The sequence below is a fragment of the Mercenaria mercenaria genome, chromosome 12 (genome assembly GCF_021730395.1).
Source record: "Mercenaria mercenaria strain notata chromosome 12, MADL_Memer_1, whole genome shotgun sequence".
NCBI classification, from domain to species: domain Eukaryota; kingdom Metazoa; phylum Mollusca; class Bivalvia; order Venerida; family Veneridae; genus Mercenaria; species Mercenaria mercenaria.
Genome location: NC_069372.1, coordinates 11054536 through 11189706, shown reverse-complemented (window position 1 = coordinate 11189706; position 135171 = coordinate 11054536). Strand labels below are relative to the sequence as shown.

Below are 135171 nucleotides of genomic sequence, written 5' to 3'. Positions count from 1 at the left end.
AATTTGATTAAAACTACGAATTTCAAAACTTCAGAATATACTAAGAAAATTCAACTATTAAAAAAGACTGGGCCTTGTGCTCGATTTTGTTGTTGTTGTTTTTTTTTTTGTTTTTGTTTTTGCAGACTGATTTGAAAAATTTGGACCTCGCACAATCTTTCATAAAATGGGGGTCTATGGGAAAATCACAACTTTCATAACATTTTCGCGAATGGAATTGTTCTACAATGTAGATTTTAATGAAACTTCTCACTTTCGTCAATAAATATATGTTCTATAATGTGGTGAAATAAAATGTATAGGTCCATGTGCTTACTTTTTAGACATTTTACCATGATTAAAGTGAATCGCGCATTTAAAGCTGAATTTAAGACATTATTTTGAATTATTTAACTTGTGTTTTAATATGATAGTTTATCTATACAAAGATAGTTACAGTGCCATTGTAATAAATTTATTATTATTATTATTATTATTATTTTTATTATTATTATTATTATACCACATTTATATAGCACTCTTGTCATACAAAATATGTGCGTTCAAAAGTGCTTTACAAAGACATTAAATAACACATATATACATGTAAGTACATTGGTAAAAGATTAAAAGGAATAGTAATTAAAACATGCAAACCGTACAGAGCCGTTACGACCATATCGAAGTGGCTCATGAAATACTACTGCCTTCATTTCACGTTAAATCACATTACATACATTATAAAAGGAGAGCAATCCCTTCCTTGAAACACGAAACAAACCTGTCAGGCTTTTGTTATTTTATAAAACATGTGTGAAAGTGGTGTGTTTTCAGAGATTTTTTAAATGCAGACAGTGAGCTTGAATTTCAGATGGTTGCTGGGAAGGCATTCCTAAGCTTTGGAGCTGCATGCTTGAAACTTCTGTTATCATAATTTACTGTTCGACTCATCGAAACAACCAAAGACACTGGGCCATTTGCCGACCTTAAATCTCTACGAGGCTGCATGTTTAGTGTTCAACCCGTTTACAGTTGAACACTACGCTTCCCTCTTTAATTGTGTCTGACGGAAGAGGGGGAGGACTCTATGATAAGCAGTTTTTAAATCCTACCAGGACTGAACTGTTTTGATATCTGTCTTCTGGCCTGTTTCGTCGGGCCCTTAAGGGTGTTTCTCTTGTTGCTCTGTCTTCTGAAAAGGCATTGAGTACATACGTTTTTGGTTCTAAAGGTTTGCTTTTTATATTTTTATACACGAGCATTTTTGTGTTTTACATGCCATGCCTTTTTGTTTCCATTAAGTGTATTAGAGATTCACCTGGAGGGGATTACTTTTATTTACACTGTCCCGTGTCTTTAGAACATGGTGGGAGTAAGAGTGAGGTTGGGTGCGCACCATAAACCGTTTAAGCTCCCCAGTGGTGTTTTTGCCACTGACCGTTCCAAGGCGGTGCCCCACTGTGTTCCTTTGTTTGTTCGTTTTGTCCTCTTGTGTGGGCTTTGTGTGTGTGTGTGTGTGTGTGTGTGTGTGGTGGGGTGTGTGTGTGTGTGTGTGTGTGTGTGTGTGTGTGTGTTCCTTTGTTTGTTCGTTTTGTCCTCGTGTGTTGGCTTTATGTGTGCGTGTGTGTTTGTGGTGTGCGCGTCTGCGTGCTGTAGGTTTCGTTTACGGGAGGCTGCGATTTTGGTACGTGGCATTCCCTGTTTGATATTTGTCTTTGTTTTTGTACACGTCCAGCTTATCGACAATGTACTTGGGAGATTCATTGTATATTGCTTTGCATGTAAGTGTTAAGATTTTGAACTCAATTCGATGCTGAACCGGAAGGCAATGCAACTCCTTCAAGACTGGTGTGATGTGATTGTATCACGGAGTCTTGGTTATGATGCGAGCTGCTGTGTTTTGTACACATTTATTTATTTTGTTGGGTTTAACGTCGCACCGACACAATTTTAGGTCATCCGGCGACTTTCCAGCTTTGATGATGAAGGAAGACCCCTGGTGCCCCTCCGTGCATTATTTCATCACGAGCGGGCACCTGGGTAGAACCACTGACCTTCCGTAAGCCAGCTGGATGGCTTGTACACATTGAAGTTTTTGCAGTGTGTCTTTGGAAATTCCATACAGCAGTAATTTTATTTCGATGTAACTAGAGAGTTCACAAGAGACTTGGTAGCATCAGCTGTGATGTACTGCCTAATGTGGCCTATTTGCCGAAGTTGTGCATAATTAGCTCTACATAGAGAGTTAACATGCTGTGTCATGTCCATGTTTGAATCCATACTAGCAACGAGATTCTTTACACAAATTGATGGTTTAATCCGAGACGGTCCTATTTTCACGCAGATATCTTCGGGTAGTTTTGTGTGAAATAAAATGACCTCAGTTTTGTCAGTATTTAGCTTCAGCATGTTCTGATGCATTCAAGAGACTATGTCTTTGAGACAGACCTCGATTCGAGATAGTGCTTCATGTTGGTAGGAAATATATTTTGGCTTAAACGACAAGTATAGTTGTGTAGTTTTTTTTTGTCCTAGGACAGATCCTTTATTCACGGTTGTCATTAATTCATAAAAAGATTTCCATTTCCGTACGCTGAATCCAGGCTTTATTCGACATTTTCCTGATAAATGACGTTACGCCATATCACTTCCGGTTTATCAAACGTGCAGAACTACCTTAACGCCGTATTTCAACAGTATTTCAGTTATGTAACGGGGAGTAGTTAAACTGACCAGTATTCATAGATTCTGTACCAGTACAAACATTTCTCTTCAAGTAAGTTCCAACTTCCCCACATGAATCAGAGGTGGAGGACGAATGATTTTAGTCAGAATATATTTTATCAAATCGTTACGGAGAACATATGACTTGACCGGGGCTAGAATAAAAAAGTGGAAAACCTCACGACCCCACGATCCGCAGATCTGCGCTCTGTAAGCGGGCTTGCTGTATATTTATTAATATTTAATCAATATACCAACACGAATACGAATTTCATTAAAGGCACTGACATCCAGATTTTTTTCTTTAAAACTGAAGTTTGGTCATATCATGAATATTAGAATATGAGTTTTTGTTTCTAAACTATCCCAAAAAAGCCAAATCAAGAAAAAAAGGTGCCGTAGTAGGGAATCGAACCCGGGCCGCCAAGGCAATAAAAGAAACTTTCCAGACTGTTTCCGCCGGTCATTACCAACACACCACGGAGGAATACGTATTAAACTAGAGTTAAATATAGATATTTGTAATTAAGGCAGTTTACCTCGAGTAAATCGTTACAAACGTTTTTCAAGTTTCAATTTGAAAATTAGTAAAATCAACTAATTTTCATGTGTTTCTATAACATAATATGTCAATAATTAAGTTCCAAAGCTTTCTAAAAAAATTTAGCATTCATTTCCCGATACCTAGAAATTTTTCTCTTTTTTGTTGTCGTACGACCTGGAGGCCAATGGCTTTAAACATAAAAACATTACCAACTTTTAGTAACATCTCTAAACCGATAAAGCGGGGCAGATCTACCTATCATAAAAATCAATAAAACCAATAATCCAATATCATCGCTACCGGACGCATTCGTTGATTTCCGTACTAATCGTTGTTGTTGTAGTAACACGGTGGCAAAAATCGATAATTAACAGCTTTGGTCATTATCTGATGCATTTACAGGCGGGCGGAACAAATCGAAAAATTATATAATACTTTATAAATTGTCAAATAAAAGTAATATTTAAGAATATGAATATGTTATCTGAAATATTTAGAAATCGTTACATTTTTATACATCGAACACATAGATTTACTTTCTTTTTAATACATGAAACATCATGCTAACATATATCTATTTACAGAAAAGAAACATTTACGCACAAGAAACTGTCTGTAAATAAAATAAATATTCATGAATATGAACATGTTATCTAAAATATTTAAAAAGCGTATATACTTCCTCTATACGCGCTTTCTTTCACATATTATGAACATTAGAGTATGAGCTTTTGTTTCTAAAATATTTTCAAAATTCTAAATCACTAACGCTTTTCGATTTGTATCGTAAAAGGTAGTAAAACAGCAAATTCTCATGTATTTCCGTAACATAAAGTTTGTCAGTAATTAAGTTTTGAAGCCTTCATAAGAAATATAGCTTTTTTTCAAGATATCTAAAAAGTATTTTTGTTGTCGAACGATTTGGAGACCAGTCGCTTTAAAGAAAAAGAAGTATAGAAATAAGACTTATACCTTTAAAAGGAAATACTTAACCCTTACCATTCTGGACACGATTGGTTTCTTCCTTTGCGATCGGTGTAGATCATGATCAGTCTGCACGGATGCGCAGACTGGTAATCATCTGCACTGTCTGCCATTCAGCCAGTAACTTTTTGGTATGCACCCTTTTCATAGTACTGTCCAAATTGAAAGACTGACAAGTTTATTATTGTAATTTAGCATGGTAAGGATTATATATACATCTATATCGTGCCTAAATAGAAATATCATATTTGCGTGACTTGAATAGGTACTGCTGACAAATACTACTACCATAGTATACTTTAACTATAAATATATCGTTACAGAAAAAATCAACATTAAATAACAATAACTTAATCATATCTCAATTTTAGAATAGCAGACTTAACTAAATTATAATTTTAGAATAAATAAGTTTTTTCGTGAAATTTGGGCCAAGATCTTTACTCAGTAAATGTTTACGGAACAACTCTATTAACGACGTGAATTCTAAATTTGTACTCTCATACGATTCATGAAATAAGTGTAAAAATCGTAAAAACAAAGTTCCTGAAAGAAAAGGAAAAGACTATATAAAGACAGAAGAAAGTGAAATAAATATATTAAAACGCAAAAACCATAAAACCATAAAAATACCTACCACTTGTAGTAAGTGGGGTAACATATTTTTTATGACCCGGCTTGAAACAACACTGAACGGATACTGTTAACCCCTAGGCATATTGTAATACACAATAAAAGTCAAAGGGTATTTTAAGATATTTGTTACAATTAAATTATTTTATGCTTGATGTGATTGTGTGCAATCTTGGGACTAAAACAAATAATAGATATCGCAATTTTTTAACGAATGACTTAAGAATGTACCAAAAACATGCATTAATTTAAGAATACAGAATAATATTACAAAGGAGATTCGGAAAGAAGCAGAATTATCAGTTCATCAAGGCTATCTTTCAAATTAAAGTTTGGTCATATTATGAATAATAGAAATGATTTTTTTTGTTTCAAAATTATTTTAAGAAATCCCATATGAAGAAAAAAAAGATGACCGCGTTGGAGATCGGACCCGGACCGCCGCAGCAATAAAAAGTCACAAGCGGCAAAAAATAATATAGGTGATATAGGTATCTGGAAATTAATTATCGCTATATTTCTTAAGAATGCTTTGAAACTCAATTACTGACAGACTATATTTTTACGGAAACACATGAGAATTTGTTGCTTTAAGTATCTTTTTTTGCGATGAAAATTAAAAGCATTTGTATATTTTATAAATGCGAATGAACACTTAATCCTCCATAGCGTTATTTTAAACGACAGCAGATCTAGGTTTCGGCGTTTCTGAGTTAAACAATTAATTTGTTTTAATTTGTCTTATTACAATCTCAGTTTTTTTGTCAATGTGAAGTTGCCTACAATTCATAGGCTTTGAGCTATAACAACTTGAACCGACAAAGTCAGGCTAGCAGACGACAATATTTTCCGTAACAGCTTCCGAGTACTTACGGATAACGGCGGAAAACGCCGGATTTTTTAAAGAAATGTTCACTGTACACACTAAAATGCAAAAAAGGACCAAACAAACCATTATCAAATTTAAAACAATTTACACATAACGAAAACTGAATAATTTTTCTACATTTTTAGGGGTATCGAATTTTTGATTATTTGCGGAAAATATCTCATTTTATCTGTTATATTTGAAAAAGTCATTTTTTTTAACCCGTTTCCTACAGAGTCTATATGAACTGAGGTGGGTCTATTTAAAGTAAAAAAGGACCAACCAAATATTAAAATATTTTTTAAAATAAATATTCATAATATCCGGAATAAATTAAACTTTAATTTGTGGGGTATCGAATTTTTGATTTCCAAATAGAACTTTTTTTATTTAAGTTTAAGTGATTTTTTCCTTCTTTGTTCATATAGGCAAATTTATCGATTTTCCGATAGATCGATGTTACTAAAAGTTGGTAATGTTTGCTATTATGTTTATATGTTTACATATGCTCATGTCCAAAATGATACAATACAGTGAGAAAGTTTTATGTCTTTTTAACATTTTCTGAAGAGTACATAAATCAACCGGAACATTATAGATAGTAATATTTTTCAAACGTTATATCCTTATAGATATTTTTCAGAGATATGTTTCTTATTTGCAAGAAGTCTTGGACGTAGATGACAAAAGGTGATTATATGGTTTAGACACAGTCGGTCAGTGGCAATGATAAAGATTATTTGATAATACATCACGCTGTCTGGATGATATTCTTAATACTATTTATCTCCGGGAGCTCCGGTTCAATTAAACTAGTAATTCGGATAATACTGCTTTATTTTTTATCCCCCGCCGAAGGCGGAGGGATGTAGTTTTGGCGTTGTCCGTCCGTCCGTGCCCGCGAAATGATGGTTAAGTGACTGCATAACGGTACTTTCTCTTTGATGTCATTCATTCCGTTCTGTTTATGTGACCTTTTTCTTTTTATGTGACTGTTAGAACAATAGAGAGAACAATGTGGGTGTCACATAAAGACCGTTTCGTTAGAACGTCTGTCCTTCCGTCCGTCTTTCCGTCCGTCCAGAGCCATATCTAGGAAGTGGTTAAGAATATTTAAATAAAACTTCATATACATGTTCACCATTGTGGGATTATGCGGCCCGTCAAGTTTCAGTCAGATTGCCCCAGTAACACGAGAGTTATGACCCTTAGAAGTTTCTAGTGTTAACTATATTGTGTACTATAAATATGACAATTTTTGCTTCATAACTTGTGATATATTTGACCTAGAACTATAAAATTTAAATTAAATTTAGATCAGCATAATGTTGAAGTGCAATTTTGTCAGGATCTCTTTAGTAACTTCAGAGTTATTGCCCTTTAATTGTTTAAAAATCCACATATTTGTACATAACAAACTAACCAATTGGTAGAATTTTATTAAACTGCTTTCATTTTTTTCCATGAACATTTATTGGTCACACACACCCTCTCCCCCACCCCCCTCCCCCCCAAAAAAAAATTCCTTATTTAAAAAAATTTCTAACGTTCCATGAATATTTAAGTTGTACCCTCCCCCTCCACCCCCGCAACAATTTTTTTCTTCATTTCTTATATTATTTATTTTCCATCAATATTTGTTATGAACATGTGAAGTTTTGACCCCCCCCTCCCCCCCGCCCCCCCCCCCCCCAAAAAAAAGGTAACATTATCTTTTTTTTTATTCCTTTTTGTTTAAATTTTTTTCAACCATCCATGAATATTTATCAGCATGTGAAGTTGTAACCACAAACAACCAACCTACCCCTCAGCCCCGCCACCACCCACGTTCCAGATTTCTTACTTGATTATGTCTCTCTTTAAATGACATCTGTTCTTTTAAGTCCAAATGTACATGTTAAACAGCGACACTTGGTGCCAAACTACTCAAATACAATATTTCGTTCTAGTTACACTCCAAGGTCACAGTTCAAATAACTCCATATAATTCTAAAAGCTAAGCTTATTACAGTAAACATATTCCGTTCAAAATAATTTCATTAGTCAGGATCAAAACATAACATACATTTATTATGTATACTTAAACAATTGTTTTCGGTTAAATTGATCCTGATTAATGAAATTATTTGCTTCTTAGTAACATTCTTAACTTTTAGCCGGATATACATTGTATTTCTTTGCCATTCATCACCACAACCCCATTCGGCGGGGGATACCAATTCATCGAATTTGCTTGTTAGATTTACATCTCTCTATTTATGACAATATTATACAAAAATGATAACCGGAGGGATGATTTTAATTTGAGCATTGTAATTTTCCCCCATTTGGATGGGGATGTACTCCAGGCTACATCTTATGGGATATATTTGTCTCAGTTAATTCGGTTTGACAGAGCGTATAGTCATGTTGATGATTTCAATGAACGTAATCGAAATATTACAAACAAAATTCTCCAGCAAGGCTATATACCGTTATTATAAATTGTGTAAATATTTTGCTAAATATTACTTCCGTAATTCAGATTTGATTTTAAAATTCAGTAGTAATTTAAACACACTTCTGCGAGAAGATATTTCAAAAACCCGATTTTTATGGGGATGTGGTTTGCAAACTTCGTAAGATTTTGGGTCATGGTAATTTTCCAACTGTATTTGGTAAAATTGTTAAACGTTTTACTAAAAGAGGTTATGACCCAACTGTTTTGAGACACATCGCATGTTTAGTGTTCAACATTTTTACAATTTGATGCCACGCTTTCCTTTTTGATTGTGTCTAACGGAAGAGAGGGAGGACGTTATGATGGGCATTTTTAAATTCTATCGGGACTGAACTGTATTGATTTCTGTCTTCCGACCTGTTTCGTCGAGCCCTTAAGGATGTTTCTCTTGATTTTCTGTCTTCTGAAAAAGCATTGAGTACATGCGTTTTGGGTTCATAGGTTTGCTTTTAGTATAAATATACAATAGCATTTTTGTGTTTTACATGCCATGCTGTCTGTTGTCATTGTGTGTGTTAGGCATTCACCTGACGGGGATTACTTTTATCTACACTGCCCAGTGACTTTGGAACATGGTGGGGGTAAGAGTGGGATAAGGTGCGTACCATGCATATACTGGTTAAAGCTCACCAGTGGTGTTTTTGCCATTGGCCGTTCCAAGGCGGTGTCTTCCTTTATTTGTTCGTTTTGTCCTCGTGTGTTTGCTTTGCATATGCGCGCGCATGTGTGTGCGTTGGTAATGTGCATGTCCACGTGCTGGGAGTTGCGACTTGGGGAGGCTGCGATTATCCTTAATTTCTTTTTAAATGTTTCATTCTCAAATTTCTGTGATGCAGACAAACACGAAGAAAAGGATTTTATTTACTTTCGATATTTTTCATATTACGTGATTTACAAGTCCTCTGTACACGGGATATATTGTCGTACTTATACAGACTGTGTGATGACGATCTAAATCTAGCTAAAGCAATTCTACATTTGATATACATGTACTAAATCTGAATACTTTTCTACCTCAGAAATATCATTAAATATACTATACGTCTGTAATCGGTTAGAGTTATCAATTTCAGTATATAGTGTTTGCAAAAATGTGTCTGTTTTGTTTTATAACTTTATAGTTATTTCGATCCTAAACCGATTCACGTTCCCAGATGTACATAAAACGATGACTTGACAAATATTTTTACATGAATTAAATGCCCAGTTCTTGTTAATATATCTTGACCAGGATCAAAGTTACACTTATGAAGTAAGTAAATATTATTTTTGTCTAAGTATATGTGTTCAATAGCTAAGCATATTTGCGGGGACGTTGAAGGGGAGCACACAGACTAATAATCATATACGAAACTGTGTCACAATTACACAACTGCCAAATAAAAAGATCACACCATCACATTATTCATTGTTTCAAGACAAAACATTACATAATAAATTTAAACTTATTTCTTATGTTGACAGATAACTTTCTTAGCAGTTAAAATGTTTTTAATTGATGTGGTGGGGATGGGTTTGTAGATGGTGATCATTTTCTTTCATAAGGAACTTGCAGACATACGCCGTGCGATGTAATTGCAGATGACATAAGAAATATTTTACAAAAGATACAAAATGAAAAATTGCGTACAAGTAACTGATAAAAATTATATTCAAAATGATATGTTTGAATTAAAATCTTTTGTTTTATATTTCTAATATTTTTCTATTCAAACTTTGATTTTGTACGATAGAAATAAATCTCTAATCGTGCTCGGAGAACTTTTAATGTCGACGGATGGGAAGAGTCTGCATATAAAATCCAGAAGAAGCATTTAGTAATAATTCTTTTGCGTCAAGGTAGTGACATACCAATATATTCTCATTTCTGTTATGAATAATATAAAATAATCACCTGCCTGAAGGCTATCCCATGTTGTGAGAAAAAAAATCTTCATACAGAAAGCAATTAATAGATATCAGTCTGGTCCCAATATGTCTCATTCTTCACTCGTTATTTAGCTAAAACTGCTTATGTATACATATTCAGTATATACATAAAGGCGAAACTTACAAAAGTACGGAGCATCAGGAAGTTCATACAACCGCTCAATAGCTAAGAACTACTGAAAACGCATATGGAAGAAGGTAGTTATTGTCAATTTAATCCAGGTATATAGGCGGTACTATAATTAAAGTTAAGTAAAGAGAATTAGCCATTTTGTATACATGAATACTAGCCATTTTGTATACATGAATACCGTGAATTTCATGCTTCATATTCAAAAGCTCAAACAAGCTTTTCATAGATTTGATAAATAGAACAAAAACGAATTAACATCTCCATGTATACTGATTTTAAATGGGTATATGAAAGAGAGTTACAGAATCACAGGGTGAGTTATCGGATTAATTGTCATTTAATTACCAGAACGTTTTCTTTGACCAGTTAGTCATTTATTCTCAATAATGCAGTTGTAATTTGATTTTATAGGATTACGCACATAAGAAATTTTATCTTATTTCATGTCATTCTATAAAAAAAAATAACAGTCTTAAACATTACGTTTTCGCAATACAGTCATCAAATAATAATCCAAAAATACTATAACAATACTATATCATTCTAAAACCATGTTGACAGCATTCTGTAAAAATGTACACATGTAAAATAACGTTGAAATAATAAATTTTACACAGTTAATTTGAAACAATAAGCACATTATATACACGTTCATATGTTTTATTGAGTGGTGTTCTCTCTCTCTCTCTCTCTCTCTCTCTCTCTCTCTCTCTCTCTCCATCATACTGAGAAATTTTCCTCACTTATCAGGGGAAGGAAGTGTGCAAATACTACGTTTTAAGTCATTTTTCGCTATTAGCGTTTTCTCCCCTGGTGAGCAAAAGCGATAGCGCTTTGATATCTCTTATCTCAGTGACCATATAACCAGACATCATCTCTTACAGGCTTGATTGTCTATACATTCAATGAATATAAATAAATAGCATTTTATTGAGAATGTGAATGTTGTGACTGACGTTTTTTTAAACAAAACATTTAGCATTTTCTGTTCTTTGCACGGGACAATGGATACTTTTTCGCACCTATTAATACACAAGTGTTTCATTAGAAATTTATTATATTTATTTGTTATACATTGTATTGATTTCTGATCTGAAATTTATTTTAATCCAACGAATTTATCTAAACTGTACCAGAGGAAAACATTTCAATACGATATAGTGTTATAGTTTGTGATAGTATTTATTATCAGATCAGAAATCAGATTAACTTGAATAATTGATGTATTCTTCAGACTGAATAACAAGGATAGATCTATCAAGTTCACCAAATTTATTCAGTAATTTCATTGCACATCTTTTAATGATATCATGTATGGCTATTCAAACAAATCAAAGCATACATGTATATGATGTATGGATGGATAGCTATACTCTGTTGTAAATGTATGCAGCTATGATAAAACATAGAGTTAATTCTTATGAAACTTGATAATATTAAAACAGGTACATTATATACAATATCAACACATCTGTTTATAATATATCATCTCCAACACCATTCCCCTTATTTTCAGAGTCCTTATCTCTGCTTCATCTTAATACATCCTTATCAATACGCATCAGTGTAGCTTTGCGTAATAACTCTATCAGCTTATATTGTGTTTTCTAATTTTTGTGACGATTCCTATAGCGATTTCAGTTTTGTTTTTAGTTCTTCCGTGGACATTTCACTGGCGGGTTTTTCATTTTCTTTTTAAAATTTCTTATGTGCACTCTGAATGTAAAACTCAATTCTTCGTTTTTTTGGCTTGATTATCTACTTCGCTGTATATATAGAATTTTATCATGTCTTTAATATTGATTTGTGTACTTTGATGAGACTTTAATAAACAATAAAACCTATATACGTAATTATATTTGCAATTTAACATAATATTTGCAGTTTAACATATTTGAGAATTATTTTCTTTCCTTGTTACTTGTTATTTTTAATAAAAGGGTAAAACATGAAAAAAACAACAACCCTAAAATGTTGGCCCAAATGAACACAGGTGGTAATTATTAGGTGTCGGTCCCTGCTTCATTATGAAAACACATGTGCATCTGTTAACTGTTAATTAATAATCTAATTAAGAGATAAACATGTTTTTGGCGTAAAACGACACACACTAGAAAACTGTTATCAAATTAATTCTTTAAACGGCATTTAAGTTTAGGACTACATAATAATATAATTAAAGCCATTTAGATTTAATGTAAGAAAATTTAAGGCAATTTCGAAATAATTATTTTGCTGCTGATTTCTCAGAGCATCAAAATCATAGCCAATATCTTGTAAATTTTCTTAATGTCATTTTTATTCTTAATTCACAGATACAATCCGCTACTTTGACGTAAATCACGCGTTTAAATTCAAAAGCTTAATATATAAAACATCGGCACGTATTACGATATTATACCTTTCATTCATACGTGCCGTGATTAGGATGGCAACATACGTGTCACTTTTAAATTTAATCAACTGTTTACACAATTTAAATTCTGCGTACACTGATTCAAGGCGCATGACCATAAAATTTATAATGCTAATATCTTGTCAATAAAATACGCTGTCCGGTGCCACAAAGATATACATGTATACAAGAAACAGGAATCTACTTGACCAAAATGACACTTTTAAAAATCTAAAATTCAGATTCAACTAATTTACTGAAACACCCAATCATTATGTCAAAATAAGTCATATTAAATATTTTGTATTATTATTTTGGCTATTACTATAATGCAACATTAGGAAATGCTTACACTTTTATTTTCGATTTTTTTTAAAACATATCTCAGTATTTTCAAAGGAAAATGCCATGAAAAACTTTAAAAACTTTTAAAAGCACATTTGTCAGACGGAACGCACCCAAAAATCATGTTAAACTCTGTTATATAATTATACATGTATTCCTATTCCGATACGCGGCTCTATCTTATCGTAAAACTTAGCAGTTTTTTGTCAATATACAGAAAGCGTTGAAACCCTGTTTTTAAAGGAATTTTGAAGCAAGAAAGAAATGACTTATTTTATAATAAAATATATATCTAGAATGTGCACGACGAGGACTTTCCAAATATATCCGGGATGGTATTTTATCTTTAACTTTTCCTTCGAAAATACTTAGTAAAAACAGGGTTATCGTGTAATTCTGCCAAATATGTATAGAGAATATATTGAATTCGAGAGATGTTTTTCAAACGAATTTTGAAGCAACCAAATATTGACTTATTTTGAAGGAAAATATACCATCGTAAAGGTATTGAATTGTATTTTAAGGAAATATCCGGGATGGTATAATAGAATAAATAGAAATATGTAATTTATGACATTTTCTATGGTAAATGTATCATTTTCCTATATAAATCAATGTAACTATAGGAACAGGATTTATCAGTTGCGCTGTCTGATGGCTTATCAGAATATGTGCCGTAGATGTACTGATAAGATCGCCTAAGAGGAGAATTCTTCAACATGCGATGGTAACTGAAGGGAAAGTTAAAATTTGTTAGACATCATAATTTTCTAAAAAAAAAAAGTAAAAAAAAAAGTAATGAGACCAATATATTTGCAATCATTCAAAAGAAAATTGATAAATCTGTTTGGTATAATGGGTGCACAATCCGTACTTTATCCGTATAGAAGCTAGCTATGTACGAAAAGGACTGATTCTAAATATTTTGAGTACGAATCGATGCTTATGAAATCAGCTGTGTATTTCAAAATCCAATCTTTACAAAATTTATGTTATGATCGTAAGTTGACAATATGTATCCTGTGTCTTTTAGCACAGTTCTCACCATCTTTTAATTAAATTCAAATTAACAGTAGTCTCCTAATCCGAAATACGGAAACATTTCGGGTTTGTAATATGTTTACGCGACATAAAATGACTCGACAAGACACCTTAAAATTGTATTACATCATCTTACTTTAATTCAGTAGGGTCAGTGTTTTCCATTTCAAGGCTCTTGTTTTTCATAAAATGTATACCAAACTGTTCATTAAGTTATGGTGTAATCCCATTTGTTTACCTAACCAGTTCGAACTGCAAATTATGTTTGCGCACTGATTCTTGTGAGAAATGTATGTATGTATGTATACTGCTTGACGCCCCTTTCGGGTATAACTAGCAGGTGCGCGTCTGTGCCAGAATAAAGTTAAAAGAATGACAGTAAGATGTCAAAAGGAAGATAGTGCAAGATAAAACTGTATTAACAAGAGTAAAATCAGGATAAAACAGGGTGTAGTCACTTAATAGTAGTGGGATGCGTTAACAGCATGTCTGAAATGTTCAGGATCAGGCTGATTAACGATCAGGGGTGGCAGCTGATTCCATAGGGTAACGGTGTATGGAAAGAAAGAGAACTTAAAAACATTAATGTTTGTATGGATCTGCCTAAGGGAGTGTTCGTGCATATGACGTGTTCGTCTCAATGGCTGTACTAGATACGGAGGGACTGGAATAGCTACGTAACCATGAACGATTTTGTAAAACATGAAAAGTCTAGCAATTGTCTGTCTGTCCTCGAGTGTCTGCCAACTGAGATCATTTAACATGTTTGTTACACTATCATAATATGAATATTGACCCTTTACCCACCTGGCAGCTCTTCTTTGCACCATTTCTATTTTATGTATGTTTCTTTGTGTGTGTGGTGACCATACCGTAGAGGCATACTCTAGTTGTGGCCTAACTAGAGTCTTGTAGGAGGTTTCTTTAATATTTTGGTTTTTGACCGGGAGGTTTCTGCGTAGAAAACCCAGTGATTTGTTTGCATTGTTTGTGATTCTATCTACATGTGTGTTCCAGGAGAGATCATTTGCTATATCTACCCCTAGATACTTTGCACTGGAGACCACTTCCAGGATTTGACCGTGTAAAATGTAGTTATGTGTAAATTTCTTTCTGTTTTTTGTTATGTTCATGACCTGACATTTGCTGGGATTGAACTCCATCTCCCAGACGTGCTCCCAAGTTTCTAGTTTCTGGAGGTCCTGCTGTAGTGTGACGCAGTCTTGTTCTTTAGAGATTGTGAGGTAAACTGCCGTGTCATCTGCAAATAACCTGACTTGTGATTGTAAGGACTGAGGTAGATCATTTATGTATAATAGGAATAAGAGCGGGCCAAGGACTGAGCCTTGAGGGACACCTGATGTGACAGGTACTTCATCGGATTTCATTCCGTCCACGAGTACTGACTGCGTTCTGCCAATCAGGAAGGACCTTATCCATGTGATAACCTGTTTGTTAACGCCGCACTCTTGTAGTTTATAAAGTAACTTTAGGTGACTGACCTTGTCAAATGCTTTACTGAAATCAAGTAAAATGAGATCTGTTTGTTTACCTCGACTTAAATTTTGTGCTAGGTCATCAATTAGTTGTATTAATTGTGTTTCACATGACCTTTTTTCTCTGAATCCATGTTGCAGATCATACAAGATGTCATTCTTGTTAAAGTGGATTGAGAGATTTGATGCTATGATGTGTTCCAGTGATTTACATAGAATGCATGTTAGTGAGATAGGTCTGTAGTTGGCAGGGTCACTTTTCAGTCCTTTCTTGTACAGTGGAGTCACGTTCGCCGTCGTCCAGTCCTTCGGTAAAGTTCCAGTGTCAAGGGATTTTTGGAAAAGGAGTTGTATCAGTGGCGCTAATTCAGGATGCAGTTTATTTAAGACAAGTGGTTTGATATTATCAGGACCTGCAGCCTTGTGGGGGTTTAAATTACACAGGAGCTTTTTGACGCCATTTACAGTTATCGTTATATCAGTCATATTTGGGTATTTACTCTCTGAGGTTTGAGGGAATGAAAAGGGAGACACTTTAGTAAATACCGATTGGAACTGTTTTATTAAGTAGAGTGGCTTTATCTGTACTTTGGTCTAAAGTTGCTCCTGTTGTGTTATCATTTAAAGGGGGGATACCCTGTGCATCCTGTTTAGACGCCTTAAGTAGACTATATAGCTTCTTAGTGGAATATGTAGAGTTATGACCCTTTTCACAGTCTGTGTCATCCAAACCTAGTACATGTTGGATATAGTTCTCATGGGCTATTTTGATTTTCTTTTTTATTTGACCTTTTAACTTATGAAACTGGGTAGAAATTTTATGACCTTGATTCTTATTTTTCTTCATTTTAATATACAGACTGTCATGCTGATGTCATGATGATGTCATGCAAAGTTCGTAGCACATGGTTAATTTTGAATATCAGGATCAACTTTTTTTATATCCAATGAATTTGATTGACCTATAAATGTAGGCATTTTTAACAAAGTTCATTAAAACATCTTAGAATTTTTTTTTCGCCTGACATTATGTCTATGTGCATATGCACATTGGTGAAGTTATTCATGCTGTACATTTTTTGGACACGACACTAATAGCTTCACCATAGTGATATATGTCTCAAGTACTCCTGTGTATTACAAAAGGGTGCTCCTTACAAGACGTGTACATTTTTAAATAATGCAAAATTTGCAAAATGAAAGTGAAAGTAGAGCTGTCAAACTTCTTCTTCTTCGTACGCAACTACACTGTCAGACCAGTAGCCTGAATGAAACTTGTGGTTTACCGCAGATCCTCAATAGCTCCATACAGTTTCTGGTGGATTTAGGTCTCAATCGGCCAAGTCGCAGCTCGCTCCTTGTCATGCCTTTTACATTAAATTTTGGATTTCATGAGTGCTTCAGTCTCCGCCTTGTATTTGCTGCAGTGTTTTCCTGTGGCTGCATGTAGTGTTTCTCTCTTGCCAGATGGGTATAGAATGAAAACTCCTGCTCCTCCATCTTTGATGGTGCATGAGGCTGATCCATCTGTATAGACATGAGTCCATGTTTCTGGAGGATAGTCTTCATTGATCATAACCAGAGTGAGGCTTTTCCAAATACCTTCATCCTCATGTTTCCTGCGGTTAAGACAAGGAACAGCAAGTCTCACAGTCACTGAAGACAGATCATTTGCTAGAGAGTTTATAATGTCTTCTCTACCTAGGGGAGTCGTTGGTATGTTCAGCTCAGTTTCGAACTCTCGATTAAGTTTCTTTGCCTTGTGAACGAAGCTGCTACGTTTGAGCCAAATTGAGCTGAATTTTGGTGTAGCCATCCAACTTGGCTTTCATGGGATGGTCTTTTCAAGACCTGAACTTCTCTGGTTGAAGCAGGACCTTTGCATGTCTCCTGTCTAGTAACGGCTGTGTACCTCTTAGCTTCTCCATGAAGGAGATTGGTGTAGACTTTGTAGCACCTGTCATGATCTGCAATGCTTGGTTTTGAACCTTGTCTAGAGCCTTTTGGTTTGTTTTGGCAGTAGTGGACCAGGCAGTCGAGCTAAACACTAAATGGGATCTCACTGTTTCCTGATATACTGTCTTGAGTATGTGCTCATTTGCTCCCCACGTTGTTCCAGCAAGTTTACGTATCATGGCAAGCTTCCTACGGGCCTTCCCTTCTGCTCGACTAATGTGGGGTCTCCAGGTTAGCCGTTTGTCAAAGGTCACTCCAAGGTTTGTTGCCTCATCTGCTTCTGTCAGCAAAGTATTTTCCATCTTGATTTTACCCGCCCTCTGCTTTGATGACAGGGAGAATAGTGTGGTGGACGATTTCTCTGTATTGATTACGACACACCAATCCTCAGCCCAAGCTGAAAGCTGAAGCTGAATGCTTCTTGCATCCTGTATGTGGTTGTTGTGGCATACTCTTCCTTGCACCATAACACCAGGTTGTTAGCATATAGAGTGCTGTCAAACTATGTTTAAGAAAATATAAATGTTAACCTTACTTCATTTACTAGGAGTACTTAGATAATATGTTAAAACACTTCTGAAAAAGAAGTTTGATGTTTTCTGCAAGGTAGAACACTGACAGTCAAATTACATGTGATATCAGACATAATACATATTCTCAAATAAGGTAACTTGATAATGTTACTCCTAATTCCACTGAACAAATCAGTATAATACATTATTATAGTGATGGTCTAATATCGTGGCCTCAACGCGAAACTAGTCTATCTGCTTCTATTTCTATATACACATAGACTAGTTTCGCGTTGAGGCGACGCTATGAGATATAAATTTCCAAAATTAAAATCTTAACTGAGGAGTGGTCTCTGAATATTTTTGATAAACCTTAACATGTTATACATAGAGTTCATGTTAAAAACCACGTAATACTGATGCGGATATTAGCATCTTAGGGGTATACTAATTTATTTTGCCATGGAAAAAGGTTTTAACTGGGGAAATATACCCCTTTGGTTTGTTCCTGTTATTGTTCATGTCAGACCTTGTGTTGATATTCCTTTAGCAAAATTTATCAGAATGTAATGTTTTCCAGTGTGTATGTTTTTCTAGTCGAGAAATCATTTGCTGTAAACTTATTACTGGAAATAGAGACATATCAGCAAAACGATTCTATTTCGATTTTGTAATTATCTTTGATATCATACTTCTAGCAGGCTTGCTGTTCAGTTTGTTTTTCAGTTAAGTAGCTTTTTCATTGTTTAGTGCTTGATGGGTGCGCAGGTAGTCTTATCTAGGGAGTAGTTCCAAAAGTTCTACAAATATGTCAGAAGTTAATATCGGATCTAACCTTCCTCTGGGACCCTAGATGAGCCAGAAACTGATAGTATGTTTAGTGTACGCTGGAGGCTAGAACTAGTTCAAGGAATCAGACAAAATTTTAACATTGATTAATCAGTAAAATAATTGTAGTCTTTGTTTCATTTTCAGATAACATTTATACAATATAGAAGTCAACAAGTATGGGAAAGAAAAAGACAAGAAATAAAGAAGCAGAGAATATTGATGATGCTGATGTGGAACAGCCGTTGTCAGGGAAACCAGCCACATCTCAGTTGCCACGGAAACAGTCGGTTGTTTGGATAGCATTCAAGTCGGTGAAGACAAAACTAAGTCTAACAGATGAAGGGGCATCTCCAGTAAACTGGAAAGTCATCTTCCTGGTCTTCATCTCACTGGTAAAATAATCACTCTTATATATCAGTTAATTTCACAAGCATGAAGTTTCATGCCAAAAAAATGCTTGGCCAAAATAACAATTTCATGAGGGTACAAAGTCAAATTCATGGATATTAACTGATCAGCTGGAATTCTTTATGTGAGGAAGCCATCCAGCTAGCTTACAGAAGGCCTGTGGTTCTATCCAGGTACCCACCTGTCATGAAATAATGCACGGAAGGGCAAAATAATGCACAGAGGGGCCCCTGGGGTCTTCCTCCACCATCAAAGCTGGAAAGTTTCCATATGACATATAATTATGTTGGTGCGACATTAAACCCAACAAAACAAACAAACTAAATCAACTTTTGAAGAAAATTGGATTTAATTTTGTTAATTGATGCAACCAACAATTTAATAAATGATCTTGAACTCTCAGAGGTCAGTCCCTGCACGTTCATGCAGAGTTATGGGACTTTGTTTTTTGTTGCTATGCTATATACATAGAGTCTGCATATGCAATCTTGTGCACGCCTAATATCCCGTACAATTGTACACAATTTACACAGTTTAATGAAACTTTACACAAGTGATCAGTACCAACCTTACTTGTGCATGGTACATGTTAGGTTCTTTCAGAAATATTCTGCAGAGTAATGTGACTTGGGTACATTCTGTGAATGTTTATTTCCAAAAATGTCTTTAAAACTTTTTTTCTTTGTAAATAAAAGAGAGTTAAGCCCAAATGAAAAAAAGGGATACATTTATTGTTCTTTTTTTTACAGTTTGGAAGTTCATTCAACATTACCTACTTATTTCCTTTTCTTCCAGAGATGATCCTGGTGAGTATGTCATATTAGTAAGAATTGAATGTAGTTTAAATGTATTTTCCGATGATAAAATCCTGTTTGTACGAATATTCTGCGCTCTGGCTCCAACAACTATAAATGTGTCATATAAATACTGCATTTGATTTCTGCAATGATTGCTGCACGAGACTTCCACTTAAGATGTTATGAGTTTGATACATAGGGAAAGTAAATATTCTGACAGAAGACTAGAGTCATTCAAATGTCAGATCTTTATATCTTCCAATGAGAATGTTTCTTTTGTAGTATTAAGGCCTATTTCATACAAAAACAGTTAATATTTAAGGTTGATGTAATAATTCTATGAAAATTTTATAATCTTCTGTATGATGACTTGCTGGCAAAGGGTGATGTGGCAAGTATTTTGAACTGGTTTGTACAATGTTAGGGAAATGTAACCATTTCAAATAGGGGGGCCTTCAAGGCTGAGTGGTTTAGGTTGCTGAGTTGAATCACTTGCCACTCACCAATGTGGGTTCGAGCCTCACACGGGACGTAGAGTTCTACATGTGAGGAAGCCATCCAGCTGGCTTACGGAAGGTCGGTGGTTCTACCGAGATGCCCGACCATGATGAAATAATGCACAGAGGGGCCTATAGGGTCTTCCTGCATCAATGTAAAACCCAGCAAAAAATATACAAATATGACTTAGTCAACAGCATCAGACAAAAGGTTTTAGAGGGTACAAGAAAAATATTCATGCAGAAATGCAAATGCTACCATATCACTGTTACCTAATAAATTATATACATTTTTTGTTCGTTTGCAGACATTTGGGTATAAAGAAGTTGATAAAGGATATTATGCTGGAATCATTGCGTCCTCCATGTTTGTTGGTAGAGCCTTTGGCAGGTGAGTATGTAAGGTCCATAAGGTTCATGGTATGCAGGTTTTTTTTTCGGCCGTTTTTATAGCCGTTATTCGGCTATATTCCCAATGCCAAAAAGTATGTATTTTTCCCAAAATGAGTGCAAAAATTCCCAATCTACATTCTGAAAAAAATTTCATCAAAATTGCACAAAAATTGACCAAATTATGGACAATTTTGTATTGGAAGTCTGTTAAAGAGGTTGTACAATGTGAAATAAGTGTATGAGAAAGTGCTTAAACACATCCTTACTATATCCTATGGGACTAAATATTTCCCAACTTGGAACATTTATGCATCAAAATTCCCAATTTTGGGGGTATAGGCTATGTTCCCAAATTAGCTAGAAAAACCCTGGTATGAGTAAAAGATGGAATAATGACTGTACAGGCTGTAATGTGATACTGTACTCTGGGATATTTTGGTATGACAATGACAATTTATTTTATTGATGTTGGCCACCAGCGGCTAACAACAACTCTTTGCACATGATATAATAACAATGACAATGACTGGAACAAAAGAGGGAATTATGCAAAATACTTACTGTGCACAACATATGAGCCGTGCCATGAGAAAACCAACATAGTGGGTTTGCGACCGGCATGGATCCAGACCAGCCTGCGCATCTGCGCAGTCTGATCAGGATCCATGCTGTTCGCTTTCAAAGCCTATTGGAATTAGAGAAACTGTTAGCGAACAGCATGGATCCTGACCAGACTGCGCGGATGCGCAGTCTGGTCTGGATCCATGCTGGTCGCAAACCCACTATGTTGATTTTCTCATGGCACGGCTCATATATACAATAGAATAATGTAACCAAATGCTTCTATTGGAACACTTATATACAATCACACATTACATAATTATAACTATGGGTATCCTGTATGTGCTAATGTATAATCTTCTGCTATATAAAATTCAGTCAAGGCAATATATTCAAATCGTATGGTGACCTTAAATTCAAGTGTTTTGATCTTGAATTCTGTAATCTAAATCTCTTACTTGGCTAATGCTTTATTTGCTTAAAATCTTTTTCGTAGATAACAAATATGTTGAAATTAGAGCTTTTAATAGTAACTGCGATTTTAATCTAATGCTTACTCTGAGCCGCTGATAGTAATAGTTTCATAATTCATTAACATTGCTTTTCTATATGACACTGTGCCTTTTCTTTCATGCTTTCAGTTACTTCTGGGGCTGGATATCAGACAAAAAAGGTCGGCGACCTATTGTACTCACCACAGTTTTGCTGATAGGACTTTGCTCGTTAGCTTTCGGTTTCACCACCAATATATATTTTGCTGTAATAATGAGAATGCTAGCTGGTCTTGTAAATGGTAAGCTTATTCAGTAAGGCCAAAATTAAAAATTTGTTTGTTTGCTGTCTCCCTGCCTACCCACTTAAAATGCTGCACCCCAAAAGTTTTTATTGGACAATGCTGGTCAAATTTTTTTTAAGTTGCGATATGACGTGCCGCATATATTTCAGGTAAGCAAAATAAGTAAGAAAGTTCAAATTTAATTATTTAATTTCATTCTTTAATACAACATATGCAGAAGAAATATTCTGTAAGAAAAGATCATATATCTACTGTACTGGTAAAAGTATAATCCCTCCACCAAAAAAAAAAAAAAAAAAAAGAGTAGGGTCTGGAAACAGCAAGCAAAGATTTCTTTAAATGTGGCGTAAAACATATGCTGAACTACAGTTGAAACTCAGTATCTTGAATTCCAAGCAACCAAATGTTTTACAAGTATTGGTAATACTTTGACATTACTGAAACTTGATTTAACCTTTACCATGCTAAAATTCTAAAATGGACTGGTCCATCATTCAATTTGGGCAATACCATTTATTATTTGAAGGGGCATTCACAGAAAATTTACTGACTGAATGGCAAACAGTGCAGACCGTGATCAGCACGGATGTGCAGGCTGATCTTGGTCTGCACTGGTCGCAAAGACAGAATCACTTGCCGCCAGCAGGCTAAAGGTTAAAGGATATTTGATGCAGGTTTGTTTTGTGGGGTTGGGACTTGAAAATTTCTTCAAGAATTTTGAAATAAAGCAAGTTCAAGATCTAGACTTTCAGCTGTTTTTGTAAGCATTTTTTTCATAGACTAACAGAAGATCTCTTTGCTTTCATTTCTTCTTGCATGGATGAGAGAGAGAAATTGTGCTTCCAGGTCTATGCATTAACTTAATTATCTGCCCTGTCTGAAAGATTTTATGGGTGAGACATTAACTTTTGAAATATTTCGTCTAAAATTATTACCAGGTAGCCATGTTGTTCAAATTGTATTGACAACTTTGTGATGGTTATTGTTTTGTAGAAGATGTACTTCATGGTCAAATACAATTGTAAGTAAGCAAACTTTCTGAAGATATTTAAGGATTTAAAGGAATTTTGGCATTATGAGTTTAAACTTGTGTTAAAGAATTTGTAATTGAAATACAAGTTGTATTCAAAATTGAACGAATTACTCTTAACCTTTAGCCTGCTGGCGGCAAGTGTTTCTGTCTTTGCAACCAATGCAGACCAATCAGTCAGTAAATTTTCAGTGAACACCCCTTTGAATAATAAGTGGTTCTGATAGACCAGTTTGTTTTAGATATTTAGCAAGGTAAAGGTTAAAAAGAGATTTTTTTAAAATTCCAGGGACAGTTGGAACTGCAAAGACAATGCTATATGAGATATCGGATAATACGAACCAAGCTGTGGGCATGTCTATTATATCAGTGGCTTGGGGGTTAGGAATTATTACAGGGCCTGCAGTTGGAGGTACGAAATATTTGTCATACTATTACATCATAATTAATTTTAGTAGACAAAATTTTTAATGCAACTAGAAAGAATGTTGATCAGAGGGATGGTAGTTTGCTATTTTTAGCCCACCATCATCAGATGGTGGGCTATTAAAATCACTCTGCGTCCGTGGTCCGTCCGTCCGTCATTCCGTCCGTCCGTCCGTCAGTCCGTCTGTCCGTCCGTCTGTTAACAATTTCTCGTTATCGCATCTCCTCAGAAACTACTGGGGGAATTTTGACCAAACTTTGTCAGAATGATGTATTGGTACCCTAGTTGTGTCCCCCTGAAAATCAGACTGGTTCAACAATTTATGAGTGAGTTATGGCCCTTTGTTTATTTGTATAATTTACATAGATTTATATAGGGAAAAACTTTGAAAACCTTCTTGTCCAAAACCACAGAGCCTAGGGCTTTGATATTTGGTATGAAGCATTATCTAGTGGTCCTCTACCAAGATGATTCAAATTATTTCTCTGGGGTCAAATATGGCCCTGCCCTGGGGGTCACATGGTTTATATAGACTTATATAGGGAAAAACATTGAAAAACCTCTTGTCCAAAACCACAGGGCCTAGGGCTTTGATATTTTGTATGTGACATCATCTAGTGGTCTTCAACTAAGATCGTTAAAATTATACCCCTAGGGTCAAATATGGCCCCACCCTGGGGGTCATATGGTTTACATAGACTTATATAGGGAAAAACTTTGAAAATCTTCTTGTCCAAACCACAAAGCCTAGGGCTTTGATACTTGTAATGTAGCATCATCTGGTGGTTCTCTACCAAGTTTGTTCAAATTATCCCCCTAGGGTCAAATATGGCCCCGCCCCGTGGCTCACATGGTTCATATAGACTTATATAGGGAAAAGCTTTTAAAATCTTCTTGTCAATACCTACAACATTCAAATTTGGACCACATGTATATTTTTGAGTGGCAAGATGACCCTTGACATGAGTTGACCTTGATTTTGACCTAGTGACCTACTTTCACATTTCTGTAGCTACAGCCTTCAAATTTGGACCACATGCATAGTTTTGTGCACTTGAAAAAACTTTGACCTTGATTTTGACCTAGTGACCTACTTTCACATTTTTGAAGGTACAGGTATCAAATTTGGACCATATGCATAGTTACGTGTTTCAAAATGAAATTTGACATTGATTTTGACCTAGTGACCTACGTTCACATTTTTGAAGGTACAGTCTTCAAATTTGGACCACATGCATAGTTTTGTGTTCCGAAATTAAATTTGACCTTGATTTTGACCCAGTGACCTACTTTCTCATTTCTCAAGCTACAGCCTTCAAATTTGGACCACATGCCTGGTTTTATATACCGAAACAAACTTTGACCTTTACATTGACCTAGTGACCTACTTTCACATTTTTGAAGGTACAAGCTTTAAATTTAGACCACATGCATAGTTCTGTATTCTGAAATAAAACTTGACCTTGATTTTGACCTAGTGACCTACTTTCACATTTCTCAAGCTACAGCCTTCAAATTTGGACCACATGCATAGTTTTGTGTACCGAAATGAACTTTGACCTTAAGATTGACCTAGTGACCTACTTTCACATTTCTGTAGCTACAGGCCTCAAATTTAGACCACTTGCATAGGATAATTGTGTACCAAAACAAACTTTGTGTACTGAAACAAACTTTGACCATGACATTGACCTAGTGACCTACTTTCACATTTTTGAAGGTACAGGCTTCAGATTTGGACCACATGCATAGATTTGTGTTCTGAAGTGAAATTTGACCCTTGATTTTGACCAAGTGACCTACTTACACATTTCTCAAGCTAAGCCTTCAAATTCGGACCACTTGCATAGTTTTGTGTAAAGTGAACTTTTAACAAACTTTTTTCACTGAACACTAACTCTGTTGGAAAAGCAGTAAATAGTATTCAAGCACCGATTACAGGATTTACCGTCTTTATTATAGCCACCCTTTGCTCAAAAGTTTCATCTGGTTATGATAAAATCTCTGTATAGTGCATATTGTTGTTTCCTGAATCACTCTTACATAGATAGCTGAATCAGTCAAGCCAAGCCATTTGTACAGCTTATTGACATTCTTATGGGAGGGCTTGTAATATCTGATTATAATTTCCCAAACAAATTGCCTTTGGACTGTTCAGTTCTAATGAACCAAGTTAGACCGTGATTTGTGCATAAGGATAATGAAACATTTTTTGATAAAAGACTTTATACCTATATAAATTCTGTCAAAAATATGGCTTGTATTACACAAGTAAGTAGGAACAGGCAAAAGAAAATCCGTATTGTACCTTTTGTATTGTATGTTGCCAGACTTCTTTCATTTGATTTGCATGAACTGACACAGCTGTTCTATAAATAGCACACATAAACTATTTTAACATCGGCAAACATTGAAGATTTTGTTCGATAACAAAAAAAAAAAAGGAAAAAAAAGGTGGAGTTATATAATAAAGGGGTTATTATAACAGTAGCTAGATCTGGAATTTTGTTTCCGGCTCTCGTGAATTTTGCAATGTCAAATCACAATCAGAGCTTGTGCGCGTTATGAGATCTAATCTGGCAAAATCCACTCAAGCTGAATACAACTTCCCAGATTGAGCTACTACTATTATAATAACCCCATTGTCATGTTATTTTATTTTACTGCTTCTAACACTTGAATGATTTTACAGAGTGCATATTTAGCATGTTAAGAGGTAAAATACAGAGTTCTTTTAAAGTAGAAAATACTATTTGTTTGAAGGATTGAATGAAAAACTTACCCTCCTTTTTCAGGTTATTTAGCAAACCCATGTAAGCAGTACCCCAGTGTATTTCCATCCGAAGGTTTCTTTTACCAGTTTCCCTACATGCTTCCCAGCTTTATTGCATTTGTGGTGTGTATCACTGCCTTTATAATAGATTTTATTTGGCTGCCAGAGACACTTTATACCAAGTAAGTAGAGAGTAGATTGTATGATTGTATGTTTTTTATGCCCCCGGCATCTGCTGATACGGGAGGCATATAGTGATTGTCCTGTCCGTTCGTCCGTCCGTTCGCCCAACCGTCCTTACGAGGTTAACCAAATGGGACCGTTTCATCTAGCATCAATACCCCTAACTAGAATGACTTGATACTAATGCAGATGAAACCTGTGACCATTCCTCATCTTCAGACATCACCTGACCTCAGTTTTATCTTGACCTTGACCTCATTTTGGACTTAGGTTGCTTTATATGGGCCATCTCTTGGTTAACCAAATAGGACCGTTTCGTCTAGCATCAATACCCCTTACAAGAATGAATTGATACTAATACAGATGTAAACTGTGACCATTCCTCATCTTCAAACATCACCTGACCTCAGTTGGCTTTGACCTTGACCTTGACCTCGTTTTGGACTTAGGTGCAAAATCTGTTGACAAGGATGCCACTGGGGGCATCAAGCGTTTATTGAACGCAGCTCCTTGTTTTAGTAATCCTTTCACACTTTCTAAAAAAAAAAAAAAATGTATTTATCCTGATGAAGGCGTAAGCGCCGAAACGTTGATAAAAGATAAATATTCACGTGTTGTTGTTGAATTTTACCATCGTTTCACACTTTTTGAAATAGACTCTTGTCTCTTGTTTTATTTCCTTTTGTAATGTTTCCCTAACTCAATTTATTATAATTCAAAAAACGGTAGTTGAGACTTCTGTTGCTGGAATTGTTTGAGGTCTATTAGTATATACATGTACTTATTATTTAATAAATGGCTTGCTGGTCAATAGTGAAAAATATTGCTAGGAGGGCTAATAGTTTTGACTATTGACTGGCAAACCATTAAAAAAAGTGTTTTATTGCATGATATCATGAAATAGATTTTCATGATTTTTTCCTCCATATTTTGACTGATCCAACAAAATTTAGTGTTGAACTGTAGATCGGTCAGAAGTACAAACTAAGGACCAGCAATTTGAATTTGATATAAAGTTCCTTATGTTGAGCTTCTGTGTTTGAAATAATAGTTTTAAATGTAAAAGTTTTAATTTCATTAGCTGTCCAGGTGGCTTGTGGAAGGTCAGTGGTTCTACCCTTATACCTGCATCTCACATAAATCATATTCGGAGAGGTACCTGAGGTCTTAATCCACTATTTAGGCTGGACATTTACCATTTGACCTGAATAATGTAGGTGTAACTTAAATAAAAAAAAAAAACAAGGCAAAAAACTGTTGTTAGCAATGGCATTAGTATTGGTATGTACCTTGTTTTCCTTTGCCCCGAATTTTCCTAGAACAAAATTGAGCAGAGGCCTCCGTGGCCGAGTGGTTAAGGTTGCTGACTTCAAATCACTTGCCCCATGCCAATGTGGGTTTGAGTCTTGCTTGGGGCATTGAATTGTTCGTGCGAGGAAGACATCCAGCTGACTTATAGAAGGTCGGTGGTTCTACCCAGGTGCTCGCCCGTGATGAAATAATGCACGTAGGAACATCTGAAGTCTTCCTCCATCATCTAAAGCTGGAAAGTCATCATACGTCCTATAATTGTGTTATTGTTATGTTAAAACAAACAAAAAACAAACAAAAAAACAACATTGAGCAAATATTGTAGCCAGAGCTTTGATATGACTTACAACTTCAGTGGTGTAACAAAATTAGAGAAGAAGTTCTGCACATAATCTATGGAGGGAAATTGAAAAAATACTCAAAATAACACTCATTGAAAAAAAAAACAGCAGGATGCCAGTGTGAACCAATGTGGGGCAAATTATCAAGCATTTGAGCTGTATTATTAGAAAACCAACATAGTGCATTTGCGACCAGCATGGATCAAGACCAGCCTGCGCATCCGCGCAGTCTTGTCAGGATCCATGCTGTTTGCTAACTGATTCTCCAGTTGCGATAGGCTTTGAAAGAGAACAGCATGGATCCTGATTAGACTGCGTGGATGCGCAGGCTGGTCTAGATCCATGCTGGTCGAAGATGCACTATTTTGGTTTTCTCATAGTGCGGCTCATTTGTATTTTAGTTGGCCGTCTTTGTCATATTTTTGCTATTTCCAGGGTGGAGACAGATATAATAGCAGATGAGGCAAAAGAGGCTGATGATGATAAAACAAGTTTACACTCGATACATACCCACAGTAAATCTCCAAACTTCAAACACTTCCCGATACATCTACAGGAGGTCAATCCAAGACAGGCTATATCATGTGAAAATCTACATGTAGAATCAGAGGGTGCAACTTACCTTGCTGGTAAATTGAAGTCCAAAGAAAAAGCTGCAGTTCCCATTATTATTTACTGTTAATTTGGTCTTGAATAGATTTTAAATCCACAAATTTATTTTTGTGTGCAAGCAAAAGACTTCAAATTTAGTGATTTTACATTACATTTTGTGGGTAAAAGGACAATTGAAAAATTATTGCGGCTATATTGGTGGCCATCTTGAAAATTTTGTCATTCCACCCACTCGGGCAGTTAAGAAAAAACTACGGTAACATAAAAAGTTTGCTAAGGCTTATTGGAATAACATTTTCTTTTAGGTGAAGCAAATTATGTGCAGGCATAATACATGCCTTTTATAGATGGCATATTTTAAGAATACTTGTATAACAGAGCTTTAAATTTATTGTGTGAATTAGATTGCTCATGTTGAAATTTTAATCTGGTGTTGCAGGTTCAAGAAAGGAAATCCATATAACCAGGCGAGGAATCTCATTTACAGAAATGCATGATGGGTCACATATTAAAAAGTCACATTCTGATAAAAATATCAGCAAACATTTTTATTTAGATGATAATAACACGGAATCGAATACTGTAGCATATAACAGGTCAAACAGTGTTAAAAGTGATACATGTACAAGAAATGGTGTCAGTGGTCGTGAAGATTTGACAGCTAAGTTTATACCTGAAGTGTCGAGGAATGGAGAGCTATCTGAAGTCAATGGAGTAAATGGTGTAAATGAAGATTTAAATTCTATAGAAGAGTGTAAAAAGGGAGATAATCAAAAGTGCTGTGCAACTTTGAGAAATTGGTCTGTGATACAACTTCTAGGGTAAGAATTCACTGGCTTTGGTTTAGTAGTTTCCTGAAATGTATGTATTGAAATAAATTACTCAGAAGTGATGTAACATGTTGTATTAACTGCTCTGTGAGACTGATGAAAAATTCGGACTTTGCCTCACAGGTTTTTAGTGTGACAGAATTTGCATCTTAACAGATTTTTAAATGCAATGTACCATATTCATATTTCAAATAGATTTTTAGCTCACCTGTCACAAAGTGACAAGGTGAGCTTTTGTGATCGCGCGGTGTCCGTCGTCCGTCCGTGCGTCCGTGCGTCCATAAACTTTCGCTTGTGACCACTCTAGAGGTCACATTTTTCATGGGATCTTTATGAAAGTTGGTCAGAATGTTCATCTTGATGATATCTAGGTCAAGTTCGAAATTGGGTCACGTGCCATCAAAAACTAGGTCAGTAGGTCTAAAAATAGAAAAACCTTGTGACCTCTTTAGAGGCCATATATTTCACAAGATCTTCATGAAAATTGGTCAGAATGTTCACCTTGATGATATCTAGTTCAAGTTCGAAACTGGGTCACGTGGGATCAAAAACTAGGTCATTAGGTCTAAAAATAGAAAAACCTTGTGACCTCTCTAGAGGCCATATTTTTCATGAGATCTTCATGAATATTGGTCAGAATGTTTATCTTGATGATATCTAGGTCAAGTTCGAAACTGGGTCACGTAGGGTCAAAAACTAGGTAATTAGGTCTAAAAATAGAAAAACCTTGTGACCTCTCTAGAGGCCATATTTCTCAATGCATCTTCATGAAAATTAGTCAGAATGTTCATCTTGATGATATCTAGGTCAAGTTCGAAACTGGGTCACGTGGGGTTAAAAACTAAGTCAGTAGATCTAAAAATAGAAAAACCTTGTGACCTCTCTAGAGGCCATATTTTTCATGAGATCTTCATGCATATTGGTCAGAATGTTCACCTTGATGATATCTAGGTCAAGTTCGAAACTTGGTCACGTGGGGTCAAAAACTAGGTCAGTAGGTCTAAAAATAGAAAAACCTTGTGACCTCTCTAGAGGCCATATTTTTCATGAGATCTTCATGAATATTGGTCAGAATGTTTATCTTGATGATATCTAGGTCAAGTTCGAAATTGGGTCACGTAGGGTCAAAAACTAGGTCATTAGGTCTAAAAATAGAAAAACCTTGTGACCTCTCTAGAGGCCATATTTCTCAATGCATCTTCATGAAAATTGGTCAGAATGTTCATCTTGATGATATCTAGGTCAAGTTCGAAACTGGGTCACGTGGGGTTAAAAACTAGGTCAGTAGATCTAAAAATAGAAAAACCTTGTGACCTCTCTAGAGGCCATATTTTTCATGAGATCTTCATGAATATTGGTCAGAATGTTCACCTTGATGATATCTAGGTCAAGTTCGAAACTGGTCATGTGGGGTCAAAAACTAGGTCAGTAGATCTAAAAATAGAAAAACCTTGTGACCTCTCTAGTGGCCATATTTCTCAATGGATCTTCATGAAAATTGGTCAGAGTGTTCACCTTGATGATATCTAGGTCAAGTTTGAAACTAGGTCATGTGCGGTCAAAAACTAGGTCAGTAGGTCTAAAAAAAGGAAAACCTTGTGACCTCTCTAGAGGCGATATTTTTCAATGGATCTTCATGAAAATTGGTCAGAATGTTTACCTTGAAGATATCTAGGCCAAGTTCGAAACTGGGTCACGTGGGGTTAAAAACTAGGTCAGTAGATCTAAAAATAGAAAAACCTTGTGACCTCTCTAGAGGCCATATTTTTCATGAGATCTTCATGAATATTGGTCAGAATGTTCATCTTGATGATATCTAAGTCAGATTCGAAACTGGGTCACGTGGGGTCAAAAACTAGGTCAGTAGGTCTAAAAATAGAAAAAACCTTGTGACCTCTCTAGAGGCCATATTTCTCAATGAATCTTCATGAAAATTGGTGAGAATGTTCAGCTTGATGATATCTGGGTCGGGTTCGTAACTGGGTCATGTGCGGTCAAAAACTAGGTCAGTAGGTCGAAAAATAGAAAAACCTTGTGACCTCTCTAGAGGCCATATTTTTCACGAGATCTTCATGAAAATTGGTGAGAATGTTCACCTTGATGATATCTAGGTCAAGTTTAAAAGTGGGTCACGTGCCTTCAAAAACTAGGTCATTAGGTCAAATAATAGAAAAACCTTGTGACCTCTCTAGAGGCCATATTTTTCAATGGATCTTCATGAAAATTGGTCAGAATTTTTTATCTTGATGATATCTAGGTCACATATGCTCAAAAACTAGGTCACTATGTCAAATAATAGAAATAACGATGTCATACTCAGTTGAACACTGGGTCATGTGGAGATAGGTGAGCGATTCAGGACCATCATGGTCCTCTTGTTCTTTATTTCAGACGATATGATGTTTTTCTATCAGTACTTCTTTACTCGCTATTCTCGTTTAGTGTGATAGGAGTAGAAGATATTTTCTCCGTCTGGGCATCTACAGATATTATGCTAGGTATGTTTCATATATCGTCAATGTCTACAGATCTGCTGTTTAGAGTATTACAATGAAAAAGATGCACTATTTTAATTTTATTGAAATTCAAGAAAAAAGTGAAGACTGGCCATAGACTGAATGATAAAATGATGAATTCCAGGACTACGAGAAGTAGAAAATTACCTTTGTTTATCAGTCAGGGGTGTAACTGTTTTAAGTTATGTAACCTATTTCAGTTATTTTTTCAACATTATTCAAGCATTTTATAACCTGTATTAGTTATAAAATATAGTTAACTCAGGTAAGTTATTCAAAAAAAGTCTTTTTGCTGTTCTCACAAAGTGACCTTTAAAGCGAAATTAGTAGCAGACTGTGGTTAATCCAATTCTCTTTAAGTCTGATCATAACCTCATAAGCATAACGGGATGTTAAGAGTTTTATAGCTTTAAAACTTTTGCGTAAAACTTTATCAGCCTTGCGTAAAAAATTTTACTGCATAGCTGGAAAGATAAAAAGTTCAAGGATTCAGGAAATAATTGTATTAGTCTCATTCAAAATGAGGAATTGGCACAGGAGGGCTTTATAATATTTTATGATAACTGGAACAAGTTATGAAAGTTTAAGCAATAACTCAAATGGGTTATAAACTGCGATAACTTGAAACAGTTACACCCCTGACTGTTTATCGTCACTTAGTTGTTAGTCTTTGTTCCGACTTTCATGAGCGCTTATTGTCTGAGATATTTTTAGCTCACCTGTCACGAAGTGGCAAGGTGAGCTTTTGTGATCGCGCAGCGTCCATCGTACGTGCGTGCGTCCGTGTGTAAACTTTTCCTTGTGACATCTCTAGAGGTCACAGTTTTCATGGGATCTTTATGAAAATGGGTCAGAATGTTCATCTTGGTAAATTCTAGGTCAAGTTCGAAACTGGGTCACGTGCGTCCAAAAAGTAGGTCAGTAGGTCTAAAAATAGAAAAACCTTGTGACCACTCTAGAGGCCATAATTTTCAATGGATCTTCATGAAAATTGGTCAGAATGTTCACCTTGATGATTTCTAGGTCAAGTTCGAAACTGGGTCATGTGCCGCCAATAACTGAGTGAGTAGGTCTAAAAATAGAAAAACCTTGTGACCACTCAAGAGGGCATAATTTTCAATGGATCTTCATGAAAGTTGGTCAGAATGTTCACCTTGATGATATCTAGGTTAAGTTCGAATCTGGGTCACGTGCGGCCAATAACTAGGTCAGTAGGTCTAAAAATAGAAAAACCTTGTGACCACTCTAGAGGCCATAATTTTCAAGAGATCTTCATGAAAATTGATCAGAATGTTCATCTTGATGATATCTAGATCAAATTCGAGAATGGGTCACATGCGGTCAAAAATAAGGTCAGTAGGTCTAAAAATAGAAAAACCTTCTGACGTCTCTAGAGGCCATATTTCTCAATGGATCTTCATGAAAATTGTTGAGAGTGTTCAGCTTGATGATATATAGGTCAAGTTCATAACTGGGTCACGTGCGGTCAAAAACTAGGTCAGTAGATTGAAAAATAGAAAAACCTTGTGACCTCTCTAGAGGCCATATTTTGCATGAGATCTTCATGAAAATTGGTGAGAATGTTAACCTTGATGATATCTAGGTCAAGTTCAAAAGTGGGTCACATGCCTTCATAAACTAGGTCATTAGGTCAAATAATAAAAAAACCTTGTGACCTCTCTAGAGGTCATACTTTTCAATGGATCTTCATGAAAATTGGTCAGAATTTTTTATTTTGATGATACCTAGGTCACATGTGCTAAAAAACTAGGTCACTATGTCAAATAAAAGAAATAATGACGTCATACTCAGTTCAACACTGGGTCATGTGGGGATAGGTGAGCGATTCAGGACCATCATGGTCCTCTTGTTTTAGTTATAAATTACTTTGTTTTTATTGGTTTTCAAGTCATCATTACACAATGTTGGCTGTTTTGTAAATTATCAGCATTAGTGGTTTAGGGAGACCCCAGGTTCCCTCCTTAGGTAGAACCACCAACATTAAAGCCAACTGGATAGCCATTACTCATGAAAGAATTCTATTTCCAATATTGGGTTTGAAACTCACAGCTGAGGGATACAAGTGATTCAAGGTCGGCAGGTTTAACTAATCCACTATTGAGGCCTTTCCAGTTTCCAGAATTTATTACAAAACTATAGTTTTGGTACAAACTGCAATCAATGCATATGTCTGCATTATATCATTATTTGTTGCTGATCATTGTTTATACTGTGAAATCATTAAATTTCGTGGGCATGAAATTTCGTGGTTTTGGTCAAAACGGCAATTTCGTGGGGATATGAATTTGTGAATTGCAACTTTTGAACATAAAGTGAATGGGAATTTTACTTATTCGTTGGGATTAAATTTCGTGGATTAACTCAACCACAAAATCCACGAAAATTAGTCCCCCATGAATATCAGTGTTTTCACAGTATATTATTAACAAACATTCCATTCAAATTTTGTATTTTAGATGGCCTAGGTTTTGAACCAAATGAAATAGGAACAGTGCTGGGGACAACATCACTACCTCTGTTATTTCTACAGTTATTTGTCTTTCCTAATCTAGTCAGAAGACTTGGTATTAAAAAGGTAAAAACTTTAGTTTATTATTGTTGCATACTGTATAAGTGGAAAAGTTCGTGACATGAAAATGTTTGCGATTTTCATGAATTCAAGAAATTTTTACGAAAATATTAGCCAGTGTAAATTTCTCCGTGGCGACATCATTATAATCAAGTAAAGATAAACAAACTTAGCTTTGGCACGTCAGTTTTGGGCGATTTACAAATAGTTCAGCCCATGAAATGTCTGGAATTGGCAATTCTCTAACTTTATGACGTATAGATGAACAGCAAGGTCTTGATTTGGATGTTTAAGATGTTCATTTATGCATGTCCTGATTTAAGCAAATGATTGAAAGGAAATCCCTTAATATGGCATCATCTTTGAAACTTACACACATATATGAGCCGTGCCATGGGAGAACCAACATAGTGGGTATGCGACCAGCATGGATCCAGACCAGCCTGCGCATCCGCGCAGTCTGGTCAGGATCCATGCTGTTCGCTAATAGTTTCTCCAAGTCCAATAGGCTTTAAAAGCGAACAGCACGGAGCCTGACCAGACTGCGCGGATGCGCAGGCTGGTCTGGATCCATGCTGGTCGCATACCCACTATGTTGGTTTTCTCATGGCACGGCTCATATGTATTTTGAGAATACTAAGCAGTTTGAAACACGGTTTTTATGCCCCCGGCATCTACTGATGCGGGAGGCATATAGTGATTGTCCTGTCTGTCCGTCCGTCCATTCGTCCATCCGCCTGTATGAGGTTAACCAAATGGAACCGTTTCATCTAGCATCAATACCCTTTACTAGAATGACTTGATACTAATGCAGATGTAACCTGTGACCATTCCTCATCTTCAGACATCACCTGACCTCAGTTTGACCTTGAACATGACCTCGTTTTGGACTTCGGTTGCTTTGTATCGACAAGGATGCCACCGGGGGGCATCAAGCGTTTATTGAATGCAGCTTCTTGTTTGAAGTGTTTATTTCATATTTGCAATGGATGATTGTGCCTTAATATAAGTTTTTATTTCCAAATACAAGGAGAAGTATGTACTTAAAAATTTCACTGATGGGACTTCAAATTCACTTCAACACATTGTCAAGCTTCATTTAGATTGGATGAAAATATTTTTAGAATGAATTTTGATGATACTTGAACATTCCTTTGAGTAAAGATGGAATTTGTTTGTTTGTTTGTTTTGGGTTTAACGCCGTTTTTCAACAGTATTTCAGTCTTGTAACGGCAGGAAGTTAACCTAACCAGTGTTCCAGGATTCTTTACTAGTACAAACCTGTTCTCCGCAAGTAACTGCCAACTTACCCACATGAATCAGAGGCGGAGGACTAATGATTTTAGACACAATTTCATTTATCAAATAGCCACGGAGAACATACGCCCCGCCCCAGGATCGAACTCACGACCCTGTGATCCATAGACCAACGCTCTGCCTACTGAGCTAAGCGGACGGGCAAAGATGGAATTTGAGAAAAGCAAGTTTGAGATAATGAGTTTCAACTGTCTAAGAAAAAATTAAAGAAAAATACCTGTGTTTGTTTTGCAGACATTGGTGATATGTACAGCATTATTGATGGTTCTTACAGAGGGCATGCCATGTATTCATCTACTGATTGACATGTAAGTTTTCTTGTCTTATTCCATTGTTGTGGCATTATTATTGCTATTTAGGGGATTAGATTTGTGTTCTAGTATGTGTAAAAGGATGGACTTGGAAACCACAATTCATGATTTTGACCAAACATACCAGCAGTCCTTTGGATGAAAGTTTAAACCTGACATTCTTGTTGGTGTTTTACACCTTGCTTTTAAAAGAACTGTCAGATATAAGCTTCTGCAATTGGAGCATCTTTTGTATGTTGCACAAACCTCCAGAACCTAATAGAATTTTCTGTTGGAGGAGTCACTAGTAAATGTTATTTAAATACAGCTAGATATATATTATTGCTGTTTATATTTTCAAGCATGGCAAAACGTTTACCTCTGAAAAGTGACATTATATCTATCATGTGTCTATGCTAAATCTGTAAAAAATAATAATATGAGCCGCACCATGAGAAAATCAACATAGTTGCTTTGCAACCAGCATGGATCCAGACCAGCCTGCGCATCCGCGCAGTCTGATCAGGATCCATGCTGTTTGCTAACAGTTTCTCTAATTCCAATAGGCTTTGAAAGCGAACAGCATGGATCCTGGTCGCAAAGCCAATATGTTGATTTTCTCATGGCATAGCTCAAATATGATCGATGTGAAGCATTACCTTAGTCATATTAATGTGATTTTCTTTATTCTAGGTCTGTGAGATCATTAGTTTCATCTTCTGAATTTAGCAAGTGATGCCATGGCTGTCACTGCAGTATTCTCTGTTTCAATCTAGTGACGCTGTGGCTGTCACTGCAGTATTCTCTGTTTCAGACTAGTGATGCTGTGGCTGTCACTGCAGTATTCTCCGTTTCAGACTAGTGACGCCGTGGCTGTCACTGCAGTATTCTCTGTGTCAGACTAGTGACACCGTGGCTGTCACTGCAGTACGAGGAGTGTTCGATATGAATTGCTTATTGTCCTCTAGCTCGATATCCATGTGGGGCACGATAAAAACCAATACCTACCTGTATAGGGTTATTCAATACCTACACTACGGTGTATAAATGTACATGTTAGACTAAGTGTAAGACATAAAATTTGCCATTTGAATACACGCAGTCATTGACCACTGTAGTAAAAATGGTTGGTAGAAGCGTCGACAAGAAAGATGAAATACGGGCTTACATCAAAGCTCGCTCAAAACTTGGTTGTTCTTTGAAGCAGCTGATGACTGAACTTTCTACTGCTTATGGACCTTCTTGTGTGTCTTATGACACAGTTTGGCGGTGGAAAAAGAAATTTGAGTCTGGTGTAGAGTCCATCAAAAATGCACCGAAATCAGGTAGGCCAAAATCTGCATCTCGTAAAGAAATCGTTTCCAAAATAAAGGAAATCATTGAAGGATATGCCAGATTTACAGTTCGTGAAATTGCACGAAAGGTAGGCATATTACTATCAACGGTTCACCTTATTTTGAAGAAGCATTTGAAAGTCAGAAAGATTTCTGCTAGATGGGTGCCACATCTGTTGACTGATGAGCAAAAGAGGCAACGGGTTAAAGTGGCCAAAAAGCTGCTTCAAATGTTTCCAAAATATGACATAAAGCAGTTTGCTTATGTTGTCACAGGTGATGAAACCTGGGTCCATTATTTTGAGCCCGTCAGAAAGGTTAGCAATAAGATCTGGGCCACTAAACACAGCAAACGCCCAATAATTGCCAAACGTTCTTTGAGTGCAAAGGTTTTGTATGCAATCTTCTTCTCTGGTGAAGGAGTTGCAATAAAAGTGCCGGTGAAAAAGGGCAAAAGCATCACCGGAAAGTACTACAAAGACGTAGTACTGAAGAAACTGAAAAAGTATTATCAGAAATGAAGCCCTGCCACTGGTTTTAAACATGTCCGTCTTCTACATGACAATGCCCCCGCTCATACCTCCGCAATAGTTACGGCGTTTTTGAAGAAAGAAAAAGTAACTGTTTTGCCTCACCCCCCGTATTCCCCAGACCTTGCCCCATGTGATTTCTTTTTGTTTCCGAAATTGAAATCATTCCTTGCTGGGCGGAAATACCAGTCCCGACAGGCACTTGGATCTGCCATTCATCAGTACCTTATTAATGTGCCCAAATCAGCGTATCGTGACGCCTTCAAGAAGTGGATACATCAGCTGAAACTTTGCATTTTTAGCCACGGGGAGTACTTCGAGGGCATAAAATGAGCCCTTTTGGGCTAACTTGAAATTTGAAGTCTCCAGATAGAAATAAGCAATTCATTTCGAACATCCCTCGTATTCTCTGTTTCAGACTAGTGACACCATGGGTGCCATTTTCATATTCTTAGTTTCAGAACAGTGTTACCATGGGTGCCACTGTCATGTTCTTAGTTTCAGAACAGTGTTACCATGGGTGCCATTGTCATATTCTTAGTTTCAGACCAGTGTTACCATGGGTGCCACTGTCATATTCTTAGTTTCAGACCAGTGTTGCCATGGGTGCCACTGTCATTTTCTTAGTTTCAGACCAGTGACAGAATTGGTGCCATTGTCATGTTTTTCTATCTGTTTCAGGCCAGTAACATTATGGGTGCTATTGTTATCTACAAACACTGTGATGAAGTTGATGATAAGTTGTGTATTCTCCAGTACTTCTTTACTTATCAATAATTCCGTGGAACCTGAGCTTGCAGGTCAAGTCAATGGTCTGTCCATGACAGTTACAGCTATATTTAGGTAAATATTTGTTTCACAAATGATAAAATGCAAATTAAGCTTGTAAACAAGCTTTTTAGCTTAGACTTAGCTCAGACAGGGTTTAAGACTTCCAGGCAAGATGTCACAGGTTGGTTGATTGACTAAGAAGAGGGGGTCAAAATGTGATTGTTTTAGAGGATAGTTGCTTGTTTCATTGTAATGTTGAAATGCCTTTCACTTAGCGAACATCAGAGGAACGTTTTTAGCAAGAAAATTTCAAGTTTAAATTGAAAATCTGGTGTTTACAAATTAAGGATACTTTAATCTTGCCTATGAAATAAAGTTTCCTTTAAATGGTTTTTACCAAATTGTAGCAATTTTACCCATCATTTTTTTTTATCCCCCCGCCAAAGGCGAAGGGGATATTAGAAATGCTCTCCGTCCGTGCGTGTGTGCGTGCGTCCGTCCGTCCGCAACGATCTTTGTCCGGAGCATAACTCCAAAAGTACTGGAGGGATTTTCTTCAAACTTCATACACTTATAGAACACATTGGGAGGAAGTGCAGTGTGCAAGAACAATAACTCTCCCTTGCCTATTTTTTGAGTTATTCCCCTTTATCTTATTTTCTTAAAAAATTTTGTCCGGAGCATAACTCCAAAAGTACTGGAGGGATTTTCTTCAGACTTCATACACTGATAGAACACATTGGGAGGAAGTGCAGTGTGCAAGAACAATAACTCTACCTTGCCTTTTTTTTGAGTTATTCCCCTTTATCTTATTTTCTTAAAAAATTTTGTCCGGAGCATAACTCCAAAAGTACTGGAGGGATTTTCTTCAAACTTCATACACTGATAGAACACATTGGGAGGAAGTGCAGTGTGCAAGAACAATAACTCTACCTTGCCTATTTTTTGAGTTATTCCCCTTTATCATATTTTCTTAAAAAGAATTGTCCGGAGCATTTCTTCTTCATGCATAGAGGGATTTTGATATAACTTGGCACAAATGTTCACCACCACGAGACAGAATGTCATGCGCAAGATCCAGGCCCATAGGTCTAAGGTCAAGGTCACACTGAGAGGCCAAAGGTCAGATACAAGAATGACATTGTCCGAAGCATTTCTTCTTCATGCATGGAGGGATTTTGATGTAACTTGGCACAATTATACACCATCATGAGACGAAGTGTCATGCGCAGTTCCCTTCTTTAGAATTACCTCCCTTTGTTGTTACTTTAAATAGCTTTTATTGTAACTTTTTCATTACTAGTCGTAGGGAAAAATCGAGACAACTTTTCTGTAGTACAACATGCATGCTACATCCAATTTTGAGGTGTTTTTTGACCAATCTCTACCTGGTAAAGATTTTTTTGTGGACTTGCAATTTTTTTTTTTTTTTTTTTTTTTTTTTTTTTAAGATTAACTCCCCTTTGTTGTTACTATAAATAACTTATATTGTAACTTTTTTATAATTGACCGTAGGGAAAAAACAAGACCACTTTTCTGTGGTACAGCATGGATGTTACTTTCCAATTTTACTTGTATTTTAAGATATCTACCTGGTAAGGAGTTTTTTGTGGACTTAGAAAAACAAAAGACTTACAATGATTACTAAACAACCACAAAATTAAAATTCCATTTGCAAATACAGCTGCTAGAGTAAAGAAATTTGCTGTGACGGGCATATATTGTGACATTCTGGCACTCGTGTTCCCTGTTAGCTTTCCATTCCTTCTTTTTACAGTAGCCATATAGAAAAACATCATAGCTATACTGTTCATGAAAATTAATAAAATTTAGCAGTAAACCACCTCACCACTGACTTATTCTTTCTTTCACATCTTTAAAACCCCTGATGCGGACCACAACTAAATGGTTCTTCAAAGCTTTCCCCAAAATTAATACTTTCAGACACTAATTTGCCAGGGACTTTAGCCTTCAATTATAATATGCCCGGCGGGGGGATTGGCCATGTCTAACATGGCTCTTGTTTTTATTTATTTTAAAGTGATAGTGTACACATCTGCAAGCCTGTTTATATGCTTCTATGTTTTCATTGATGTACATTTTAGAAAGAACTTATGCTTATATGTAATTCATATTCTGTTTGTTCAAGTGTACATGTAGTTCTGAGATAATAATAACATGAAAATCTCACTGTTCGAAACTGAGCAGGTGTCAAGTACAATCCGCCAAATCATTTCCATAAACTACTGAAAAACGTGAAATAAAATTCTGTAAACTGCATTATATATTAAAATTTTTTTATTGACGCTGTTCTTGCTTTGATTTTGTAGAAGGCAGTGCTGTCAATGAAAAGTTTTCAACTGTTGTCGAATTTACTGTAAAAAGCTTCTGTATTCACAGGTCTTTAGCGCCGCTAGTAGGGGGATTCCTGTATTCCTGGACAGTTGGATATGCATCTAAAGCTATCGGACCACCGTTTGATATCAGTTTTGTTTTTGTTTTGTTTGGGACAGTTTATTGGCTGGTTGCCATTGTGGGTGTTACCATACCAGAAAGACTGAACAGACAGAAGAAATAAGTGTACAGTAAGGCCAAAAGAATAATTATTCATGTCTAAGGCACCATTTTGGTGCAACAGAGAGTATGTTGTCCTTTCTTAGATGTTTTTTTTTATAATTTTTTTGTGAAAATGCGCTTTGTGGATGAAAAGTACACACACAAAAAAGAGGAAATCTATTGAATTTTTTTTACTTTGAAATATATCATTTACAACAATTTATTATAGTAAACTAAAATTGTATTGCTGATTTTGGGTGAAATTTTGGAACCCGATTTTTGGCTAACATTTGATGCTGGGTTGGTCCCTGATGCCCAAGCACAAATGGACTTTTTGAAATAACCATAGAAACCATCGGAAACTGGACCCTCCAAAAGCATCAATTTTTTCTGTTATGGGGGTTGGGGGTGAGGGGTCAAGAAAAATAGCTGTTACGGGGTGAAATATTGGAACCCAATTTATGGTTTGCAACTGATGCAGGGATGGTCCCTGATGCAAAAGACCACATGTATAATGAAGACCACTTTTCCTAAGTGTGATCATTATGGAAAGGAATTATTTGAAAGACTATCTGATGCTTTGTCCATACTAAACATACCAAATTATACACCCCTCTTGACTTAGTGACAATTTAATGTTAATGATTGACATGATTATTTCTCATTACTTAAATTTCTAATATAAATTTCCCAAAGGAGAAAGAAGGTAAAATTGTCAAATTGGATTCTTGGGCTTCTAAAAAGTTGTAGAAATCCATATTTCTGCAGTAGATATTTGTATCAATGCTTGGCTTTAGTCAGTTGTTTTAGTAAAAAAATATGTCAAGGTTGTTGTGATATTCCAAAGATAGTCAGTTTATATGTCTGTGTCCAAATTCATTTCTACCAAATGAACCTTAAAAGGAATACTTAAAGGGGCTTCTACCTAAGGCATAAAGTAAATTACTGGACCATCTCTAGATATTACTGTTGACCCTACATTGGTCCTCCACTGCTGTTTCATGGGATGAAGTTGACATTGTCTTGCAGAGAACAGGTTTGTACTGGTATAGAATCCAGGAACACTGGTTAGGTTAACTGCCCGTCATTATATAACTGCAATACTGTTGAAAAACGGCATTAAACCCAAAACAAACAAAGCAAAAAATACTGTTGACCTTAACATTTTTTCTTTCACTTTTCAACCTTTCTTTTTTTATCAGTTTCACACTTTAAAGAGTCGTTACTCATCATCATAAACCAGGTGTCAGCTTGGGTACCAATATTTTATCAGTTAGGCTAACTTTTTATTGTAAGTTAAAATTTAAGGTAAAAATTTGGTGTTTCTGCTGTTACTAAATTTAAACCTTTGCAGAAGCGTTATTTTATCATCTCGAACATGACAGTCTATAATTCTGGCATCAATATTAAATTTATTATACACCCTTTTTATTCAGAATTTAATGTTATGCACTTTTATATGCGTGGATATCATATTATTTATTACAGAGAGGCTGTATCTACTTAATACAAAATTTACTGGTTTATGCCAATCTTATATTTATAATTAAAGATACAAATTGTTTGCATTTATATTCCTTGTTTTTCAGCTTGACTGTTCAAATTTTTTGCGTGCAAGTTACTATCTTCAAAACTAATTCAGATATGGAATTGAATCTTCACTTGTGTCTTTGGAGTTATAAAACTAGGTGATAGCATCAAGTCCCATAACTCTGACATGCATTTGGGCCAAGTTATGTCCTCTTTTGAACTTTGAAAATTTGGGTTTTAGTTTTGCATGCAAGTTACTATCTCCAAAACTAATGCAGATACTAGATTGAAACTATAGATATTTTAACATTTATGGTAATATTCCTGCTTCTGGGACAACAAAATTTGAATAGTCCAGCATTGGCTGTCTTACGGACAGCTCGTTTATTCATTTTGTTAGTCTACAATATATTTTTGGCCTCATATGGTTCTGGGACGATCTGTGTATGAAAAGAATTGGAACCACTGCCTTACCCTTGCATGATCGTAAGAGGCGACTAATAGGGTCTTAACACTTGGTTTTGCTGTAAGTCTGTGATTCCGGCAGGTATGCAAATTTTGATTCCATACCTCATGTTTTTATTTCGATGTAAATGAGATGTGAAACCAAAATTTGTAGTCCTGTTTGGCGCCATATAACCTATACTGTGTTGGTGCGCTGTAATACCCAAATAAATAAATAAATAAATAAATAAATAAACAATATATTTTTTAATCATTTTACAGGACACGTTTGATCTCATCTATACATAATTCACAGTATATCTACTGTTTAGTTCTGACATATGCAAGATCTCTCTTTGAAACATTTTCATCCTGTAGAATGAAGTCTTCACAGTGGTGACAATATTATTATTTTTACTCTTATTAGATACATGTGTTTTTATCAGTAACAGTTGCTGTTTACTTTTATTTTACTATTGCTAACATATCAATGTTATGTTAATGACCTGTTTTAATTGAGACTTTATTTTTATCATTGTTATTGTGTTCATTGTACCATGTAACCTTTACCTTGCTAAATTTCTAAAATGGACTGGTCCATCATTCAATTTGGGCAGTACTACTTATAATTCAAAGGGATGTTCAGTGAACATTTACCGACTGAATAGCGAACAGTGCAGACCATAATCAGCCTGCATGTACGTGCAGGCTGATCTTGGTCTGCACTGGTTGCAAAAGCAGAACCACTTGCCACCAGCAAGCTAAAGGTCAAGTTAAATATTATACATGTAGGGGTAATTGACAAATGTTGCTGATTTTTTATATTAGAATAGACTAATGTGTTAAAACATATATTATTTCTTTGTTAATGGGCTGAAATGACTTTTGTATAGCAGTTTTATTTTACATGATATACAAGTGTTACTACTGTTTACAAGTGTTTACTCTTAGTAATCATGGGTACAGTGTTATAATAAAAAAAAGATTTCTTGTTAAAGTGTAAGATGAACGTTAATTATAGTAAATATTGTAATTATAAAAAGTAACTGTTGTAACAGTTGTTGTTTTTCTTTGACCATGTGGTCGGCATCCATAACTCTGTGGCAGGAAAGAGAATAGCAGATTTTTGTTTTCAGTAGTTTTGGAAGCCTGAACATGGAATAGTTACCTCAGTAGAAAAGCATACATTACCTCAAGAATTTGACTTCAATCACCTTATGAATTAGATATGTAATACCTATAAGAATAGATACAGATATATGTATCACATAATGAGTTTGACATTCAACATAAATACTCCCAGATGCTGCTTCGATATAGGGATAGCAAGATGTGATAATGACCTCTGACCTTCAGATGTGAACTTGACCTTGGACCAAGTGACCTGTGTTATACAATCTACACGTCATCAAACTTGGTCGGTTGCATCATTGTAAGGTCCTCTCAAATTTATTCAAATGAGGATGTTTGGCCCCTTTTAGGGGCCACTATAGCTGGAAGTACAAATATCTTTACGGTAATAACTTACCTTACGAACCGCTTGATGGATCATCATCAAACTTGGTCTGTAACATCACTATAAGGTCCCCTCCCAAATTTGTTTAAATGGGGACACTTGGCTCCTTTAAGGGTACACTAGGGCTACAAATAATATCTTTCAATTACTTTTTCTTCTTGTACTGCTTGGCAGATCTTCATTAAACTAGATCTGTAGCATCCTTGGACCTGTTTTATGATTTTCATACGATACACCGTTGTTACCATTCAGTTTGTCAACATATATTCAAAGTAAAATAGTCAGATCAGATAAGTGATTTTGGGCCACTATGGCTCTTTTGTTTTATTACACCGGAAAAAAATAAATAGGAATATATATATAGAGCTATTATGATTGCAAAAATATAAAGCAAATTGATAACAGGAAAACTTAATTCCAGTTATTGAACTTCTTTACTATTTTTAGAGGTGTAATGTTATAAGGTTACATGGGTAACATTAACATTTTGGTATAGGAAGCACAGGACCTCGAGGTCGGGAACGCAGATTTTTCTGCCTTATCCAGCCTTTATGTATTTACAGAGCTTACGGCCTTTACGAATATGATCCAAATTTCCCATAATCTCAACTTTTAAAAACTACTCACAAACTGGGGTATACTATGTTTTTTAGTATACCTGAGTTTGTGAGTAGTTTTTGAAAGTTGAGATTATGGGAAATTTGGGTCATATTCATAAAGGCCGTAAGCTCTGTAAATACATAAAGGCCGGATAAGGCAGAAAAATCTGCGTTCCCGACCTCGAGCTCCTGTGATAGGAAGATGCAAATTAGGTACAATAAAAAGAATTGTTCCGCAGGTCCCTGGCTCTATAGTTAAGGCTATATTCAAAAGTCAGTTGAAATTACTACATCAACAGTTTACCAAGTGCAGACGATTTCACCATATTATTATGTTGGAAAGAAAAGCAAGACTTTCAAAAGACTTTTCAACCAAGTATATTTTTAAAGGCTGAAAGAATTTTCAATATTGTACAAGTATTTGAAATTTAGGAAAATGGCTATACATGAAGGTGGTTATGGAAACAAAATAGCCACTGTTTATCAAATGTTGAAATGTTTATAACTTTCTACTTGCATGCCAATTTTGAATATTCTTTAAATGCCTTGAATGCTTACAACTTCCAGACAGATGGACAGAATAAAAGAATGACATTGCCATCACATTTAACAGTATAATTATGAATACATTGTATATAAATGTCTTATATAATCCATAGTTACGTATACTGAAAAAAAACTAGAATTGTTGTCTATTGAGCACGAATGCACCCACACACTGCACCTTCCTCTAAATAGCAAAGTTTTTAGTACAGACCATCTTCACAAGAAGGATGTTCGACTAAAAGTTAGTTGTTGCAAATTGTATTCAAATAAGATTTTGCATCTGAGCAGCTTTGAATCCTTCTTTCAAAAAGTTTATGAGTTGAATACAACAAATTTCTTCACTGTGGCCTATTTTGCGAAATTAGGAACGGGTCATAATTCTAGAATAAATTCCAAAGAAAAAAGTCCATTAGTTACGGTCATATTCACATCAAGGTCCTTTTTATGCGAAACTTTCAAGCACATCCTTTCAGTGTTTGAGGAGTTGGACACACAAGATTTATCTCTATATTCTATATAGCAAAACTATCAAAGAGCCATAACTGCTGTAAAAATATTCACCGCAAAAGTTCCTTCCTTTATGGTCATCTGCACATTAAGCTTGTTCATCAGTGAAAGTTTGAAGCATATCAGACTAATAGTGTGGGAGGAGTTGGAAACGCAAAATTTTGTGACGTACAGACAGCAATGTGGGGGCATAAAAAACTGGCGGCATAGAAAGACGACAAGCTTTTATATTTATAGGATTTAATAAAAAAACAAGTCAAATATTTTACAGCATTACAGTATCACAGTGAAAAAGAAATAAATTACATATATTGAACTTTCACAACTAAAATGTGGAAACTGAAGATGAAATAGCCGAAACGTGTAACGGGCTGCCCTCCAAACGAAAACTGCTATAATGATTTCTGTAAACAGACAGCAGTCTAATAAAATTTCAAAATAAATTCAATTTACCTTGGTAATTTATGTGTATGATAATTATAATGTATTGCTATATTCAGTCAAACTTTGTTCGCTCAAACTCAGATAATTCATACACAACTTTTAGCTCAAACTCTTTGTCAGGTCCTGGCAATATCCCTGTTCAATGAATTTTGTTCGATTGATAGAACTACCAGTTATTTGAACCAATTTTGCTGGTTCCATAGAGTTCGAGTGAACGAAGTTCGACTGTACTTATTTTTTTTCCATTTGAGGAGTGCTATCAATAGCTTTTCAACATGTATTTTACAGATTATAAGTGATTTTTTTATTATAAATGCTGTATAGATTTCATTTAATTCTATTGTTTTCTTTCTCTTTTTTTTTTCACTTACAATTAAGACGGTTCAGTATGCAAAATTGACATAAAACTGGTGCTGTGATCCTTCCAATACAACTTAATGACATATTTAACCAAAGTCATTTCTGAAAACAAATTTTTGAACAGTGGCTTATTTTTCCTATTAACATGTTAATGAGGAAAAACCTCCCAGACAATATCTTCAGTAGCTATTTACATAAGCAATACACTTAATTAAAAGGAACCATTGCCGCATCAGTCAAGAAAAACAATTTCTGATTTTGTACAACAGGATTAACAAAAATAATTTCTCACTACACATCTGATTACCATGTCTACTTTACCCTTTGTCATTCCAAAATACCATTGTGAGCTATTATGACTTTCTAGTGTTTTTTTCCCGCTACTTAAAATACCAGTAGTACATTTAAAGACTTAACAAAACTTGACATTTTGAACACTTTTATCTGATAAAACTGCCACAAACAAATTCATCACAGAGACCATAATTTTTCAGAACTCAATGACGTACCAGTCAAGACTTTGTGCAGTGTACTGATTTAATACCTTCAGTGACAGAATCAGACTAACAGTAATATTATTTTTCTCAGTATTTCAGACATGAACCCTTCAAATGATCAGGAGATATTGTGGACGGAATTTTATGAAGTCAAAGACAAAAATCAACAGGATATAGCTGTACTATTTTTGTAAAATAAATTGTTCTATAAATTCATTCTGTTCACTTTCTTCTTTCTGTAAGTTTTCATACTGTATTCTCAATCTGAAAAAAAAAAAGAAAAGATCCAAATATTAAACATTGTAAAAGTAGCAGTTCTTGGAATGAATGTCTGATCCTACCCATTGCAATCTTGCATACCCGAGGTCTACCATGATTCCCTAGTTTGCCTCGGGATTTTGACGAACCACTGATGGATGAGAATGGACTAACTGGTATAATTAAGAAATAATAAGTTCCCAAACATGGTTTGTCGTAGAATAACCCGAGTTTTGAGTTCTTATGCATAAGAATATATCACAAAGGCCGTAGGCTTGAGTGATATATTGTTTCGCATAAGAACGAAAAACTCGGGTTATTCTACAATAAATCACACCTGGGAACTTATTATTTTGATTCTAACACGACATACTAGTATCAGTAAGTGTTAGAAAAAATGGTAACTACTTTTTACGACTGTGCTACGCACCTGGATCGGATGACGTCATTGCATGCGAGTGGTTTATTGCAGAATAACCCGAGATAGATTTCGCTCTACATGTATGTAGGTTATTCGCTGGTCGTGTTAGAATGATTAATTTATAGAGATAATTTAAAAGATCAATATGTTCTGACAGATCAAAACTTGACAATCACCCATGGAACAAAATTTAAATTAGTTTGTTTTTCTTGTGTTTTGTGTCATACTGACATGATTAAGGTAAATTGTTTACCTTTCAGCTTTACTTTCAGTGCATATACAGGAATTATTTCAAGCAAGGGCAGTGAGATCTGGGCAATCGGCATAAATGATTAACTTTCAATGAGCCAGGAACCTCGCATATAAGAGTTCTACACCAGTCCTGATGGGGATTCAAACAATAACAGCTTCATAACTATACTTCAATTAAGAGGAAGATTTTTTATTACATGTAAAAAAAAAGCAGACACAGCTAAAGCACTAATATGGCAAAAGAGGTCAACTACAAACAGAAACTGTAGTGGAAAGATCTAGCAGAAGAAATGCAACTGACATACAAGACAATAAATGTAACATGTATATAAAATGAAATGGACAAAAAAACAAGTTGCAATTAGGGACACTGCCTTGGAATAGTCAGTAATCAATATAAAGGAAACTTTGGGTTCAACTGTGGGGTTATTAACAATTTTCTTGTGATTTTGGGAGATGCATTTGGTGTTGTGTGGGTAAATATTTTGTTAAAACAGTAAAAAATACATACAATAAAAAGAAAATTTACTTGTTTTACATACAAGATACAATTATCTTTCACTTCTGGGCACAAGATTTAACAATTTCTCCTGAAAATAGTACATCAAGTGTTTACTAAGCAGGTTTTTTTCCTAACCAATTTGGGGCCAAAGTTAGGCCCCATTCCCAAAGGCAAGTATTATATTCCCCCGCCCCCCACAAATTTTGAAGCTAAAATACCCAAAGTTAAACATTTTCACACTTTTTTTCCAGCCAAGTCTGTACCTACCAAGCCTTGAACATTTGAAACCCAATGCAATATACACTAACTTAATGCATTTATAACTTTTTTCGTAAATGTAGCATTTATAACTATTTTTGTTCTTAATTGTAACAAGTTGATTTTTAAACAAGAGCTGTCTGATGACAGCGTGCTCGACTATTCGAAGAATTGGTTGAAGAATGGGGTCAAAATATTTCCACGGATATTCAGACAAAAAGAAATAAATAGATTAGACAAACAATGTTCCTGTATTACTTTGATTTCGGTAAGTCTTGCACTAAATGGCAATATATGAGGCAATTTCAAAGTCCAAAAAGGGCCATAATTCAGTCAAAATAGTTATGTACTCTTGCCTAAAGATGGAAATCATAATGATAAACAAGTGTTCAAAGTTTAAAAGCCATATGTCAAATAGTTTTGACAAAACATGGACTTGTATGAAAACAGAACCAATTTCAAAGTCCAAAAAGAGCCATAAATCAGCCAAAATAGATGACAGAGTTATTTTCTCTTTCCTACAGATAGAGACTATTATACTAAACAAGTGATAAAAGTTTCAAAGCCATATGTCAAACACTTTACAAAAAATATGAACTGGTACGAAAAACTTAACCAAGATTTCTAAGTCAAAAGGGGCCATAATTCAGTCAAAATCCTTGATGGAGTTATGTACTCTTGCCTATAACTGGACATGGTGATAGTAAACAGGTGTTGAAAGTTTCAAAGCTTTATCTCAAGACTTTGTCAAAATATGAACTGGTACGAAATATTAACCAAGATTTCTAAGTCAAAAGGGGCCATAATTCAGTCAAAATCCCTGATGGAGTTATGTACTCTTGCCTATAACTAGCCATGGTGATGGTAAACAAGTGTTGAAAGTTTCAAAGCTTTATCTTAAAAGACTTTGTCAAAATATGAACTGGTACGGAAAACTTAACCATGATTTCTAAGTCAAAAGGGGCCATAATTCAGCCAAAATCCTTGATGGAGTTATGTGCTGTTGCCTATAACTGGCCATGGTGATGGTAAACAAGTGTTGAAAGTTTCAAAGCTTTATCTTAAAAGACTTTGTCAAAATATGAACTGGTACGAAAAACTTAACCATGATTTCTAAGTCAAAAGGGGCCATAATTTAGCCAAAATCCTTGATGGAGTTATGTGCTGTTGCCTATAACTGGCCATGGTGATGGTAAACAAGTGTTGAAAGTTTCAAAGCTTTATCTTAAAAGACTTTGTCAAAATATGAACTGGTACGAAAAACTTAACCATGATTTCTAAGTCAAAAGGGGCCATAATTCAGCCAAAATCCTTGATGGAGTTATGTACTCTTGCCTATAACTGGCCATGGTGATGGTAAACAAGTGTTGAAAGTTTCAAAGCTTTATCTTAAAAGACTTTGTCAAAATATGAACTGGTACGAAAAACTTAACCATGATTTCTATGTCAAAAGGGGCCATAATTCAGCCAAAATCACTGATGGAGTTATGTGCTCTTGCCTATAACTGGCCATTATGATGGTAAACAGGTGTTGAAAGTTTCAAAGCTTTATCTCAAAAGACTTTGTCAAAATGTGGACTGGTACGAAAAACTTAACCAAGGTGTGACGCCGACGCCGTGGTGAGTAGGATAGCTCTACTTATTCTTCGAATAGTCGAGCTAAAAATCACCTTTTAACAATAGATGTTTTCCCTAAATCAATGAAAAAAAAACAAATAACTTTTCTATGGAAGATATTTTGATCTTTCAATGAAACAAACAAAAAAAACCCCAAAATATATAAATTTCAGACTATGAAAATTGTTGATGACATCCTGGACACTTCTGCTGCCACAAAACCCACTTAACTTACCTTTCTAACTGCATTTTTCTTTCCGCTATCAATGCCTGAAGTTGTTGTTGTTGTGCCTCTCGTTGCTTAGCAATGGATTTCAGTAAATTTCTAGAACCAATGGCCTAAAACGAAAAAAAAAACAAACTTGAAATAGACTACTTAGGTAAACCTTTAAGGTGTTTTTGAACTTTCATTTATGATCAGTGGTACAAATTGTAATAATTTTGCAAAAAAATACTGCAATTACAATACTTGCTGTAGTATAAACAGCATCTTTAATTTTTTCACATCTATACACTTACTTGTTTTGAATCAGTGAAGATTTCGACACTGATTACTCAGCAAAGCAAGAACGACATCCATCAAGAAAATATTACACATGCCCCACACCCCAACGCTCGACAGAATAAAATACAAGTCAAGAAAGAGGCCAAATGAGAACAAATCTAACATGAAATTCCCAACGTGCTTGGATCCAAAGTTCAACTGGCATCGGATGGAGACTAATGGAGGACTTACCTAATACCTATTTGATGATGTGATTAATTTCACCTGCACATCACTTCTTAAAACATGTTGATGAAAGTTTCAAGAAAATTCTCAAGAAACCTGAATAACAATGTGGAATGTATGTACGTATACAGTCAGTACCAAAAGATTTGAACAGTTATTGCAGAATATAAAAGCTGTACCTTCATTTTTTCCTTTTCCACTTCTTTTGAGACATTGTCTACAACTTCAATAAACGTTCCCACAATTTTCTGAAAGTCTCCAATCTCTGAAAATAAAATGCAACATTTTAAATCAAGAATTGTCAAATTATGTAAAAACTAAAATTTTATTAGTGATATTGCGCAACACTTTTTCACAATGATACAACCAGATGTGTGCCTACAGGACACAACTGCCCCCATCAGACAGAAGTGGACTGAACTCGGCTTGGCAATGGAATCGACATACTCTGCAAATAGTAAAATGCCAATAAAGGAAGACGGAGCCAAGTTCTACTATGTGGGCAATTTAATAGCCAAGCTAGACTCATCCACTTCTGTTGGTTGAAAAAGTGGTGACAGAACTAACGGCCATGAGTATTTTAGGCCGAGGCAGATGCTATATGCACAGCAATCATAGTTTCATACTGATACTTTTTTTAATCCTCACGACCATTGTGTCAATTATTTTCATTACTCGCATGATAATGCTGCCAGGAAAGTCGTGCTAATTAACTAGTACTAAACATACAGCATACAGTCATATGTATAATTGTTTATTCAGTTTTTTCTTGCTTATCAGATCTCCATAGTATCGATCATACGACAATTTGTAGCATGCTGCTCTTTGATCAACAGATTGCGATTATGGATTCTATGATCATTACATTGAATAACTTATGTATAATTTATTAATTCACAAACAAAGTTGTAGTAAGTTTAGTGTAAGGTTGTCCCAATCCGTGACTCTAGTTACCTGCCCTTACAGTTCATTAACAAGAGTCACAAGCAGCGACTATTAAAAATTGGCATAACTGAGGTATTTCAAAATTCCAGACATGATTGTTAAAAGAATGTTTTAGTGGTGAAAAGCAAATTATTTTTGAAAAGCAAATTTTCTCCTGATCTTGGTTTTGTGCAGACCTGGTGTAATTAAAATGTAATTGTAATTAATTGCAATTGAATTACATTTCCTATGTAATTGAATGTAATTTGTAATTGGGTCATTTATCAATTACATGTAATTGTAATTTAATTAATTACAGAGCAGTTTTAGGGTGTAATTGGCAATTACATTTCAATTACTTTCAAATTACTTTCCTCTGAATTCAGCAAGAATGAACTTAGTGAAACTTATAAAATAAATGTTATAAAATACTGCAGTAAATGTTATTAAAAGAGTCAAGGACTATCTTTCCTTCTGCACCTGTACATAAGCTTATGTTTCTATCAGGGTTTTTATTTAAGATTGTACAGTGTAAATAGTGATCAGAAATTCCTGTTTCCGTTCTATGGTGGTGGAATTAATAGTGTCAAGAGCTGTGAAACGTATATTCTATTCAACTGGATTTAAAATAAGGCGCACGCATATAGCGGTTCTCCATTACTGGAGGGAAGATTATAAAGAAGAAGAAGACATGCTAATCCAGTTTCTTGAACAAATAGTATATATACGTTTATTACCAGTGACACTTCACTTTAACATGCTAATTTGCGTTTCATAGCTGTGAAAAATAACAATAGAATATTATGATAGGTGTTAATCCCTTGGACATACAATGTAGCTCCTTTGTTCTGATATAATTGTTTTATTAGAACCAACTGGTAATCTTTGATGATGTTTGTCACTATGTTTTGAAGAAAATGATTAAATTATGATTTGATACTGTTATATGCATCATTATTATTTACATTTTTATCGGAGCAAAAATTGAAATGCTTAGCATTTAGTTTAATCATTTTTTATCTGTGATAAAATTTGTTGTATAAAATGATACAAACTACATAGCATTTGACACCACTGTCGTACAAGATAAAATATATAATTATTATTGTAGACATTATGAGTATTCTACAGTTTTAGTGACATAGTTATTCTAGGATGGCTCATGAATGTTTTACAACTTATTTTCAATGTGGTCCTTCCGATTACATGTAGTGTGAAGGATAAAAACTTTAAATATATGTTTAAAATGTAAATGATTAAATACTGAACTATACCAGTTAAATTTGAAACATATTGCAGAACCATGATCACATAAACTTCAGAGAAATTCAGACCTGACTTTACATGCATCTTCTAACTGAATTCTCCTTGACAATGTATTAACTATTAATTTAGGGCTAACTTTTAGCTCCTTTTGCAATAATATCAAAGACTGAGTGATGTTCTCCTGCAAACACACATTTTACTTTGAGCTTAAATTCAATTTTGAAATAACTGAAATCCGTTTACAGGTGAATTATCATGTATATGTAATACAAAGTAAAGAACTTTGCTACAGTGTTCAGGTAAGAAGCACCACATTTGGTATTGTAATTGAATGTAATTAATTACAATTTAGAATGTAATTGTAATTTAATTAATTACATTGCTAAATTTCATGTAATGGTAATTGTAATTTAACTGGACAATTCTCAATGTATTTTTAATTTAATTAATTACATTTTAAAGTAATTGACCCCAGGTCTGGTTTTGTGCAATGCATAATAAGTGACGTCATGAGCATTTCGTATTACACAGAGGAAGTCGCCCGCTGACCTACATCATCTATTTGTTTTTCGCCACTGATAACGTCACATTCTTATTAAGTCACTGTAGGTGCATATGTACAATGTCAGATAGCAGTTATTGGAAAGCACAATGTGTCAGCCAAATTCAAAGTGCCATGGCATATTTTAATTAAAACCAGAAAATTCTGAATATTTTAAAGAAGCGTATCAATCAAAGTTGCCGATTACTAGGCGATAATAAATACCAGCCATATGCCATTGACAATACTTCCACCTTGCTTAATAGGGCCTTGTTGATTTTTCAAACAGCACCCAATATCATCTTTTATCTTAGGCAGTAGCTAGAGAACTGAAATCGGTTCCCTAGACAGCAAACTTATTCATCCGGAACCGGTTCTCTAGCCAAATTACCGTGCATAGGCTAGGGAACCGGAATTTTATTTCTATGCATAAAGCTGTCAAAATTCACTTTGTTTCTTTTGGGAAGTGTGCATGTTATTATCTTAATCATTTTCACCATTTCAGTAAGCTACTATGTCCTTTCATTTATCTGTGTTTACTATGTCTCCAAAAGTGTACTCGTCGCATACTGTCTGCCATATTGGAAGATAAACTTGTACGAATGAATGCGGAAATCGTCGGCATTGGAGCAAGCCGAAATAAACTTGAAATTTAAACTTAAAAGGTACAATACACTAAAAGAAACAATTAAAACAAACTAAGTAATTTCTGTTAATTTGTATTGATCAGATATCTTTGAATGTGTAATACCGAGGTGTTTCAAACCAATATATAAAGTAATCAGATAATCTGCAAGAAGTTTTAATGGCAATTAAATTTGTTTGTACATCTATAAACATGTAATGATGCAAATACAAATTAATGCTATTTAAAAAAAAAAAAAAAAAAAAAGTAGTTTCCACGCATTCATTTCATACTAGTTTTCATTCCAATTAATATGGCGGACACAGAACACTGCAAGTACACTTTTGGAGACAGTAAACGCAGATAAATGGAATGAAATGGTAACATTAATTAAGTTAATAATATGCATGATACTTACTTATAGAAACAGAGTGGATTTCGGCAGTGTTATAAAATTCCGGTTCCCTAGCCTATGCAAGGTATTTTGGTTAGAGAACCGGTTCCGGACGAATAAGTTCGCTGTCTAGGGAACCGATTCCGGTTCTCTAGCCACTGCCTTTATCTTATGCTAACTGATGAAATACTGTGTTTTATCAATGAGAATCTCAGTATAATCCATATCACTCACTGTTGAAATATCTTTGCCGATCTACTTGTACATATTGTATTTTTTTTTTTGGACAAATATTTATATTATTCACAGCAAGCACTGTATCTGCTAGCAAATAATGATAAATTTATGGGTGGGGTAGTTGTCCAAAACGTAAAATATATGATTACAAGGCAGTAGGTAAGAATAAACTTTAAAACTTACTGTCAACAAAGTCTTTACATTCTTCTTTAAGTTCTACTGTTTGAGACTGTACATCTGGTTCAAGCACTCTAATTTTATTCAATTCATCAAAGTGTAAACCAGCTCTGGACAGTGCTTCGTCCGCCATTTTCCTCAGGAATGTAAACAAAGTAGTGAATAGTTTCGTACTTCGATACATCCATCCAACTAGAAATTCACCATCGGAGATGTGTCAGTGTTAGAAAATTTAGAGTTAATTCACGAGCTGGAAAATATTTTAAATAAGATATATAAGCAACACCGTTACTGCTCTTTTTGTTAAATTTTAAGTTAACCATATTCCGTGATGCTAAAATGAGTCGTAAATATTTTAACATCAGCCCAAGATATTTTTGGCGGGAGATTTTGACATTTTAATTTCCATGCAAGATGAATCGGTCGCAAACAAACGTGTTGGTGAGTTCATATTGTTTTGATAGATTATGTGCCTTGCACGATAATATGCTAGCTGAACTTATAATGCATAACTGACATTTGACATATTTTTAAGAGTCTGTCAGCAATTTTAGCTAAAGTGCTACACACTTTCCCCTGTAGGCTGTAGACTTGTCAAGAGATTTTATAAACAATATATTGGCGTGGGAGAGATCTCGATATTTGGGGGAGCCTGGGAGGATGTGTGTGTATGGAAGGAGGGGTTGGTGTGGGGGGTGGAGGGGGGGGGGTGCAATGGGGGACAGCTAAACCCACAGGCCCCTTTTTTCTTACTACATAAATGCCATACCATAAGGATACTGTTAGATGGGCTCTTTTTTTTATTATATAAATGCCATATATACCATAAGGATATCGTTAGATGGGGCCTGTGTTTTCAATAAGGGGAAGAACTTATGGTATGGCATATACAGGCATATACAGGCCCCATCTAACAGTATCCTTGTGGTATGGCATAAATTTATATTGTAAGAAAAAAGAACCGTTACCATTAGATGGGGCCTGTGGCTAAACCTTTGCATATTTTCCTAAAAGTTCTTTTAACTAACAAGAAAAAAAAGTTCTTCCCTAATATTGACAAAATGACAATACATATGACACCAAATCATCAGTACATCTAAATGCAATCTCAAGTTGGCTTTTCTCCTTCATTTGCTATTATTTCTGACAAAAATCAACTTTTTGGGGTCAAAATCGGCATATGCTGCCCCCCAACCTCCCTCCTTCTAAAAATTTGGGGGCCCAGCCTAGGCCCTCACCCATATGCTCTTACACCTATACATTATCAAGAGCTACATGTATAAAAAAGTTTTAAAAATAAAATTGCTATAGTTGCCTGTCCATATTATTTGCATGTTTATTGTTTATTTCAGATTGTTGGATCAGAGGGGACAGGAAAGCATGATATTTCGAACTGCCTGTTAGATATCGGACATGCCATAAATCTCAGAGTGTAGGTGATTTGATGCCTAAATTAGACTGTTGTTTTGTAAGCTGATAATTAATAAATACATAATTTCCGGACATGCCAACAATGAAAATACCTGTGCCTAGAATTTTCGCTCATCCTCCTCCAGTTTGTACTGGTCATGTAATTCACTTAAAATGGAAAATGATATTTATAGATAATGGATGTCTTTTCTAAAGTCCATTTAAAATGGTTCATACTGGAATCATGTTCTTCGCTATTGAGTGACCAGTCCAGTGTCCACTGTTTAATATAATCTGAAAAGTAGATCCATCGGAAGCAACGAGAACAAGGCAAACAGTGAAAATTGCAGACTTGGTTTGATTGAGTCTGTTCATGAGCAATAATGGAAAATGCAACACTGCCCACGCCCCCTAGCACCGGTTTAATCTAAATGAGTTGAAATCAATGATCCCGGAGGACCAGGAAACATAACAACACTGAGATGAAGTCATTTGGCTTCTTGGGATGACTTTTTAGATCTGACATTTTATAGTTGTCATCCCTCTGACGGGACAGTGACAGTCAAAAGTTTTCATGCTGTCCCTAAATGTCCTATTATTTGGACTAGTTTAAGACCAGTCCTGTTCCCACTGTTCAAGACCAGTCCTGTTCCAACTGCTTCAGACCAGTCCTGTTCCCACTGTTTAAGGCCAGACCTGTTCCCACTGTAAGAAACCATGGAGTCCTGTTCCCACTGTTTGAGACCAGTCCTGTTTGGATTGTTTGAGACCAGTCCTTTTCTCACTGAGGTCAATCCTGTTCCCACTGTTTAAGACAAATCCTGTTCCCACTGTTTAAAACCAGTCCAGTTGACCAGTCCTGTTCCCACTGTTAGAGACCAGCCCTGTTCCCAGTGTTTAAGACCAATCGTGTTCCCGGTGTTTGAAACCGTTCCATGGCAGTTAACCTGTCGTGTTCCCTACTGGTATAGAGCATTCAGAACATTTTTAGCCCACCATCATCAGACGTTGGGCTATTCAAATCACTCTGCATCCTTGGTCCGTCGTCCTTCTGTCTGTCCGTCCGTTAACAATTTCACGTTATCCCATCTCCTCAGAAACTACCGGGGGGATTTTGACTAAACTTTGTCAGAATGATGTATTGGTACCCTAGTTGTGTCTCCCTGAAAATCAGACTGGTTCAACAATTTTTGAGTGAGTTATGGCCCTTTGTTTTTTTTTATAATTTACATAGATTTATATAGGGAAAAACTTCGAAAATCTTCTTGTCAAAAACCACAGAGCCTAGGGCTTTGATATTTGGTATGTAGCATCATCTAGTGGTCCTCTACCAAGTTGATTCAAATTATTTCCCTGGGGTCAAATATGGCCCCGCCCCGGGGGTCACATGGTTTATATAGACATATAGGGAAAAAACTTTGAAAAACTTCTTGTCCAAAACCACAGGGCCTAGGGGTTTGATATTTGGTATATCTAGTGGTCTTCTACTAAGATTGTTCAAATTATTCCCCTAGGGTCAAATATGGCCCCACCCTGTGGGGTGGGTGGGGGGGGGTTCACATGGTTTACATAGACTTATATAGGGAAAAACTTTGAAAATCTTCTTGTCCAAACCACAAGGCCTAGGGCTTTGTTATTTGTAATTTAGCATTATCTAGTGTTTGTTCAAATTATCCCCCTAGGGGCAAATATGGCCCCGCCCGGGGGTCACATAGTTCATATAGACTTATAAATATAGGGAATAGCTTTAAAAATCTTCTTGTCAATACCCTACAACATTCAAATTTGGACCACATGTATAGTTTTGAGTGGCAAGATGAACCTTGACATGAGTTGACCTTGATTTTGACCTAGTGACCTACTTCCACATTTCTGTAGCTACAGCCTTCAAATTTGGACCACATGCATAGTTTTGTGCACTGAAAAAAACTTTGACCTTGACATTGACCTAGTGACTTACTTTCACATTTTGAAGGTACAGGCTTCAAATTTGGACCACATGCATAGTTTTGTGTTCAGAAATGAAATTTGACCTTGATTTTGACCTAGGCTAGTGACCTACTTTCACATTTCTCAAGTTACAGCCTTCAAATTTGGACCACATGCATAGTTTTGTGCACCGAAAAAAACTTTGACCTTGACATTGACTTTGTAACCTACTTTCACATTTTTGAAGGTAAAGGCTTCAAATTTGGGCCACATGCATAGTTTTGTGTTCCGAAATGAAATTTGACCCTGATTTTGACCCAGTGACCTACTTTCACATTTCTGAAGCTACAGCCTTCAAATTTGGACTGCATGCATAGTTTTGTTCACCGAAAAAAACATGGACCTTGACATTGACCTAGTGACCTACTTTCACATTTTTGACGGTACAGACTTCAGATTTGGACCACATGCATATTTTTGTGTTCTGAATTGAAATTTGAGATTGATTTTTACCTAGTACCTACTTTCACATTTCTCAAGCTACAGCCTCCAAATTTGAAGCATATGCATAGTTTTGTATACCGAAATGAACTTTGACCTTGAAATTGATCTAGTGACCTACTTTCACATTTCTCACGCTCCAGCTTTCAAATTTGGACCACATGCATGGACCACATGCACAGTGTTGTTTACCGAAATGAAATTTGACCTTGATTTTGACCTTGAGCTAGTCTTGAAATTTGGAACATTCAAAAATGGCTCAATGGTGGGCGCCAAGATCACTCTGTGATCTCTTGTTTAATAAGGAGTATGTTGAAGATTTGACATGTCAGTCTGACTTAACAAGTTTTTTATGGACTGCACAATATTTGATATATTCGCTAAATTGCTGATCCAGAGGAAAATATGCCGATGATGCCACAGAAAAACTGTATTCTTTTATATTTCCATCAGGGTAATTACTCCTGATTTGCATGAAAAATTTGAGAAATACAAGTATCTAGTTACAAATTGTCAGTGACATACGTCAAGTCATATATGTTTAATCGTCTGACCATTTTATTGAATGCACACAGCTGTATGCACAGTATCTGAGGTACTAAGTTGAGGATTGTTTCTACAGTGTAAGATACTAAGTTATTTATCTATGTTTTGGAAAAAGATTGACTGAACAGAATAAGTTTTCAGATGAAGTTGAGAAAACACATTAACACAGGGAGGGCCTATCGATAAATTGTCCACATGTAATCTTGTAATATAGCTGTATTATACAAGTACTATCGGAATGATTTTCAAGAAGTTCGTGTGGGAGGAAAAAGTAGGTCTCTAGGTTGTGATGGGTCTTTAAGACTGATACAAATTATCGATAATATTTTGGCTAATTTGCCTCAACTTCATAACAAAATGATTAGAACAAGAAGTAGTTGCATAATTACTCTTATTAATTGTAGATTGACATGTAAGTGCCTTCCATTACCTGAGGATAGAGATTTCGCACAGGAAAATATTCAGTTTGTGTGTTTTGTAATGCATATGTCAAACAAAGACAGGTAAGACTTTTTAGCTTTCAAGACTATTTGAAGAAAAGATAGAGCTACTGGGCTTGCCAATTCGTTAGCGTCAGCATCGTGATTTGGTTAAGTTTTTGTAAGTAAGCTGGTAACTCTGCACCCATCAATAGGAATGGATTGAAACTTCACACACATGATCACTGTGATGATCTGACTTGCAATGCACAAGTTCCATAACTCTACTTTGCATTTTTACAAAATTATGCCCCTTTTTCGACTTTTATGTTCATTCAGTTACAGTTACTTCCTTTTTTGACAAGGCTGTGAATAGCCCAGAGTTGCTGTCCCCAGCTTTTACGACAACGTCACAACTGATTTTTTTTTCATTAGTCTTGGCAGAAATATGTCAACATTTTATACATCATATATGTATTTGTTGTAAGTCTTATTGGAATTTTTAGATCCCCTTTAAGCTTAGCAACAGTATTCCAAATTTTTTTTTTTTTCTTTTTTGAACCACGTTTAAGGCCCGTTTATTTCGTAAGTACATCAATACATCATATACAGATATTTATACAATGTTATAATTTTGAATGCACTATATAGCTAGAAAAAAGGAAAACAAACAAGAAGAAAAAAAAAAAAAAAAAAAAAAAGTAACGGCCTTGGTAGTAAACATCGTTTGTACATATTACATATTCAACATTAGTATGAAATTTCTCCAATCATTGTTGAAACTGTCAAGAGAAGAGTTTTGAAAAGCTCTATACTTTTCGATTTTTAATCTGTTAGACAGTTTTTGTTTAAAGATAGATATGTTTGGTATTGTTTTCTTCGTTTTACAATTATATATGTAATATTTGGAAAACAAGAGAATGAATGATATTATTTTATTAACCAGGTTTTCAACGAAAACCTGAGTTATTAGATTGGGGTAGATGTCGGTCGGGCGTGCGGGCGGCGGCGGTGGCAGCGGCGGCGGCGTCAAACTGGTGTTTCCGGTCAATAACTTTTGTTTCGATAAAGATATTTGAATAAAACTTGGTATGTATGTAGCTTATATCAAGACAAAGGCTGGGATTGATTTTGGGGTTTCTGGGGTCAAGGTCAAGGTCACTGTTACTTAAAATAGAAAAAGGGTTTCCGGTCAATAACTTTTGTTTTGGTAAAGATATTTGAATAAAACTTGGTATGTATGTAGCTTATATCAAGACAAAGGCTGGGATTGATTTTGGGGTTTCTGGGGTCAAGGTCAAGGTCACTGTTACTTAAAATAGAAAAAGGGTTTCCGGTCAATAACTTTTTCGGTAAAGATATTGAATAAAACTTGGTATTATGTAGCTTATATCAAGACAAAGGCTGGGATTGATTTTGGGGTTTCTGGGGTCAAGGTCAAGGTCACTGTTACTTAAAATAGAAAATATAGGGTTTGGGTTAGCATATCTTCTACATGCATGGAGGGATTTTGATGAAAGTTGGCTCAATTGTTCACCATCATGAGACGGAGTGTCATGCGCAAGAACCAGGTCCCTAGGTCAAAGGATACAAGAATGAAAACTTTGTCCGGAGCATATCTTCTTCATGCATAGAGGGATTTTGATGTAACTTGGCACAATTATACACCATCATGAGACAAAGTGTCTTGCGCAGTTCCCTTCTTTAGAATTACTTCCCTTTGTTGTTACTATAAATAGCTTATATTGTAACTTTTTCATTACTAGACGTAGGGAAAAATCGAGACCACTTTTCTGTAGTACAACATGCATGTTACATCCAATTTTGAGGTGTATTTTGACCAATCTCTACCTTGTAAGGATTTCCGTGTGGACTTACAATTTTTTTTTTGTATTTTTTATTTTTTATTTTTTTTATTTTTTTTTAAGATTAACTTCCCTTAGTTGTTACTATAAATAACTTATATTGTAACTTTTGTATAATTGACCGTAGCGAAAAACCAAGACCACTTTTCTGTGGTACAACATAGTTGTTACTTTCTAATTTTAGGTGTATTTTAAGGTATCTCTACCTGGTAAGGAGTTTTTTTGTGGACTTAGAAAAACAAAAGAATTACAATGATTACTAAACAACCACAAAATTAAATTACATCTGCAAATACAGGTGCTAGAGTAAAGAAATTTGCTGTGACGGGCGTATATTGTGACATTCTGGCACTCTTGTTTATTCTTATGAAAAGTGTTGAAAACCTGGTTTCGTGGCATTGCCGCGTTTCTTGTTTCTTGAATGAAAAAAGGATATAAATTTATCTTGAGTAACATCTATACCAACTTCAATAAGCCATTGAAACAATTCGTTCCAAAAAATTTGTGCTTTTTGGCAACTCCAAAATAGATGTTCTTGACTCTCTATTTCCATATTACAAAAGTCACAAAGACTAGACTCATTTAACCTGCAGTTAAAAAGAAACTTGTTTTGTTGCAATATTTCTGTGCAAAGTATTCCAAATTTTGAAAATTGCATGTACTGTCAGAGACAAAGGGGTTGAAAGAAATGAATGCAGGTGTAATAAAAAAAATAAACAAAACTGGGTGAGTTTTTATTTTGAAAGAGATCTTTGAAAACATTTAGATTCTGTTGCGCAACTTACTGGTAGTGCCCAGTCAAATCACCAGCACAAAGTCCATTCACAGTATTTGTGCATACACACACACAGTACTGACTCATTGAATACTTTGGAATGATTAATTTCATGAGCAAATACTCTCATTTTAAGTTGGCTTCTTTTTGCAGCATCACTGACTATAGAAAGGTGTTAAAAGCTAAGCTTCAGTTTCAAATGATTTCAGTTTGGCTCTAAGAATATGCAATGTAGCACAATGCAATCAAACTTTTCAGTATAATTTTTGCCAAGTACAATTAGCCTCCGGGCTTGAAAGAGATGAGAGACGCTTTAAAAAGTCAAGATGCAGTTGTCAAAAAGCATCATTCATTACTAAGTTAACATCAGCATACATGAAAAACAACACAAAAGCAAACAAGTCATGATACAGTGATAATGAAACAGTATCCATGCACTGATGGATATCTTCTGCCATATAAAAATATATTTATACTGTAGTTCTTGACAACATACAAAAGGCCTGCCCGCTTAGCTCAACAGGGAGAGCGTTGGTCTACGGATCGCTTGGTCGCAAGTTCGATCCCGGGGCAGGGCGTATGTTCTCCAAGCCGATTTGATTAAAAGACATTGAGTCTCATGAAATCACTGGTCCTCCACCTCTGATAATTCATGTGGGGAAGTTGGCAGTTACTTACGGAGAACAAGTTTGTACAATGTTTGTATAAAAAATTATGATTTATACTTACAATGATGTAAACTACAGTATTAAAGTGGAATTTTGCGCATTTTTCAAGTAAAAATCCAGCTGAATTAGATGTGTGTGTAAAAAGAGAGGAAGAAATTATAGTTTTTAACCCAATATACCAAACTCTTCCTGTTACCAGTACGAAATAATAATTTTCCAAATATGACTTTTCTTACTTTGACTGGGGCAGTCTTTTTAAGAAAAGTCAAACTGCACATAGGAGTTGCTTCCCTTCAACTTCAGAAATCTGTACCTATAGGTAAGGGAGATCACTGTGTAGAAGATTGAAGAAAAGAACCATTATTTATTAGTCCGATTTCTGTATTTCTAAAGCATCAACTTCAAATACTTATGCGGTATTATTGTTAATTTAACACATTTAAATGCAAAGCAACCGACAAATGCTTTTATTCACCAGAAACACACTTTGTGCAGTAAGATGCGCATAATGCCAGTTTAATTAATGTGAAGAATCAGAATGAAAGGGAAGTTTTTAGTAAGAAAGACTAACAAAGACGCATAATTTTGAAGGTCTTGTATTGTTTCCACCATACCTTGATTGTGATCCAGTTTCTAGTCTGTCATGTTACATGGTGCCTTTGTAAAATCTTTTTATTTCAATTTCTACTTTCAGTATGAAGGCCCTGATTGGTAGTATAGGACAGATAGATGTTTCATACTTCGTAGGAAGATCTGTAATTATTGCTAACACAAAAGGTAATACCATTTGTGGCTATTTGAAGAGACATAGTCTATTTGTAGATGTTAAAGGGACTAAGGTCAGCATTGATTCTCCCGCATTCAGTGTACGCATGCTTTGAATGTACACTATTAAATCTATGTTAAACCTAACCCTCAGTATATTGTACACTCGATACGTATGTACATTCAATAGGTGCAATTTTATGTTGGCGAAGGGACTAAAAAATTAATACCTCTCAGCAATCCATAAAAAGTGAATTCTCTGAAAGTGATTAGTGGTACAAAATTATTGACAAGATTTTTGCAAGATATTGTTATAAATAACCAAGAATATTGTGTAGAAGGTAGTAAGCCATTGCAATGCTTTTGACATTTTTATTATGCAGAACATTTACATTCTTCTTGCACTTTTTCTAAGCCTTTATCGTGATATGAACTTGCGCACCGCCTATTTTTCGTCAGGCTCCGCCCCCTATTTCTAGAGTTATGGCCCCTGAAATAGTAAAAAAATGCACATTTTCACCTTGTGAGGCGCCTAGCTCAAAAAGTATTTAATATGAATTGATAAAACCTTGCATGAGTCTTAATCATGATAATTATGAACTTTTGCACCTCCTATTTTTTGGCCCCTGAAATAGTCAAAAATGCGCATTTTCACCTTGTGGCGTGCCTACTTCAAAAAAATATTTGATATAAATTGATGAAAACTTGCATGAGTCTTTATCATGATATGAACTTTTGCACCTCCTATTTTTTGGCTGGCTCCACCCCCTATTTTTAAAGTTACGGTTCCTGAAATAGTAAAAAATGCACATTTTCACCAAATGACATGCCTAGCTCAAAAAGTATTTGTTGTAGATTCATGAAAACTTGCATGAGTCTTTATCATGATGTGACCTTGCACACTTGGCATTCTTCTTGAGAATCTTGCTGCTTATTACAGTTATGAAATAGCCAAAATAGTGGATTTTTATTAGGTTCAAGTTATTGTGATCACTCGATGTCTGGCGTCTGTCGCCTGTCTGTCGTCTGTCAACATTTAGCTTGTGTATGAGATAGAGGCTGTATTTTTCAATTGGTCTTCATGAAATTTGGTCAGAATGATTGCCTTGATGAATTCTAGGTTGAGTTTGAATATGGGTCATCTGGGGTGAAAAACTAGGTCACTAGGTCAAATCAAAGAAAAACCTTGTGTATGCGATAGAGGCTGTATTTTTCAATTGATCTTCATAAAATTTGGTCAGAATGATTGCCTTGATGAAATCTAAGTCGAGGATGAATATTGGTCATCTGGGGTTAAAAAGTAGGTCACTAGTTCAAATCAAAGAAAAATCTTGTGTATGCAATAGAGACTGTATTTTTTAATTGATCTTCATGAATTTTGGTCAGAATGATTGCCTTGATAAAGTCTAGGTCAAGTTTGAATATGGGTCATCTAGAACCAAAAACTAGGTCACTAGGTTAAATCAAAGAAAAACCTTGTGTATGCGATAGAGGCTGTATTTTTCAATTGATCTTCATAAAATTTGGTCAGAATGATTGCCTTGATGAAATCTAGGTCGAGTATGAATATAGGTCATCTGGGGTTAAAAAGTAGGTCACTAGGTGAAATCAAAGAAAAACCTTGTGTTCGATAGAGGCTGTATTTTTCAATTTATCTTCATGAAATTTGGTCAGAATGATTGCCTTGATGAAATCTATGTCAAGTTTGAATATGGGTCATCTGGGGTCAAAAACTAGGTCACTAGGTCATATCAAAGAAAATACTTGTTTAAACTCAAAAGACCACATTTTTGGTCCAGGCAGTCATAATGAAAATTGGCCAGAATATTTGTTTCCATGAAATCTGAAATCACTAGGTCAAACATGTTTACACTGTTATGGTGTGTTTCTCAGGTGAGTGACCTAGGGACATCATTCTTAGCCTTCTTGTTTTGTGTGTGATTCTCATAGCTCAAAAAGTATATGGCCTAGAATAATGAATCCTTTTTATAGAATGTTTGTTGAGGCTATACCCCCTTAAGACTGCAAACTTTGGAATTATTGCCCCTTCTTTGTGATAAATGTACCAGTGGGGGCACACCCTGTGTCCTACAGACACATTCTAGTTCAGTGTCATATATAGATGTATATTCTGTGCCAGACTTGGTGGAAATGAACATGTTGAAAAATATTTGGGGATTTTTTTTTTTCACTTTTGCCTGTCATGCACACATTGTAAATGAATTTTGGTGTGATAAGGATGTAAAGACTGAAGTGTTCCTTGGTTTCTGAGGGATAGATCTTAAGCAGTGGCCCTTGTTTCTATGTCAAATCATAGATGTTCATCTGGTTGTATCATACCGCCTCGGTAGCCTAGTGGTAGAGCGTCCGCTTCGGGTGTGGGAGGTCGGGGTTCGATCCCCGGCTGCGTCATACCAAAGATGTAAAAAATGGTACTAGTAGCTTCCTCGCTTGGCACTCAGCATTAAGAGGGTAGTGCTAGGACTGGTCAGCCCGGTGTCGGTATAATGTGACTGGGTGGGGTATCATGTCACGTGTCAATGGTGTGATATTCCAGTGAGGCAGCACTATAAAGTTGGGCATTGTGCTCACTGCTACAAGTAGACACCATTGTTAATAAGACTGAGAAATTGTTGAAAAAGACGTTAAAACCGAACACACACACACACACACACATAATTATGTTGGTATTGCTATGTATGTATTATGATAGATTGGTTTTGCTACTGGTTTGTTAGTCTGTGTTCAGACCCTGTGTTTTGTTCACAGGATATAACTCCTGAGGCTATTCAAATTTTGTGTAATTATTTCCCTTTTTTTCTCAAAAACACTGGATAATCAGAGCCAAGAAAGACTGGTCAGAATTTATGAGAGAAATAATTAAGAAAAAATAAAGTCGGTAGCCAGACTACTGGTACGTTAGCATTGCTTATTTACATGTCTTACAATCTGTATTCATTGCCTAATATAGTCAAAATATTTTCTTATTTAACAGGACTTTGTACAGATGAAGGTATTTCCAGGACTGAGCTGAAGAATCTTGCTACAAGATGTGACATACAGGTCTTATTCTGTGATACTGAGGTAGAATTGTCTGCAGATTGATTCAAGAAATTTGCATTCATGGAATTACAGCTTTGAATTAGTTTTGTCGCTTTTCTTTTGCACTCTGTGACACTTGTTACGGTTAGACAAAGTTCCGCAGCAATAATATTTTGTTTACTAAATGAATTTCATTGGGCTCATTTCTTTTGTGTGACAAGTTCTTCACTGTTGCAATCATCTTTTACTATTATGTTCCCTTAACTGAAATTGGCTGTTGTCCAGTGACTGTGTTTGATCTATTGAGTAACTTCTGTCGATAAATTGGACCATTGTGTCCGAGCATGGTTGCTGACTGCAAATCACGCTGTGGGTTCGAAGTCTACTAAGTAAGAGAATTCTGTTGAATTTTATTTCTTGCAAGATGAATGTTCGCACTTCTAACCGGTGCCTGAAATACTAGAAATCTTCCCACGAGATGAATTATGACCTGAATTTTGTATCTGTATGATGTAAAACTGTAGAATGCCGAACCAAAACCTTAAATGATACTTTTTGTTTGTTTGTTTTGGGTTTAACGCCGTTTTTCAACAGTATTTCAGTCGTGTAACGGCGGGCAGTTAACCTAACCAGTGTTCCTGGATTCTGTACCAGTACAAACCTGTTCTCCGCAAGTAACTGCCAACTCCCCCACATGAATTATCAGAGGTGGAGGACGAATGTTAAATGATACTCTATTACAGACTTTACAGAAACTCCTGTGAAACTGATAGTTGTTATCACAGATTTATAATAATGTAAAATCATTTAATTTTGTAGGCTTGAAATTTCGTGTTTTTGCTAAAATAGCTATTTTGTGAGGATATGAATTATTGGATTTCGACATTTAAACATAAAATGATAAGGATTTTTACTAGTTTATTGGGCTTTAATTTTGTGGATTGACTCAACCACAAAGTTCATTAACCCTTACCCTGCTAAATTTCTATAATGAACTTGTCCATCTTTCAATTTGGTCAGTACCATTAACTATTAAAAGGGGTGCATACCCAAAAGATACTGACTGAATAGCGGACAGTGCAGGTCATGATCAGACTGTACGAATGTGCAGGCTTATCATGATCTGCTCTGGTTGCAAAGGCAAAATCAATCCTGTCCATGATAAGGGTTAAAACTAGTCCTCTAATGGATATTAATGATATACAATATTTGACAATTTTGAAATTAACAAAAATAAGTTTCAAATGAATAATATTGATCTTGCAGCATCTTTACTGGATGGATCATTTTTGCTTAAGTTTACTGTATATTAACATTAACTTATTTTCATGTTGTAACTGAAGGATCCTGCTGAGAAGACGGACCTATGTCGAAAGTTGATGAAAATGATCGAAACTGCTGCTGGCTGGAGAAAAAATGTAACACCACTGCTTTATGATACAATTCAGACTTTGCCTGAAACAGACAGTAGTATAGCCTCTAACAGAAAAATGAGTGCAGAAAACCCTGTGTTTAGCTGATCAAGAATAGTGTTAGGTCTGTGAAATTAAGGCTACTTTTACAAAGTGACAATAAATGAAATGATTATTTGCTGCAGTGTTTTAGAGCATTCTTATATAGCTTTTGCTATTAGTCTTAATGCTTACATGGGATAACCTGAAAAATAAGCAGAAAAAAGTTTGAGCATTGGTTTAACAATGATGTATCGTTTGTCAGAAAAGTGGTCCAAAGATCTAACCTCATTTTTCGATAAAAACATATGAGCTGTGCCATGAGAAAACCAACATAGTGGGTTTGCAAACAGTATGGATCCAGACCAGCCTGCGCATCCGCGCAGTCTGGTCAGGATCCATGCTGTTCGCTAACAGTTTCTCCAATTCCAATAGGCTTTAAAAGCGAACAGCATGGAGCCTGACCAGACTGCGCGGATGCGCAGGCTGGTCTGGATCCATGCTGGTCGCATACCCACTATGTTGGTTTTCTCATGGCACGGCTCATATGTCCTGGTACTTTGCAGATTTTGAACATAAGATGCATCATAATTGGTCAGTTTGTTCACAACTCTACATACAAATGGGAAGGGTTGAATTCTAATGTTGTAATAACTTGTAGCCCAACCAAGTTGTTTTTGTTACCCATTATGTGTATGTGCTGTGTATTATGTGTTCAGATGCAATAAAAATATAATTATATCTAAACTGTATAATTAAAACGAATTAGATGTGTATTTATAATATGTGGCAATTCTGTCAACAGAGTGAATGTGCAACATAGATTTAGCTTCTTAAGGTTGTTCTACACATTTGGATCGAAAAAATTTCTACAATGTAGAATTTGATTAGACTCCGATTTTTCAAAACTTCAGAATATACTCAAGAAATTCAGCAAAAAAAATGATAGGGCCGTGTGCTTGATTTTTTTGCCAGACTGATTTGACACAATAAAACATGATTAAATTTAATCTATATAATTAAAAAGCATTAGATGTGCATTTATAATAGGAGGCAGGAGGCAAATTTGTCAACAGATTGAATGTGCAACAGAGATTTAGCTTCTTAACCCCCAGATACAAACAAGTGTAATGTTAGATAAAACTAGAGAGTGTGACAATTGTGCTCATAAATTCACACTGATTTCGAATGTTATGCTCTATTAATTAAAACAGATAGTTCCCTCAATTGTCAATTTTTTTATTGTCTGCACAAACTTTATTTTTCTTAAAATAAATCGTGTTTTCATTGTATTAATTCTATTTTGAAAGTTTTTAGCTCACCTGAGCACGAAGTGCCCAAGGTGAGATTTTGTGATCGCCCTGTGTCCGTCGTCCGTCCATCCCTCGTCTACAATTTGACTGTTAACACTCTAGAGGTCACAATTTTGACCCAATCTTAATGAAACTTGGTCAGAATGTTACCCTTATAAAATCTTGGACGAGTTTGATATTGGGTCATCTGGGGTCAAAAACTAGGTCACCAGGTCAAAGCAAAGGAAAAGCTAGTTAACACTCTAGAGGCCACATTTATAACTGTATCTTCATGAAACTTAGTCAGAATGTTAATCTTGATGATCTTTAGGTCAAGTTCGAATCTGAGTCATATGGGGTCAAAAACTATGTCACTAGGTCAGATCAAAGGAAAAGCTTGTTAACACTCTAGAGGCCACATTTATGACTGTATCTTCATGAAACTTAGTCAGAATGTTAATGTTGATGATCTTTAGGTCAAGATCCAATCTGAGTCATATAGGGTCAAAAACTAGGTCACTAGGTCAAATCAAAGGAAAAGTTAGTCAACACTTTAGAGCCCACATTTATGGCCATATCTTAATGAAACTATCTTGATGATCTTTAGGTCAGTAGGTCAGGTGAGCGATAAAGGGCCTTCATGGCCCTCTTGTTTATAATATGAACCCACAAATGAAAATCAAGATGAAACGGACCTCATTCCATAAGTTTGTTCCATCTAATATTTCAGTGTAAAATATGAGAAATTATCATTAGAATATATAAATTTCCTTCTTTATATCTACTATCTTCACTGACACTATTGCAATAGCATCAATAGTATGCTACCCTATCCATTGTATCGCAGTGTTCTGTTCTGCAGTATCAGTGGTATTGTAATAGTATAAATAATCCTAAATAGTTGCCTCCAGATACAAGGTATATGGTGAAGCATATCTTCTAAACCATTAAATGAATTTTTGAATATTCATCATAAAAGCAAGAACCACATATGCTTTGGGTCCAGGGTCACACTTTGATGTCATTAACTTTAGTTTTATGTCTGAATAGTATCTACATGGGTGTAGAAAAACAAAAAACATGTATTACTTCAGTACTTGGTGTCTTATTGTAAAGAATGACCAACACAGTATTCTTACTATAAGTATATGTTTATTATATGAGTGCGCCTTAACAACTGCTGAAACAACATCCAAACTGGGTGTGTATAAAATATACGCATGCGCTGTGAGTATACTACATTATCTACATAATGATACATCTCCCTTTTGGCAAAGAACAAGGAACACAATTTCTGAAAGCTAAAATAAAATAAATCAAAATACTCCAAATTTACTATAACGTAAAATTTCTTTCATAAAGTCTGTTTCTCCATGAATGGCATATTTTTGCTATCAGCACTTAATTATCTCTGTTCACTGTTTACATAGCACGCGTGTTCCGCTATCTAATGTTATCATATTACATTGTTTCAATTAATCTTGTCGGAGGTTTAACTGCCCTGCCAGATCTACTCATATATGTTTTTTCACTTGCTTCATTATCTGACCTTTTATTGCTTTTATCAGAGAATTGTGAAATACAGTCAGAATTTTCTTGAGGCGCTGAAAGGTTGTTATTTTCCACATTTTGCATGTCAACTTCAGGTATGCACTCTTTTGATTCATTGGTTTGTAACAAATGCCTCCTATTGCGACGATATGTGTTACGTCAGGTGTTTTAACAGAGTATGACCTATCATGGTTTTTTTGCACTACTACTGCAGGACTCCAATTTTTATTTGCTTGCTGAATTCGTGCCGAATCTCCTATTTCTAATGGTGGTAATGCTTGGCTGTCATATCATAATACACTTTCCCCCTTTCCTTGTTTGCTGACAATTTCTCACGAATGACCTTGTGTGAGATTTGCCGGGGAAGTAATTGTGACTTAGCAACTGGCAACACTGACCTAATTTGACGTTGGAACATAATTTCACTGGGTGAAAAACCTATTTTAAGTTTTGTAACCCTATATTCTTGTATTCCTATCATTGGGTCGGTGCCTGATGCTCTGGCCTTCGTGAAAATGCGCTTGCAAATTTTCACGCACGCTTCCGCAAAACCATTACCGGAGCTGTGGTAAGGACTTGTGGTCTGGTGTGTAAAATCCCAGAGCTTTGCAAAGTTTGCAAACTCATGAGATGCATAGCATGGCCCATTATCAGATACTACAATTTCTGGTATGCCAAATCTAGCAAATATGCCCTTGAGCCTACTTATTACTGTCGAACTTCTACAGTTAGGCAGCTCTTTGACCTCAAAGTAATGTGAATAATGGTCAGCGACTATCAAAAAGTCTTTGCCATTGAACTCAAATAGGTCTGTGCCAACTACCTGCCATGGGTATTCTGGAACTTGGGTGTAGACAAGCGGTTCTTTCTGGTTTGAGTCTCTGTGTTGCAAACATACAGGACATTTCAGAACGAGATCTTTAATTTCCTGGGTGATTCTAGGCCAGAAAACAATATCACTTGCTCTACTTATTGTTTTCTCTATTCCCATATGACTCGAAGAATGTAGTTTTGACAATAAGTCTGCCCTTAGGGATTTAGGAATAACAATTTTGTGACCCTTCATTATTACCCCATCCATGACGGTAAGCTCATCCCTGTAATTCCAGAAATCTAGCAGTTCTGACTTGCAGTGATTTCTTTCATCAGGCCAACCTTCAATAATGACTTGCTTCAGGGACAAAAGTTGTTCGTCCCTGTCAGTATTGACCTTGATTTCTTGTATTTCCGGTCACTTACCGTAAGCTTCTTTTGACCATATTAACCTGGACTTCTACAGTTTCCGTCAGGACGGATCTGTATCCTTTACCGGAAATCTAGACAAAGTATCTGGTAAAGGAATCTGATTTCCCCTGCCTATAAGTGACATCTATATCATACTGTGAAATGTTTAAGAGCAGCCGCTGTAACCTAACAGGTGCAGCAAATAAGGGTTTCTTACATATAGCTATCAATGGTAAGTGGTCTGTAACTACTTTGACTTTTTTCCCATACACCCACTGGTGGAATTTCTTCAAGCCAAATACCAGTCCAAGACATCTAACTCAATCATAGCATAGTTCATTTGGCTTGGCGTAAGACTTTTACTGGCATAACCTATAGGTCTACCTTCTTGAAGGAGTGTGGCCCCAAGTCCTGACCTACTTGCGTCGGTTTGCAACTCTAAGGGTTTGGCCGGGTCATAGAAAGCAAGGACAGGAGCTTGCGTTATGATATCAATAAATCTGATCATAAGCTTGCTGCTGTGATTCACCCCAGAGAAATTCTACATCTTTCGCCAATAATTCTCGTAAGGGCAAAGTGACCTCAGATAGCCTAGGTGCATATCTAGCGAGATACTGACTCATGCCAAGTACCGTTTCGAGTTGTGACCTATTTTCCGGGATAGGCATTTCTCGAATTGCAGACACCTTGTCTGGATCTGGGCTAAGACCTTGTTTAGATATCACATGACCGAAATAACTAATCTGGGACTGCCCAACCTCCAGCTTATCTGGATTAAGGCGTATACCTTGTTCTAGTGACCTTTGGAGCACTGCTCTCAAATTCGCATCATGCTCTCCCTTGTTTTGCCATATACTAAAATATCGTCTACTATGGCAGCTACCCCTGGGAGACCCTCAATATTTCGTCTATTTTCTTTTGGAACAGATCCATGGCAGACGAAATCCCCATTGGAAGCCTCAGATACCTGTACCTCCCAAATATGGTATTGAATGTAGTCAACATGGAAGACTTCTCTGTCAAATGCATGGCCCAGTAACCTGACCTAGCGTCTAATTTTGTAAAAAATGTAGCACCGTTTAGCTGGGGAAGTATGTCATCCAGTGTTTTTGTCGGATGATAAGGACGTTGAATGTTTCTGTTCAAGTCACCCGGATCAAGTACTATTCGCAAGTCACCTGATTTTTTCTGTACTGTCACCATTGAATTGACCCACTCAGTAGGCTCACTTACTTTTGTAATGACCCCCAATTTCTCCATCTTATCTAGCTCCTTCTTGCATTTATCTCGTAATGCAACAGGAATCCTACGTGGAGGATGAACCACAGGTTTAGCATCATGTTTCAGATAAATAGAACATTGCCTGGAATAGAGCCAATGCCCTTAAAAACCTGGGAATATTCATTCAGCACTGCTGTTTTGTTAAGCGGGGGAGGATACATAATTGGAAGTGACAGCATGTGCGAGTTTAACTAGGCCAAAATCTATGGAAGTCTGAAAACCAAACAAGGGTGGTGACTGGGTGTCTACTACATGAAATTCTACATACTTGGTCTGTGCAGAAGGTTCATGGGTACACTGCAGGGTAATGGAACCTAGACATACTAAAGGGTTGCCATTATAACCTGTGAGCTTCGTTACAGAGGAACAGAGTGCGGTTTTTACACCTAATTGTTGCAATGCAAAATGAGGTAAATAATTCACCTGTGGCCAGTGTCATCTTGAAGAACATTTGTTTTCCCAAGAGGTATGTTAATAAAAACTAGATTGAAAATCTTGTCCAAAATATTACTGATTCGAATGTTATCTCATTGAATTACATCAGTCCCTCAATTTCAATTATTTACTTGTCGCACCAACGTTGATTTTTTTATAAATGGTTTCCATTGCATCATTCGCATTTTAAAGTGTTTGTCCACCATGGAATTGACCACAGTTTGGAGATTTGTGGACTCGCCTGTGTCCGTCTGTCCGCCACGCCTTTGCTCTACATTTGACTGTTCCTTTTTATGTGAGTAAGTTTTCGTACAATTAATGAAACTGTCAGAATGTTACTTCATAAAATCTTGGCATTTGATATTGTATTGGTCAAACTAGTCACCAGTTTCGAATGCTAGTTCATCTAGCCACATGTAAAACTGCTCTTCAATTGAACACTTTCAGAATGTTTCGATTCTTAGTCAATTCATCTGGGGTCTTGCAAAAACAGTCACTGGCAAGTATCAAAGTAGCTTGTTAATTGCCTCTGGAGGCCCTTGATTCATGTATTTATGAAACGCGCAAATTTAGAGTTTGATGTCTTGGTCGATCCAATCGAGTTATTCAAAACTGCGTCACTGGTCAAATCAAGGTAAGTTTTCTATCACTTTCAACCCACATAGGATTTTATAATATATCTCTTCTATTTTGGTCCATGCTCAGGGAGCATAAGGGCTTATGACTCTTTTATTATAACGACAATGGAAAATCAAGATGACGGACCTCATTAAAGGTTTCTAATTTAGTTAACAAATGAGAAATATCCAGTCATAAATTTCCTTCGGATATCTACTATTTCACACATATTGAAATAGATCAATATATGCTACCTATCCATGTATGTGTTATATCTCTGACAAATGCGATTGTAATAGTAAAAATCGTAAATTTGACTCCAGTCAGTATTGTGAAGATATACTCAACACATTAATAGATTTTTGATATTTCATAAAAGAAGACCACAATGCTTGTCCAGGTCCACTGTGAGTGTATTAAATATGTCAATGTCTCATGGGTTAAAAAACTAAAACATGATTACTCATCTTGGTCCAAGGTGAAGGCAATACTTTGAATTAAAGTAGCTTTATTTCAGACTGATCAGTTTTCAAGAAGGACACATAAATGTTCACGATAATACAACAAGAATCATGCATGACCTAGGTCCATAGTCACACTTGAGAAGCCAAAGGTCAAACAGCTTTATTTCATGTCTGCTTCATATACATGTAAGATTTTCATAAAAGTAGGATCGACTGCTAACCTCATCAAGACAACATGCAGAATGTACAACCCAGGTTTCTAGGTCCAAGGTCAGTCACACTTGGAAGAAGTAAGAGGTCACAATTGTAACATTCTACCCTCCCTATATCAAAGTGGTGTCTGTAGGTATTAATCACCTTCAGTGATAGCTCTAGGTTTTGGCCTAAAATTGTGACAGCTAAATTCTTTGACAAAACATTTTGCCAGTTGTAGCCCATTTGGTCAACCCTATGATAATCAGTAAATAATACATATTTTAGCTTTTATTTTAAACATAAATGTCAAGCCAGGGATTTTTGGGTTCTTCTTGATTTCAGGCTTTTGACTGTCGGAATTATGTCTCCCCCCATAATAACTTGAGAACCACTAGGCCCAGAATATTGAAACTTAGTGGGATGACTGGACATGCCAAGTAGATGATCCCTATTGCAGCCAACCATCAGTGTCTCTTTGACTTTTGCTCCTGTCCCCAATCAACTTCTTGCCTATACGACTATGCACTGGGGGAGACATGCGCTTTTTTACAAAAGCATCTTCTAGTTACTAATATAATTTGCAAACTGGTTTAAATTTTCAGACATTAGAAAGCATAGGCCTTAAATTTGCCACAAAGCATTCCAGAAATAAAGAGGTGTATGGTTCCTCCTGTGCAGAACTAAAACTTGAGGTGTATAATGTAACTTTGGTTTTGAAAATGCCTGTGCACGCCATGAAGTTCGCTCTTTCATTGCCAAGCCGGATTCAATCCACTTCTGTGGATTGAAAAAATAGCGAGAGAACGACCCAAGTACCTTGTCATTTTTTAAGCTCACCTGTCACGAAGTGACAAGGTGAGCTATTGTGACCGCTTGATGTCTCGTCAGTCAACAATTTGTAAAAAAATCTTCTTCTTGAAAACCACTGGGCAGAATTACACCAAACTTCACAGGAATGATCCTTGGGTGGCCCCCTTTCAAAATTGTTCGAAGAATTGAATTCCATGGAGAACTCGGGTTGCCATGGCAACCGAAAGGAAAAACTTTAAAAATCTTCTTCTCAAGAACAAGAAGACATAGAGCTTAGATATTTGGTGTGAAGCATTGCCTAGTGGACCTCTACCAGATTATTCAAATCATGACCCCGGGGTCAAAATTGACCCCGCCCCAGGGGTCACTTGATTTTACATAGGAAAATCTTAAAAAATCTTCTTCTCAAAAAGCAGAAGCCCTAGAGCTTAGATATTTGACATGTAGCTTTGCCTAGTGGACCTCTACTAAAGTTGTTCAAATCATGACCTCCAGGTCAAAATTGACCCCGCCCCAGGGGTCACTTGATTTTACATATGAAAATCTTCAAAAAAATTCTAAAAATCAACCAGAAGGCCTAGAGCTTAGATATTTGACATGTAGCATTGCCTAGTGGACCTCTACAAAATTTGTTTAAATCATGACCCACGGGGTCAAAATTGACCCCGCCCCAGGGGTCACTTGATTTTACATAGGAAAATCTTAAATAATCTTCTTTTAAAAAATCAGAAGCCCTAGAGCTTAAATATATGGTGTGAAGCATTGCCTAGTGGACCTCTACCAAGTTTTTTCAAATCATGACCCCCGGGGTCAAAATTGACCCCGCCCCAGGGGTTACTTGATTTTACATAGGAAAATCTTAAAAAATCTTCTTCTCAAAAAGCATAAGCCCTGGAGCTTAGATATTTGACTTGTAGCATTGCCTAGTGGACCTCTACTAAAGTTGTTCAAATCATGACCCCGGGGTCAAAATTGACCCCGCCCCAGGGGTCACTTGATTTTACTTATGAAAATCTTCAAAAAAATTCTAAAAATAAACCAGAAGGCCTAGAGCTTAAATATTTCACATGAAGCATTGCCTAGTGGCCCTCTACAAAATTTATTTAAATCATGACCCTCGGGGGTCAAAATTGGCCCTGCCGCCGGGGTCATTTGATTTTACATATGAAAATCTTCAAAATTTTTCTAAAAATAAACCAGAAGGCCTAGAGCTTAGATATTTTCGTGTAGCATGGCCTAGTGGACCTCTACAACATTTGTTCAAATCATGACCCCCCCAGGGTCAAATTGACCCAGCCCCAGGGTTACTTGATCGTGCATAGGGAAATCTTCATAAATTTGCTAAGAATAAACCAGAAGGCCTAGATCTTAAAGCTTTAGCTATGAAATTTGTTCAAGCAAGCAACTCTACTCAGGTGAGCGATATAGGGCCATCATGGCCCTCTTGTTTATCATTGGCAAGTTTTGAATATTTAAAAGAAGCATTTAAATTCTAAGTTACGGGTTTTCTGGTGACCAAAAATGTAAAAAATTTCAAATTGGAGAAATATTGGTCAAATCATGGCGAGAAGTCAACAAGGCAGCTAAATCCAGCCGTAATGTACGTGTGTTGAGGGACATAAAATTTTACAGTTGGTTTTTGGTACACTAATGTAATCACTGTTTAAGGATTTCCAGCTTTGCAAAAATGAAATCGGTTACACCGACCTTATAAATGAAGTAATCATCAGTCACTCGGTGGAAATGTTTTGAAAACTGCAGAATTTGACAGCATTTTTAGCTTACTGCTATAATAAATGCAATCATTAATCTATTAATCGTTTTTGTACCCATTGTCTGTCCATCCGTCTGCCTGTGCATAGACACAATCTTGTGCGCACCATCTCTCCTCATTCCCTTGACACAATTTAATGAAACTTCACACAAGTGATCAGTATTAAACAACAGTAGTTGTGCATGGGGCATATAAGGTTCTTTCAGAAAAAAAAATTGCAGAGTTACGGGACTTTTTTTGTTACTATACTACCGGTATAAACATAGACACAATCTTGTGTGCTCATCCCCTTGACACAAATTAACACACTTCACACAAGTGATCAGCAACAACAGTAGTTGTGCACGGGGTATGTTAGGTTCTTTCAGAAAAAAAAATTGCAGAGTTATGGGACTTTATTTTTGTCAACATACTATGTACATACAGTCTGCATATGCAATCTTGTGTGCCTAATCTTCCGAACCTTGCACACAATTTAATGAAACTTCATACAAGTGATTAGTACCAACCCTAGTTGTGCATGGTGCATGTTACGTTCTTTTAGATAAAAATTCTGCAGAGTTATGGCACTTTGTTTTTTGTTACTATAATGTATACATACAGTCTATATACATACAGTCCACATAATTACGCAATCTTGTGCATCAAATTCTAATGTACTGTGTCAGTGCATGCTGGGGGGGGGGGGGGGTACATTCATCACCTTTAGTGATAGCTCTAGTTTGCTCTATTTCTGGAAGAACAAATGAAACTAAAACAATACAAGGTGTTTTCTTTTCAATAAAATTTAATCTCTATGACATAATACAATAACTAAATTTATATTAATTATACAATATTCAAAACAATAACTTCTAAACATGTATAAATTTGCATATAAATTTTGGGCAATAAAAGAATGATTGTGGCAAAGTGTTTCAAAAGGAATCTAAGAATTAACAAAATCCAATGCACATTTTCACTAAAACAGTTTATTTTTCAAAACTAACTTAAAATTTAACTTTACTTATATCTAAACTAACTGTGTTTGTAGACTTACATTCAGAATTAAATGTCGTGTACAACAGTCATTTGTTAAAAACTTTTAAGCTAGCAGCCATTTACACTGCTTAGCTATATATACATGTATTATCTGTGCATTATTTCTAACCTAATACACAGTCATGTTATTATTTGTCTACATAGATACTATAAGTAATTTGTTTATAAACTCAAAATATATATTTGGGACTAATACATTCTTAATATGTGTCACAGCAGCTGTGTAGTGAATAGGGCATTTCCGTTAAACCGTTTACTTGACATCAATATGAGCCCAACCATGAGAAAACCAACATAGCGCATTTGCAACCAGCATGGATCCAGACCAGCCTGCGCATCTGTGCAGTCTGGTCAGGATCCATGCTGTTCGCTAACCGTTTCTCATATTGCAATAGGCATTGAAAGCGAACAGCATGGATCCTGACCAGCACTGATGCTGGTCGCAAAGGCAGTATGTTGGTTTTCTAATGGTGTGGCTCAAGTATGCTATTTCCTATTATTTTCCATTACTGAGTAAATTAACCTGTTTTAAGCAACATCCTGTCTATAAAAGTCAATTTTTTCCCTTTCCTTGACTAACTTCTTGAGACAGGCTTTACTCTAATGTAATAGGTTACAATTTTTAATGTAATAATCTTGTAGGAAAAGAAAGGCTGTACTCTTATATAAGTTACAATTTAAAATGTTATAATCCTTTAGGAAATGTAACTATGCGAATAATAAAGAAAATATACTACCTTTTCTGTTTATATTGACAAATATATAAAAGTAAAATTAAATAAGCATTTTAGACTGTCTACACAACTAGTGGAACCATGAATATTCATGCAAATTCTACCCAATCATTACTAATTGTTTCATGAATTTTTCAGAATAGAAGTAACGGAAAATAATAATTTTGAAGTTTTCTTACAGGATTTTGATTCGTGACAAGTAACTTACAACCTCAACATACGAATAAGAGTTGACAACCTATGACTTAAAAACAGTCTTCAGAAAGTAATATTTATGTTACTCATTCTGCAATATGATGGGCAACGGACATTTTTATCTAACAAACATGTTTATCATGAGGCTTCTCGCTGTGTTTGGTATGTTTTTGGTTTTTAGCTACCTCAAATATTACCGGTTCTACAGCACTACATGCAAGCACAGCTAACAAATATGCATATGCGGCATTAAATTTTCTATGAGCTACATCAAAAAAAAAAGGAACAAGAGGGCCATGATGGCCCTATATCGCTCACCTGTTATCATTGCACTTGAGGACAAGAAGGTCCTCAGAAAAAATATCTAAGTCCAAAGGACAGGAACAACAAAGGGAAGAAATTTAACCAAAAAGAAAAAAAAATCTTAAAAGGTACAGATATGTCAAAATACACCTAAAAATTGGAGGTCTCGGTTTTTCCCTACGGCCAATAATAAAAAAAGTTACTCAAAATAAGCTATTTATAGTAACGTAAAAGGGAAGTAATTAAAAAGAAAATTATTGTAAGTGAACAAAAGAAGGATCTGCCAAATAAATCTGTGGATATAAATGAAATTTCAGATCAGTATCTTCATTAGTTATGGAGATATACCCATTTTAATTTGAAATAAAGGGAGGTAATTTGACATAAAATCAGTCCATAGTTATCTACCCTGATTGGCTCAGTCCAACTAATGACAATAATGAAATTTCAAGTAAGTCCTATAAGTACTTACTGATATAAATCCATTTTGATTACAATCAGGGGAGGTAATCATATATAAAATAACTCTGGAACCTACGACTAGATCTGATTTGTCATGGAATCCAAGATTTATTGTTGTTGAAGATATTTTGGAAGTTTGTATCAAATAAAACCATAAATGAAGTCTCTATATGGCTGCAAAAGCCAAAATAGCCAATTTTGAACCTTAAGGAGGCCATAACTCTGGAACCCATGATGGAATCTGGCCAGTTCAAGAATGAAACCAAGATCTTGTGGTGATACAAGTTGTGTGCAAGTCTGGTTAAAATCGAATCATAAATGAAGCTGCTATTGTGCAGACAAGGTCAAAATAGCTAAGTTTGGCCCTTTAAGGGGCCATAACTCTGAAACCCATTATGGGATCTGGCCGGTTCAACAAAGGAACTGAAACCTTATGGTGACACAAGTTTTGTGCAAGTTTGATTAAATTCAAATCATAAATGAAGCTGCTTTTGTGCAGACAAGGTCAAAATAGCTAATTCTGGCCCTTTCAGGGGCCATAACTCTGGAACCCATAATGGAATCTTGCCAGTTCAAGAAAGGAACCAAGATCTGACTTATAGTGATACAAGATGTGTGCAAGTCTGGTTAAAATAAAATCATAAATGAAGGTGCTATTGTGCAGACAAGGTCAAAATAGCTAATTCTGGCCCTTTCAGGGGCCATAACTCTGGAACCCTTAATGGAATCTCGCCAGTTCAAGAAAGGAACCAAGATCTTATAGTGATACAAGTTGTGTGTAAGTTTGGTTAAAATCAATAAATAAAGCGCTATTGTGCAGACAAGGTCAAAATAGCTTATTTTGACCCTTTCAGGGGCCATAACTCTGGAACCCATAATGGGATCTGGCCAGTTCAAGAAAGGAACCGAGATCTTATGGTGATACAAGTTGTGTGCAAGTTTGGTTAAAATAAAATCATAAATGAAACCACTATCGTGCAGACAAGAAATTGTTGACGCACGCACGGACTGACGACAGATGAAGGGTGATCACAAAAGCTCACCTTGTCACTATGTGACAGGTGAGCTAAAAAACAACAAATGAGGCAGGCGGTTATTGGATGTTAAATATGGAGAAATGGCAAGGATATATATTAAGATGGTGGTCACATCAAAAAGGACCATACTGCAATTTTAATTTAATTTCCATATATTTGGCAAATTCATTAAATATACATTTATCATTTCTGTGTTTAAACTAATGTGCTATTCTGTCATAAAATGATTCATAATGATCCTTTTTTATGTGACAACCTGACAGTTTGGTTGGCATTTGGCACACACATAAAAACTATAGCATTTGATAAGATACTAACTGCATGTATATACATACTGAAACAACACAACAACAATAATTGAAAGGTGTAATTTAAGATTTATCCTAAAAAAAATGGTTAATTTCTGTGTGCAGAAGTTGGGGAGTGGGGACAGGGACACTTGTATTAATGTGTTGTGCATGTCAGAAAAAGTGTTAAGACCTAGAGTCATCGAACATTATATGAATTGTTATTTGGCATGTGAAGTTATGTACTTGGGGGTTTTCTTTGGGATTTCATCCCCCCTATCGTCCTGCACAGAGAATCTAAATTTAAGTAGGAGATGTCTAAAAAAATGTGCAGCTGGTGTGTTGTTTTGGATATACCCCAACCCTTCCACAAAACCCCCAAATTTTTTTTATTTACTCATTCAGTTTCTTTTATCTTGTACTTCTTTTGATGGTAACTTTTAGTATCTTCAAACCTCCCCAAGGTAATATGAAAGTTTACTAAGTCTCCAGGGTTACCAAGAAACTGAAAACTGAACAGTGACATTAAGTGGGGGCTCCACTGTCATGTGGACACACATCTAGTTTGAACCTGCTAGTCAGCTGTTGTCAATGTGTTGCCTATAACCACATAAGCTTGGCATAATCTATGCATAAATTAAAATCTAGAAAAACTAAAATGATAATACTGAATAAACCTGCAGAGAGATACAAGAATAAAGCGCTCAGCTTTCGGTGATGGCATTCATCAACACTCTTACCCTGTCACAAAAAGTCCAATTTTTAACTCTCTTCTGGCCTGCCTCCCCTTTTTTCAGTATGCAGAATCAAAGTGGGGTGGGGTGGACCCTTGGTGTGCACTTGAAAATATGACAAGCATAAATTTTGTGACTAAGTAATATTTTTGAAGAATTTTTAGCCCTGCAAGCTGTACTATGCATGCAACAGAAACAGTAATTATTACTGTTTCTGTTACATGTATAGTGTGCATATATTATGGTGGAGATTTTGATAAATAAAACACAAATTATATATAAGAAAAGTTACACACGAAAGGAAAAAAAAAGTCCTGAAACTTGTAGCATGTGTAGTAACTGTCTGTTACAAATGTTATCAAATAAAAGCAAATTACTTCCAAGCAATCTGAATGCAATATCTAGCAAAAAGTGTAAAATAGGTATCTGAGTATTAAGCCATTGGACTTAAAAGGTATTTGCACATATGATTGCAGGATCGTTCAATTTCTGGCAAAAAGAAATGATATTACCATTATTTATTTTGTTTACTTTTGGTGTACTCCAATTGAAATGAAATAATTTAACTATGAAATCACTATCTGTCACAAGAGCAATAGAAAACCAATAGAAATCTTTTAATTTCTGAGACATGAGATTTCATGAATTTTCTAAAAAACAGCTATTTCATGGGGAAATGAATTTGTAAACTGATACTTTAGCCCGCTGGTGGCAAGTTATTTTGCCTTTGCAACCAGTGCAGACCAAGATCAGCGTGCAAGTCCCTGCAGGCTGCTCATGGTCTCATTGGTCTGTACTGTTTGCTATTCAGTCAGAACATTTTCAGTGAACACCTTTTTGAATAATAAGTGATTTTGCCCAGATTGAATGTTGGACAAGTTATTTTAGAAACTTAGCAGGGTAAAGGTTATTAAATACTAGTATTATTTGTTTTATACAATTTCATCAATTGATGCCACATGTACAAATACATGTCTTAATGATTTCATAGTAAATTAGTCTGTATACCTTTTACCAACTAAATTGCAGAATATAATAATTATGAGCCGTGCCATGAGAAAACCAACATGATGGCTGTGCGACCAGCATGGATCCAGGTCAGCCTGCGCATCCGCGAAGTCTGGTCAGGATCCGTGCTGTTCGCTAATGGTTTCTCTAATTGCAATAGGGTTTGAAAGCGAACAGCATGGATCCTGACCAGACTGCACGGATGCGCAGGCTGGTCTGGATCCAGGCTGGTCGCAAAGCCACTATGTTGGTTTTCTCACGGCGCGGCTCATATAAATACCGCTATATAAATTCTAATTTTGTAGTAATAATATCTTTGTAACAATTTGACAATTATTGCAAGCTATTTCAAATGTCACAACATAAAGACAATCGAGAGAACGTGCTGATGTCTCGACTTATCAAATGGAATATTGTTGTATGACCCGATTTTATTGAATGGAACTTGATATATTTATCATGGTCATACATGACATTTCTCCCAATGGGCATTGCGTTCTTTGGCAGTATCTCTGATGAAATCTATATGACTTGCGTAGAGTTCAAGACCGCTATCAATGTCCTTCCATTTCACATCTGCCGCATCATCTCCTGAATAACAGAATGAATGGTGTAAGTAACTCAAATATTAGAAAAACAAGAGCTGGCTCCATAGGATGACACATGCCCCCGATGGCACTTTGAATGAATAGTTATGGCCGATGTTAGAGTTTGGGACCTTTGACCTACGGAGCTGGGTCTTGCGCACGACACGTCGTCTTACTGTGCCACACATTCATGCGTAGTTATTTTAAAATCCATGCATGAATGACAAAGATATGGACCGGACACGCCCATCAATGCACTATCATGAAAAATGACTTAAGTGTGACCTTGACCTTTGAGCTACGGACCTGGGTCTTGCACGTGACACGTCGTCTTACTGTGGTTCACATTCATGCCAAGTTATTTGAAAATCCATCCATGGATGACAAAGATATGGACCGGACATGCCCATCAATGCCCTATCCTTTAACGTCTAAGTGTGACCTTGACCTTTGAGCTACGGACCTGGGTCTTGCGCGCAACACGTCATCTTACTGTGGTACACATTCAGGCCAAGTTATTTGAAAATCCATCCATGGATGACAAAGATATGGACCGGACACGCCCATCAATGCACTATCCTTTAACGTCTAAGTGTGACCTTGACCTTTGAGCTACGGACCTGGGTCTTGCGCGCGACACGTCATCTTACTGTGGTACACATTCATGCCAAGTCATTTGAAAATCCATCCATGGATGACAAAGATATGGACCGGACACGCCCATCAATGCACTATCCTTTAACGTCTAAGTGTGACCTTGACCTTTGAGCTACGGACCTGGGTCTTGCGCGCGACATGTCGTCTTACTGTGGTACACATTCATGCCAAGTTATTTGAAAATCCATCCATCGATGACAAAGATATGGACCGGACACGAAAATTGCGGACAGACTGACAGACAGACCGACAGACGGTTCAAAAACTATATGCCTCCCTTTGGGGGCATAAAAATCCTGAATAATAAACCTGAATATCTAATATAATCTGAATAATGAGTAACTTTTTGGAAATAACAGAGCAGATCTGTAGAGTAACTCTCCCAAATAACAGAGTAAGACTACAGAATCTCCTGAATGCCAAAGTAAGTCTACAGAGTAAAATTTTTTAATCTACTGAATAACTTGGTAAATTTACAGAGTAAATCTGCTGAATAATACAGCAGATCTACACGGTGGCTTTTGAAGCAAAGGGTGAATCTACTGAGTAAATCTCCTCCATAACAGTATATTTAATGAGTAAATCCCCTGAATAACACAGAAAGACTACAGAGTAAATCTCCTTAATAACAGAGCAAATCTATGTAAATCACCTGAATAATACATTAGATCTACAGAGTAAATCTCTTCGATAACAGAGAAGATCTACAGGTTAAATCGCCTGAATAATACAGCAGATCCAGAGTAATGCTCCTGAATCATAGGGTAAATCTGAATAATACAGCTGAGCAGAGTAAATCTCTTGGATAACAGAGAAGATCTACAGGTTAAATCGCCTGAATAATACAGCAGATCCAGAGTAATGCTCCTGAATCATAGGGTAAATCTACAGAGTAAATCTCCTGAATAATACAGATGTACAGAGTAAATCTCCTGAATAATACAGATGTACAGAGTAAATCTCCTGAATAATGCAGATCTACAGTGTAAATCTGAATTATACAGATGTACAGAGTAAATCTCCTGAATAATACAGATGTACAGAGTAAATCTCTTGAATAGTACAGATGTACAGAGTAAATCTCTTGAATAATGCATATGTACAGAGTAAATCTCCTGAATAATAGATGTACAAAGCAACTCTTCTGAATCACTGGATAAATCTAGAGTATATGATCTGAAAATTGAGTTGTTACTGAGTAAATTTCCTGAATAAAAGAGTAAACCCAATTTTCTGTACAATTACCTGCATGTAAATTAAAAGCTCCCACCCCTGTTCCATCGTCATCATGGAAATTCATTGCTTTTGTCTCCATCCAAGCATTATCTGTGTTACGGGGATCATCTACATAGCCTTTATATATCTGTCAATACATAAAAACATCAGTACATGAAAACTATAAACCTGGCTATACACGAAAACTTTATATATCTGTCCATACATGAAACTTGTTTTACCAGTACAGATATCGGGATAATCTGAGCAATCTTGGTAGATGGTCACACAAGGAACATTTTGGTGAAATTATTTAAAAAATTTGTACTACCTTATTAGGAGATCTTTTGAAGATTTTTTCTATCTTTAGCACTGGCAACCCCTATGTGTAACCAAGTAGAACCGTATGATAAATTCTGGACAAGGAACATCCAGGCCAAGTTTCATCAACTTCCATCAAATAGTTTTAAGAGGAGATGTCATTTGAAGACAACTGTGAACAGACAGACATGTCACTTTTACCTACAGGTATATAGTAGAAACTTAAATTTTTTTCTTGCATGAAACTGCTGGCCTGATTTTCAGCTCATGCTGTGGCTGTCGTCCTTTGTGCATGTGTCCATTCATCGTCAACAATTTCTTTAAATGACATCTACAAAACCACTGAATGGATTTTGATGAAACTTTACCTAAATTATCTCTTGGTGGCTCTCTAAATGGTTCAAGTTCATTGCACATATGGGCCACTATGGTTAAAAATAGGTTTTCAGCTAACAAACTCTAACATCTTCTCTGTAGTAATAATAGCTAAAGCCTTGATACTTGGTTTGTGTTATCAGGATTTGACTTTCTACAATTATAATTGTTCAAATTATTGCTCTAGGATCAGAAATGGTGACGCCCCTGAATGTGAGGTTTTATATAAGAAATTTTAAAAATCTTCTCTGAATTCATAATAGCTAGAGCCTTGATATTTGGCATGTGATATCAGGGTTTGACTCTCTACCATAACTAGAGCTATCACTAAAGGTGATGAATGTACCCCCCGCATGCACTGACACAGTACATTGCAATTTGACGCACACAAGATTGCATAATTATGTGGACTGTATGTATACAGTATAGTAACAAAAAACAAAGTCCCATAACTATGCAGAATATTTATCTAAAAGAATGTAACATGCACCATGCACAACTAGGGTTGGTACTGATCACTTGTGTGAAGTTTCATTAAATTGTGTGTTAGGGTTTGGTAGATTAGGCACGCATAAGATTGCATATGCAGACTGTATGTACATAGTATGTTAACAAGAAACAAAGTCCCATAACTCGACAATTTTTGTCGCTGAAAGAACCTAACATGCCCCATGCACAACTACTGTTGTTACTGATCACTTGTGTGAAGTTTCATTAAATTGTGTCAAGAAGATGAGGAGAGATGGTGCGCACAAGATTGTGTCTATGTATATAGTATAGTAACAAAAAAAACAAAGTCCCATAACTCTGCAAATTTTTTTTCTGAAAGAACCTAACATGCCTCATGCACAACTACTGTTGTTACTGATTACTTGTGTGAAATTTCATTAAATTGTGTCAAGGGGATGAGGAGAGATGGTGCGCACAAGATTGTGACTATGTATATAGTATAATAACAAAAAAACAAAGTCCCATAACTCTGCAAAAAATTTTTGTAAAAGAACCTAAAATGCCCCATGCACAACTACTGTTGGTACTGATCACTTGTGTGAAGTTTCATTAAATTGTGTCAAGGGGATGAGGAGAGATGGTGCGCACAAGATTGTGTCTATGTATATAGTATAGTAACAAAAAAACAAAGTCCCATAACTCTGCAATTTTTTTTTCTAAAAGAACCTAACATGCCCCATGCACAACTACTGTTGGTACTGATCACTTGTGTGAAGTTTCATTAAATTCTGTCAAGGGGATAAGGAGAGATGGTGCGCACAAGATTGCGTCTACGGACAGATGGACAGACAGACAGACAGACAACCTGAAACCAGTATACCCCCCTTACAACTTTGTTGTCGGGGGGTACAATTATTTAAATCACTGCCCTAGGGTAAAAAATGTCCGTGGGTGTGACGTTTACATACTATAGGCTTATATAAAAAATACTTTGAAAATCTTCTCTCAATCCATAACAGCTAGAGCCTTGATATTTGGTTATGTGATATCAGGATTTGACTGTCTGCTGTAATTGTTCAAATTATTGCCCTAGGTTCAGAAATAGTAAAACCCATACATATTCCAAAGTATGATAAAATAAATATGAATCCTAAAAAACCCATACCTTTAATCCATCTTTGAAGAAATGGGTCAAAGTTTCTTTTATTTTTATTTTTCCCTCGTCAGTAGCTTCTAAAGAATTCAGTGCTTCTTCTCCAAATTCTCGTATCAAGGTAGCAGTTCGTTCTTCTTCTGGATCCACCATACCCTGAAACAACATTAAGGATAGAAAACAAAGCGTAATATTTCTTTTCAACTGAATGGAAAATGTAGAAGTTGGGCAGAGTCTGTTCTAACGTACAGTCAAACTTTGTTCGCTTGAACTCAGATAATTCAAACACCACCCTTTGCTTGAACTCATTGTCATGTCCCAGCAAAATCCCTTTTTTATTGCATTTTTTTCGATGGCTTGAACTACAGATAACTCGCATAAATTTTGCTTCGTCGTCGATTTCCAGCTAACAAAGTTCAGCTGTAGTCGTAATATTTTAAAAAACCAGCCACACCTCCATAATAAACAATCAGACATGAAAGTTACGACGGTATATGCATGACAGTATATACAAAGTTTCACTGCAGCTGGAACGAAATTGTAGAAGAACCATAGTACACAAGGAAATAAGACAATCATACAGATGGATGAACTGATGGACAGTTCAAACACTCCATGCCTCTTGGATCTTCGACATATTTATCAAAACTAAACACTATTTTTCAACAACAGTTACTGTTTGTCATACTTGAACTTTATGAGACATGAGACAATAATGATTTTACCCCTGGTAAAGCCCACTCGCCACAGTCCCGTCTCTGTACAGCCACAAACTGTAAAATAGGTTTACCATCGTCTCCTACAACAACTTCATCGTTTTCATCCCTCTTCCACCTACAGTACAAAAACAAGCTTTTAACTTTTTTATGGTGTTTTCACTTTAAATACCTTAATTATATTCTTTTATCTAGTGCTATTTAATAAGAATACTAGCAGTTACCTAATGGTAGGAGCTATTTTCTTCAAGTTCTCCATGAAGTAGTAATTTTCATTACACCAAAATGGAAATGACAGGTAATAAAAACACACCCACTGTCCATGGAGAACAAAAATTAGTATCAAATAACAACTGTGTCATAAATTCAATAAAGACACAAAATTTTATAGTCAAACCTGTTCTCTGCAGCCAGCCAAGATATGATGTGGCTGGTAGAGGCAGGTGACTGCTAAAACCCCCAACATTTCCTACCGGGGCAGACAGAAAATAGTGGGAGGAGCTACATTTTGTTACTCAGAAGCAGTAGCTAAAAATAACCACTGCAAACACAGGTAGCTTGTAGCAGACGATCTTTCAAAATACAGAAGAGCATGCAACTTACTTGCTGTTTTCAGTTGTAAAAGTTATTAATCCAATTTTTGTAAATATTTTCTTTAAAATCACTAGTTTTTTCTTTTCTTCACAGGTACTTGATAAGTTTTGTGGGATTTCTTTTATAAGACATTGTTCTATAGGAAGAAGATTCCCTATCAATGTTATCATTCCAGTCAACAAAGCAAAATTTATTCTCATTTGACATGTTGTTTCGTTTGAGAAATTATTTAATTAAATCCAAATTAATCAAGATGAATGTAACACTAGGACTGTGAAACACAGTGTCAAGACATGAAATGAAAATTAGGCAATTTTTGGAGGCCTGTTTCAGTCTGACAATGTATTATCTAGAAAGTCAAGATAATAGGCAATTAGGGAGGACTGTCAAAACAATACACATTCATGGCATCAAATTTACTGATAAGTTTGTAGCACTTTGCAACTGGACTTTCATACCAGATTATTCCCAAATTCAATTGAAAATAATGCATTGATTGTAGTTACTGTGGAAACAGAACAGTCAGAAATTACAACTTATTTATCTAACACAAGCTTCAGTAAATAAACACTTATGTACTACATGTACTAGTTATATAATAAGTATTTATTCACTTCATGCACATAATAAGTGTAAATCATTTTCTGAGATAAACACAAAGGTGATAAGAAGCAGGTAAACAGAGGTGACTGTGAATGTTGTGAATAATCTTCTGCTGCAGTATTTTTGTTGATAAACAAAGCCACGTGCTTATTCTGTTTACATTTCTCAGCTCTCTGAGGTTATGACCTCTAAGCCCCTCCCGAGAAATTCAAATTTTTGACAGCTGAGATTTTAAAAAAATCTATAAGTATACTTTCTTGACATTTTTTGAAAAAATTAAATGCACCAATAGAAATGATACATATCAAAGTATAAATGTGCATGTTTTAATTTTTTTTCTTTCAGGAGTTCTTTTAGGATTTCAAAAAAGGGGTCTCTGATGTTTACCATGCATATTTTATGTAGAAACCTGCCCCAGTGCCATCTTCCTGCTTTTATATCCCAGTTGGGGGTTTAAGTTAAGTAGAAATTTGAAAAAAACTTCATACTGAGAAGTTTGCTGACTGGCAGCAAAAAGCAACTGGCTGCTTAACTCTTACCATGCTAAATTTCTGTAATAAACTTGTTGATCTTTAAATTTGGACAGTAACAGTAACTGTTAAAAGGGGTGTTTACCAAAAAGATACTGACTGAATGGCGAACAGTGCAGACCATGCTCAGACTGCACGAATGTAAAGGCTGATCTCAGTCAGCACTGGTCGCAAAGGCAGAATCACTTGCCGCCAGGAGGCTAAATGTTAATATAGATAACAACTAAGGCTGGTTCAATTGCAAATAATATATTATATCTATTGTTTATAGCTCCTATTACATCAAGGATTAGAATATTACAAAACCTTACAAGTTATGCTATGGTTTACCTTGTTACAATTGGGTCTGCGGCGTGGTTAGGTCCCCAACGTCCCAGACTTCCTCTACCAGTTAGCCCTGTACGACCTCGAGGATTTCTATAATTTAGGAAGAAAAAATATATAATAATTTATAGATAACTAGATTTGTTTCACTGCCTTCAAGATTCTAGCATTTTCACTGATAAAAACTGGTCACATTTATGTAGTTGGTCAGCAGATTTTCAGATACAGTCAGGCTAAAAACAAGACGCAATATCATTTTGGAATACTTCAGATGTTCCATTTTATTGTTTGCAGTGTTTGTGACATTTTTCTAAGTATTGTGCATTCTGACATCACCCGAGACTGATTTGTCACCTAGTTAAACAAAGAGGGGAAACAACAATGACAAAATATGCAATAAACAATGGTAGATGTGTGCACTCATGAGAGAACATTATGATGTAAAATCGATGCATGATTTAGGAAATAATGTATATAGAAAAAACATGTTTTAACATTATTAATGCACGAAATTTGGTTATATGTCCGCGGAATAATTTCACGAGGACGTAGCCTGAGAGAATAATTCTGGGGACGTATAAACGATTTGAGTGTATTAATTTAAGTAAAACACGATTTTGCTATACATTATTTTGATTGTGACATGTGCCTAATGTAAATAATAAAATTTGTAAAAAGATACTTTGGAAGCAAAGAATGCAACCAAGAAGAATAATAGCAGACTCGGTTTGATTGAGTCTGTTGATGAGAGGTAATGAAATATGCAACACCTCTCACGCCCCCTAGCACCGGCTTAAGCGGAACTCTATTACACATATGTTGAATGGACTCCATGATCCCAAAGGACCAGAAAATATAACAACACTGTCTAATACAAAAACAAAAGATAAAATATACAGTGTAGTGCTCTTTCTTGGTCGCAACAAAAATAGCGACATCAACGCATGTTAATGTGATACCATTTTAGCATTTAAAAGCGTGTTTTAACAAAAACAAGCACATTAGAATTTTAATTAATTACTATCAGAATAAATGTTCTGAGTAATTTCAAATAAAACAAGAGGGCCATGATGGCCCTATATCGCTCACCTGTTATCATTGCACTTAAGGACAAGTCTTCAAGGTCAAAAGATCATAATAGAAATCAATCAAAAGAATTATGAGAAAATATAGTTGAAATTTTCTTTAAGTAACTTTAAAAACAAGATTTGAAAACTTTTTGTAGAGGTCCACTAGGCAATGCTACATGTCAAATATCTAAGCTCTTCTGGTTTATTTTTAGAAAATTTTGAAGATTTTTCTATGTACAATCAAGTAACCCCATGGGGCAGGGTCAATTTGACCCAGGGGTCATGATTTGAATAAACTTTGTAAAAGTCTAATAGGCAATGCTACATGTCAAATATCTAAGATCTAGGCCTTCTGGTTTATTTTTAGAATTTTTTTTTAAGATTTTCCTATGTAAAATCAAGTGACCCCTAGGGCGGAGTCAATTTTGACCCCGGGGGACAAGGTTTGAACAAATTTTGTAGAGGTCCACTAGGCAATGCTACATGTCAAATATCTAGTCTCTACGCCTTCTAGTTTATTTTTAGAAAATTTTTGAAGATTTTCCTATGTAAAATCAAGTGACCTCTGGGGCGGGGTCAATTTTGACCCAGGGGGTCATGATATGAACAAATTTTGTAGAGGTCCACTAGGTAATGCTACATGTGAAATATCTAAGCTCTAGGCCTTCTGGTTTGTTTTTAGAAAACTTTTGAAGATTTTCCGTTGTAAAGTCAAGTGACCCCTAGGGCGGGGTCAATTTTGACCCCCGGGTCATAATTTGAACAACTTTAGTAGAGGTCAACTAGGCAATGCTACATGTCAAATATCTAAGCTCTAGGGCTTCTGGTTTTTGAGAAGAAGATTTTTTAAATATTTTCTTATGTAAAATCAAGTGACCACTGGGGCGGGGTCAATTTTGACCCCGGGGGCCATGATTTGAACAAATTTTGTAGAGGTCCACTAGGCAATGCTACATGTGAAATATCTAAGCTTTAGGCCTTCTGGTTTATTTTTAGAAATTTTTTGAAGATTTTCCTATGTAAAATCAAGTGCCCCCTGGGGCAGAGTCAATTTTGACCCCGGGGTCATGATTTGAACAATTTTAGTAGAGGTCCACTAGGCAATGCTACATGTCAAATATCTAAGCTCTAAGGCTTCTGGTTTTTGAGAAGAAGATTTTTTAAGATTTTCTTATGTAAAATCAAGTGACCCCTGGGGCGGGGTCAATTTTGACCCCGGGGTCATGATTTGAACAAACTTGGTAGAGGTCCACTAGGCAATGCTTCACACCAAATATCTAAGCTCTAGGTCTTCTGGTTTTTGAGAAGAAGATTTTTAAAGTTTTTCCTTTCGGTTGCCATGGCAACCAGTGTTCTGCATAGAATTCAATTCTTTGAATAATTTTGAAAGGGGGCCATCCAAGGAACATCCCTGTGAAGTTTCATCAAAATTGGCCTGTTGGTTTAGGAGGAGATGTTGTTTAAAGGAAAGTGTGGACGGACGACGGACGGACGGACGGACGGACGGACGGACGCCGGACGGTGAGCGATCACAATACCTCACCCTGAGCACAAAGTGCTCAGGTGAGCTAAAAATTCAATGAAATGTAAGAATGAAAATATGCAAGACTTTGTGCTTTACCACCTGATAACAGCTTAGATATTTAACCATTTAGGCTTCTGCCCTTGTGTTTCAATTCCTGTTTATACTTAATCCAAATCATGGTATATCAGATGATAAACCATACAATGGCCTTCATTCTTTAAAATGATATTTATAACTAGTACTGTTAAGGTGCAATTCTTACCTTGGATATCCGTCAATTACTTCATATTCACCCTGAGGCTCATAAGTTCTTCTGTTCACTTTGCAAGATTTATCTATGCAGTTGAAAGTGATTCCACTAAAAGTAAAAATAATGTCTTAATCATTCCAACAAGTCAAGAAAAACTGCAGAAAACTATGAAGCAAGCAAATACATCAGTTTGTGCAGTGGCGCACATTTATGGTCATATCTAGACTGCTTAAGTGAATTTGCAGTAAGCATCTTTAAATGATAGCATAAAGATTTAAGACTGCTATCTTAACAATTTTCAGTCCTAACATTTGCAGGACATTAATTATTAAACATGTAAAAGTTAAAAACATAATTGAGCCGCACCATGGGAAAACCAACATAGTGCATTTGCGACCAGTATGGACCCAGACCAGCCTGTGCATCCGCGCAGTCTGGTCAGGATCCATGCTGTTCGCTAATGGTTTCTCTAATTGCAATAGGCTTTGAAAGTGAACAGCATGGATCCTGACCAGACTGTGCGGATGCGCAGGCTGGTCTGGATCCATGCTGGTCGCAAACGCACTATGTTGGTTTTCTCATGGCGCGTCTCAATTATGAAGTCTTCTGAGTTTACTTAAAGAACATTCAACAGCTAAAGATATCCCCTAAAACAAAAGATACAAGAGCTGACACAGGAGACAGCGTGCTAGACTATTTCGATGTTGGACAGTGAAACTGGGCACATCTGAGGAAGCTGCAGCTGTCAATGGAGTGTTTAATGGCTCCAAAGGAGGATGAAGATATTGCACAATAGCTTGAGTCTGTGTCAAAAATATTAAGTTATAAGAGAGATAAAGATAAAGTGTATCAAAACACTAAATAAGTATAATTCTAAGCAAAAGGGAGGCATAATTCATAAAAATTGGTGCAAGAGTCATACACCTTGTGTGATGATGTGGAACAACTACTTCAAGTTTGAATAAAATCCATTTAGTAATTACTAAGATATAGTGAAAATGCATCAAAATTAACCTTAAATTTTAAGTAAAAGGTGGCATAATTCATAAAAAATTGGAGCCAGAATTATGCACCTTGTGTCATATGATGTGGGTGATAAAGTGGAACAACTGTTTTAAGTTTGAATCAAATGCATTTAGTAATAACTGAGATAGAGGGCTAAGAGTGAAAGTGCACCAAAAATTTTAACCTGAAATTCTAAGTAAAAAGGGGAGATAATTCATCAAATATTGGTGCAAGAGTTATGGCTCTTGTGTCATATGATGTGAGTGATGATGTTGAACAACTATTTTAAGTTTGAATCAAATCCATTTGGTAATAACTGAGAAAGGGTGAAAGTGCATCAAAACTTCAACCTGAAATTCTAAGTCTTCTTCTTCTTGTCGTTCGCAATGAAATTCTAAGTAAAAGTGGGGGATAATTAATGAAATATTGGTACCAGAGTTAAGGACCTTGTGTCATATGATGTGGGAGATGATGTGGAACAACCACTTTTAGTTTGAATCAAATCCATTTAGTAATTATTAAGATAGAGTGAAAGTACACCAAAACTTTAACCTGAAATTCTAAGTAACAAGAGCTGTCCGTAAGACAGCCAAGCTCGACTATTCGAAATATTGTCACAGAAGCAGGAAATTATTACCCAAAATGTTAAATATCAAAAGAGTTTAAGTTGGAAAGGGGACATAATTTGACCAAAATACATATCAAAGTTATGGGACTTGATGCTATCAACTAGTTTTATAACCCCGAAGAAACATGTTAGGTTTAAATTCAATATCTGCATTAGTTTTGGAGATAGTAACTTGCATGTAAACTTTAACCAGAATTTTCTAAGTCCAAAAGGGGGCATAATTTGTTCAAAATACATGTTAAGAGTTATGGAACTTGACCTAGTGAGGCTGGTAATTGACCTAGAAAAGGAATAAATAAGATTCAAAGCTATATGCCTTTTGGTAATAGCTGTATGTACTTGCACGCAAAACTTTAACAAGAATTTTCTAAGTCCAAAAGGGGGCATAATTTGCCCAAAATACATGTCAGAGTTATGGGACTTGATTCTATCAACTAGTTTTATAACCCCGAAGACACATGTGAAGTTTCAATTTAATATCTATATTAGTTTTGGAGATAGTAACTTGCATGTAAAACTTTAACCAGGATTTTATAAGTCCAAAAGGGGGCATAATTTGCCCAAAATACATGTCAGAGTTATGGGACTTGTCCCAGTGAGGTAGGTAATTGATCTAGAAAAAGAAAAAATAAGTTTCAAATCTATATGCCTTTTAGTAATAGCTGTATGTACTTGCACGCAAAACTTTAACCAGAATTTTCTAAGTCCAAAAGGGGGCATAATTTGGCCAAAATGAAGGTCAGAGTTATGGGACTTGGTGCTATCAACTAGTTTTATAACCCCGAAGACACATGTAAAGTTTCAATTCAATATCTGCATTAGTTTTGGAGATAGTAACTTGCATGTAAAACTTTAACCAGGATTTTCTAAGTCCAAAAGGGGGCATAATTTGCTCAAAATACATGTCAGAGTTATGGGACTTGACCCAGTGAGGTAGGTAATTGATCTAGAAAAAGAAAAAATAAGTTTCAAATCTATATGCCTTTTAGTAATAGCTGTATGTACTTGCACGCAAAACTTTAACCAGAATTTTCTAAGTCCAAAAGGGGGCATAATTTGGCCAAAATGAAGGTCAGAGTTATGGGACTTGGTGCTATCAAATAGTTTTATAACCCCAAAGACACATGTGAAGTTTCAATTCAATATCTGCATTAGTTTTGGAGATAGTAACTTGCATGTAAAACTTTAACCAAAATTTTCTAAGTCCAAAAGGGGGCATAATTTGCTCAAAATACATGTTAGAGTTATGGAACTTGACCCAGTGAGGTTGGTAATTGTCCTAGAAAAAGAATAAATAAGTTTCAAAGCTATATGCCTTTAAATGATAGCTGTATGTACTTGCATGCAAAAACTTAACCAAGGTGTGACGCCGACGCCGACGCCGACGCCAGGGTGAGTAGAATAGCTAGACTATTCTTCGAATAGTCGAGCTAAAAAGGGAGGATAATTCATGAAATATTGGTGTGAGAGTTATGGCCCTTGTGCCATATGATGTGGGGGATGATGAGGAATTACTATTTTAAGTTTGAAACAAATCCATCAAGTAATTACAGAGATAAGGAGAAAAAAAGAGAAAGTGTAAAAAAAACTTTAACCAAGGTGGGGACACGGGAGGACGCTGACGCTGACACCGGGTTGAGTAGGATAGCTCTCCATACACTTCATATAGTCAATCTTAAAAAAGGATACCAAGTCACCTGAACTTTGTTATTCATAATGTTCTTAAGTCTACAGATAATCGCCCAAATTATAATACTCCATGTTCCTCAACAGAGCACTTTCTGTTACTACAGCTACATGTAGTTAAGATGCCAGGTCATGTTGGCACAAAGGACTGTCTTCCTGAACACTTTTCATGAACATTGTAATTTCTCAGAACTTTTAAGTGCTCCTTGTTATGTTTTAGTAAAATAAAGCACATAACATTAATTTTGTACATCACATACATTGTACATAGTAACATACACAGTTTCTTAGCAAGTAAATATCATGCTGTAAAATCGAGATGTTTCAGCAACTTTGCCACTTTTATGCTTCAATTACAAATGTTTCTTACCTTGGATCTGGTAGATCTGCCCAGACTGGTTGTTTAAGCACAGATTCACTTGTGAAATCTACTGGAGCATATTCAAGAAAATCAACGTTCCAAGGCACTTTGTCATCTGGAACTGGACACCGTTCAACAGAATCTTTTGTGCGAGGATAAAACTTGCATCTGGCTTTGACATGTACACTCATTATGAAATGTTTTGTACTCAAGTTTCTAACATGTGTAGTATGTTGTTGGTTTAAGGTGGTGTGTGTAGGTGAGCGAGTTTGGGCAGCACCTTGATACTGATGTCCGTTTGCAGTTGCAGGGGTGTCTGATTTAATTAATGATCTAACAGCAGACTGTCTGACACAACCTGTGAAAATTGTTTTCCCTACTCGGTGGCCCATCAACTGAAAATCAAAAGAAATCACCATATTTAAATTATACTAACACACCTTAATTTCTTGAGGTTTTTGAAATTTTCAATACTTTTGTTTCAAGAAAAAGTCCAAATTTTGTAAAAAAAATAATACCAGTACTCTCTCATGAATACTAACACTACCACAAATAAAAAACAATAAAAACATCAGTGTTAGGTACACAGTGTTAGATATATGGATATGTACACTGGCCCAAGAAAGTCAAAAATCAACAGGTTGTGTTAGAAATAAGGATGTGTGCACCTGCTTCTGAAAGTCAACAAGAGGGCCATAAAGGCCCTGTATCGCTCACCTGACCTACTGACCTAAAGATCATCAAGATAGTTTCATTAAGATATGGTCATAAATGTGGCCTCTAAAGTGTTAACTAACTTTTCCTTTGATTTGATGATCCCCCATTTATCAGTAACGTTTGGTATCTACTCTCGAGTTATGTACGTTTTATTAATTTATCTATTTACTGACATTTAAGATCAATTGCATATAACACAACACAAGGCAATAAATATAATATCCCAGCATATAAAAAACAATTTCTATACATGGTAAATAAAAACAAATCTGTATTTAAGACCAGGGTAAGATGCATACTTTTAATTAAACTGAAAATTCTAAGCCAGGTGTTATACTTGAGAGAAAGCTAGAGACCTATGGATAACCCATTAAGCTAAAAGCTTATTTCCAAAGGGGTCCATGTTAATCTACTAAAAGATACAGTGTAAGAAAGGAAAATGTAATATAAGAAATACGGTACCCAGATTTTGGTACAACACGGGATTACTTAAAGTATGCATAACAGTTAATGATAACACATTACATAAAATTTATCAAAATTAATACATTATTATATTAATATCAACTTATCACATTTGTGTTAAACTTATTTATCACAGATACACATATCACATACAGATCAGTAATATACAAAATCACTTTTACTTTCTGAAGTTTGTTTATTCAACAGAAATCTCTTAACTAACCTTTTGAAAGTTTTAATATTCTTAACATTTTTTATGTTTTCAGGAAGAAAATTCCATTCCTTACATCCAGTATAACAAAATGTCTGTGTTACTAGTGTTATTATTAATACTAGGTAACATAATAACATTGTAATGATGTTGGTTTTTATAATGTGATATTTGTAATATTTGTATTCATGACATACATATTCACGAATAAATCTATCTATAAAATTCTTCTGAGTGGATCTGGAACTTTTAACAAAATTATATCACTCAAGTATGAAGGAAAGTGCCATAAAACACTCTATGCATATGATTGAGTCGTAGTTGCTTCGCTCTATTTTTCAAATTTAACATATTTAGGTGCACATAATCTTGCCACTTAACAGAATCCCTAGGAGAGTAACCCTTTATGAATCTGATTATTTTGTTTTGCATCACCTGTAATTTGTGTTTTAAACCTTTATTCAGACCTTCATACCAGGATGAACAAGAATAATCAAAAAGACAAAAATGTTGTCAAAGTGCAGAACATAAAAGTTTCCTTGTGTTAAAATCCAGGCATCTATTTTGTCTTCATAAGAATTTAAGTTTTCCATTGACCTTTGTTATAATATTGTGAACAATTGAGTCACCTGATAAAAAACTGTCTATAGATAAACCTAGGTATCTGACCTGATTAGAACTATTTATACTATAACCATTGCAATTTACAAATGCTGATTCAAGCTTACTTAGCTTGTGCTTTGGGCCAGAGAGAACGTATTCTGTTTTTCCTAGGTGAAGGGATAACTTATTGTCTATTAACCAGTCTGAGCAACTTTCCAGTACTTGACCAAGTTTGACAGATATAAAATCTGGATTTTTATGACTAAACAAAATTGTGCAGTCATTAGCATATAAGATAAGTCTACAGTCTTCATGAGACTATGCTAGTAATCATGTCATTAACATAGCATAGAAACAGGAGGGGCCCTAATATGCTGCCTTGAGGCACACCGCAAGTAACCGGGTTAGCATTTGACATTGACTTTCCTAGACTAACGACCTGACTTCTACCTGATAGATAGGACTTAAACCAAGGAATTGATCTGACCCCCATCAGCTCTAATTTTCTAAACAGGATATCATGATTTACTGTATCGAAAGCTTTCTGAATGTCTAACATTATCATACCTGCATAATCGGTTAATCATTTTTTAAAGTATTCCACTTAACAGTATCTAACGTTGGGCGCCAGATGTAACAGAGTGAAAATACTTCAGCCCTGACAGGGAACTGAACACTGTACCTTTCACACCCAAGGCGGACGCTCTGCCATATCGCTATAAAAGCTAGGTCAATAGCAAGGAAGTATCTATAAGCACACTTTTACTCTACCCTGGAACAACTGATACGGGGACTGGAAACCGGCATTTATCTTATCTTATGCTGTCGTCCAATCGAAGCGTATGCCGTAGGTTATTCTGCTATTACTCAAACACTTACGCCTTACATATCAACTCGTCCTTTCAGTGAAAATCTGGGAAAGCATTTGTTGAATTTTTTGTTGAAAACAAAAGTTCTGCCATGAAATTATTGCCTGCATCTGTTTTTAAATGGAAAATATCTACATTAATGTTACTTTTCGCCCTGTGAAAATGGCTAAATCTAGACTTGTCTTACCCAGAGAGAAAGATGTCGTTTTTTACATGATATTTGCCTTGTTGATTCAGAGTATTTAGAACAAAAAAATTAGGGCATATTTTAATGAAAATAGCAAGTCAAAACTGTAAACTGTTGCCTAAAAATATTTGTTTATGATATTGCTCTGTTCTTCATCCTTTAAATGCGTGTTAAACCTAGATGATTTTCTGTAGTTTTATCTAAAAGTTCGGAATACTAAATGTAACTTCGTTGACGGCCTTTTTAAAAAAAAAAATATTGTTATTTTAATTTAAATTCATTGAATTTTTCATACATCAGTTTTAAGATTAAATTTATTAAACTAATTTTTGGAGTTTAAACAACAATTTTGTTTGAAACATTCCCTACGTTCAAGAAGAATGTTTGTTTCTGTATGTAAAAATCTGACATTATAAACAATAATTATAATTATGGCTCTACAAGATTAAGAAAAGTGTCAGCTTTCTATTATTTTCCATTTTTTTTATTCAAATCCAACAAAAATCGGCCCTTTGATAAAGGTTTGAAGTTACGTGGTAAAATATTTTTCAGGGAAGTGAGCTCGAGTTAATTCATAATAATTAAGCATATCACCACATGCAGTCGCATGCTGTTTTTGCTTCAGAATCCCTTTAGATCAATCTCTGATCATCTAATTATCGCCACTTAACATGTGACTGGTAAACCCTTTGAACAATAAGTGTTATGGCTCCATGATTAACATGAGGTAATATGCTAATTACACGCTAATCGATAGTGGCGAAAACGAAATATCGATCGCTAACGACTGGTCGATATTTACAGGTATGGACGACAGCATAATACAGATAAATGTATTGATTTATACGGAGTTTCTACTCCCCGTATTAGACCTTCCTGCTCTACCCTACAAATGCATAAAAAATAACGATTTGGAAATTTAACTGAACATTTGCACAGACCCAACGGTGTTGGTGGCATCACCAAACTGGTGAAAAAATGCCTGATTTATAGATGGGAATGAAATGACCAAACGAGTAAGAGATGTCTGGGGACGAGCTAACAATATGTGACGAGCCTTCTGTAGTTTCTGTTTCACACAAAACATATGCACTACTATTCAAGACTCTTTTGATAGAACTGATCTATATGGTTGTCTTGTAAATAAAATCTAATATTTATCAAACACAGAAACATGTATGTGCGCATACCTGGAATGTTTACCTGCCACAACAAGGGAGTTAATTCATTAATATCTAGTATTTTCCCTTGATAAAGTGGAAGCGACCGAAAGGGAGCGCTTGTTTGGCTGGTTTACAAATTCAAAGCCATCTGCACCATTTTATGGAAAACAATCAGTTATAAAGAAACCCGACCGTCCGCCAATTTCAATAAAGCAAAATATCCCAATTTTCAATTTTGTCCAAAGAAGCAAGTGTTTATAAAGAAATGGCAAACGCATACGACTTCATTCGCGCAGCAGCTCTAGTTATTGGCTTAGGCTTTTCTGCTCAGCAAGATAGAAAGTCATGGATTTGGGGAGATTCTGTTTTATGGGGTGCCTATGCCTTGGGACTTTTCCTGTTCCCAGGATTATTGGTGAATACACATAATTCTCATTTTACTGTCACATTATAGATACTGTAGATTTGACCATATGTAGACAAAACAGATGTCTTCCAGATTGAGCGGACGCATTGGTTGAGAGGGCTAACTTAGCCGCTAAGATGCTTTCCTACAGAGGTGAAGGCCCCTAGTTCAAATCCTGGCTTCTCCCATTGTGGTGTGTCCTTGGGCTTGGCACTTTATCACGATTGCCTCAGTCGACCCAGTTGTAAATTGGTACCAGCAAGTTGCTGGGGGTAAGGTATAATTGGTTTTAGACTGTTCTTAAATAGGGCCGCTTTAAAGTAAACCCTGGGAGAGAAAATACCAAGGTCCCTACTGGGGCTCGGACCTTGAGATCTGTAGGCAGACACTCAACCACGTCGCTAAAGGGTTAACCCAACAGCAAGGCTGTTGGAAGTGGCCTATAAACCTACTATCACTACACTTCTCCCCCCCCCTTACTTTTCAGAGCTTACCAGCTCTCCAGAATGACACTCAATGTCCAGTGCATGAGTCCGTCAAACACTTTTGACACCATTAAAGTAAACCCTGGGAGAGAAAATACCAAGGTCCCTACTGGGGCTCGAACCCCGGACCTTGAGATCTGTAGGTGGACACTCAGCCATGTCGCTAAAGGGTTAACCCAACAGCAAGGCTGTTGGAAGTGGACAATAAACCTACTATCACTACAGCTCAAAAAGCTCTATAGGGTCGCTCAAAAAGCTCTACAGAGCTTATGTTCATTGTTCCACAAAGCGACGGTAAATAAAATTTACCTTTAAAAATTTACCTTTATTTGGGATCCGATAGTACCGGTTCTGATAAAATGGGGAAGGAAGTGGCTAGGGGTCTGGTTACTGGACCTCTAGACCCCCGAGTCTAGAGGTCCGGTAATCAATGTACTTGTACTATTATCTACTGTATTACCAGTGTTTAAGGTAATTGCTGGTAAAAGTTATGATCAGTTGTCATAAAGTTGTCGTTATTAGGTTTTTAGTAGAGCAGGTGTGTGTATTATCGACAGACATATGACAGGCAGGTTGTTCATATGACCAGCAGATGACCCCTATTGATTTTTAGGTCAGTAGGTCAAAGGTCAAGGTCACAGTGACCAGGAACAATTAAACCAGTTCAGGACAATAACTCAAGATAACTCATTTCAAGTCTCTACATGAATATTAAGGTTTAATTTTTAGGAACAAGGAAGTCTGACCAGTATTTTGTGACTTTTTTTATTTTTTAATGTCTTCATTTTCCTAACAGTAAAATGTAGATATGGGCAAGGCTTAGAGGGATGGTAACTATAAAATATCAGATCCTAACATAAGCCATCCCATTAAGCCGAACGAGTAAGGCAAAGAATCACCCAGCCAGACCAGAGTTATGGTCTTTGACATAGTGCTTAAAAGTTTGTGTTGCAAAAATCTTAAAAAATATTTCACATAGTATGATAGTCGGACATAGAGTCATGAAACCATGTAGGAATATTACTCAGCATGTGAATTTGTGCACCCGAGGTTTTCTTTTAATTTATTATTTTACTCTGCAGAACCAGAGTTATGGCCCTGGGCTTAAGTCAAAAATTGAAAGTTTGTGTCCCATGTATCTCAAAAATTATTTGACCTAGACTCGTAAGATATTAATTTATTAAAGGATTATTACTTATCATGTGAAGTTGTGCCCCTGATGTTCTGTTTGTGATTTCACTTATCCAGACCAGAATTATTGTCTTTGACTTACTTAAAAGTACACTTAAAGTGCTTAAATGTTTGTGTTGCATATATCTAACTAGATTCTTGAAACCATGAACAGTGTCTGAAGTGTCAGAATTACATGTACACCAAAATAGAAAATTCTTACCGCCTTCTTATTGTGAACTATTTGATGGATCTTCACCAAACTTGGTCTATAGAATCTCTGTATGGACCTCTCATATTTTTTTAAGTGGTTTGGATATGGGTTCTTTTAGTGGCTGCTAGAGCTAAAATAGAAAACCCAAAGTTAAATGACTCATGAACCGCTTGATGGATCTATGCCAAACTTTGTAGCATTCTTGTATTGTGCTCTCTCATGTTAGAAAAAATCCCCTCTTAGAGGCGGCCAAAGTTAATAATAGAAAGTTATTATTATAGCAGATGGTATAATAGTTACAAGTTTTTCTGTCCATCTTTTTTACTACTGTGGAAGTGTGGCCTATTCCACTTGCAAACTGGTGTCTTATTTATGTTTTGTTAGGTAGTGCTGTAGTTTTAGATGCTTTTGTCACATATTTTTTGCTTTGTATGATATGTTAATGATTTTTACAAAAAATTCTTTTTAGTTTCCTGGCAATGAAAGTGCAATGATGTCGTACATTACTCGTTTGATTGCCTCTGTTGTTATTGGAATGGAAACAATGTGGTATTTAACCAGGAAAACAAGAGATGAAAATGTTGTTGGAGCCACTCTTTGGTCAAGACTTATTGTAAGTTTAATGCATTTACAAAAATATCAGTATGAGATTTAGGTAAAATTTGACTGTAACTAAAGTAAAATCATGTTCCCTTATCTATAATTTTCTGTAATTAGTCTGGACGTTTGCTCTTTTTGTGTTCTTATCAATGCTTAAATAAGAAAATGTTAACCACCTTGTAAGCTGAAAAATACTTTCAAATTTTGTGATATTTGAGACCTTAAGTATATAGTATTACTATGTTTTCAGAGCAGCCTGCTTGTCCTTATCTTCTTGACATACAGCTACTTTCAGCATGGCAGCAAATTCCCAGAGAAGGTATTAAACTTCTGCTTTATGCAGTTTTATAAAAAAAAATGTAAGAATGTATCATACAGTGAATATGTAAGGTAAGAAGTGCAAACTGATGGCAGCAATTCATAAGACGTGTGCACGATCCTCTGGTATATGTATATGAAATTTATTTATTTATAATATGAAGTTGTTAAAAAAGCTACATTATATCAAAATTCTTTCTTTTACATAGAAAAAAAAAAGACATTAAGTCTTGAAATTTTGATAAAAGATTTTGCCACTAATTAGATATTCACAGTCAGGCTTAAGAATTTCTCCGATTTAGCAACTACTGCAACTGATGACAGGACTGGCCGAGGAAGAGAATGAGCTTTCACACAATGAAGTCTAGTTTAGCAGTGGTGAAGAACTGTAATTGTTCTGCATTTTTGTATTTCTTTTCAGACACTGTATTTTGATATGTTGGCGTACACCATGTTGCTTTTAACAACAGTGTACCAGTTCTGGCGTGGAGAGTACCGTGTGGGAGGTAGAGAACAGAAAGGCAATGTCAGTACACTGTTGAGAATCCTCTTCTTCATCATGTTTATGTCAGGACTTGTGGACATGACTTTCCCATCATGGGTTATACCGTTTAAGGTAAAGCAGTGGTTCTTCTAGCAACAGGACACTCGTTTGGCTGTTTTTTGGGCCAAATATGGGCCCTATTTCCCTCTTAAAATAATATGTTTTTTTCCCCTTTCTCAGAAGAAAATTTTCTGATAACAGGTTGTTTGACATTACTAGATATGAACTCTCTTTCAAGTTATATTATAGTGCCTCCAAGAAAGGTTACTGCTGCAATATAGTTACCTAAGTTAGAAATGATTGAAAACAGTATTAATAAGTGTGAAAAGTAGTAACATATATATGGCTAAAAAACTACCCACTTTTGTCTTAAAACGATGAAAAATTCCCCTTCCTGGGGGTATAGGTACCTGTCCCCAAAAGCTGTCTAGTGCCCTGAGCAATCATCTCGGGAAGGCATTTGGTACCAAAAACAGCTCAGTACTTATATCAAGTAACTTAAGTAAAAATTTTATAAAGTCATATATATTCAGACCAGTGAGTCAATCCATGACTTTTGAACTACACTCTTGAATTAGAAGGGGAATAAAGTTCTCGGAAAGAAATGTGCATACATGTCAACATGCTTTTGTGTTCTGTTGATCCATGTTGCTTTTTGTTCTGTTGATCCATGTAAAGAATGCCACATCTGAAACCGTGATAAAATATTACTGACAGAGACATAGAAAAACATATGATTTTAATACTTTTCACTGCATTTCTGTACGGCTGCATAGTATGAAAATGAAAGATTACAAGTTAACTGTAATTTACATAAATTAAACTAAATTGCATGCTTGTAAAACATCTGTTTTTCCTATACTTGGAAAGAGTTCTAAGGTTAGATAATGACCTTCATTAATACTACCTATGATCAACCTGGAAAGAGTTTGTTTCAAGGATGATTAGTTCAACAATTCATTTTGTCCAAAGAAAAAGATATCTGTCATATTGATTTTTAAGTTTTTGGAAGACTGTGTGTTGAAAGTTTGAAGTAATATGTGTAGTTTTCACAAGTGTTTGAATGAAAAGCACATAACATTTTTGCCAAGAAGTAGAGTAAAAAAAAACAAACAAAAAAAACAGACAAATTAATGGTTTAATGTTGACTATGTAGGTCATTAGCCCGCCCGCTTAGCTCAGTAGGGAGAGTGCAGATCTACAGATTGTGGGGTTGCGAGTTCGATCCCCAGGCAGGACGTATGTTCTCTGTGACGATTTGATAGAAGAGATTTTGTCTGATATCATTCGTCTGTTGCCTCTGATTCATTGGCTAAGTTAGCAGTTACTCATGGAGAACAGGTTTGTAAGAATGGTACAGAATCCAGGAACACTGGGTAGATTAACTGCCCGCTATTTCAAACCTGAAAAACGGCATTAAACCCAAAACAAACAAACAGACATCTAAGTCATTAGCAGAGGGAGGGTTTTATGTTACGTCATTTTCTATAGTTTTGAAACATTCCATGGCATCGTCTGTACAAATTTGAATGATATATAGTTTAACTGTGGTATAACTGACAATGTATTACAGAAGTTGGACGCAATGGAATCACTAGCAGTGAGATGTGGGGGAGCTTTGATGTTTGGTCACTCATTCACAGCATTGTATGCACCAAGCTTTAGATATGACGATGACAGAAGTGCCTTCTTCCTTTCTAGTGTTATAGTAAGTTTGTTTTTTTTTCCATCTTTTTGGACAATTCTTTTGTCCATCTGAAAGGTTAAGATAATACTTCAAAGATCAGTGTGAGGCTTTGCTGATAACTTTGTTTTCGGTATGATTGTATTAGCTGCTACATGCGAGATACCATTATTTTTAATCAACATAAATTGTGTTAAGCGATTCATTTATTAAGTACAAACTGCCTCTGACACACTCTTTGGCATTGAATTTTTCATGTATGGAAGCTATCTAAGGTCTGTGGTTCTACCTAGGTGCTGGCCTATGATGAAATGATGCATATAGGGGGAGCTTGGGTCTTCATTCACCATCAAAAGCTTTAAAGTCTCAAGATGATCAATAGTTACATCGGTGTGATGTTAAACCCAACAAAGAATAAAAACAGAACTCTGTTAGGGATCAAGTGCTCACATCATAGTTCACAGTATTGTGCTGTACCTTCTATGTTAACAAATTGGTCTGTTTGTTAGCACAGTTAAAATCATCGATGTAACTCATTGCAGAGTTGGAGCGGTCTTCTGCGCATGCCCGAAAATGATTATCAGTTGTAGCGCACGGCAAAAATATGCATGTTTTTGCATGTCCGCAAGCATTAAGTGTATAATATGCATAATATACTGACTAAAGGTTAGGGTTAGTATCAACATGGTTACAAAATATATACATTTAAGATATTTTTCGTTCAAATTAAGTTAATCCGGTATATACCGGAGTCTGTAATTTAAACCGGCGCTCCAAGTCTGCATTGAGTCACAGTCTAAAATCATTCACAGTAAACACATTGTTAAAAGTTCACATGAATTTACTTTTCAGTCCACTGGGTTCATGTTCATCAGTCTAAACCTAGCCTACTTTGTTGATGGACTCTTCAATCCTAGAGAAACCCTCGTTATGCATTCGTTCCTGCTACCGATGTTCATCTTGATCCTCGGCCTGTATTTGCTATGGAAGAAGGACTCGGGGAACCAGTCAGACTATAATCTCAGATCCAAATCTCAGTAAAATGGTACTGGGTACCAGTCAGGGATTTGATAATGTCAATTTTATTTTACTTGAAAAAGGTGGTTGACTGCTTCAAAGTTTAATATTACTTCCATTGATTGTCTGAATTATTTTTTTCAAGTGATGTTTTATGAAGTTAAGATTAGACTTAAATTTCAATGGAAGAGCTTTAAATGTTATTACCATTTGAAGAATGTTGGAAGCTATATCATATCAAAAAGCAACAAAAGATGTCACTGGTTGACTCTGATTGTATTTTTTTCTGTTGAGTAGGAACTGGAAATATATACAAACATATTGTCATGTGTTTTCATGGATCTTAACAGAAATCTTGATCTCAAGTAAAATAAATTTGATAGGTTATGCTTTAAAATGATACTCTCATGACATAAGTGGAATGTGTGCCTTATTTAATTGATTCTTGATGTAAGAATGTGCACAGAATCGGACAGAAGAATTGCTGAAGTGGAAGACTCTCATGAAAAAGGCAGCTTAGATGGAAATTCAGGGTTATAGAACTAGTGCTTCCATAGATGTTAAACTCACTGATTTATCTAGCAGGAAAAATAATACATCTGATTATATCTAGGACTAGGATCTACAAGAAAATTTTGTTTTTGTGACTTGTGTTGTATTGTTTACTTCTAAATAAATTAAAGGCACTGACCTCAATATTTTGGCTAAAAAATTATCTTTCTTATCATTGAAGTTTAGTCATATTATGAACATTAGAATATGAATTTTTCTTTCTAAACAATTTTAAAAATGCCAAATCAAGAAAAAAAGATGACCGCGTCGGGAATCTAACCCAGACCGCCACGGCAATAAAGAAGTTTTCAGCTGTCGTTACCAATACTGCTATGGAGGATTTAGTGTTAAATGTGAGTTGAATATTGAGGCAATTTACCTTGAGTAAAGCGTTACACACACTTTTCAATTTTCACCATAAAAAGTAATAAAAAGAAATTATTCTTCTGTGTTTCCGTACATATAGTCTCTCAGTAATAAAGTTTCAAAGCATTTTTACAAAATACAGCATTAATTTCCAGATATCTAAAAAAATCTGCTTTTTTGTATTTCGAAAGATCTGGAGGCCAGTGCCTTTAAAGAGAATATTCAACCTCTGATTTGATGCAATCTCAGATTTTATTAGAATCTTATTACTGTGAAAGTCTTTATTGAATGAGGTGGTAGTATTAAAACAAAAATAGTTTTGTTTTCAGGTAATAGGGAATTTAGAGTCATGTACATATGTACATATACATTTGTGTGCATTAGTGTACTGTGTCATAATATATAATTTTTAGGTATATGCGGTTTTAATAATTAGACAATTTTAAAACAAGGCAGCAACAAACATTACGCAATTTTTATGTACATTTTGTATTTTTTTACATGTAAATAAATATTTCAAATTGTAGGAAGTAGTTATCATTGTGCATGTATGTGATGTATATTTGTTAAGACTAATAATTTTCAACACAGTTAAAAGCAGTTCCTCCACCGATTAATGTGTTTTTTTATGTAAAATTAAGGAAACATTCACTCTACCAGGGTATAGTTTAACAGTTTAACAGTTTGACCTGACCATGGCTGCAGTGAAAAAATTTGTGGAAGGTACATCCATGGTATATCATAGTCATGAATGTAGAAAATTGCAAATTTATGAGCTTACTTGAAGAAAGAATGAGTGAAAAAAAATGAAGAATAGGGCTGTAAATAGTATTTAAATGTTTTGCAAAAAATTTATATGTGGTTACTTTGAGAATCTCTCCTCAGGCTAACAGTATAGACCTGTTGGTCCTCTATCAATTCTGCAAGCTTAATAGTGTTACTGTAAGATATCCCCTTAAAACTTAATCTAATACCAAAATTCTGTTCATTTCAACTCTCAATAATTGTTAGGAATTATTGAAATCCTGTAAATATTATTAATTTTATAAATTTTGATAAATTATCAGCGTTTTATGTTGAGATATTTTGACGTTACACTGTAGATGAGCTGCTTTAACATACAGGATTTTCATTGACCATTCTTTCCTATCATGCTTTCCATTTGCTCTGTACACAGGACCAAATCATACCAGTTTGCACAAATCGCTCTAGATTTATTGCAATATTCCTTGTCTTAATATATATTTACATCAACTGTATATTTTGTGTAAAAAGAATAAAAGTGTTTTTTTTTTTTATAAAAAAGCAACACTGGTGCAAAAATGTCAAGTGTGACCGTTTCTGTCAGATTGCATGTGCAAAAGAATCGTAATCATAAAATATATCGTTGACATACATTTTAGACAGTTTTAAATAAACGTAATGTTAAAATATGGTATATAATTCTATCACGACTAGCAAATAACCTACATACATGTAGAGCAAAATTTATCTCTGGTTATTCTGCAATAAACCACTCACGTGCAATGACCTCATGCGTTCCAGGTGCGTAGCACAATTGTTAAAAGTAGCTACCATTTTTTCTAACACTGTTGATACTAGTATGTCGTGTTAGAATCGAAATAACAAGTTCCCAAGTGTGGTTTATCTTAGAATAACCCGAGTTTTTCGTTCTTATGCGAAACAGTATATCACTCGGGCCTACGGCCTTCGTGATATATTCTTACACACAAGAACAAAACATGGGTTATTCTACAATAAACTACACTTGGAAACTTTTTATTTCTTAAGTAAACAAGCCTGTTTAATGGTGGTATTTTGTGCAAAAATTCATTTGTCAACAAGTGTTTGCAAGAGACATTTTTACAAATAAATTTTTTAACAAACTTTGTGGGGCCTCATTTTTTCCCCAAAATGTGCCCAATCTGATTTATAGAATAAATGTTAATGTATAAATTATGTTTATACTGATTCTTTCATTCTTATAAACTAAAATAGAATTACTAATGTTTGAAAGATGTGTGTTTAAAAATTTACTCCTATACATCCTGATTGAACTTATTTACTTGCGTATGAAAGTATATTTGTGACTCATTAGAAATAAATCTCGATATATACTGTATACATTCTTCAGTTTTTTTTACAGTGACACCATATGTTAGTAATAATTAGTTAAAATAAAATGGAAATGATTCAGGGATTCACACATCTGAATTGAGATTGATGATATTGGAAGGCATTCTGGCATCTAGTGTTGAAAGTTGCTATTAAAAAGAATGATGAGTGCTATGAATATAGAGGGCCAACTTTCTGTTTCTGGTTAAATGCACTTGAAACAAACCGGGTCAAATCAGTTTCGGTTTTGATCTTGATCGTATGGGGGGGGGGGGGAGATGTAAGTCACCAGGTTAAACCATAGAAAAACCTTGTTAACACATTTTCTGCCTGATACACACCTTGATTAAAGCTTTGATAAATTTTTAGCTCACCATGGTTAGCTTTTGTGACCGCTTGATGCCTGTCGTGCATCCGTCAACAATTTCTAAAAGAACTTGAAAGCTACACCAAACTTCACAGGAATGATTCTGGGATTGCCCCCTTTCGAAATTGTTCAAAGAATTGAATTCCACACAGAACTCTAGTTGCCATGGCAACCGAAAGGAAAAACTTAAAAAAAAATCTTCTTGTCTAAACCCGCAAGGTGTAGAGCCTTGATATTTGGCATGTGACATCAACTAATGGTCCTCTATGAAGAATGTTCCAATTATGCCCCTGGGGTGAAAAGAGGCCCTGGCCCAGTGGTCCCAAGTTTTACATAGACTTATATAGGAAAAAACTTTAAAAATCTTCCCGTCAGAAACCACAAGACCTAGGCCTTTGATATTTGGTATGTAGCACTGCCTTGCGATCCTCTACCAAAATTATTCAAATTATAACCCTGGGGTGAAAAGAGGCCCTGCCTTGTGGGGTTCAAGTTTTACATAGTCATATATATAGGTAAAAATCTTGTCTGAAACTACTAGACCTAGGCCTTTGATATTTGGTATGTAGCCTTGCCTTGTGGTTCTCTAACAAGATTTTTCAAATTATGCCCCTAGGGTGAAAAGAGGCCCGACCCCGGGTGTCCCATGTTTTTACATAGACTTGTATAGGAAAAACTTTAAAAATCCTCTTGTCTGATAGTTCAAGGCCTAGGCCTTTGATATTTGGTATGTAGCATTGCCCAGTGGTTCTCTAACAAGTTTGTTCAAATTATGCCCCTGGGGTGAAGTTTGGTGTAAATCTGTCCAGTGGTTTTGAAGATTTTTTTTTAGAAATTGTTGACGGATGCACAACTGACGACGGACATCGAGCGGTTCCAAAAGCTCTACCATGAACCTTTGGCTCAGGTGCGCTAATAAATACCACATCGACCGGTCATTTCTTAAAATATAATCATGTTTCATTCTTGTTGGCAACTAGAGCTTAATGCGTTCAAGGGCCAGCTAAATAAAAATGTAGTGTGGTTGACGATGTTTAGACTCCAATAATACCATTTGATTATTTGTATATGAAAACGGTGCTACCTAAATAAGTATGTAGACATGTTTGTAACAAAACTGCCTGACAAATTGTTTGAAAATGAAGTCTGATGCTAAATCTCCTACGAAACAAACAAGTATCAGTAAAAGCTTATGTTGCATAAAGCAATTTATATTTCCAGTTAACCTTAAACAAAAGAAACTAAACCATCAAATACACAATTACAGCTTACGTCAAATACACAGCCCGCCCGCTTAGCTCAGTAGGTAAGAGCGTTGGTCTACGGATCTCTGGGTCGCTAGTTCGATCCTCGGGCGGGGCGTATGTTCTCCGTGACTATTTGATAAACGACATTGTGTCTGAAATCATTAGTCCTCCACCTCTGATTCATGTGGGGAAGTTGGCAGTACAGAATCCAGGAATACTGGTTAGGTTAACTGCCCGCCGTTACATGACTGAAATACTGTTGAAAAAGGGCATTAAACCCAAAACAAACAAACAAACGTCAAATACACAATTACAGATTACGTCAAATACAAAATTACAGCTTACGTTAAGTACACAATTACAGCTTACGTCAAGGCACAGGGAATTAGGGTCCTGCAAATAGAAATACCACTAAGATAAGTTTACATAATCAGAAAATAAAAGACTTAGTTTTATGCGCACCTAATGCGGCGCATATTATGTATCTTTGAAGGTGATAAAACTGATTTTGTCAAATAACGGATTTACTGATTAACACTTGTTTGTGTCCAGGAAGTGCTCACTACAAGTTTCATTTCCACTGGTGGTGTTTTTAAATTTTGTTTTCCTGCTTCTTTACCCAACAAAGATATCATTATTTAAGCATAAGTAATATGAAATTTGGTGCTACCTTTAACGAGGAAAGCCCACTAAATTAAGCTTAACTAAAATGTGTCTGTAGGCGAGGGAGGGAGGGGGGTGCCCCCATTAAATAAGGGGAAATAATTCAAATGTTTGCAGTCTTAATGGGGTATAGCCTAAACAAACAAGTCAAGTCAATATTTATTTATTGTCGGTAGGTAAAATAACATTATAAACATAAGCTATGTATTATAGCTTTTGACAGACATAACATCTTATGAAAAGGATTCATTATTCTAGGCCATATACTTTTTGAGCTATGAGCATTACAAACAAAAAATCCACTAATTTGGCTATTTCAAGGGCCATAACTCTGTAATAAGCGCTAAGATTCTCAAGAAGAATGCCAAGTGTGCAAGGTAACATTATGATAAAGACTCGAGCAAGGTTTCATGAATTCACATCAAATACTTTTTGAGCTAGGCACATAATTAGGTGAAAATGTGCATTTTTTGTCTATTTCAGAGGCCATAACTTTCAAAATATGGGAAGGAGCCAGCCAAAAAATAACAGGTGTGCAAGTTTTTATCATGATAGACTCGTGCAAGTTTTCATCCATTTATGTCATATACTTTTTGAGCTAGGTGCATCACAAGGTGAAAATGCGTTTTTGACTATTTCAGGGGCCATAACTCTGAAAATAGGGGGCGGAGGCAGACATAAAATAGGAGGTGCGCAAATTTATATCATGATAAAGACTCGTGCAAGGTTTAATCAATTTATATATTATACTTTTTGAGCTAGGCGCGTCACAAGGTGAAAATGTGCATTTTTTACTATTTCAGGGGCCATAACTCTGGATATAGGGGGCTGACCCAGATGTAAAATAGGAGGTGCGCAAGTCCATATCATGATAAAGACTCATGCAAGGTTTAATAGATTTATATTAAATACTTTTTTAGCTAGGCGCGTCACAAGGTGAAAATGTGCATTTTTGACTGTAACTAAAAATAGGGGGCAGACCCAGATGAAAAATAGGAGGTGCGCAAGTTCATATCATGATTAAGACTCGTGCAAGGTTTCATGAATCTGCATCAAATACTTTTTGAGCTAGGCGTGTCACAAGGTGAAAATGTGCATTTTTGACTATTTCAGGAGCCATAACTCTGGAAATAGGGGCCGGAGCCATACGAAAAATAGGAGGTGCGCAAGATTATATCATGATAAAAACTCATGCAAGGTTTATCTATTATTTATTTATATCAAAAACTTTTTGAGCTAGGCGCGTCACGAACTTCGGACGCACGCACGGACGCACAGACGCGACCAAATCTATATGCCCCCCACCACTCATGGGGTTGGTGGTGGTGGGGGGGGGGGGGGGGGGGGCACAATAAAAGATGCAATTCATAAAAAAAACTGTTATGGATCTGGTGGATAAAAAAAATTCAATATATCTGGTTTATATGCAACCACAATGATAGCAGACTCAGTTTGATTTGGTCGTTCGTGGAAGGTATGAACTGTGCAAAACTACTCGTACTACTAGTGAGACTACACCGAGTTATTTACTTCAAGCTGTCATCGAAATTAAGTTTAAAATTAAAAATGCTGAACGATAATCCAATGGTCATCTTTCACTAAAATATTTTATCTTTAGATATTAACTTCAAATACATAAAATCCTCATCAAATACATGCTATCAGCTGTACTAATTATATAAATTAAGATCGCATAAAGAGCTATATTCATGATTAAATGTCATTTAGTTACAGGTACTATTTTAAACCTAATGCATAGTACTGTTATTACACATAAACTATGTGAAGTAATTGTGCATCCATTTAAATATTAAATTTGGATCTAACATACCTTTACGCCGAAAATGAATGGTCCTTTCAGGAACACAAAAATAAACAAACACTTAAATACTTTACTTTTATATAACATTATGTCTGTGCGACACACCGGTTGAATTGTTCTTACTGCTTGCGAATTATTTTATAATTTTTAATCAAACTTTAGAGAAGTCCACTTATTATAATATACAATGTAAATGTTTGTTTTTTCCGCCAACGGCGAGTCTTCATGCCAAATAGAATATTGCCAAATAGAATATTTAAAACGTGCAATATATGGTTCAGTAAATTTCCAATTAAAGTAACTATCATGTATTCACGAAATAATTGAAATACAACAGGGTTTCCTCACACGCATATTTTCTAGAAGTTAATAATTATATTTGTACCATATCATTAATTAAAACACAAACCAAACCTCAGTATTCCGCATTTGAATTTTATACACAAAAAAAATTCTAGCATACATTTAACTGCTGTTCTTGTCACTTTTCGGGGATGTTTTAACAGAAGAGAAAATGTTTGTAAACACAGAGATTCATTTATTAGTTTTTTACTCGTTTTATGCTAAAAAAATATGTTCATTTTGTTTTATTACTTCTTCAGACTCCCTCGGGATATGTGGATATCCTCGCCTTGCCGGGCTCAGACTCTAACCAATCCCTCGGGATACGTGGATATCCTCGTCCTGCCGGGCTCAGGCTCTAACCAATCCCTCGGGATACGTGGATTCTCTCGCCCTGCCGAGCTCAGGCTCTAACCAATCCCTCGTGATACGTGGATATCCTCGTCTTGCCGGACTCAGGCTCTAACCAATCCCTCGGGTACGTGGATATCCTCGTCCTGCCGGGCTCAGGCTCTAACCAATCCCTCGGGATACGTGGTTACCCTCACCCTGCCGGGCTCAGGCTCTAACCAATCCCTCGGGAAACGTGGATATCCTCTCCCTGCCGGGCCCAGGCTCTAACCAATCCCTCGGGATACGTGGATATTATCGCCCTGCCGGGCTCAGGCTCTAACCAATCCCTTGGGACACGTGGATATCCTCGCCCTACCGGGCTCAGGCTCTAACCAATCCCTCGGAATACGTGCATATCCTCGTCCTGCCGGGCTCAGGCACTAACCAATCCCTCGGGATACGTGGATATCCTCGTCCTGCCGGGCTCAGGCTCTAACCAATCCCTCGGGATACGTGGATCTTCTCGCCCTGCCGGGCTCAGGCTCTAACCAATCCCTCGGAATACGTGGATATCCTCGTCCTTCCGGGCTCAGGCTCTAACCAATCCCTCGGGATACGTGGATACCCTCGCCCTGCCGGGCTCAGGCTCTAACTAATCACTCGGGTCTTGCAAATATTATTAAACGAAACAGTATTCTTATTCACTAAATATAGACCTTTTAGCAATATGATAATAATTGCTATCAAGAAATACATTTTAATATCAAAAATGTAATTTCTTGATAGCAGAAATTCTTTTATAATTATATATATCAAGAAATACAATCAGAAGCTAGACACAGTTTTAAAACGAGCATTTTGGTTCAGCTCAGATTTCAAAGTAATTTCATATTTAAAGAGCTGGGATAGGAAGATTTCAATATTTTATCGAATGCAATAAAACATACATTTGTGACAGACATGTTACATTATGTAATGTGTCTTTTTATCTCAAACAGAATATAAGAAAGGTAAAATGTCATAAACTATTGCTTCAACGTCCATAAGGTTTTTAATTATTATTCTCTAAACGGATAAAGCAGCTGTTCAAATAAAGAATGTGCAAAATGACATGGTTAGAAAAGCACTAAGGTGATTCAATATTCCACTTGAACATATACCGCCAGAGCCTTAAAAGAAGGTAATAAAACAAAAGATACTGTGCTATTTCTATAATTTAAGTCTAATATTCAAATCTATGATAAATGTATGAGAAAACAATGATCGAAAACAGGATTTCACAAGAAAAATATTTATTATATGAGCCGCGCCATGAGATAACCAACATAGTGGGTTTGCGACCAGCATGGATCCAGACCAGCCTGCGCATCCGCGCAGTCTGGTCAGGATTCATGCTGTTCGCTAACGGGTTCTCTAATTGCAATAGGCTTTGAAAGCGAACAGCATGGATTTTGACCAGACTGCCCGGATGCGCAGGCTGGTCTGGATCCATGCTGGTCGCAAACCCACTATGTTGGTTTTCTCATGGCGCGGCTCATATATTCATTTTAAAACAATGTGGCAGTCACATTGTAAAGCGAAGCATAATTATGATCCTTCAAGTGTTTCGGCATCATTAGGCGAACTGTTCACTGTAGTGTAGTTAACAAGTAATATAATTGCAAGAATGATACAAAATAAGGCACAAATCAGCTGGAGAACTGAGAAAACTCTAAAGGTTTTGGGTATTTCACCTGATTTACACCAGATGGATTTTAACACTTTAGCAACTGCTGAGAAGTTCTTCTTTACTGTAAGGTTCAATACAACACCAGTTGTTCCAAAGAGACCAGCCAAGAAATCATGCAGAACATCACTTATCAGTTCATGAAAAACATTTAAACCTTCTGGCTGGAGACATGCAAATGAAAATATCACCAATATAAGCAAATCTAAGAACTGAAATGTGGCTGTTATGAAACTGAAAATCAAAGAAACTGTGTCTGCAGTGTTTAGTTCATCATCGTCTTCACGTAGTGAAATGCCGTTACATATACTCTCCAACAAAGTAAAAACCATTTTCCCTATTACGAATGCCACGAAAAGCCAAGGATATACTTCGACTCCAGTGTCACATCTATTAAGTCCAGTTTTTTCAATCTTTTGTTGATTCCGACGCAGTTCTTTGAAATTAATCCAGTCAAAGACTACCCCGGCAATAGTAACGCCAAGTCCGATCAAGAAAAAAAGTACTTTCCCCACTCTTTTCCATTCCATTGTCTACCTAAAATAATAAAATGAAAACGGTACTTTATTATTACTGTTAGGATATGCAAGGATTCATGTGTCGACGTAGGGCTTTTTGTCTACATATAGAGCTCCTCGCCTCAGTGTGAGACTACCGTTTCTGCTTCTTTGCCTCAGGCATTTTGATACAAAACTTACAATAGTCTGTTACTGAAGCGACGATATATCTTTAAACAGCTTGAAACAAGCAGGTGAGTCCGTATATAAAAACTGCGGATATCCAAGTTTATCCTATAGCTTCATTTCCAGACATACCCGACTTTATTTTCTGTCTCGTTTCGACGGCAGAGCCTGGTTTATTTTTTATCTCGTTTCCCAAGGCATTGTATCCCGAATTTGTTTTCTTTTTTTTTTCGATTTTATATTTATCTAGTTCCAACGACATTTTATCCTGCGGCAGTGCCTTTACGTTTTTATTTTCTGCATCGTTTCGGCCATAAAGCGTTTCGAGTTTATCTTTATTAAAAATTAATATAGTGCCCCGACTTTGTTTTTTTTCTTGTTCGTTTCTATGGCATAGTATTCCGGCATCATGTCTTTTTTCTGGTTTATTTCAACGACATATAGTGCCTCGACATTATGCTTTTTTTCTGTCTTGTTTCCACGACTAGGCGTTTCGAGTTATCTTTTTATTTTGTTTCCAACGACATTGTATTCCCGACCTTAAGTTTATAGGGGTCTCCGTGGTTAAGGTCGCTGACTTTGAATCACTTGCCCTCCACAGGTGTTGGTTCGAGCTTCACCCGGGGAATTGAATTCTTCATAGGAGCAAGCCATCCAACTGGCTTACAGAATGTCGGTGGTTCTACCCATGGAGGTGTCAGCATGTGATGAAATAATACACAGAGGGGCACCCGGGGTCTTCCTCTAACATCAAAGTTGGAAAGTCGCCACATGACTCTTGAGAGCGGACCTTACTTGGATACTAAAGGCCAAGTTTGATGAAGATCCATCAAGCGGACCAGAAGAAGCCATTTAGAGTGTTTTTTTTTCTATTTTTATCCCTGACAGCCCCTTAAATCGACCAATCATAAACATTTGAATAAATGCAAAAGACGACCTTAAAAAGATGCTTAAGACCAAGTTTGGTGATGATCCATCAAGTGGTTCATGAAAAGTGTGTGTGTGTTCGGGTTTAACAATTCAACAATTTTTCAGTCATATGATAAACGACGGTGTCTACTTGTAGCAGTTAGAACAATGCCCAACTTTATAGTGCTGCCTCACTGGAATATTACGCCGTAGACACGTGGCATGATACCCCACCCAGTCACATTATACTGACACCAGGCTGACCAGTCCTAGTACTATCCCCTTAATGCTGAGCGCCAAGCAAGGAAGCTGCTATACCATCGTCTTTGGTATGACGCGGCCGGGGATCGAACCCACGACCTCCCGCACTCGAAGCGGACGCTCTACCACTAGGCTAACGAGGCGGTTGGTTTATGAAAAGAAATCTTTAAAAAAGTATCTCTATTTTCAGCTTTAGTGGCCCCAACTATCAGTCAAGAGGATCCATTTGAATAAATTTGAAAGAGGATCTTACAAGTATGTTGGTATGATTCGCAAACGATTCACAAGAAGAGAAATCGTTTCAATGTTGTTAATTTTTTTAAAAATCTTTAACTCTGGTTGCCACTAAAATCTGTCAAGCGAAACCATTGAAAGGCTACAGATCAGGTTTCATTTTACATTCTGGTAAAAATACATGTACATATTGAAACTGACTGACCTTGAACCACTTGCTCCTCAACGATGTTGGTACGAGTCTCACTCGTGGGCGTTGAATTCTTCATATGACGAAGCCATCCAGCTGGCTTACTGAAGGTCTGCAGTTCTTACCAGGTGCCTGTCCGTGATGAAATAATTATTTCACTGGGACGATTGCTCGGTTAATCGGATTCGATTCGATTAAGTTAAGTGAAATCGATACCGCTCTCAAACAATAAACATCCTACAATTCCAATAAAATGTATATTACTGCATGTATACATTACATCCTTGATAGCAACGCGCCGATCAATAATTAAACAGGTAGAATCGCGGGGTGAATAGGGGTAACATAAACCTCAGCCTCTGATATACATGTATCAGCATTTGATCTCATAAAATATAAATCTAATATTCACTTTTTTTTTTAAATATTTTTGTTAATACATCGCAGGAAACAAGTTAAACATAAAAGATAATGTTGATGACAATCTAATTTCGTAATAAAAAATATGAAAATGTGTTACCGGTTATTATATGATTATATATTGTGTATTTAACAATGTGTTGCTCATGGTTATGATTTTATGAATACCGATAGATGAGATAGTTACAGTCAACAGTTACAGCTATTTGCACTGGTATGTATATTTGCGGTCCTCTATGGACCCATTTTCTTCTGCAATTTTTGATCTTAATGACGCCACTATAATCGTACTTTATACATTTCTTTGACGAGCACATATACCCGCAGTATATTTCAACATAATCAATAGTCTATAATACACTAAAATATTACTTATTAATTATTACGCTGCTTGTAAACGATAAAGTCTGTAAGTCTTGATAGATCGTCAGGAAAGAAAACATTTTCAATATGGCGGCTGATTAACATTTTCAATATGGCGGCCGATTAACTGGTTCGATTCGATATCATACAAACGATTAACCAGTTTCAAAAGTTTGCAATCGTCCCAGCCCAAGGTCACCGTTCAACTTCAAACTTCAAATAATGCACGGAGGGGCACCTTGGGTCTTCTTTCACCGTCAGAACTGGAATGTCACCATATGACTTATAATTGTGTCGAAGCGACGTTAACACTCAACAAAAAATATTGAAATTACATAACAAAACAGGCCTTGCGTACAGGTTCCAGGTAGATCATAAGCAGGTTAATTTGTGAAAACTAGTTTATGATCGAGATAATGATTAAAGAATGTAACAAAAGTATAACTTACCCGCAAAATATTTTAAGTATCCTATATAGTAGAGATAGGCCCTAAAATTTTCAATGATAATATTACATTAAATAAAGTCTAGAAAGTAATTTCCAAGTCCTTGAAATAACCAAAAATGATTTCACAAATGTGGAGTTTATGATAGTTTTGTTATTATCAATGACAGAAGTTTTAATTTTTAATTTAAAGTTGTGATCCACAAAGAATGACAACTCTTGCCTTAGGCTAGTACTTATAAGTAGAGATCTATTAGTTTACTTCCCTTGCAATTACACAATTGAGTGGAAAATGAAAACTGTTTTAAACACAATATCATACTTTTTTGCACAACAAAATCATTAAGGATTTATTCATTTGTGTTTGATTTACCCCTCAAGACATGGTTCCTATGATTCTGTCAACTTACATATGGTAAAAAATTAACTTTTAACAAGCCAATAATAAAACGAAGTACCAGTAGGTAAATAATAGTGCAGATAATACAGTTTTGCTTGTATCAAAATGTCACAATAGATCCACTTTTTGTAATACAGAACACCTGGTAGGATTAGTAAAGGTGCAATTATATTGATCTCTATTTCCTATGCCTATATATAGATAGCTATTATCATATATTAATATAAACAAAACGTAACTAAATAGATCAATATCAAGGCTTCGCACGCTCGGAAGTCGTTACGGGTGACAGGTTAGCAATAGTTTATACAGGTACTAAAAGTAGAGGTAAACTTGAAACTTGTTTATTTAATTTAAACGCCTATTTCTACGTACAAAAACATATTCAGCGGCGTTGAACAATAATAAACAGTTTAACGATAATAAAGTGTAACGGGCACCGCCTTCCTAAGCCGGGGTTTAGGGGACAAGATCAGTTGGTAAGAGAAATATGAGTACGGGGTTCGAATCCGACTCGGAAATAAAGTTCAGACCTTAAAGTAAATCAACAATTCAAAAGTAGATATCACATTTAATATTCAACCTGTGTCTTATCCCAACTAATATACAATGTACATATTAACAATGTATAAATCCTACATGTTAACGTTAGCAAGTGAGGGAACTCGACGCTTGTGCAGCGAGAGAAAGAACCCTCTCGAACAATCATCGTTCACACATTTTATGCACATTTTACCGCGTAAAAAGATCTAACAACTGTTTCATTGGTCGCAGCAATAGTATCTAAGCAACGCATTACAAAACAAAACACCGTACGTTTCCGTAAGTGCAATTGACCAACCATGAACAAGATGACATACAAGTGATAATGATTGGTTATTAGCGGTGCGCGTTCCAATCAGATGCCTCGTATCAGCAGACGACATTTACTAGAAGTCAAATAAAGAACATTATCCGGTGTAATATAAAATATGTATGTCATACGTGCAGGTCATTTACACAGTTGAAGTCTAAAAGATAAAGGTTTGTACCGGGCCTGTTACAAAAGCAACAATTTATTATTACATTAATACCCAAGCAGGCCTCAAGTAGTCAGTAGTCAAAGCTAAAATGCACAACATAATATTATAGTACATTATTTACAGAAATCCATTATCCTTATTCCAGTGATATTTAAAAACAGACGGATCTCAACTCAAATTTATCGACAAAAAAATAATAATAATAAAAAAAATAATAATAATAACAATAATAAATAAATAAATATATAAATAAAACATTATGGATTCATGTCAATGTCATTGCTCTACTATGACTACAATTTTAAAATAATGTAAAATAATCTCTGAAGAAATAAATTTTCTAATGTTTTTTGAGAATGTTTACTGATACATGTACACTTTGTCTTAAGTTCAAAGGCAGTTCATTCCAAGGCTTAGGTCCGACAGTGGTGAAACGTCTTTCACTGAGGGTCTTTCCTTGTTGTGGAGCAACATAGCAACTCGGATATTGAGGGGCATTTCCAACAGAACAGTTGTACATATAAGTAAGAATCTTAAAGTTAATTCTTGCCTCGATGGGTAACCAGTGCAGATCATACAATGCCTGTTTGGAACTATTGTACCTACTGCGACCAAGAACAAGTTTAGCACATATGAGCCGACCCATGAGAAAACCAACATAGTGGCTTTGCGACCAGCATGGATCCAGACCAGCCTGCGCATCCGCGCAGTCTGGTCAGGATCCATACTGTTCGCTAACAGTTTCTCTAATTCCAATAGGCTTTGAAAGCGAACAGCATGGAGCCTGACCAGACTGCGCGGATGCGCAGGCTGGTCTGGATCCATGCTGGTCGCACACCCACTATGTTGGTTTTCTCATGGCGCGGCTCATATTCTGGACACGTTGAACTTTACTAGTACTTCATTCGTTCTGAGTGATTCAATAGGGAATAACGTTGCAATAAACCAAGTGGAAAATCACTAATGAAAGAACTAAAACCTCTGTGGTTTCTTTAGTTAAATATTTCCGAATACTTTTAATCTTAAAATAGTTCAACATTGCAGTTTGGCACTTTCTTTTCACATGCTCCTTGAAAATTAGAGTGTCATCGAGAAAAGCGCCTAAATATCTGATTCAATTCTGTAATTCAGTCTTATCAACACATATATCAATTTCCTTGGTGTTACACTTATTCAGTTGTGGGCGGCTGCCAAACATGATAAACTCTGTTTTAGATGCATTCATTTTTAGTTTATTTGTTCATCCAATCTCCGATAACAATAGCACAATGTTGTAGTTCGTGAATTGCAGCCTCTTATGCGATTGCTGTTGGTCTGAAACGCGTATTGGCCGTGTGATCATCCGTAAATCCAAAGACAAAGAGGTAAGTTTATAGGGAAATAACTACGTAATCCTATTCGTGCAAGATCAAATCTCGCGACAATGTCTAAAAAGTTAAATAAATGTTTAAGCACTCTCGTGTGATCATCCGTAAATCCAAAGACAAAGAGGTAAGTTTATAGGGAAATAACTACGTAATTCTATTCGTGCAAGATCGAATCTCGCGACAATGTCTAAAAAGTTAAATAAATGTTTAAGCACTCTCGTGTGATCATCCGTAAATCCAAAGACAAAGAGGTAAGTTTATAGGGAAATAACTACGTAATTCTATTCGTGCAAGATCGAATCTCGCGACAATGTCTAAAAAGTTAAATAAATGTTTAAGCACTCTCGTGTGATCATCCGTAAATCCAAAGACAAAGAGGTAAGTTTATAGGGAAATAACTACGTAATTCTATTCGTGCAAGATCGAATCTCGCGACAATGTCTAAAAAGTTAAATAAATGTTTAAGCACTCTCGTGTGATCATCCGTAAATCCAAAGACAAAGAGGTAAGTTTATAGGGAAATAACTACGTAATTCTATTCGTGCAAGATCGAATCTCGCGACAATGTCTAAAAAGTTAAATAAATGTTTAAGCACTCTCGTGTGATCATCCGTAAATCCAAAGACAAAGAGGTAAGTTTATAGGGAAATAACTACGTAATTCTATTCGTGCAAGATCGAATCTCGCGACAATGTCTAAAAAGTTAAATAAATGTTTAAGCACTCTCGTGTGATCATCCGTAAATCCAAAGACAAAGAGGTAAGTTTATAGGGAAATAACTACGTAATTCTATTCGTGCAAGATCGAATCTCGCGACAATTTCTAAAAAGTTAAATAAATGTTTAAGCACTCTCGCGATAATTATTTGATGGCGTTCTTTGTTAATGCTTTACAGCCATGCTCAGAGTTAACTTTATGAAAATTGAGAAAATTCAAGGGAGTTGTCGCCTTCCAAAGGTCATAGTAAGATCACTGCACAAGGTCAAAGGCCAAAAAGTGCATTTTTGCTATAAAGGTAAGATTTTCGCAATTCTTGCTACATTTTTAATGAGCCCGCCCGCTTAGCTCAGTAGGTAAGAGCGTTGGTCTACGGATCGCGGGGTCGTGAGTTCGATCCTCGGGCGGGGCGTATGTTCTCCGTGACTATTTGATAAACGACATTGTGTCTGAAATCATTAGTCCTCCACCTCTGATTCATGTGTGGGAAGAATCCAGGAACACTGGTTAGGTTAACTGCCCGCCGTTACATGAATGAAATACTGTTGAAAAACGGCGTTAAACCCAAAACAAACAAACAAAACATTTTTAATGAATTTAATGAATTTCAAAAGTAGAACAATTGACTTTGTGCAGATTCATTAAATTTATGACTGAAACAACTCAACAAGATTTTAGCTCATTCCTAAAGAAAGAGCTAAATATTATACACTCAATTTTATTGATATAAGGCTGTCCTTTTTAAAAATCCCGATTTTAAAGGCAAGCCTGGATTGTCCTCTGTATGAGCTTTACAGGGTGATAAAAGTGTATTTCATCAAAACAGATATTCATTGTTGGCACTTCAGTTAAATCTATATTGAGATCCTTTGGAAGCACAAGAAGCGACAAAGTAAAAATTACATAGTTCTACAGATTGAGATGTTATAACCAAAAGATTAAAAATGTACCCCAGTCTCCCCTACTCGGTTTAATTATGTTCATGAGATATTATGTGCAAATCCTGTTTGCTGTCAGTGACAACATTTTTCTAGTAATATGAGCCGTGCGATGAGAAAACCAACATAGTGGGTTTGTGACCAGCATGGATCCAGACCAGCCTGCGCATCCGCGTAGTCTGGTCAGGATCCATGCTGTTCGCTAACAGTTTCTCAGATTCCAATATGCTTTAAAAGCAAACAGCATGGATCCTGACCAGACTGCGCGGATGCGCAGGCTGGTTTGGATCCATGCTGGTTGCAAACCCACTATGTTGGTTTTCTCATGGCGCGGCTCATATAAGCATTTGCTTTAGATATAGTTATTTCAGGATTGTGTAGGCGTTATCAAATACTTACAAAATCCGTCTATGAATATAATATTAATTAACGATAAATGTCATAGTTTGTTGTATTGCATTAGCAAAAATAAGTCTCGCTCTTTAAAACATGTGTGTCTTTATTTGACATCTTTACTTGTACAGTTCACTTTTCCTTTAAAGGTCCAATACTAAGGAAAGTGAACATTTTAATTTCTTTTAAAAAGCACAGAAACTATTTCATTTTATTGGAAAATGAAAGTTGGTATGTAGAAATTCGAAATAAATCGCAGTATATGTACAATTATTTTTCTATGAAGTGTGAAGAAAGTTAAAAAGACCTGGGGGGTCATTCTGTCGATTCATTGAAATTTCAACATAATACACATACATTTCTTTGAGTTCCAAAGACCCTCTGTAAATTTTGACCTGCCAATCTTCATTATTTAGTGTCTTGCAGAAGTCTATGCACTGGCTATGAAAAAAACTGCCAACTCACTTTCCCTTAGTAATGGACCTTTAAAGGGCCCCAAATCTTGCCCTGCAATGTTCTATGTAAAAAAAGGAGGAATAGTGAAACAATAGCGAATCACCGGATATAAGGAATACATTTCTATGCTTAAATGTTGAAGAATGCGTCGAAATAACATAGGCTATGAATAATTTTTCAAAAGTACAATGTAGGGTTAACGCACGTTTTTTTGTGTAACAACATCTGCAGAACCCCAAGAGATTGGTTGGTGCACGAGCCCGGGTAGGGCGAGTGCACCAACATAGCCCGAGGGATTCTGCAGATGTTGTTTCACGAAACAAACGTGTTATCGCTATTCTTGCATAAAACACAACTAAAGTGCTGGAAATATCGAAAAAACGAGAATATTCAGCCGACATTAGCCGATCGAAGTCGGCCGTTTCAGGTTGTTATGGACACATGTTTTATTTATGCATTTCCAGAGCCTGCAGAAACAGTGCATATTTTATACATGTCGAACTGACATTCTTGTTGTGGTAATTTCTTTAATATTAAATATATGTAAAATGAGTATGACTCCCCGTTTTTCCGATATATCGGTAGGAACTTTAGCTTTAGAGGCTCGGAATTATGAGAGAAGGGCATATATACACGGCATCCTGTCTTTACACAATTTGCAGGTGAGGTGCCGACAGAACACATTGACAATTCTGCTTGGTTTAAATTAATAGTCTGTCCCTTACGCTTTTTAAATGTAAACATCGTTTAATAGAAATTGGTATCGATACCTATATTCTTCATATCGTTAAAAAATGAAATCTCTAGGCCTATAACTAGAAAATTTTGCTTTGCACCCCACCCCATCGCGATCAAAGTTTGATAAACACAAAAATTTGATTTTTTCCAACATCGATATAATCAACTTAGATTGGATTTATAAACTCAAACAAGGTCGGGGAGGTCTACAAATCAATTGAAAAATATGTAATGAATACCTTCTGTTCATCAAATGTTCATTAACTATGGAAAAATCCTTCAAACTTTACGCTTCGTCATGTTTATGCTTTACATTACACACCATCATTACATCAGTAGACTGCATAGATGTGTAAAGTAGACACAAGCATTTTTTAAAAGTTTTAGTGTAAGATTTAAAGTTAGCATGTCAACTTTCTCGACTCAAATTAATTTGGAAAACGAAATTGTATTTTTGTAAATATTGTTTGCCTATTATTTTCAGGGATTAAATCGCGGCGTGTAAACTTACTTTGAGTCAAATACGCGTAATAATACAATAATACGGAACGTCAATGCAGTCACGTATCAAGAGAGGTAGCACTTATTACAAGTTAAAGTAAAGTTAGGTTGAAAAATGATATTTTTAATAAAAATGCAGATGAAAAGATTTCAGAAATCTCGGATCTTTCGACTTTGGCCAAATTTGATTCGGGATCCATATTTTGCTTACGTTGGACCCGCAACAGCATATTCAAAACGTTCACCAACAGCGCGTGCTCACGAGAATCTCCTTGCTTGTACACGTTTTTTTCCCTGTATGTGCATGCCCGAAATCGGCAAAAACAAAGGTTTTATGCAAGAATGTATTATACAAGGCTTTTACATTAGCATGGGTAGACACTGAGCAAAAAAAAATCTGAATCATAAAACAAAGTTTGAAAACGTAGCGTGATTGTTAATATATCACAACGACATCTAAAACTTGATTTTACAATTATAAGAATGTTGTTTAAGGTCTTCTGAAATACATAACCTTCTTTTTTACCTAGTAGGCCATTGAAAAATATGTAATCACCAGCTATATGTATATCGTATGACTTTGTAACGGTCATAGCTGGGCATTACTCGTAATATCTGATCTGGTGTAATTAGGTGATCTCCATTGAACTTTATTTTCTACAACCTTACGACTATGGAATAAATGATAACTTTATACATTTATATACAATTAAAAGTATATCCATGTTTTCTAAAAATGGCATAACAATTATTTTGCGAGACAAATAACGCCTGCAGTGTTGTACATCTTGGTAAATTGTCCTGTTCAAAAGCTTCGAGGCGGGAAAATAAGTTTGCAGTGTTTTTCAACCCTAATGATATTTGTTTGCATTCTGGCAACTAGTATAAGATGAATTTTGAATATAGAGGACCAACTTTCTAGTTAAATGCTCTTTGGAAACTAACCCTGTCAAACCAGATTCGGGTGTTTAGCTCACCTAAGAACATAGTGCTTGAGGGTTTGGTATTGGCCAAACCAGTATGGCAGAGATCTTTTAATTTTTAAAGTGAATATTGATTCTTTTAAATCCCTCCCTTCAAAAAGAACCCTACTGCGGTTTTATCGAGAGGTAGTTATGGATTAAATAGAATTATGCAATGTAAATAAAAGTTGTAACCCAAGATCATTTCATGACATAAGAACGCAGGTCATATGAGGCAATCAGTTTATAAAATATAAAGGAAAATGTTAAATATATAACAACTAGATAGAATAAAATATACTATTTATTGATCAAATAATTAAAAGATGGTAAAATTAAAGAAGAAGCTATCTTAAATCAACTAAAAAACAAATCTAATTGGATTTCAGAACATTCTAGGATTCTTAAAGCAATTCCTTCATTTTGGAAAAATACCTTGAAACAACCAGAGTCAAGGCAATTTAAAGTTAGAACTCGCTTAAAGACATGCCTTGATTTAAAAAAATTGACTAATAAACAAGTGAAAAACATGTTTTTATTAAAACGGAGTGAAAAAAAACATATATTCATAGATATTGGGAACACACATCTAATATGTCTATAAACTGGAATTCCGTATATTTTGTGTTGAATAAGATTATCATAGACAATAAAGTGAAACAGTTTAAATCAAAACTTTTACATAGAATAATTGAAACAAAAGAAAATCTTTTTACTTGAAAATATCTGACTCCACTTCATGTAATCACTGTCAAAACATGGTAACTATTGACCACTTTCAGTTTAGAAGTCCATAACACCTCACTTTGGGATGTAATTTCATTTCATTTTCCAAAACATTAAAATATGTAAACGGTCTGATGATTTAGAATACGTTGTCGTTGGATATAAAACAGAGCTCACAGCTTATCAAGATGTAAACATTATTCTAAGTTATATTGGCTTTATTATTCATAAATCTTATATGATAAGTGATAGCAGGACAAGGATTATTAATATCATGAAATTATTTCGATTTCGACAATTGATAACTAAATCTGATGTCCTTACTGTCGGTTAAAAGAAACATAACTTTGAGTCGTGAATGTCTTTAATGTAAAAACTTTCTGTAACAGACGCATTAATGCTTTTTTACAATACTTCTATTTGTAATTTAAAATCTAAAAGAATATATAATATTGTTTAGTAACACGTCTGATTACTTTGTACTTGAAGTTCTTGTTTCTTATGTTTGTTAGTCAATTATGAATATAAGTATTGAGATTGTAGAGAATTTGGCTTGCATTGAGGGTAATGCATAAAATCCAGCATTGGATTTTTACATGATCTTAAGAGTGTAATATTTCCTGCAAAATCTGTGCATATCTTTCGATGCTGGAAATTTTCAATTACCTACTTATAAACACTTGCAAATGACTACATTAAGTAATAATAACATCGTAAATAAACATTGATTGTACATCAGTCAATTGGCGTCACAAATGTCGTCATATATATATGCTATCAATATCAACATTGGAGAATAGAACTATCTATTTTAGTTTTCGAGTTAATAAGTGGGTAATAAATGAAAAAAATGAAAATAATTTTGATTATGTAATACAAACATTATGCTTTGTTTTTGTATTTACATATATGTGTGTTTTTAAAGAATAAACGGGCCTTATCTTTTTTTTCAAAAGAGAGAAAAAAAGTAGTCATCTGGGTCAAAAACTAGGTCAAATGATAACTTACTTTCGAGGCCACGTGCACCTAATCTTTATAAAAAATGTAATAATGTTTGTTTTTATAAAATGTAAATCGAGTTCATAACTGATAATCTAGCCTAGACAAAGGTGAAAACTACAGTAGGTCAAATCGTATGAAAACATCGTTAAAAACTCTAGATGTCACCTTGTCATTTTTTTTCTGCATGTCCAGAATGGTTTAGTTCGACTAAATGAAGTATATGGAGGGCTGTCATCCTCGGCCCCTGGAGTCACCATCCACACCTCGCTTAAAGTTTTGTTGCACTTTCACGTTGTCTCTGTTATTACCTAATGAATTTGGTTCAAACTTAAAATAGTTCCTTATTATCATCCACATCGTATGACACGAAAGTCACAACTCTGGCACTCAATATTGAAAAATTACGGTACTTTCACTATATCTTTACTATTATGGTACAAACTTAAAACAGTTCTTCCACACCATCACCCTCATCATATGACCAAAGTCCACAACTCTGGCACTAATATTTTATGATTTATGTCCCCTTTTTACACAGCATTTTGATGCTTTTCACCATGTCTCTGTTGTCGCTAAATTGATTTAATTTAAACTTAAAATGTTTGTTCCACATTATCACCCATACCTTATGACAGATGGTCCATAAATGGCATCAATATTGTCTGATTTATTCATGAAATCGAAGACTAGTTGTTAAATACTTGGTCATGTGGGAGTATAAAGTAGATAAACAGGAAAAATCTTACTGATACTTTTTCGCTTGACTATAAGGGGCAAAAATCATGGAGAGCTATACCACTCGCTCCGGCAACCGTGTCTGTGCCCACACCTTGGTTAAAGTAGATGTACTCACTTTATCTCTGTTATTTCTTGATAACAGTGATGAAGTAAAAGTTCATCAAAACTTTTACTAAGATGTTAATGGGGAACGGACTTTCATATGGGACAATAGCGCAGACACTGTGTTGAGTAGCAAGCTAAGAATGGACATAAAAACAAAATTATCGATTTAATCCTTATGGGCCCACAGGCAAAACATGACAAAATATGTAGTTTTTTTGTGCCCCTACCCATTCCACAGGGAGGCAAAAAGTAGTCGGACCCTCTGTCTGTCCACCTGTTTGTCCGTTTCTAATCGTTAGAACGCGTAGGCCTATAGACGTCCAACCTCATAGGATGATTGCCTGTGGTAATTAGAGGACCATATTACTTTTGGGGTCAAGATGAATAGTCTTAGTGACCTCGAGACTGAAAAGAGTCAGTAGATGACTCCTATTACCTTTTGATGATCTGTAGGCTAAAGGTCAAGGTCACAGTGACGTTGAGACTGAAAACAGTTTCCGATCGATAGCTGAAGAACGCTTTGGCATATAGGCGTCGAATTTCATAGGATGATTGCCTGTTTTCCGTAGATGATCACAATTGCTTTTTGAGAGAGTAGGTAAATCGGTCAGAGTGACCTTGAGACTGAAAACTCTTTCGGATAGCTGTGGGGTCAGTAGGTTTATGGTCAAGATCACAGTGACTTTGAGACTGAAAACGTTTTCTGCTCAATAACTAAAACACGCTCCGGTCTACAGTTATCAAACTTCATAGAATGATTGCCTGTGCTTAGAAAGAGAGACCTGTAGTATTTTGGATCAGTAGGTCAAAGGTCAAGGTCACAGTGATATTGAGACTAAAAACGATAGCTGAAGACCGCTTCGACACTAGTACCTTCAAATTTGTTGGCAGATGACCCTTATAGATGTTTTCATCGGTTATTTAAAGGTGTAGAAAAGGTAACGGTGACCTTGACCTTGACGATGCTAAATTCCAATAATACCATTTGATTATTTGTGCATGAAAACTTTAGCATACAGTTCCTACATGGAGCTACGCCAGTAACCTTAGATGGATTTACACCAAATGAAAGCATCTTTGGAAACTTCTCTCGAGAATACATCACTCATTTTCATTTATTTTACTGCAGAACCTTCACATCTGCTTCTTTTCGGGACTGTGTCGAACCTCTGAAGGATGAAAATGCTGCAGTCAGTCTCGGCCTAATATGTACCGTGATTTAAAAGCGCTACAGGTATATACATAAAATTTCAATTAAATCAATTGTAAACCTACATTTCTCATAATTGCAATAATTGCAAAATATGCAAACTGGAAGTGAAAACAGAACTATCTGATATTGTTAATATAAAGATTTATTTCAAATAATATAAGAAAAGCTTGTTATTTTTCGTAATGTGTGCTACCTAGAAAAGTATGTAGACATGTTTGTAACAAAACTGCCTGAATAATTGTTTGAAAATGAAGTCTGATGCTAAACCTCCTACGAAACAATCATCAGTCAAAGTTTATGCGACATAAATCAATATAAATATATTGACAGAAGAAACCGTAAACAATTACAATATAAACCAAGTACACAATTTCTGCTTACGTCAGATACTCAATTACAATTTATGTCAAGTACATAATTAAAGCTTACGCCAAATACACAATTACAGCTTTCGTCAAACACAGAATTACAGATTACGTCTTATACACAATTATAGTCAAATCACACAGAATCAGATATACCACTAAGATAAATTTAAATACACAGAATATAAGTTTCATGTACATGACTTTTTTCTCATAGATGCGGCGCATACTATATATCTTTAATGGTGATGAAACTGACAGATTTACTGATAACATCTTATTTGTGTTCAGGTAGTGCTTACTGAAATGGTGGTGTTTTAAAATTTGTTTTTCCTACTTTTTTGCCCAATAACTATATAATTATGTTAGCTTAAGTATAATCCTGATGAGAATATTTTGAATAAGGAATGGCATAAATACAAGACCTATTATATTAGCTAAAACTTTGCATATTACAAACTACATAGATTTGCTCAAATTATTTGAACTTTCAAGTTTAAAACGTTATTATAACCTCCTTTTCCCTTTCATGATATGTTGGAAATAAAAACGAACAGTTCAGAAGCTAGACACAGTTTTAAAACTTGCATTAT

The 135171-nt window shown here is 35.7% G+C and overlaps 6 protein-coding genes and 1 long non-coding RNA gene across 8 annotated transcripts; 3 read left to right on the top strand and 4 right to left on the bottom strand.

Moving 5' to 3' along the window:
• Positions 1 to 13940: 13940 nt before the first annotated feature.
• On the top strand, positions 13941 to 44762 carry LOC128547219 (uncharacterized). Its single transcript, XM_053519191.1, has 14 exons — positions 13941 to 14034; positions 19015 to 19262; positions 20028 to 20084; positions 20881 to 20963; positions 22168 to 22319; positions 23642 to 23764; positions 26575 to 26734; positions 28823 to 29016; positions 29439 to 29820; positions 32221 to 32327; positions 34823 to 34941; positions 36487 to 36560; positions 39088 to 39249; positions 41578 to 44762. Exons 2-14 carry the CDS (start codon positions 19047 to 19049, stop codon positions 41753 to 41755), a joined length of 2007 nt encoding a protein of 668 aa, XP_053375166.1. The 5' UTR covers positions 13941 to 14034; positions 19015 to 19046; the 3' UTR covers positions 41756 to 44762.
• A 2909-nt stretch (positions 44763 to 47671) lies between these two features.
• Positions 47672 to 56544, bottom strand: LOC128547218 (intraflagellar transport protein 20 homolog). Its single transcript, XM_053519190.1, has 4 exons — positions 56385 to 56544; positions 52394 to 52479; positions 51720 to 51823; positions 47672 to 48440 (listed from the first exon to the last, which is right to left on the bottom strand). Exons 1-4 carry the CDS (start codon positions 56509 to 56511, stop codon positions 48359 to 48361), a joined length of 399 nt encoding a protein of 132 aa, XP_053375165.1. The 5' UTR covers positions 56512 to 56544; the 3' UTR covers positions 47672 to 48358.
• Positions 56545 to 56668: 124 nt separating this feature from the next.
• Positions 56669 to 69890, top strand: LOC128547217 (centromere protein M-like). The gene is made up of 6 exons (XM_053519189.1): positions 56669 to 56819; positions 57731 to 57810; positions 61169 to 61267; positions 65186 to 65268; positions 68252 to 68340; positions 69642 to 69890. The coding sequence occupies exons 1-6, from the start codon at positions 56793 to 56795 to the stop codon at positions 69816 to 69818; spliced, it is 555 nt and encodes a 184-aa protein (XP_053375164.1). The 5' UTR covers positions 56669 to 56792; the 3' UTR covers positions 69819 to 69890.
• A 4417-nt stretch (positions 69891 to 74307) lies between these two features.
• On the bottom strand, positions 74308 to 77633 carry LOC128547169 (uncharacterized). The gene is made up of 3 exons (XM_053518940.1): positions 77626 to 77633; positions 75050 to 75179; positions 74308 to 74655 (listed from the first exon to the last, which is right to left on the bottom strand). Exons 1-3 carry the CDS (start codon positions 77631 to 77633, stop codon positions 74308 to 74310), a joined length of 486 nt encoding a protein of 161 aa, XP_053374915.1.
• A 2711-nt stretch (positions 77634 to 80344) lies between these two features.
• Positions 80345 to 103569, bottom strand: LOC128547215 (ADP-ribose pyrophosphatase, mitochondrial-like). The gene is made up of 8 exons (XM_053519187.1): positions 103487 to 103569; positions 99254 to 99639; positions 95577 to 95672; positions 92726 to 92812; positions 90678 to 90786; positions 89965 to 90108; positions 87684 to 87801; positions 80345 to 85785 (listed from the first exon to the last, which is right to left on the bottom strand). Exons 2-8 carry the CDS (start codon positions 99634 to 99636, stop codon positions 85658 to 85660), a joined length of 1065 nt encoding a protein of 354 aa, XP_053375162.1. The 5' UTR covers positions 99637 to 99639; positions 103487 to 103569; the 3' UTR covers positions 80345 to 85657.
• A 10-nt stretch (positions 103570 to 103579) lies between these two features.
• On the top strand, positions 103580 to 112937 carry LOC128547216 (uncharacterized). Its single transcript, XM_053519188.1, has 6 exons — positions 103580 to 103874; positions 106204 to 106347; positions 106585 to 106653; positions 107074 to 107268; positions 108770 to 108904; positions 109733 to 112937. The coding sequence occupies exons 1-6, from the start codon at positions 103725 to 103727 to the stop codon at positions 109919 to 109921; spliced, it is 882 nt and encodes a 293-aa protein (XP_053375163.1). The 5' UTR covers positions 103580 to 103724; the 3' UTR covers positions 109922 to 112937.
• Positions 112938 to 118730: 5793 nt separating this feature from the next.
• Positions 118731 to 124039, bottom strand: LOC123534785 (uncharacterized). 2 transcript variants are annotated; one of them, XR_008366374.1, is made up of 3 exons: positions 123919 to 124039; positions 121723 to 121944; positions 118731 to 119967 (listed from the first exon to the last, which is right to left on the bottom strand). It is a non-coding gene; the product is annotated as an uncharacterized LOC123534785 (long non-coding RNA). The 2 variants fall into 2 exon arrangements; XR_006683074.2 differs by lacking the exon at positions 123919 to 124039 and adding an exon at positions 122940 to 122968.
• Positions 124040 to 135171: the final 11132 nt, after the last annotated feature.

Bases quoted from the DNA above. Each gene is read 5' to 3' on its own strand.
- LOC128547216 (XM_053519188.1), top strand. From the start codon at position 103,725: ATGGCAAACGCATACGACTTCATTCGCGCAGCAGCTCTAGTTATTGGC. The intron at 103,875-106,203 runs GTGAATACACAT...AATTCTTTTTAG, and splicing joins TCCTGTTCCCAGGATTATTG to TTTCCTGGCAATGAAAGTGC. The intron at 107,269-108,769 runs GTAAAGCAGTGG...AATGTATTACAG, and splicing joins CATGGGTTATACCGTTTAAG to AAGTTGGACGCAATGGAATC.
- LOC128547218 (XM_053519190.1), bottom strand. From the start codon at position 56,511: ATGGCGGACGAAGCACTGTCCAGAGCTGGTTTACACTTTGATGAATTG. The intron at 52,480-56,384 runs GTAAGTTTTAAA...TTTTATTTTCAG, and splicing joins ATGTAAAGACTTTGTTGACA to AGATTGGAGACTTTCAGAAA. The intron at 51,824-52,393 runs GTACAGCTTTTA...TTTTCGTTTTAG, and splicing joins TGGAAAAGGAAAAAATGAAG to GCCATTGGTTCTAGAAATTT.
- LOC128547215 (XM_053519187.1), bottom strand. From the start codon at position 99,636: ATGGGCCACCGAGTAGGGAAAACAATTTTCACAGGTTGTGTCAGACAG. The intron at 87,802-89,964 runs GTATGGGTTTTT...ATGTATTGACAG, and splicing joins TCTTCAAAGATGGATTAAAG to ATATATAAAGGCTATGTAGA. The intron at 85,786-87,683 runs GTAATTGTACAG...TCTGTTATTCAG, and splicing joins AGCTTTTAATTTACATGCAG to GAGATGATGCGGCAGATGTG.
- LOC128547169 (XM_053518940.1), bottom strand. The intron at 74,656-75,049 runs GTAAGTGAGCCT...TGGCAAAACAAG, and splicing joins AATTGGGGGTCATTACAAAA to GGAGAGCATGATGCGAATTT.
- LOC128547219 (XM_053519191.1), top strand. From the start codon at position 19,047: ATGGGAAAGAAAAAGACAAGAAATAAAGAAGCAGAGAATATTGATGAT. The intron at 19,263-20,027 runs GTAAAATAATCA...TTTTTTTTACAG, and splicing joins TCCTGGTCTTCATCTCACTG to TTTGGAAGTTCATTCAACAT. The intron at 29,017-29,438 runs GTAAATTGAAGT...CTGGTGTTGCAG, and splicing joins GGGTGCAACTTACCTTGCTG to GTTCAAGAAAGGAAATCCAT.
- LOC128547217 (XM_053519189.1), top strand. From the start codon at position 56,793: ATGAATCGGTCGCAAACAAACGTGTTG. The intron at 61,268-65,185 runs GTAAGACTTTTT...TTCTACTTTCAG, and splicing joins CATATGTCAAACAAAGACAG to TATGAAGGCCCTGATTGGTA. The intron at 68,341-69,641 runs GTAGAATTGTCT...TTGTAACTGAAG, and splicing joins TCTTATTCTGTGATACTGAG to GATCCTGCTGAGAAGACGGA.